This window comes from Nilaparvata lugens, chromosome 7 (assembly GCF_014356525.2).
Source record: "Nilaparvata lugens isolate BPH chromosome 7, ASM1435652v1, whole genome shotgun sequence".
Classification (NCBI taxonomy): domain Eukaryota; kingdom Metazoa; phylum Arthropoda; class Insecta; order Hemiptera; family Delphacidae; genus Nilaparvata; species Nilaparvata lugens.
Window position 1 is genome coordinate 56476872 of NC_052510.1, and position 114874 is coordinate 56591745.

Genomic DNA, 114874 nt, shown 5'->3' on the forward strand with positions numbered 1-114874 from the left:
ATAAACGAAAATAAGTTTTTCTTGCTGAATTTTTCTTCTCATGAGATCAGCTGAATGAACCCACACATGCACTTGTTTATTTACATGAATAGAAAAAATTACAACAACATATAGAGGCTTACAGCTTTATGCCAAAACAAGCCTCATTGAAAATCAATTGTTTACACAAACTGAAACTAAATTAGTAAGAAAGAAAAAAAAACTAAAAATAGCAATAAAAATAGTTTGGAAGAAAGATTATAAATAGGAAATAACACAAGACACAATAGAAAATAGAAAAAAGACTAAAGAAAAAAAAGGCAATTGAAAAAGAGAATAGGTAGCAAGCCTATTATAGAAGAAGAATTTGAATTTTAAATTTTTATGGTCTGAAAATTGATTAAACATTTATAATTTAAGAGCTTGATAACATTGTTCACTAAAATTGCGCAAATTATCAGCGAAAATATCTAGAATCGTATTCAAAGAATTGTACAATCTAACAGTTTTTTGTAAGAAGCAATTTGCATGATGTACAGTGTATATTCTATCCAAAGCAAAAAACATATTTAATCTAGGTCTATTTAACGGAACAAAGATACTAAAGAGTTCGATAATATTCGGAATGTCTAAATGATTATTCAATATTTTAAATAAAACAATTAATGATACGAAATCCCGCCTGTTCTTCAACGACATAATTTGAAAACTGACTCTCAGACACCTCATAGAAAAGTCATACGGGCATGAATGTCCATACTTCTTGTAATACATGAATCTGAGGAATTTATTTTGTATGCGTTCGATACTACTAATATATATCTCTTGATAAGGACTCCAAACAACTGCACAATACTCAAGTCTACTTCTCACCAGGGCCAGATACAGCATCTTGATTAAATCAATGTCTGTGAAGTGTCTGACATTTCTTATGATAAATCCTAGCATCTTATTTGAAATATTAAGGATGTAATTAATGTGATCTCTGAAGGTGAGAGTGGAGTCTATGTAGACACCCAAATCCTTAATCACATAACTTGTTCACTTGTTCACTCAATTCTATTAGGCCTACGGTATTGACAGACGACAAAATTTCCAGCTATTTTTCCAAAAACGTATTTATTCTTTTATTGTCCTTCAGCTAGTTATCCCAGGGTTGAGACCTAGTGCAATCGAATTTTCATATCATGAACCTGCTTTGTTCTAAATTTCTTGAGAATCGTTAGAGCCGTTTTCGAGATCCGGTCACATACAGATATATAAACATATAAACATAAATTGCTCGTTTGATAGTATAGGATAACTCACACGTTGATCAAAACTCTAATCAGTGAGCTTATTCTTCTCCAAATAATATTATAATAATTTGAAAATCATCAAACAAAGAATTCAGCTGATTAGTAATTGTTCATCAATGAGATGTTGAGAAAATGTAAATCTCCAAACCCACTTCCCAATTGTTTTGTGAGAATAGATACAAACTAAATCTCACATACACAATTCATTAGCTGCCTACCCCTCATGTTTATTCAGAAACATTCGTTGAAAGTTCCACCGGCACAGGAAGTAGAGCATGAGAATAGGAAACTGATGAAGGGTGGAGACAGTAAACGAGGCTTATCGGATTTCGTTGCATCGAGTCCAAACTACAGCTTACTGCACTCGGTCACAATGATCCAGTGAAATTCACTTTCAACAGTCAGCTCTCCTTATTCAATCACATTAACGTTTCCCATATAAATAATGCTGACAGTTTTAAATGGCTGTCCTGGAGTGAAACTCATCTTCATTCTGTCAGTGTTCCTTATTTAATTACATCAATGTTCCCCATTTGAACAATGCTGACAGTTTGAAATGGCAGTCCTAGAGTGAGACTCATCTTTGAACTGACAGTATTCCCTATTTAATCACATCAATGTTTCCCATTTAATTAATGCTGCCAGTTTGAACAGTCAATCCTGTAATGAGACTCATCTTTGAACTGACAGTATTCCCCATTAAATCACATCAAGTTTTCCCATTTAAATAATGCTGCCAGTTTGAACAGTCAATCCTGTAGTGAGACTCATCTTTGAACTGACAGTATTCCCCATTAAATCACATCAAGACTTCCCTTTAAAACAATACTGACAGTTTGAAGTGAATCTCACTGTTCCTCTTACTACATTGGACCCTGGGTCAATAGAATCGAAGAAGTTGTTATCACTGCTTATTGCGTTCAGCGTCTGTAGCTGTTTCAGCGTCGTCGTATAATTTTCACATCTTCTCGAATCGGAACGACGGTCAGTTCTGGAGATGATACTACAGGGGGGGTGACAGGGGGCACCTTTCTTGATGCAAACATACGATCACCTTTATCCCTTCTTCCTCCCTCCGCAACCCTGTTGCTTAATAATCTATACACGCTGTGAATTCATGAATAGCAGAAAGGATTCTGTGCTCTTCGTATTACATTTCCATTTCAATAAGCCACGCTTGGAAACAAGATATCGGTAACTTTGACTTGCAGAGCGAATGTCTTCATTTAGTGAGCTGACTAAATTATTCTAGCAAAAACTACTTACTTATAGGAAGCTAGTGAAGCTCATTCAGTAGTCAAGCTCGAAAGATAATTCTACTCTATATTATAAAATCGACATTGTTTGTTTCGAAAAATGGTCTCCAAGTAATAGACCAAAAGTCCAGACTTAGAAGTTTTTTCCATAATATGGAATCCATATAATTCCATAATATGGAATCCATATAATTCCATAATATGGAATCCATATAATTCCATAATATGGATTATGAATCATCATAATCTTTACTTCAGGGATTAGGTTAATTAATTAACCCGTTCCGATACCCATATCTTTCTTGGCCTCCCTACATCTCTTTTTCCAGTAGGCCTATAGTTTTGGACTACAACGGGCATTCTTCTTCCAGGTGGCATTCTATCCAAATGACTGCACCAGTTGCGTCTATTTTGAATAACTCTTTCATGTAGAAGAGCAACCAATAAAACCTGTCTTATATCAGTATCTCTGATTCTATCAACTCTAGTGCAGCCAAATACACTCCTTTGAAACCTCATTTCTGCAGCTTGAATTCGACTGTCCATTCTACGTGTGTGAATCCAATTCTCACTTCCATATAGGAGAGTCGGAACTGCAATGATGTTATAGAACTTTATTCTGGTTTCTTGTCTTGTTTTATTTTTGAGGTTTCTATGTATAGTGCCACATATTTTCTGAAACTTTGGAATTCTATTGTAAACATCAATATCTGTATCATATTACATCATTAATGAGTATATTAATGATATCAATCATATTATGATAATTGGAAATCATAAAATCATATAATTTTAAATCATATTGATCATATTATGTTATTAATCATATTACATCATTGATAAGTTACATCATTACCAAGATAGTTGAAATTTTTCACTTGTTCTATTAATTTTCCGTTCAATTCTATTTTGGTTCTGATTGGATATTTTCCTTTGAATGCCATTGATTTGGTTTTTATAACTGATATTCTCAAATTGTAATTTTCAGCAACTCTGTCCAACATGAAAACTGATTTTTGTAAGGAATCTTCATTTCTCTGAATTATCACCAAGTCATCCGCATACATAATTGAATTCACAAAACTATGGGTTGAGAGCTGTATAACAGAATCCACCAAAGTTTTCCATGTGCATAGGCTAATATGTCGTCAACATAAATGTTAAATAAAGTCGACGATATACAAGTATATAGTTAGATATATAGTTATATATACTTATACGGCGATATATAGTTCTTCCTGAAATCAGAATTAGTCTGAAAATTTTGAAGTGAAGAACTACAAGACTTAACCTTTTTCGGACTATGTGTAACCTCATCTAAATTTGGGAGAGGAATAGCACAAGTTTACATTATTCTCCCTCTCCCTATCATTTAGATGATGTACTTATTGTATGAATGAATGGATGAATAGAGTTGGTATTGATTGAAAAAATGTGCTTTGATATTGAATGGACATCCTTTCAAAACCAATATCTAGAATTGAAACATTTTGCCCTTCTAAGCACTTCTTAATTGGACTGAACTAATTCGGCTAGTGAGCAGTGAGGTTTCCCCAAGATCAATATCAATATCCAGGATAATATTAGAATTCCATAAGGTGATTGTATTCCAATTAATTTGAAGATATCCTAAATCCTATGAGCTACTGGATTCAACAACACTAGTGTTGTGAGAAATCAGTTACAACTCGATTATTGATGAAGCATACTCTCATGATATTTCTCTATTCTCATGATATTTTCACCTTGAATCTTGAGATTTCTTCGAGAATAGAGAGAAGCCCAGTAATATTTTTTCAACTGTCATAAACTAGAAATATATTGTATCCTTATCTGCATTCTTATCATACAAAACACGAATGTAGTTATCAAATTCTCAAGAAAATAGAAATTATGAATGTATTCACACTATTCATATTTTTCACATTTGAAAACTCTAATAACATAGTTCATGAGTCACTCCTCACACGTCAAAATATTGCAAAATTTTCCTAAATAAGAAAAATGTCTCATTTCTGAAAAATGTTTATATTTCGGGAATGCTCTCACGCATTATGAACATATTATCAACACAGAAACAATGACTCTATTGACTCAACGGCTATGACTCAAATTTACATATTCAGAACATCATGCAAGGGTATGTAAGCCGGGTATAGACGACACACACATCATATATGAGATGTAAACAGGAAATTCTTGTCGTTATTTATTATTATCTGACGGAATTACAAACAGCACTACAAAACGCCGCATAAGTGAGCTGGGGAGTAGAGTAGGCCATTGTGAAACTGAGCATTCACAAGGGAAGACAAATTGTTTTTCACGGGTGAGAGTCGGAAAGCTTATAAAGCCTTGATGAAAACCTGCGCTTTTCATTTGGGAAATTTGTTGGAAAACGCCTCCTGTTTTTCACTCTAGTATAGAGAAATTGAGGTTGGCATAAAGTTTAATTAAGATAAAAACTAAAATTCCATGATAATAAAGAATTCTCAAGTTTTCATTTGAAGTTTTCTGTATTTGTATTGTATATGTTCAATGTTTGAGGGGAACAGCTTCACGTTAGGATTGATATCGTATAAAATATTGGTATCAATAGAATCTGAATATTTCTGAATGCATATTAATTTATCAAAAATTTCATTTGAGGCTAATATAAATTAGATAGTAGAAACTTTCCGTTTCCTCAGAAGCTCTACTTATATAATTATGATATACACCCAAGTCCATTTAACTTCGATGTTTTCATGAAATGATCTTGAATCAATTTATCTTTTAATTTGCCATCGAAATCGATTTTTCAATCAATTAATTCTTCAATGTTTTTACATATGTAATGCATAAGATGCGTGAGATCCTCGGATTCACAATCCTTTGTCAATCAGTACATGAAATGAAAATATTATGAAAAAACATCAGTATGAATGAAAATAGTAAACCAACTGGAATGACGGCCTGTGGACGGTGAATGATATAATGGGCGATGTGGAGAGAATGCATTGGAATGAAGCAAGTAAACACAAGACTTCCGTACTTATTGTCTGTGCAATTCGAATTGCAATTCAATTTAAGGAGATAGGCGTCAATAAATTATTTATTCAATGTAAGGAATCAACATTCATGAATCTTATTTCATGCATATTATATTTGCATCTCACTGTCTCTGTAGAAATACAGATATAAAAATCTGGCGTGGCGCACTCACACAACTTTCCTTGCCGTTATGAAAATTGATCACCTGACGCTAGTGTTCACACGCATCTCAAGTCTACTTATAGACAAAGATCTGAGCCAGCTGGTGACAGGACAATAACGCTGGAGACATACGAGGTCTGCTATCTCTTCATAGTGAATCATTTAATAGAATCAACAGTTTGCAATTGGATAATCACATTTTCTCGAATTTCGAGCTTATTTTCAATTTTAGGTGGAGATGTTACTGAAAATTAATTGTAGAGATTCTCATGCTCAATCTATTCCACTCAAATTTTTTTGTTTAAATTGTATCTGAAGCCTGATAATTGAGAATCTAAAATCAAACTTTGCATAGATGGGGCGGAGCTCCTGAAATTTTTAAAGATATGGGACTTGTGGCAGTTGATAGAGCTTATCGATGACTATTTCAGGTATAACTTTAATCAAAATCGTTGGAGCCGTTTTTGAGAAAATAGTGAAAACCCTGTTTTTGACAACATTTTCTCCATTTTAGCCGCATCATGAATCGCATTTGATCGAAATTGTTCGTGTCGGATCCTTATATTTATTGTAAGGACCTTACGTTCCAAATTTCAAGTCATTCAGTGACTTGATACACTCAGTGATATCGTGTACATAGACGCACATACACTCATACACACACACACACACACACACACCACACACACACACACACACACACACACACACACACACACACACACACACACACTTTTTTGGACTCAGGGGACCTTGAAATTAGGGTACCTTAATTTTTTGGAAAGCAATACTTTTCTTGGCAAGGAAAGTAAAAAGGTGAGAATAAGATCATAAAAAGTGAAATGCCCGTGCTTACGTCTGTAGGCACCTTTACATTTTGAAAAGTCTAGTAACAAATTAGAGATCCCACAAACTATATCGAGAGGCAATGTAAGAAATCAACATTTATGGATCCCACATCTGGATTGTCCATTACAACAGATCCTGTGAACTATATCACAATTCCCTCATCACAAGAACACAGTGGAACTGCCGAAAATCCATAATTCAACCATGAACGCATATTATGCCGAAGTGAGCGCCAATTTCACCAGTGATAAAATGTTATAACCCGAAATATATAGGCCGAACAGTAGCTTCTAAGAAAATAATAATTAGAAGGCCGTAAGACTGAAGACGTGGGTAGAAGACAGAGTTTGACGAGAAAGAAATAAAGAAGATAGAACTCTCCAGAGTGAATACGACACTACTGGAACTTCACAAGTAGAATATACTACTCTTGTCGTTTCTTCCCTTATATTATGAGTGTTTTCGCTCAATGCACTCAATGCTCGTTGGATAGAGGTCACAATGATGAGAGAGAGAATGATAGTCTGTTCTTTGTTTGAAAGAAAACTCATATTATTATCAATTGATAACTTTGTAGGCCTATACAATTTGTTGTTAGACAATATTTATTTATTTCATATTACAAAACAAATACATTTCGAATATGAATAATGTACATTTTTCTCCAAGAATGGGCAAAATGCCTGTGTGATGGAGAGAGTAGCAATCTGAATAGTTCATAAGTTTACATCGTGACAAACATGACAATATTTCTGGAAGCAAAAATTGAATTATGAAAAATATTGAACGTAAGTCAATAATTGATTGAATACATCAAACATAACGGAATAGCACCTCAAATATTCAAAATGGGAAATGAATTTCTCTACCTGCCTATTACATAGGGATAGTAAAGTTGGCTAGGTATTTTTCCTCCTTTTTTACTTTCCTTGCCCTACTACCATAGATAAGGAAAGTATTGCTTTCCAAAAAAATTAAGGTACCCCAATTTCAAGTTTTCTATACGTTTCAAGGTCCCCTGAGTCCAAAAACATGATTTTTGGGTGTTGGTCTGTGTGTGTGTGTGTATGTCTGTGAACACGATAACTCCATTTCTAATTAACCGATCGACTTGAAATTTTAAACTTAAAAGGTCCTTATACCATGAGGACACGACAATAAGAAATTCAATAAAATTCAATTCAAGATGGCGGAAAAAATGGCGGATAATTACTAAAAAACCATGTTTTTCACGATTTTTCCAAAAACGGCTCTAACGATTTTCTTCAAATTCATACCATGGATAGCTATTTATAAGCACTATGAACTGACATGAGTCTCATTTCTGGGAAAATTGCAGGAGCTCCATAATATTCATGAGAAAAATGGCGGATAATTACTAAAAAATCATGTTTTTCACGGTTTTCTCGAAAACGGCATTAACTATTTTCTTCAAATTTATACCATAGATAGCTATTTAAAAGCCCTATCAACTGACATGAGTCTTATTTCTGGGAAAATTGCAGGAGCTCCGTAATATTCTTGAGAAAAATGGCGGATAATTACTAAAAAATCATGTTTTTCACGGTTTTCTCGAAAACGGCATTAACTATTTTCTTCAAATTTATACCATAGATAGCTATTTAAAAGCCCTATCAACTGACATAAGTCTCATTTCTGGGAAAATTGCAGGAGCTCCGTAATATTCTTGAGAAAAATGGCGGATAATTACTAAAAAACCATGTTTTTCACGGTTTTCTCGAAAACGGCTCTAACGATTTTCTTCAAATTTATACCATAGATAGCTATTTATAAGCCCTATCAACTGGAATGAGTCTCCTTCCTGAGAAACTAACAGGGGGTCCACCCCATCCCTGAGAAATTTACTTTGTAACCTCTTTCTCGTGCGTGAGGTAGGTAGCAGTTTATTCAAAAGAACACATGGCGATATTTTATTTGTCGAACAGCTGTCTTTTTTGACAACTTTCAAACAATCCTGAAATTTCATAATTCAAACAAAGGAAAATGTACTCTGAACACAATAACAATAGTATAATCGTAGTTATTTTGCCGCCAATCGGCATAATGTTATCCCCCTAAATGATCCTCGTTTAAGAATGAGGCTTATAGATCAATGAGCAAGGAAAGTTGTGTGAGTGTACCACAGCAGATTTTTCTTTCAGCACACCCCACCATGAAACCTGTTTTTGTATTTTATTAGAAATTTTGTATTCTTATTGTGATTTTTTGTTTTTTATGTATTTTGTGTTGAATTAAATAAAATTATTGAATTGAGATGGCAATAATATTGATTGAATTGTGATGGCAGCATTATTTTGGAAATTATTGATTTGGTTTACAAATCACTAATCGATTTCGAAGATCTTCACTACAACGCAGCGAGTTTAACTACAATACAATAGAGTCAGCATTCCAGCATAAATATATTGTCATCCTCATAAATGAAAAAATCCAATCTATTGAAAATAAATAAATCCAGTCAAATCTGATAATCTGTAATCTACATGACATGATTCTTGGATATCGAAAATGTGATTGTGAATATTAAGTTGAAACAGTACACTCTCTCCTGTGTCGTCCCAATTATGTTGAATCAGTTGTTAACTGGCTGATCAATTCTATTTTTCAACAACAGAACTACAGTAAACTAATTGAATAACAAGTTGTTTGGAGTTTGAAGTTATCACAATCACAAGTTTATATAGCATCAGTTCATATAACAAATACAGGTTTCGGTTGTCTAACCATTGTCATTCACTGGTAAACTAGAAGCAAAGTAGGAGCAGCTGGATAGAAATGAACAAGCGCTATGATTGGTAGATGAACAGCGCTTCAAGGTTAACGACTGCCATCGGCCCAGACAAGTCACTCCCCCAATTAGCAGTTCTTTATAACTTCACAGCAATAGCGGTTCATACCACTGATATGGTGGGTCTGATGAAACAGCAGAAGACTAAGTAGTCTTTTTGTGTAGTTGAGAAGTTGATATTGTGGTAATTATTCATATTAAGAAAGAAGACTAAGAAATTGACAAAAACCACAGATTTATTGAAAGTTGGAAGGACCGGTTTCGGTTGTTACACCGTTGTCAATCTCTGATAAACTCTGGAAAACTATCAATAAATCTGTGGTTTTTGACAATTTCTTTGTATTCTTATTTGATACTAAGGAGTCTAGTTGAAGGATAGTGTATAAATATTCAATCAATATTCGGAATCAAATCAACACATCGGAATGGATTATGCTTTGTAATATCATGCTTGTTTAATATTGAATTTGAAAGTCCTCAATTACATGAATTTTATTGGAAAAGAAATAAAACTAGGAATATTGGATACTCAATGAACAAATTATTGAATTCTTCTTTCACTAAGTATAGGCTTTTGAGCGTTGGTAATGCCATGAATGATGATAATTATAATGAGAGATGAGTTGACCAACAGCTTTATTTTTTATTTTTTGAATTAATTTATTTTTATTTGCCAAAAACAAAATACAAAAAAGCTTTACAAAAAATAAATATGAGTATATGCTACTGCACTTAAACTAAGATACATACATAAAAATTAAGGAAATGTTAATTTATTCAATTAGATATAATAACGAAATGATATCCTTATGCATGATATTATAATGATCGTTAAAGTGACATAACCAACATTTTGATTTGGACAGTATAGTATAAATTGGAAATGGGACAGTTTTGGGCATGAGCCTCATGTTAAGTATTTGTACACAATGTGATAGATAAATAAATAATAGTTATCAAATGAAGATTTAGTTAATGCTCACATGCATAAGTACAGTAGGTGAGGCAAAAACTCCGGCTTTAATAGATAAGATGTGATGATGCGTCAAGTGTGAATTTCCTATCCCCTACGTGTATAAGCCAATTATTGTTTCGTGTATTATATAATCATTATATATACTAGCAGGTAACCAGTATATTGTGTTCCAAACCACTGAGAAAGAAGAAACTCATAAATCGTGGTCAAGTTGAATATCATGAGAATATTTACATTATCTATGAAAAATTTGACAGTAATTCAAATGCACTGGGAAACAAATTAAATGGGGAAACATAGGAAAACAAATTACAATAAAACAATTACGTTCATCCTTCAAGATATTGGAAACAGAAATTCCACATTCATAAGTTGATACAAAATAATGATCAGAATGAAAAGGGATACTTGATTTTTACTTTCCTTGCCCTATTACCATAGGTAAGGAAAGTATTGCTTTCCCAAAAAAAATTTAGGTACCCCAATTTCCAAATTTCTATACGTTTCAAGGTCCCTTTAGTCCAAAAAAGTGTTTTTTTTTTGGGAATTTGTTTGTATGTGTGTCTGTGTACGCGATATCTCATCTCCCAATTAACGGAATGACTTGAAATTTGGAACGTAAGGTCCTTACAATATAAGGATCCGACACGAACAATTTCGATTAAATGCAATGCGGCTAAAATGGCAAAAATGTTGTCAAAAAAAGGGTTTTTCGCGATTTTCTCGAAAACGGCTCAAACGATTTTGATTAAATTCATACCTGAAATAGTGATTGATAAGCTCCATCAACTGTCATGAGTCCCATATCTGTAAAACTTTCAGGAGCTTCACCTCATCTATGCAAAGTTTGATTTAAATTCCCCATTATCAGGCTTCAGATACAATTTAAACAAAAAATTCAAGTGGAAAAGATTGAGCATGAAAATCTCTAAAATTAATGTTCAGTAACATTTTCACCTAAAATTGAAAATAAGCTCGAAATTCGAGAAATTGTAATTATTCAATTGCAAACTGTTGATTCTACTAAATCATTCACTATGAATAGATAGCAGACCTCGTGTGTCTATAGCGTTATTGTCCTGTCACCAGCTGGCTCAGATCTTTGAATAGTGGACTTGAGATGCGCGTGAACAGTAGCGTCAGGTGATCAATTTTCATGACGGCAAGGAAAGTTGTGTGAGTGCGCCACACCATATTTTCGATAATAATTGATACTTGATAATTGCTAACTATTCTCCATCTCTACTCGCTCAAGTAGATCCAATTAGATCTCAATAAGATCTCTCGAAATCCATTCGTCGTCTTTATCCATCATTTTCACCACGCTTAACCTCAAGTACAACATATTCCCTCATTCCGTGATTTCACTAATCAACCCGAATTTGCATTCAGCATAAGTTATACAGACCAGACGAAATGAAGATGAGATGATTAAAGAATCTCCAAGGAGCAGCTGACAACTGAGAACAGACAAGTTGATAGACGAAAAGTTGGCTAGCAAAGCCCTTGAGTGGCTGCTAAGCCAATAAATTCCACTCTCTTTGTGTCAACATTCTTGAAATCTTCCCTTTTCATCTGCTTTGCAGGGAAAGCTTCATTGTGGTTGAATGGACTTTTTAATTTCACTCTGCACTTTCCACTTCAGATCTAATCTTGAATAATACAGAGATAAAGAGAAAATTCATTTGAAATAATCACCTATTCCTATTGTAAACTGGGCCTAAAATGACCTTGGGTTAATCAACTCTTCAAATACGGTAATGACAAGAAGTATTGGCTTCGATTAAAATTGTTGATGCAAGATTTCTCAATCTTCAATGTGAATTATGAAGCAATGTGATCGAAAAAAGCTTTCCTCCGGGGAACTTGCATGTGGCTTAGTTTTCTGTGAACTGGTTCTCCAGTAAATGTTTTTTAATAATGAACTGGTATTGTAGTTGAATGAGCGAAGCGAATTCTATGTTTCAAGTCAATCGGCGTTTGTCTGTTTGTTTGTTTGTACCGCAGTTACAGTCGCATTTATGGTCCGATTTGAATAAAATTTGGTATACAAGTACTTTGAAACAAGGCGCAGAAACGTATGTATTCAAATTTTTTTAATTCATCCTCGTTTCAAGATAGTGGCACTTTATTCGGAAATTTTACCCTAAAAACTTTTAAATACTTTATCAGATCAGGTTCAAATTGGGCTCATTTTTCTCAGCTCTTCAAAGCGGTATTATTTCATGTATCAAATGTTGAAAATTTTCTAATTTTTGGGATTCGATTTTTTTTACAAGTCCCAATCCAAGTTTCAGATTTTTTATCTTTTCAACCGTGCTTCCGAGCTCAAAATTGTAGGGGACCTTTATTCTTCAGCGCTCCAAGGTGGTCTTCTTTCATATAGCACATGTACAAAATTTCAAAAAATTATAATTCGATAATTACCCCCTCATCCAAAAGTCCCAAATTTCAAGTTTCAGATTTCTTATCTCGTTAGCCATGCATCCTAGCTCAAAAGTGTAAGAAACTTTTATTTTCCAGCGCTCCAAGGCGGTCTTATTTCATACATTACAACATGTTGAAAATTTTGATTTTTTTTAATTCAATAATCCCCCCTAAGATCCACATTTCAAGTTTCAGATTTTTTATCTCTTCAACCGTGCATCCTAGCTCAAAAGTGTAAAGAACTTCTATTTCTCAGCGTCCTCCACCGATCGATCCTATTGCATTTATATCATCATACTCTGAATCCAATTTGTATGTGTGTTTGTGTGTGAATAGGCGGGCGTGTGTCAATAGTGATTTTAGTGAGTGTAGCGAATTCTACTGTTCTCTGAACTACTAGTACTATAATAGTGAACTTATACATTACTCGAAGTAGCTATACACTGCAAGCTTTTTGTGTGATATCTTTTCAGCTTGTAACTTGCTTTTAAAGCACAAGACTGGAGCGGAGCTTTTCTCAAGCAGACATCCTTCCAACGGGTTAACCGAGAAATCCGATTGCTTATCTGATCTTTTTGATTAGAAGGTTCAGCCTCCGAGGACTATTCACATGATGTTTAATATAATCACGAAAACTATATAATTTGTTGATTTTTTTATTTTTTGCAGTAGCATTCATGTAATTGAGGACACCCAAATCCAATATTATACAAGCATAATCAATCCCGATCTTTAGATTTCATTCCAGATATTGATAACCTTCTAGTCGTGACCCTGGGTCCCAGGGACCCCGGCAATTTTTGTTTTAGTTATAATTTTGCTTCCGTTTGCTTTACTGTCTATTGTGACCCATGTAAATTCATGTCAGTAGACACTCAAACTTGATGTAGAGTGTTAGTGCTCTGTGACTTGTTGTTTTCGTAAAATGACGTTTCTGGGTCCCAGGGACCCAAGGGTCACGACTAACGTAATTTTTTTCAATTTTTTCAAATGCACATTTTTATGAAGTGAGTCATGTGATTGGATTCAAGCAGGCAATATGTTTATTTTGAACAGAGACTTTGAAGAATGTACAAATTTACTTTTAGATATCTATTTCAATGACATTAGTGATGCTAAAAGTAAATTCATAGTTCAAGATGAGAATACTGACCCTGAGTGGGATGATAGTGAAACCAATGAACTTCAGGTGATCCCAGGAATACTAAACCTCCCCTAAAAGTGTACATTATGAGACCTTATATATTTTTAATGTTTCTAGTAGTGGTTCATGTAAGTTTTAGGATTTATAACAGTATTCATCACTATAATTTCATAAGTCTTGCAAAGATTGTGCAACATGAAATTGAGGGTAGGGTAAAAACTACCCTAAGAGTGAAATATGACTTTCCAATTTTTTTACTATCTTTCTAGTAGTGTTGCATGTAAGATCCATCATAGTATTCATCACTATAATTTCTGTTCACTTTATATAAAATAATAACCAAACGGTACTTTTCATCTTGCGTTAAAGCATACTCAATGTTACATTTTAACAGGCCTTCTTATTGAATTCAGATTTATTCATCGTCTTCTCCTTATAACGTTCTAACGATTGATTTAGAAAATCAGACCTGATTATGAACTAATAGAGTATTGAATTATCTTGCGTTAAAGCATGCTCAATGTTACATTTTAACGCGCCTTCTTATTGAATTCATTGGCTATGTGTTATCTTATGAATATACATAGAAAATCGCGTTCAAAAATCTATAGAAAATAGTCCAAATATATATATCTTGGATCAACTTTCTCCACATATATCTCGATTACTCTCACAGCAGCTCAAAAAATTTTTCACGAACGTTAATATGGAAGGGAAAAATCCCTCTCAGTTTTCGTCACCTTCTTTTATCTCAGTGAGTCTCCTAAGCTACAACCATGGCCGCGCTGTGTGCTACGAATACATATCAGTCTCTGAAAGAACATTTTGTTCTGTTCTTATTCAGGTCGAGTGTGATCCTCGTTAATTCGATCCCGAATGTTCCTAGACCTATATTTTCTTCACTCAAAGACCTCCTCTTTGTTTTCATTCCCCAATACATTTTTCCTCCTTTCTTCAATCCTCAGTCATTCATGTTTCCTAATGAATCTCTAATAGAAATTTTCATTATCCATAGAAATAACGATCATGGGAATCAATATAATTGTCTTTCTTCTCAATCTACTACAAAGCTGAATCCTACATACTATTTCATGGTGAATCCCACATACTATGATAAGGTTAATAAAAAACAATATGGAAACTTGTAGTACCCTTCATTATTTGAAATATGGTTATAATAATTTCAAATAATAAAGGGTACTACGAGTTTCCATATTGTTTTTTATTAATTTGTAAAAAAGTAGCCCATTCAAGTGGAGTGTTTTCTTTTTATGGTTTTACAATAAATTCTGAAGTGCTCACATAATTATTACTCAAGTTAGACAGAAGTTAATCATTTCGTATTACGTTGTCAATAATTCCATTCATTTATTTCCATCCTGATGAGATTTGGTATAGCATTATTTCATCTTTATGTCATAGCATAGGAGAAAAAATACATGGATGGAAATAATATCTCATCTCTGGTCATAGTATTCAAATTCAAATTTATTACCCAAATATACATCGAAAATGTATCCACAGAGATATTGACACAGCAACTGTATGTGGTTTCATCTATTTTTATCAACAATTCCATTCAATTTAGTGGATTTTGAACTCTCAATTTGAAGCTCAGTTTTTGCAGGCAGGTCACAGCAATGTCTCCCGGCTACAGTAGCCTCAAATAACATAAAAGTTATTGACTCCTTGAATGCTTCTAATTTTTTTGTTGGTCTATGAGTGCATATTATATAACAATTCAATCAAATACTCATCACATCATAATATTAGGTGATTTACCTATCCTTAAGTGATATATCTTGGGTGATTGTAAACCTATTTTCCCAAAAATATAGCCTATTCATAATAGAACGAATAGAATATCTCATCTCTAGTCATAGTATTCGAATTCAAATTTATTACCCAAATATACATCGAAAATGTATCCACAGAGATATTGTCTCTATTTTCCATAGAGATAACGATTACGGGAATCATGTTAGAATATTACATTTTAATTCCCACCTACGTAGAGGAAAAGATTCCGAAGGAAAATTAGCGTGGGCTCCCACTAATTAATTACTACAATGGTTGTGCTTGAACGATAATTACTGCAGGGTTTTCTAGTTAAGTTATTACATTTTGAACGTAATGCTAGGAAAATATGTACAAGTTCGCTAATTATGTTCATTTTCGCTGAGAAAGAAAACACATTTTGTGAGTCAATTTACAACAGTAGTTTTTTCACATTTCGAGTGAAACCGTTTGTTTTTTCACCCGGCTCCTCATTTACATTTTGGACTATATACTGTAAAATTGCACGGTGCTATATAGTGGGACTACTGACATCATTTCTTATGAATAATCCCATGTTTCCCATTCAATTAAATCTGACAGTTTAAATTGAATCTCACTATAGAAAACCAGTAAGTGATGGTTCCCCACTGCAGTACAGATAATATTCTAACACAAAAATGCAACGTTGTTTTCGGACAACAATCATAAAATGACGGTGATTCAAATTCAGGTCAACATCATAGAGCATACTGTACTGCGAATCGAACGTCGATTTCCAATTCACCCGCGCATCTTTATTAACGTGAACACCCGATACTTTGCTACCGAATCTGTGATTTCTGCAAACGAATACTGTGGAACTCTGCCCGCATGAATTCTGACAATGAATTCAACCTGTACCTGGCGCGTAAACCGTTTGTCCAGTGGGTTTTGTCAGGACCTCCTATATAGGTAGGAAGTCCTGGTTTTGTCAATCAACGGCTTATTGCAATATTCAGTGTACGATTTGCATCCGGCAGTGATAAACCGGTCAGGGGCTCCATATCTCGGTGATACTCGTGACACTTATATACTTGAAATTAGATTTTCAGCCAGGCCATGTTTTTGTATTTAAGTGCTTGGATTTAAGCATGTGAATAAATGGAAGTGTTTGTGATAAAATTCGAGAATGTGAATATTGATACATATTCTCATTTCACTTCAAAATTGTTGGATCATTGTAAGAAAAATGTAAGGATCATTGCTTCTAAAAAACTATTCTTTCTTATCTTATCTTCATGATACTATCTTATTTTTATTATCTTTATTTCCGCCGCTTTATTCATACCGGTTTCGGTTGTTACACCATTATCAATCTCTGGAAAACTCCAGCACTGATCAACTCGTGAATTGAGAGAAATTCAAATCTATGGTTCTATTAAGAAATGGTGGCTCAAAACGAATAACTGGGTTTTCGTCGTCTTCTTACAGGGATATAGTGTGGTTCACGTTATAATAGCAGTGGATAAACATAGAAGAACAGCGTTGCCTTGCCTCTGCATGAATTAATTATATTTCTACATTGCCAAAAACAGATTTGGCATCGTTGCAGAGCTTTAAAAGGATAATAATTCCTTCTTTGTCGAATGATAGACAAGGATAGCAACATCAAAGTTTATCAATTACTGTCATTATAACGTGGACCTCACTATAGGCATTAATACCTTTTCCGCCTTCAAACATTCTCTCACCTTTTTCTTGGTATGCCAATATTTCTCCTCCCTTCTGGCTTGTAAGCAATGACAGCTTTGGGGATTCTCTCGATTCCCATTCTCTCAACATGTTCTCTCCACTGTTGTCGATTCTCGTCCACTCGTTCAGGTATACGAGAATCGACAACAGTGGAGAGAACATGTTGAGAGAATGGAAATCGAAAGAATCCCCAAAGCTGTAATTGCTTACAAGCTAGAAGGGAGGAGAAGTATTGGCAGACCAAGAAAAAGGTGGGAGAATGTTTGAAGGCTAGGTTTTGAATGACTAAGTGCCGGTTTCACAGACAACGGTTAAATTTTAATCGTAATTAATTTCACGTAAACCAATCAGAGAAGCCTTCTTTCTGAAAAATCTTTCTCGGCTAGTTCCCTTAAAATTAATCACAAATTATTTTCATTTTGTCGGTACAAAAATTTCAAATTAATATTTATTTTACAGTTTTGAGTTCCAAGTAGAAGGAATTTTGTTATCAATACGGATTTCAATCTTTCTAAATTCAAAATTAATTGTTTCAAGTGTTTGTGTTTTGTTTCAATGTGGAAGTTAGTGAAGAATTGAAAAGTTGCACTTAACCTTTATTTGGACAATTTATTTTATAAAATTGGAATGAAAAGAAGTTTTGGACTGTAGTCGGTTTCTTTGTCCTTAAGTTGATTGTAAATGATAATAAATAAATAAATCACGATTGAAATTCAACCGGCTTTTGTGCGACCGGCACAAAACTTGAATAATTTGAACATAAACCTTAATTTTCCACATTTTTGAATTTGTTTAATCGTCCGATTTCAGAAAACGTTATAACATCAACAGAAGTGATACTGTAAGTGGAGTTTCACACCAAAGCTGGGCCGGGCCAAGCCGAGCAGAGCGGAATCCGCGTGCGCGCTAACTATGGGAGATTAAAGAGTTGAGAACAATGTATTGTGAAAGAGAACAATATAATTATTATGCTTTCAATTGGAGTTAAAAATCGTTCGATGTTGGGAGATATGAGTAGAAAATATTAATTACAATCAAATGAATGAAGGTTATCAATATTAAATAACTATGGGAATAGTGCATAAGTGTAATCGATTATTCTCATTCCACTTCGAGTATTCCAGTAGAAACAATTATGTGACTTAAAAACTATTCGGTTACAATCAGATGAATAAAGGGTATCAATATTAAATAATAATGGAAATATTGAATGAAAAAACTAAGAAATTGTCAGAAACCACAGATTTATTGATTCTTAGAAAGACCGGTTTCAGTTATTACACCATTGTCAATCTCTGATGAACTATAAACTGTTTATATTTTATCAGAGATTGACAATGGTGTAATAACCGAAACCGGTGTTTCTAAGTATCAATAAATCTGTGGTTTTTCACAATTTCTTAGTCTTTTTCATTCAATATGAATAATTACCAAAATATCAACTTCTCAACTACACAAAAAGTAAAAAAAAAGAAAAATTATGGAAATGGTGCATAATAGCACTTGATTATTATCATTTCACTCCGAGTTTTCTAGCAGAAACAATTATGTGACATAAAAACTATTCAGCAGAGAAAATGGCCAAGTCCGTACCGCCAAAGTGAGTGGCAAATAAACAGTAGGCCGCTACATAAACTGTTGCTATTCGGAGGTTGAGAAGTCGCCATTATTTGTGTGTTGATTTAGAGCTTAGCGACAATTTATGCTCGGTCGTTATTGTCATACACACTGAACTCCATCCAACCGAGCTCCATAATCAACTCTGCTCCAAGTACCGACACAGTAATCATTTTCTACTTAGACACAGTTTGCAATAACAACTTGGCCGAGAATAAAAGGAGAACTATTGTGCTGAAATTTCACAGGAACTAATATTTCCCCGCCTAAAAAAACGTTAATAAACTGGATTTATTTGATAAAACCTGTAAGTTGACAGCATTTATTCCATTATTTGCTTCCTTGAAAGTGAAGGACATATTAGGTACATTATCAAATCAAGCTATTCTCTATTACAGATTACGTCGAAAAGAAATCAAACAAACTTATTGCGTGAATTTTCTATAATTTAAACCTTGTTGAATGAAACTTGTGAGTTTTGAATAATAGGAACCATTGTGGAATGGGCTATCATTTTAAAATTATTTACTTCAAGTATAAGTATTATTTAGTTTAATACTGTGTACTATTATTCTAATGTGATTCTAATTTCTAAATTTTTATCTTTTTCTATTATTATAATTAAGGATAAATGAACGAGTTTGATTTGATTTGAGAATCAGGGCCGCATCAGAGATTACAGGATAATACAGAGAAATTTTAATTATATGAACAAAAATAACCAATAACAAGAGGAGAAGATTGGAGAAATTTTTGTTGTAGGGACAGGTAACTAAAACAAACAAGTTTAAAACTATAAATCCCTTTTGTGACATCCCAGACTTCGCCTATTCCCTCCGAATTGACATAATATTCCAATTCTTTCTATTTCAGAATCCTGCTCGGAGACTGCAGCACTTGTTGGAACAAACTCTCAACTCCGCCCTACTCTCTTCTGATTGGTCGAAAGTACAAAATGTGTAAAATTCTAAATTCCGTCAATAGGTGGCAGCACTTGCTGGATGACAAATTTAAAAGGATTCTTGACTTGTCAACCACTGACTGTTTTTAAACGCAATGTAAATATTATAAAGCCCAAGACATTTGTAAACAAACTTCGAAATTATTGAAATTTCACCTACAATTGCAATATGAATTTGTAAACTTGCAGTGCAGAGAAACAAAAAGTTTTCAAAGTGATCTACGATCCATTTTAAACATATAATTGATTGAATGATTGTATAATTCTAAATGATTATTCTGTTATAGTTTAATTGCAATTGAACTTCCATCGTAGAAATTACACGTTCGTTCCCTCCCCCAAACAATATTTTTGAGAAGGCGGTTTGGTCACCTCCAATATTTTGGTTTATCATTTTTTGAAAATGGAATTTGACAAAGTCTATATGTATTTTTATGATGATTCAATGACTAACATTGAAAACTATTATTCAACAAGATGACACATGAAAACTTTGAATTAATCTATTAGTGTCTTTGTGTCCGAGGGTTCACAACTTTGTATTTTCATCATCGGACAACAACCCTCCAGCTCATTTGTCTCTGGCGTCTAGTGCCAAAGTCATTACAGAGGCAGTACGCAATTAGTCCGACTGTTTATTCAGAAGCTAGACTAGACGATGGCTCGCCCTTATTGCATATAGAACAATGGTCGCGCGATTTCTTCAATTTAATGGCGATTATGGTGAATAAACCTCTCAGCTGGAACTCAACAACGGTCTAGAATCTCGTTAAATTTCAACAGTACATGATGGGATGGATCTGTCTCATTCATTGAGGCATTGTTAGTCGAAGAAAATAAGATGAATTAAATAATTGATTTGAATGAGCAACAGAGACAAAAAATCTGGTGTGGCGCACTCACACAACTTTCCTTGCCGTTATCTCAAGTCTACTATTCAAAGATCTGAGCCAGCTGGTGACAGGACAATAACGCTGGAGACACACGAGGTCTGCTATCTCTTCATAGTGAATGATTTAATAGAATCAACAGTTACCAACAGTTTGAAATTGAATAATCACATTTTCTCGAATTCCGAGCTTATTTTTAATTTTAGGTGAAAATGTTACTGAACATTAATTGTATAGTTCTTCATGCTCAATCTTTTCCGCTTGAATTTTTTGTTTGAATTGTAGCCTGATAATCGGGAATATAAAATCGATCTTTGCATAGATGGGGCGGAGCTCCTGGAATTTTTACAGATATAAGACTTGTGGCAGTTGATAGAGCTTATCAATGACTATTTTAGGTATAAATTTGATCAAAATCGTTGGAGCCGTTTTTGAGAAAATCACGAAAAACCCTGTTTTTGACAACATTTTCGCCATTTTAGCCGCCATCTTGTATTGCCTTTGATCGAAATTGTTCGTGTCGGATCCTTATAGTGTAAGGACCTTAAGTTCCAAATTCCAAGTTATTCCGTTAATGGGAGATGAGATATCGTGTACACAGACGCACATACACACACACACACACACACACACACACACACACACACACACACACACACACACACACACTCACACACATACAGACCAATAACCAAAAACCACTTTTATTACCTATGGTAATAGGGCAAGGAAAGTACAAATATATGTCTATATTTCGAAATTCGAATTCAGAATCTGTCGACAGAGAGTTATATCAAGATGTTCTCTGTGATACGTTGATCGTACATAGCTTACAAAGGATCGCGTTCCAGGCAGAATATATATTTGGCCTTCACGCTTTCAACAGCACTATTCTTTCCTCATTTGTCGCCTAGTTGTAGAGTATAAAAATGAAGAATGATCTATCTATCCGTTGAAAAAACATATTCATTCTGATCGATGAAGAACTAACTTTTTTCAAATGATACGATGAAAAGTTAAATTTTAGAGAGATGTGACTGAATTTCTAAGGAAAAGATTAGAGCAGAAGTCACTTACATCATTCAAACCTTGAATTGCTGAATCATTGTATCACTTCATTTCAATGACTGACAAAGAAAGAAAGAATAAACAGCTGCCACCAGAGAGTATTGCATCTCCATGCATTCTACACTCTTTGGCTGCCACTTTATATGCATCATAGTAATAATTATTCATTCATCTCGAAGCCAGATTTGAGAAGGTAGCTAATTTGACCTTATGTAATAATTTTCTCATGGATTGGTCTTGTTGTTAAGAGGATTCCGCAATACATAACCATTGTAACTCAACTGAATGAATCCCAGTTCTCAAGAGAAAAACACTCAGATACATGAGTGTATTGGATAAGATTGTTTAAAATTAAGAATGAGTACTTGAGTAGGCAATAAACTGCTAGACTGTGATAGGAGAAAATTAATAAAAATATAAATCTGAGTACCCTTTTTAAAATGATTTAGTCACGACATGCTTCGGCTTGATAATGCTATTATACAGTATAGCATTATATACTCAGATGTATTTGCAAAAGTAGCCCTAAAGAGAAAAAAAGACTGTAGTAGATAATCTATCCTGCTATAGGATAGATTATCCTATAGATAATCCTATCCTGCTCTAAGAGCTTCTTGCACAACAGTTCAAATCACTGAGTCAATCGAACAGACTGGTTGATTGGTAAAGATGAAAACTGACCAATTAAAAATTCGAAGCTAAAGCTTGAATCAAAATCAGATCACGATAAAGTATTTACATGTTTCCTGCTTTTCAGAGCACCACATTTTTGAAAAATGACCGTCGCGTGGTCCACGGGTTACCATTGATCTTAGTGATCATTTCCGGTAACGCTAGTTCGCCACCATGGTGCACATTGGGTAACGCTAAATGGACTAGAAAATAATGGCGGTCGGACAAACTTATGTTCTCCTGACCAAAAACTACACAACATCTTGAAGAAATTGAAAAAATATAGTGTATATGTAGACATTTGAGACTCATGCGCTTTATATGTGTTGTGTATCTGCCATACGCTAAATAAATAAATCCGGTAACTTCTTAGTTTTTTTCTCTCAATTAATTTTCAAACATAATAATCTATTAACAAATCTATGAGAATTTCCAAATGAAGGAGTATTATTAATATACGTGTCCAATAATTTCAAGAGTTTCTCCAATTACAAAATAATGAATAGATTTAAATTATAACTACTTATTAAAGTTATTGCAATTATCCAAATACTAATGAATTAATCATTTACAGCATTTAATTTGGATTTAATTATAATTATGTTATGACAAGTAGTATCCATTTTTCAGATAGTTTTCATTCACGTTTCCAGTTCAACTATCAACTCCACTGAGTGGAGTGATTTATTGACTGTCATAAATCTCTATATATTTCAAGTAATCTACTTATCTCAAGTAATATACTTCAAGTAAGCACACTAGAAAGAATTCCCATAACTTGAATAAAAGATCCAATATTCATGCTTATGACACCAGGAAAAAAGACCACATTGATATTCCATATCAAAGTCTTGTCATAAGCATGAAACACTATGACAGCATAGGCTTGAGAGTGTACAATAAGTTGCCATTGAATATCAAAAATGTTGTGAAAATATTGCTATTTTTAAAAAATACTATTTGAGTGGCTGGTTTTAAGACAATAAGTTGCCATTGAATATCAAAAATGTTGTGAAAATATTGCTATTTTTAAAAAATACTATTTGAGTGGCTGATTTTGAGACCTTTCTATTGTTTGACAGAGTTTTTCGATTCTACTTGATGTAATTCTACTTTGTGACTTTGAACTATTGCTTTGACTTTATTATTTTGTAATTGTATTACCATGACTTTGTCAATTACCTTTATTGGTCTACGACAATAAAATCTATTTATTTATTTATTATCCAATGTATTCAATTAAAGCATTCTACCATATTCCATCGTTTAATAATAATTATTAAATAATGAATACTCGCAGATCACTTCCAAAACAGTGACAACCTAATTATAATTTAGGCCCATTACTGGACTTCACGTACATTTTCTAAATTCTTATCAAATCACCCTCCAGTGATAGACTATACCGCTTCTGCAATTCATTCCCACTCGAATTGAGATGAGAGGATGGAAAGAAGAGATTTTTGCAAGATGATTTTAAGAATGAGAGCAGCTTTCTGCCTAAATGATGATTTTATCTTAATGGACAAGTTGAAAAACTTGATTAAAAGAAACAAAACAAACAACTGTAGGAAAACTTTCAAGCATTGTCAGCGCGATTTCTGGATGCTATCCAATTTTCCATCACTGGTTTCAACATTTTTTCCTAATTGAATTAGAAAAACTATACATTTTTACAACTGTATGCCAGCTTCTAAATAGATTGACACAAATTCGCCCAAGCTACTTAAAGCCATTCATATTTAAGGCGAAAGTTTAGCATAAATCCAACCTTGGATTTTCAATCCAAGAATGAAAATATTTAAACTATATTTTAAATTATTTAGAATGATTCAAGTTCACGCAGGAAACGTTATGAGTCATGATGTGTGTGAATGATGTAGGAAAATTGAAACATGTCAGTTGAAATAACTTCCGTAATCGATGTGATCCTTGAAAACTCGGCCTCAGAGTGCTGGTGCAACCAAACAGCTTCTCCAGTAAATCAAGTGAGAAAGTTTCAATCACCCACCATACAAACCTGACTTGACCATTGGTAACTTATACCTTTCCCCAAACTCAAGGAATGACTTTCAGGGTGCAGCTTCCAAACTAACAAGGAGCTCTAAAACAACGTCATAGCCCACTTAAAACTCATTAGGCAGCAGCATAATTATGTTCAATTGACTTTTGTCCATGCAATCAATGTTTGTTCATGACAATAATAGAGATTTGGACAGATGGAAATAAATTGGATGTTGCATTTGTTCAAATGCTAATTAATTAATAATTATTATTAAACGAAATCCCAATTAAATGCTGTAAATAGCCCAAAAGACTTCTGCTACTGCAAATATTGACAACAGAGCGAACAGCTATATGGAAATTCGATGAGCGTTAATATACAATAATTATTTTGTATTATATTTTTTAATAATTCCCGGGCTGACAAATAATTTTTGTATAGTAGCGCTCATCGAATTTCCATATAGCTGTTTGCCCTGTAGTCAATATTTGCAGTAGCAGAAGTCTTCGGGGCTATTTACAGCATTTAATTGGGATTTCGTCTAATAATAATTAATGAAGATTTGATTTGCATTATATGAAGAGGGGTTTGGTAGGCTTGTCCACTAGTATGACTGTGCCAAAAGTTTATAATATTCTAAATTCAATTTGTTTGATAATGACTTTAGTGGAGTTTATTAATTAGCATCGTACTTTCTATTCTCACATCATTTTTATGTCTAATCTGACATTTTGTATGGTGGGAAAGGAGAACGCCATATGAAAAATGCTTCAGCCTTCAAGACTACAATTATGTTGATGAATAATAATTATAAGTGTAAGTAACTCCTAGTGGGAAAATTATTCTGTTATATAGATTCGTCTTTTATTCATGGCCAATCAGAGGTTGAAAAAATTACCCTCGTACAAAAATCTGGAATAAAGCTGGAAACATGATTATAAGAATTGAAATTTCGAAATTGATAACTCCAATAGAATTACTATAATAATTGATTTTTGTGATCCAACTCACCTGCATCAGATATCCTGGCATCGAACTTTGTAGCGGCCGGCTGGAGGATGACAGCTGACGACATCTGCAGACCATGACAGAGAATATGCACCAAACAGCTGACTGTGACAACCACCCATCCCCAACCACCCTCCAGGTAGTAATGCCTGTTCAGGGTGGCCGTCTTCTTGGGGTCCAGGGTGCCCAGCTTGGGCGTAGTCTCCGGAAGTCCAAGGTCAAACTTCTTGTCAGCCGGTGAGGAAATCTTATCGGCGCCGATTTCTTGCAGATATAAGACTTGTGGCAGTTGATAGAGCTTATCAATGACTATTTTAGGTATAAATTTGATCAAAATCGTTGGAGCCGTTTTTGAGAAAATCACGAAAAACCCTGTTTTTGACAACATTTTCGCCATTTTAGCCGCCATCTTGTATTGCCTTTGATCGAAATTGTTCGTGTCGGATCCTTATAGTGTAAGGACCTTAAGTTCCAAATTCCAAGTTATTCCGTTAATGGGAGATGAGATATCGTGTACACAGACGCACATACACACACACACACACACACACACCACACACACACACACACACCACACACACACACACTCACACACATACAGACCAATAACCAAAAACCACTTTTATTACCTATGGTAATAGGGCAAGGAAAGTACAAATATATGTCTATATTTCGAAATTCGAATTCAGAATCTGTCGACAGAGAGTTATATCAAGATGTTCTCTGTGATACGTTGATCGTACATAGCTTACAAAGGATCGCGTTCCAGGCAGAATATATATTTGGCCTTCACGCTTTCAACAGCACTATTCTTTCCTCATTTGTCGCCTAGTTGTAGAGTATAAAAATGAAGAATGATCTATCTATCCGTTGAAAAAACATATTCATTCTGATCGATGAAGAACTAACTTTTTTCAAATGATACGATGAAAAGTTAAATTTTAGAGAGATGTGACTGAATTTCTAAGGAAAAGATTAGAGCAGAAGTCACTTACATCATTCAAACCTTGAATTGCTGAATCATTGTATCACTTCATTTCAATGACTGACAAAGAAAGAAAGAATAAACAGCTGCCACCAGAGAGTATTGCATCTCCATGCATTCTACACTCTTTGGCTGCCACTTTATATGCATCATAGTAATAATTATTCATTCATCTCGAAGCCAGATTTGAGAAGGTAGCTAATTTGACCTTATGTAATAATTTTCTCATGTATTGGTCTTGTTGCCAAGAGGATTTCTCAATGGATAACCATTGTAACTCAACTGAATGAATCCCAGTTCTCAAGAGAAAAACACTCAGATACATGAGTGTATTGGATAAGATTGTTTAGAATTGAGAATGAGTACTTGAGTAGGCAATAGACTGCTAGACTGTGATAGGAGAAAATGAATAAAAATATAAATCTGAGAACCCTTTTTAAAATTATTTAGTCACGACAAGTTTCGGCTTGATAATGCTATTATACAGTAAAGCATTATATACTCAGATGTATTTGCAAAAGTAGCCCTAAAGAGAAAAAAGACTGTAGTAGATAATCTATCCTGCTATAGGATAGCTTATCCTATAGACAATCCTATCCTGCTCTAAGAGCTTCTTGCACAACAGTTCAAATCACTGAGTCAATCGAACAGACTGGTTGATTGGTAAAGATGAAAACTGACCAATTAAAAATTCGAAGCTAAAGCTTGAATCAAAATCAGATCACGATAAAGTATTTACATGTTTCCTGCTTTTCAGAGCACCACATTTTTGAAAAATGACCGTCGCGTGGTCCACGGGTTACCATTGATCTTAGTGATCATTTCCGGTAACGCTAGTTCGCCACCATGGTGCACATTGGGTAACGCTAAATGGACTAGAAAATAATGGCGGTCGGACAAACTTATGTTCTCCTGACCAAAACCTACACAACATCTTGAAGAAATTGAAAAATATAGTGTATATGTAGAAATTTGAGACTCATGAGCTTTATATGTGTTGTGTATCTGCCATACGCTAAATAAATAAATCCGGTAACTTCTTAGTTTTTTTCTCTCAATTAATTTTCAAACATAATAATCTATTAACAAATCTATGAGAATTTCCAAATGAAGGAGTATTATTAATATACGTGTCCAATAATTTCAAGAGTTTCTCCAATTACAAAATAATGAATAGATTTAAATTATAACTACTTATTAAAGTTATTGCAATTATCCAAATACTAATGAATTAATCATTTACAGCATTTAATTTGGATTTAATTATATATTTTATGACAAGTATCCATTTTTCAGTTAGTTTTCATTCACGTTTCTAGTTCAACTTCCAACTCCACTGAGTGGAGTGATTTATTGACTGTCATAAATCTCTATATATTTCAAGTAATCTACTTATCTCAAGTAATATACTTCAAGTAAGCACACTAGAAAGAATTCCCATAACTTGAATAAAAGATCCAATATTCATGCTTATGACACCAGGAAAAAAGACCACATTGATATTCCATATCAAAGTCTTGTCATAAGCATGAAACACTATGACAGCATAGGCTTGAGAGTGTACAATAAGTTGCCATTGAATATCAAAAATGTTGTGAAAATATTGCTATTTTTAAAAAAATACTATTTGAGTGGCTGGTTTTAAGACAATAAGTTGCCATTGAATATCAAAAATGTTGTGAAAATATTGCTATTTTTAAAAAAATACTATTTGAGTGGCTGATTTTGAGACCTTTCTATTGTTTGACAGAGTTTTTCGATTCTACTTGATGTAATTCTACTTTGTGACTTTGAACTATTGCTTTGACTTTATTATTTTGTAATTGTATTACCATGACTTTGTCAATTACCTTTATTGGTCTACGACAATAAAATCTATTTATTTATTTATCATCCAATGTATTCAATTAAAGCATTCTACCATATTCCATCGTTTAATAATAATTATTAAATAATGAATACTCGCAGATCACTTCCAAAACAGTGACAACCTAATTATAATAAATTTAGGCCCATTACTGGACTTCACGTACATTTTCTAAATTCTTATCAAATCACCCTCCAGTGATAGACTATACCGCTTCTGCAATTCATTCCCACTCGAATTGAGATGAGAGGATGGAAAGAAGAGATTTTTGCAAGATGATTTTAAGAATGAGAGCAGCTTTCTGCCTAAATGATGATTTTATCTTAATGGACAAGTTGAAAAACTTGATTAAAAGAAACAAAACAAACAACTGTAGGAAAACTTTCAAGCATTGTCAGCGCGATTTCTGGATGCTATCCAATTTTCCATCACTGGTTTCAACATTTTTTCCTAATTGAATTAGAAAAACTATACATTTTTACAACTGTATGCCAGCTTCTAAATAGATTGACACAAATTCGCCCAAGCTACTTAAAGCCATTCATATTTAAGGCGAAAGTTTAGCATAAATCCAACCTTGGATTTTCAATCCAAGAATGAAAATATTTAAACTATATTTTAAATTATTTAGAATGATTCAAGTTCACGCAGGAAACGTTATGAGTCATGATGTGTGTGAATGATGTAGGAAAATTGAAACATGTCAGTTGAAATAACTTCCGTAATCGATGTGATCCTTGAAAACTCGGCCTCAGAGTGCTGGTGCAACCAAACAGCTTCTCCAGTAAATCAAGTGAGAAAGTTTCAATCACCCACCATACAAACCTGACTTGACCATTGGTAACTTATACCTTTCCCCAAACTCAAGGAATGACTTTCAGGGTGCAGCTTCCAAACTAACAAGGAGCTCTAAAACAACGTCATAGCCCACTTAAAACTCATTAGGCAGCAGCATAATTATGTTCAATTGACTTTTGTCCATGCAATCAATGTTTGTTCATGACAATAATAGAGATTTGGACAGATGGAAATAAATTGGATGTTGCATTTGTTCAAATGCTAATTAATTAATAATTATTATTAAACGAAATCCCAATTAAATGCTGTAAATAGCCCAAAAGACTTCTGCTACTGCAAATATTGACAACAGAGCGAACAGCTATATGGAAATTCGATGAGCGTTAATATACAATAATTATTTTGTATTATATTTTTTAATAATTCCCGGGCTGACAAATAATTTTTGTATAGTAGCGCTCATCGAATTTCCATATAGCTGTTTGCCCTGTAGTCAATATTTGCAGTAGCAGAAGTCTTCGGGGCTATTTACAGCATTTAATTGGGATTTCGTCTAATAATAATTAATGAAGATTTGATTTGCATTATATGAAGAGGGGTTTGGTAGGCTTGTCCACTAGTATGACTGTGCCAAAAGTTTATAATATTCTAAATTCAATTTGTTTGATAATGACTTTAGTGGAGTTTATTAATTAGCATCGTACTTTCTATTCTCACATCATTTTTATGTCTAATCTGACATTTTGTATGGTGGGAAAGGAGAACGCCATATGAAAAATGCTTCAGCCTTCAAGACTACAATTATGTTGATGAATAATAATTATAAGTGTAAGTAACTCCTAGTGGGAAAATTATTCTGTTATATAGATTCGTCTTTTATTCATGGCCAATCAGAGGTTGAAAAAATTACCCTCGTACAAAAAATCTGGAATAAAGCTGGAAACATGATTATAAGAATTGAAATTTCGAAATTGATAACTCCAATAGAATTACTATAATAATTGATTTTTGTGATCCAACTCACCTGCATCAGATATCCTGGCATCGAACTTTGTAGCGGCCGGCTGGAGGATGACAGCTGACGACATCTGCAGACCATGACAGAGAATATGCACCAAACAGCTGACTGTGACTACCACCCATCCCCAACCACCCTCCAGGTAGTAATGCCTGTTCAGGGTGGCCGTCTTCTTGGGGTCCAGGGTGCCCAGCTTGGGCGTAGTCTCCGGAAGTCCAAGGTCAAACTTCTTGTCAGCCGGTGAGGAAATCTTATCGGCGCCGATTTCTTGCAGATCAGGCTCGCCACCTCTCTCATTGCAGTTGGCGTCCAACTTTGTCGCCGCTTTTCCGTCCTCCAGTCGTACCACCACAACGGGCCAAGTGTTGCTGCGGTTCAACATCTCACCCCCAACGCCCCCTCCTTTCTTACCCCTACTTTTGTTCGATTTCTTCTTGTTCACCACCATAACACTTAGAAACTGAACTGGATTTGAAATCGTGAATGCCTTAATTCAATTGTAATTGATTCAAATTCAACTGTATCGATTTGAATGGGAAATTGAACTGGGTTTGAAATCGCGAATGACTAGATTCAAATGTAATTTATTTGAATTTAACAGTCTCGAATGGAAATTTAAATCGAAAATGATTCAACTCAGATGTAGTTGTTTCAAATTCTTTGTATAGATTCTAATAGGATTGAAATTGAAATTACTTGATTTAAATTCCATTTAATTGAATTCTTCTATATCGATTTGAATGGGATCAAAGATGATTTGATTTAAATATTATTTATTCGAATTTAACTGTATCAAATGGGGTTAAAATCGAAAATGATTTGATGAAAAAGTAATTGATTTAAATTCAATTTGAAATTCAAATAATAGAATTAAATTGATTGAAACTGAACTGAACTGAGATTGAATTCAATGGCGAAATGGTTACCGGTTTGTCACTAATTTTCAAACATGCTGGTTACATTCAGTCTGCTCTTATTCACATCCATGTAAACTCTGAATTAAGTTGATTGAAACTGAACTGCACTAAACGGTGAAATAATTCATTCGTTGAAATAAATCAATTCATAAATAGTTGATTCGTTAAAAGTGTCCATTTGATCTCAACATATTTTTCATCCATAACATCTTCTTATCTATTTCTAAACCTACTGATGGACGGAAAAGAGTTGACGATTCCGAATAGCACAGAATAACTCTACATGTTTCAAGTTATTGTTCACTCTCACTATTTAAAACTGTGATTTATGTAGATTTCAAGTATGATTTCCGTGATCATTGTATCTTTCGAAAGCGTTGACGGTCTGAGAGAGATGGTAGTTTGCCTGGGGAAAAATAATAGGTGGTTTTATTTTCTGTGTTGTGGTGAAAGTGATATTGTATTCAATCTATTTTAATTCCTGTGCAGTTGTAATGGTGATATTGTATTTAATGTTTTCCTACTCTTTTTCGTACTATAGTGAGGTCCACGTTATAATGGCAGTGGAGAAAGATAGGAGATCAACGTTGCCGATCCTCTGTCCTGTCAATGCCTCCTATGTACGGTAGCTGATACAGGTTTATTGATGTAATATTAGCTACTAGTCCAGTCAAATGGTCGTTTTCCAGGAAACAGCCCCGAAAGAATTTTTCTCGACGGTTCTATATGTATTTTGGGGCGCTGAATTCGAATCCGAAATTTGCTGACACGCCAGAGGGCGGCTTCACCCCCAAAACCCCCCAAAATTTCGGACTTTTTTCGAATTTCTAATTCAATCTCGAAAACCTTGAGTTTCTCAAGAAAAATTATTCTCGACAAAATTGAATAAAATAGAATTTCCAATAAATTGAGTGGTCGTGCAGGACTCTACCGTTTTCGGTTCCGGAGCTACGAATTTTCAAAAAGTGGTATTTTTTGTGGGTTTTTCAAAATTATACAAACTCATCACTTTCACCCTGTACAACTTGGATATTTCACTAGTAATGATGAAAAACCACACACCACGCGAAAGATCAATTAATAACCATAAGGATACCTCAAGGATCAAAACTTTAAACACTTATAACTTTTATACTCTCCATTCTCACTTGAATTTATTAATCAATTTTATTGAGCGAGAAAGTATATTTTTCTTTAATTTAATGGTGAATTTTCATAATTAAGATGAAATATGTTGCTAATTAATTATTAATTCTACATTGTTGAATGACGATCTGGCAACAGAGCAAAGCGAGAAAGAGATAGCGCTATCCGCTTCGTTGAATGATAGACAAGTATAGCAATACCATTGCTAATCAAACACTGCCATTATAGCGTGGATCTCACTATACAATGAGGGTGAGATTCGAAATCGAAAGCAGGTTGATAATTTAGTATAAGGCTGTATCTCTTGAGGGCATTAGAGGCATCAAGAATAGTATGGTTTCATTTATTCACTGGAGTGTGAGAAGAGTATAATATTATATTCAGAAAGGATAAATAAGTATAAGATAATATAATAGTATATTCAGATTAAAAGTGAATTTGTGAGTTAGGATCAAACATCAAGTATCTTCATCTACTGTTATTGGTTCCCAACCAATCAACTATTAAGAGTAAATGTATCAAATGAATAGAATATAAACTGCACGAGAATGGGTATAGAAAAGAATGACTGTGTTGTTTGATGACGTGGCGCTGAAGTTTGGACAGTAATGTCCACTCTACCAAATAACCACGTGTATTAAGGTGCTTACAGATATACGCGCCGCGAACATGAGCAATTCACTTTTAATCAGCTGACTATATCTGTATTTTTACAGAAACGGTAAGATACAGATATAAAAAGCTTGGCATCAGCTGATTAAAAGTGAATTGCTCATGTTCGCGGCGCGTAAATCTGTACGCACCTTTAGAGTTAAGAGATGTGTAACTTCAACTGAGTTGTGGTCGATGTTGTAGAAACGTTCCATGATGAAATAAAAACACATAGATGTTGTCAGTTTTCTACACTTTAATTTGGTACACGACCATGGTTTCGTGTGTTTCATGGTCACGAAACCATGGTCGTGTACCAAATTAAAGTGTAGAAAACTGACAACATCTATGTGTTTTTATTTCAAGATGTGTAACTATTGTATATGTTTGTGGATAGGGCAGTGTATTTGGACTGACCTCGACTGATAACGTAGGGTCACTATTCAGAACGTTTTCATACATTTGAGGAGTCGGCTTTCTTCGAAGTCAACCATCAATATCTAGGAGAGTACACCTGTAAAAGATAAAACACAGGAAATAACATTAATTTCCTCAAAAAATCTTTCCTATTTAAAACAAATCTATCAAATCTATATAAAAAATACTCCATTGAGAATAAGTAGAACTACAAGACTTGACCTATTTTGTACTATGTGTAACCTTATCCAAATTTGGGAGAGGAATAGCACAAAGATACCTTTTTACTTTCCTTGCCCTATTACCATAGGTAAGGAAAGTATTGCTTTCCGAAAAAAATTAAGGTACCCCAATTTCTAAATTTCTATACGTTTCAAGGTCCCCTGAGTCCAAAAAACTGGTTTTTGGGTATTGGTCTGTATGTGTGTGTGTGTGTGTATGTGTGTGTGTGTGTATGAGTGTATGTGCGTCTGTGTACACGATATATCATCTCTCAATTAACGGAATGACTTGAAATTTGTGAACTCAAGGTCCTTTCACTATAAGGATCCGACACGAACAATTTCGATCAAATGCAATTCAAGATGGCGGCTAGAATGGCGAAAATGTTGTCAAAAACAGGGTTTTTCGCGATTTTCTCGAAAACGGCTCCAACGATTTTGATCAAATTAATATCTAAAAAAGTCATTGATAAGCTCTATCAACTGCCACAAGTCCCATATCTGTAAAAATTTCAGGAGCTCCGCCCATCAATGCAGATAGATTCCCAATTATCAGGCTTCAGATACAATTGAAACAAAAAAATCAAGTGGAGTAGATGGAATTAAAGATGGAATTAAATAGAGAATGCATTTATTCAAATGCTAATTAATATATAATTATTATTTAATTCAAGTGGAGTAGATTGAGCATAAAAATCTCTACAATTAATGTTCAGTAACATGTTTACCTAAATTTGAAAATAAGCTTTAAATTCGAGAAAATGTGATTATTCAATTGCAAATTATTGTTGATTCTATTAAATCATTCACTATGAAGAGATAGCAGACCTTATGTGTGTCTCCAGCGTTATTACCCTGTCACCAGCTGGCTCAAATCTTTGAATAGTAGACTTGAGATGCGCGGGAACACTAGCGTCAGGTGATAAATTTTCATAACGGCAAGGAAAGTTGTGTGAGTGCGCCACACCGGTTTTTTCTTTCCCTATCATTTTGATGATGTGTACTTATTGTATGAAAAAACACTTCATTCACATGGGCTACTTTTTAAATTAATAAAACAATATAAAAACTTATAGCACCCTTTATTTAAAAAAAAAAACTTTAAAATAGTGTAACAACTAGTAACGGTGATATTAAACCATCCTCAGGTTATAAACGATTCATAACCTATATTTTTTATAAACGATTTAGTTGTTGAACTATTTTAAAGTTTTTTTTTTTAAATGAAGGGTGCTATAGATTTTATATTGTTTTATCAATCTATTGTAAGACTTAATAAAGAATGAAAAACAAGAAGTAGTCTATGCTAGCTAGATGAGAGCATTGTTTTGATGATAATTTGATATTCTGCACTAGACTATTCACAATATCCTCCACAATAACATGACACGAAAATATTTCTATGCGCTCAGCTGTGGAAGTATTTACGACAGATTTGATAGTTGATGGGCGTCACGAAAATAGATACTTTATTTACCAAACTTGGAAATCGAACCTAGAATCTTTTCATTGCCAGTTTTCACTGTCATTTAAGACAGAAATTTCTCTGCATCCTCAAATATCCTTACATCATAAAACTGATTGATTGCTTTCGAAAAAGTTATTCCAGTAAGTGGCCAACTTGATCCAATAAAATCCTAGTTTTAGCATTCAGACAAAGCGACTTCGAATGAGAATCGTCCACCCATACAATTTCAATAATTGGATTTGACCATCCAGACATTACGCGCTGATTCATATCTTTCACATTGCAAATCGCTGTCTCTTTCCAATCACTAACAGATCCACACCAACTCAGAAACAAATTCTCTTTCTCTCTCACTGTTCAAGTACTGCCTTCTAGTATTCATTTAATAATGCAGACTTGAAGAGCAAAATCGTTTCCCATCGTTTATCACATCTCAAAACTGAATACATAATATTATTGCTTTGTCGGTCTTTGAATGCATGGAGACTCTGTCGATGAAATGTGATGCACAATACACGGAAAATCACGAAATCCTGAAATTCCAAACGCATCATGTGAGAGGAGAATCTTTGCGATTCTTCTCTCTGGAAAACTGTCTCTGGAGACGTGTAGGCTATGGGATTCAGGAATCAATCATACATATTTTGAAACATAATATCCAGAAGGAATAGCGTGTTACATCATGATAATTTAATTTCTCCGTGTCAATCCTTGAGTAATAATTGTTTCAAAGCTCCTAATGGGGGGAAAATGATAGAATCAAAACCAAACTTATTATTCAATGTATCTCGTGGAAGCGAGAAGAGCGAAAGGTTGATATCAACTCTCCAAAAGACTTGAAATATATTACAAATATAACTTTCCTAAACAGATAATGGAAGTATAAATGATGGGATCATTATGAATATGATGGGAGTTTATTAATGGGATTATGAATTATAATAATCCTATTATATTAAGCGAGCAATTTCTGTATATCTGTTTATTAGTGAGTGAGCGAGTAGGCAACTATTAATCATTGAGTTTATCCGCCAGAGAACAGTCACTTATATCACTCACTTATATCACTCACTTATATTTTTATACCTGGTTATTTTTATATCTGATTATTAATGTTCAACGGATCTCCAAAACGGCTCTAACGATTTTCACGAAATTTGGAACATAGTAGGTTTATGATATAAAGATTCGATTGCACTAGGTCTCATTCTTGAGAAAAGTCTCTGAACGACATTAAAAGGATTATTCATCCTTGGCTGAAACAGCTGTGGATAGTAAAAAAGTGAGTGAGCGAGTAGGAAACTAGTGAAACTCGCTGAAGGACATGAAAAGGATAACAATTATTCAACGTTGGGAAAACAGATGATAATCTCGTCGTTTGTCGAAACAGAAGATGCGTGTGGGTGTGAGAGAGACAGAATTATTTCCAGCTGTGTAATCAATCAGCGAGAAATTTTAATCGACTTTATCAAAATAATCTAATTTGTTGACTAATGACATGATAATCATGACATTAGTGAGTGTTATTTTGTAATTCAAGTGTTTGGAACATAACCTACTTTCTGGACTATTTATAGTGTATAAATCAAAATTCGGGGAAGAAACAGTTCTGGGCTGTGCCTGTTAGTCCTTCCCCAATCATTTTAAAGAATTGTGTTCTGTTTATTAATAGTTTATAAATAAATAACGAGCGAAGATCGGTGTCCCGATATTCAGTCATTACACAGAGACTAATTAATTAAGGCATGAAATAATACCAGCCATTCAAATGAACATATTATTCAACTCTTGGCTACTATTAATCATTGAGATGATCCGTCAGAGATCACTTCAAATTCTAGGTGATTCATTGACTCAGTTTCATGTTCTGAAATAGTATCTCTAATCAGCATAGATTGATCATGATGCGATTATTATTAGCAATTTTGTATGTATAATATAACACCTATGTATATGTTTTGTCAATAAACTCCTCTGGTTGCTATTCATTGGCAATCAGAGAAATTATTATTGTTATTATTATTATTATTATTATTATTATTATTATTATTATTATTATTATTATTATCTTTTTTTTATATATTTTTTTCTTGTGTATGTTTTTTTTGTGATAAGCAACAACTGAAATCCCATTGTTTTATTATTTTATTGCTACATATTGCTACACTATACAATTAAATGAATTATTATCAATTAATTTTTTTTTCTACTCAAGATTGACAACTATTTTTCTTTTGATATGATTTGAATTGAAAATTATTTATTTTGGGATCACTGATTGATTATATCAATGTACTATTTCTATGTTTTTTTTTAATATAATGTAAAACTTGACTCCTCCAGTCAAACCTTCTTTAGAAGGTTTTGGAGAATTTATATTTCGTCTGGTTTATAATATTTGAAATTTTCCACTGAAAGGGAATCTTCTTATCTTTTGTCATTCTTGCTTTTTTATTATTCTTCATTTGTTTTTTTTTTTGTAAGATTTCTTTTTATAAGTGTATTTTCCATTTTTGTTTGTTATATTTTCTATAATAAACTCCCTTCTTCTGGGGGTACCAGGACGAAGGAAAAAGGAAAAAAATATTATTATTAATAAACTTCCGTAAATACATATGATGAAAAACACCAATTTGAAAGTTATATTGAGACTTTCCATGACCTACAGCATTGAATTATTATAGTAGATGGGACTTCCATGGCAGAAGCTTTATTTTTCATTCTTGCTCGAGTCTAATTTCCTGTTAATGAAGAGACGCTTTTGTCTCCATAGACGTGGAAAGTTAGTTTTTTATGAATACATTAGTCCTGTGTTGAAAATTGTACTAAAAGTTCAGGGAAAGTTTACTCATGAAACGTGACTTGAGTTTCTTGTACCTTGAAGTCTTTTCATTATGAAAAGTAAGAGTTTCTTCCCTAAAAGTCCAAGGTCCATCGAGTTTCGCCCTTTTCGTAATGATGTTGTCCTACCCAAGAAAATATTTCTTGTTCAGACAAATTGTGATAATAATTATAAACTATAAAACATTTTTTATCGAGTGTATTGACAACTTGTAAGTGATGTCATGAAATGGTTTGTAATTCATCATCTGCCCCAACAAATAAATATTATTACAAAATTTCTTGAATTCAATTTGAATTGAATACTTCAACTTCTTGACTTGGTCTTAGCCTCTAATAGTTCATGGGTATTCTACTCAAATCTCCAAAAAATAGAGCCTCACTTAATTAATAAAGAGACTAGATATTGCCCAACCACAGATTTATTAAAAATCAAATTACCGTTAACCGGTAAAAAAAATTTTAAAACTAAAACTTGAAGAAAAGAGCAGCAGTATTTATACTTTCGACCGAGCACTGTGATTGGTGGAAGCCGTGACCTATTAAAGTGAACGTCTGCCATTTGCCTAGACAAGCCCCTCCCCAATCAGCGGTTCAGAAAAAACAAAATAGCGATTCAAACAGCACAACAATGGAGTATTAACAAATCGTTACAGATCCTAGAGGTCCATATGGGCGATCAATTCACTTGCTCGAATACTGAATGCTTGTTTTATTGTATAAAGAATTTGAATTTGACAAACTGTTATATGTTACACATTTGCTGTTTGAATCGCCATTTTGTTTTTTATGAAACACTAATTGGGGAGGGTGTTACATGTTACACATTTCCTGTATTTACTGTTTGAATCGCCATTTTGTTTTGTCTCAACCGCTAATTGGGGAGGGGCTTGTCTAGGCTATTAGCAGACGTTCACCTTGATAGGTCACAGCTAAAAACCAAACTCCTTCATGAAAGTTTAAGCGGAGATTTTCACAAAGAAAAGAAGTTAGATAGGAGCCGTTTTCATTTATTTATTTATTCATTTACACATTAATAGATACAATCATTCTCAACCATGAATGATAGGGAAAGGAACAACAGGCTTAGAGCCCAAAACTATTCCTTTCCCAAATTTAGATAGAAATTGTCCAAAAATAGGTTATGTTTACACTACACGTTTTTTGTCCAATTTTGAGTCCAAAATATTTATAAACTAGAAATTTAGAATTTAGGAAAGTTGAAAACCAAATTAAATAATAATACTTCACTAAATCATCACTAATAACTGAAAATACTGTATTAATAATTCAAAATTTTAAAACGCGAAAAGAAACTCAAACGTACTCCTATAACAACAGCTGATCCATAAAAAGCAAGGATAAGGGGACAAAAACAAGAGAGAAATATGAGGAGATAAAGAGATTTGTCAATATAACGAATTATAAAAGCAAACAATATGATGAGGAGTGAATAATTCGAAATCCGAAAAACTATTGTTCAAAAATTGTAGTTTTTCTTCGAGAATCTTTTTTCTTCGAAATCGAAAGAGTCATTGTTTATTCATGTGGAACGAATTATAAAGGCAAACAATATGATGAGTGAAAAATTCGAAATACGAAGAATCATTGTACAAGATTTCTACTTTTTCCTCCACCTACTATCAAAAGTCTCATTTTACACCCTGGAATCGAATACTAAAGTACTACTTTTCCTCCCATGGGACTAAAAATAATTCCCAGCGGGAAAAGTGATCACTTTTACTCCCAAGGGAGTAAAAATAAACCCATAAGATTAACATGGGAAGAAGTCCGACAACGCCGCGATTGAAGAATGAGGAATGTGGCAACACTGTCGTGGTCGGTAGAGGAAAAGTAAAAGAGCTCTATTTCGATCTTTGGAATATTTTAGCTCTAGGAAATAAGTAGCTCTATTTCGATTGTTAGGTTATGTTCAACCGTTGGTGGATATGAAAAAGTACACACCTCTAACGTCATCGGCATCTCTACGAGAGCGTTCATCTAAAGGTACGTTTTCGTTTATGCGAACTTTTCCGCAGTCGACGACGGCAAGCATTGTTGACATTCATATTGTCCAAATTTCAAGTGTGCTAAAACAGCTGATTAAATAACTTTTTCATTATTTGTCTTTATTAATAAAGAAATAAACATTTTCAATAATATCAAAATATTGCCATTTAAAAGTATAAGCTCAACCTGCTCCATTAAAACATAATTTAACATAATCTTTTAAGTTATGTAGACAGATTGAAATCTACCCAATCTGAGATTCTCTCCCTGTCATGGTCGACGACGGCATTTACGCATAAACGAAAACCCACTTTAACAGAGACGACTGAGCGTGTCTGCACAGAAAACAAGATTGCAGGTTATGTTTTTTCTTGGTTACCTACTAAGATCTTCGAAATCTGCTACCGGTATTGTAGAAGTTATTTTCGTTTTTATAAAATGGAAAGTGAGAGTGATGAGGAGTTTGTTCTAACTCCGCCGAACATTCGACACGAAGCTGAAAATGTAACTGAAAATTTGCTTCCGGAAAAATCAAAGGAACTATACATCAAGCGATATGATTTATTCGTTGAATGGTGCAAGAAGAATTGTGGTGGAACAGTAAGAATTTCAGAAAACGTAATCCTTGTTTACCTCTCACAACAAGCACAGGTATGTAGCCCAAGTTATTTATGGACCATTTATTCAATGTTGAAAGCAACAATTATTGTGAAACACAACATAGACATCAGTAATTTTACGAAAGTGGGTGCTTTTCTGAAAAAGAAAAATGTAGGCTATCAACCTAAGAAGTCTAAAACATTCACCAAAGAGGAGGTAAATAAATTCCTGTTAAATGCTCCAGATGAACAATACTTATTGAAAAAAGTAGCCTTGATTTTTGGTATTTGTGGAGCTTGCCGAATGGGTGAATTGTGCAATATGACTGTTAGTGACATTGAGGACAAAGATTCAATTCTCATAGTTAATGTACCTGATTCTAAAACCAACAAGGGACGTGTTTTCACTGTGATCAATGGCACACAACGAGACATAGACTACTTATATTATTTCAGAAAGTATTTAAATTTAAGACCAAAGACAACAAAATCACCCCGGCTATTTTTAAGTTTTAAAAATGGGAGATGCTACAATCAAGCCATGGGGAAAATTCCCTGGGAAAAATACCCATGAGTATTGCACAATACTTACAACTTCCCAATCCTAACTTGTATACTGGACACGCTCTAAGGCGGACTTCAGCTACTTTGCTGGTTAATGCTGGAGGAACAATGACCCAGCTTAAAAGACATGGCGGATGGAAGAGTACTACTGTCGCCGAAGGCTATATTGAAGAATCAATTGGAAATAAAATACAAACAGCAAACAGGATTTTGAACCAAACAACAAGCAACATTGATTTAAATCACACTTCATCTGGGCCTATGCCAGTGGCCACAACACACCAGCTTCAATCCAGTTCCAGCGATGTTGATGAAACTTCAACTAGGCCTATGCCAGTGGCTGCTACGCACCAGTTTCAATCCAGTTCCAGCGATGTTGATGAAACTTCAACTAGGCCTATGCCAGTGGCCACAACACACCAGTTTCAATCCAGTTCCAGCGATGTTGATGAAACTTCAACTAGGCCTATGCCAGTGGCCACAACACACCAGCTTCAATCCAGTTCCAGCGATGTTGATCACACTTCAACTAGGCCTATGCCAGTGGCTGCAACGCACCAGTTTCAATCCAGTTCTGTTCTATCAACCCCGAACACGGTCTTTCAAAATTGTGATGGGTGCACAATAACAATAAACAATTACTATCAGAAGTAGGCTTTTACACTATCAACAATCATCTCTATCAACAATCATCATCTATACTATAAACTATAAACTATCTATATATAATAGTTAATACGCGACATGGAATTTTGTGACTCATAAGGAAACTACAAACTATCAACTATCAACTATCAACTAGCAACTATCAACAAATTATTATCAGAGGTGAGCTAAATTTTGTTTTTAAAAAAATAGTGTGAAAGCGTGGAGATGTAGTAAAATTATTCATTGTTATAGGTATTGGTGTATGTGGAGGAAAAATGTTGTGTGCATCACGGGACTAAAGTACTTATTCTCCCTCAGGGAAATTGTCGCCCTCGGCTACGCCATCGGGCGACAACAGTTTCCCTCAGGGAGAAAAAGTTGCACTTTAGTCCCTAGATGCACAAATAACTATTTCTTCGTGAATCATTTTTCTTCGAAATCCGAAGAATTATTGTTTATTGACCATAGAGCTCGAACATGATGGATCAGCAAGCAGATAAAATCTGACCTGTCAGTGCTGCCTTCATGGAAAATTCATAAAATACACCACAATGGAAAAACACCTTGACTCAGCGATTTGAAATATTTTTATGACAGCCCATAAATTCGTGCCTAGGTAGCAGCGCAGCGTAGCAGGTGAAAACTCCATATAGCGAACCGTTAGCTTTAGAAGATGTTTGCCGTAGGTTGTAAATCTGTGAATTGTTCTGCCGCCTTACTCAAACAAGACCGAAACTGTTTCTGGGTCACTAGACCCAGCTCCTTTATTTTCATCCTTCAAAAGGTTTCCTTGGAATAGAACTGAATGGGATTCGACGTAGACTACTAACTGGTGAATGAATAACTCTTGTTTTATAGCATGAGAGTTTTGTAGGATAGTTGATTTGAATCATGAATAAGTGCATGATTACGTAAATACGTATTAGTAAGTACAAGACGTATTCATGTATGTTTTGAAAATAGTGGAAATAGTGGAAATTTATTCAATTCACAGTACACAACATACATTTACATAGACAACATATCTAAAAACAAATTTGTGAATATTTTCCCCACATAGACGGATCTGTGTAATCAAATAAATGATTGATTACATTAACGATTCAACTTGTCGCAACTATTGAAATTTTGTTTTACAGAATTGATATTCATTTTCATGAAATTATTACTGCAAACTCCCCAGTAGGTGACTGTGGGGCGATGGAGCAGACAGTTCACCACATTATATTTGAGTGTGAGAGACGTGCCGACCTGGGCGAGGCTAACGACTTCACTGTAGCCAGTCCCCAGGCAATACAGTGCATTTCATCCCTCGACGTGCACTGATAAAAGTGTGAAATATTAAAAATTTGACGAAAAATGCCCTACGCTAAATAAATATATGGAATTATTGATATTCATTTTGTATTCTATGGAGAATACAATTAACGAATTGAAGAGAAACGAGGATAAAGTTCTATAATACTATTGCTGTTCCGACTCTCCTATATGGAAGTGAAAATTCTATTTCAAGCTGCAGAAATGAGGTTTCTAAGGAGTGTATTTGGCTGCACTAGAATTAATAGTCAGAGATACTGATATGAGACAGGTTTTATCGGTTGCTCCTCTGTATGGAAGAATTAAAATAAAGAAAATATTATTTATAAAATATCTTGTTACGTAGCCTTATGTACTACTGTATCGCCAGGCTAAATAAATTGATTGATTGATTGAATTATACAAAATAGACTGAACTGGTGCAGTCATTCGAATTGAATGCCACCTGGAAGAATGCCTGAGTCCAAAACGATAGACCTACTGGAAAAAGAGATGTAGGGAGGCCAAGAAAGAGATGGGTACCGGAACAGGTTAATTAATGAACCTAATCACTGAAGTGAAGATGTTGTTGTTGATGATGATGATAATGGTGATGAAAATTAATAGAATGTGAATGATTAGTGCTTGAGAATGCACTGGTTACACTGTTTTTGAGCAACCATCATAAAGTTGATTTGTAGCTGAGTTTAGCCTTAGAGTACAAGCAGGCCCACTGACAGCTTTTAGAGTGAAATTCGAAGTTAGCCTGTATCAAATTTATATTAGTTATTAGTTTATTATATTACATTTGTGAAGCACTAGTTGAAAAATGTCGAGCACTTTTAGAGTAAGCCTCTATATTATATGTGAGCCTCTATTAGATTAAGATTTATATTAGATTCGTGAAACACCACTTGAGAAATGTCGAACTTCAGTTGGAGATATTGTATAAAGTATAAGTTTAAACAATCACAAATACTCGTGCTTGCATTTAAACGATTAACCAGCTCACTATTCTGCTGTGAGCCCTTTTCCGCTACGGAGAAATATGCTTTTCAGGATCTAATGAATTTTCCTTTGAGTGCGCTCCAGGCCTAATAAAGCTGGTAGGCTAAAAGCATAGGCAGGTAGGAAGGTGGTACTTCTATAGAAGTAGCAGGTTGGCTCTATGCCAGCGCTTACTGCAATGGAAAACTCTGGTGTCAGCGACTGTGAGACTTTAATGTCCCATTAAATCCGAAGAATCAACCTATTAGTGAAATAAAGCCTCTAATTAAATCTCCCTTTGCGATAATTGCAGTCTGAGGCCTATAAAGGATGATTTAGGAGGTCTTCTTCAGTGAGAATCATTCATGAAATCTCTACATCTGTTGGTTTCCTGACTCACCAAAAGTTGAATTAATATTTGAACATTGAACATTTTCTACCTACCATTTTATCTACCTACTTTGACACTCTTTGGCCCGGTTGCACAAAAGCCAGTTAAATTTTAACTTTACGAGAACCAATCAAAGAAGGCTTTTTTGATAAGACGGCTTCTCTGATTTGTTCTCGTGGAATTAATCACGGTTAAAATTTAACAAGCTTTTGTGCAACCGGCACTTTTTATTTATTAGTAGCCGTTAGATAATTAGAATATCCCTATGTATTGTTATAATACTGTAGATTTCTGTAGATAGATTTCTGATGGCTGCAGGTAATTTATTAAAATAACGTATTCCAGAGTAGAATGGAGTTTTTTCTAGAGCTGTGTGCCTATGTACTGGAAAAGCAATGAGACTACTATTACGTGTATTATACCCGTGATTATCTGTGCAGAATTGAAATTTATCTAAATTCTGTTTAACAAAAACTAACAATTGATAGATAAAAATAGATGGTAGCGTTAGAATGTTTGGGTTTTTGAAGAATGCTTTGCAAGAATCTCTTGATCTCAATCCACAAATGACTCTTATTATTTTTTTCTGGATTATAAAAATTTTACCGCTATCAACAGAATTTCCCCAGAAAATAAATAAATAAAATGGTTCCATAGCTTAGATATGAGTAGACATATGCCTACTTTCCTTTCAATTGTATTCTGTATATATTTTTATGCAATAAACGATTTGATTTGATTTGATGCGTAGTAGACGGCCAATAGGGTGCTTTTGTCTAGTGAGTGAGAGAGGGTGAGAATCAAAAAATAAGCTTGATTTAGTTTTTTTTTGCAAGGACCTGAATATGCTCCTTCCAAGTAAAACTCTGATCTATTATAAGTCCCAGGAATTTTGTTGAAGAGGACACTTTAACACTGTCTTCAATTATTGGAAGATGTACTCTCTTCACTGCTGTTTGATTACGAGCAGAGCTAAATTGAATGCTTTTATTATAGTTTAACGATAGACCGTTTGCTTCAAACCACTTTGACATTGCTGACAGTTTTGTCACATAATTAATTAATGCAGAGAATTGGCATCGCTATTCTTCTATCTTTATCCACTGCCATTATAACGTGGACCTCACTATAGTCGTTCTTTTTAATAGCAAAAAGTGACATTACATAATTCGGACTTTGTGTAATCTTATATCTAAACTCGGGAGAGCATTTGCACAAGAATCGTCATTTTCCTCTGCCGATCATCATTTCAATTATGCACTTATTGTAAGAATAAAGAATAAAAGTTATGGAAAACATGTTTTCAAAGTATAACTAGTAGAATATAACTTATGTTTTAAAAAATATATATTATATAGGTGACAAGTATGACAAACTCACACTATTCAAGTAAACATTAGTCCTAAGAAAGTTTATTTCGGAAAAATAGTTATGGTTGTATAGGAATTGATAGGAACAGTGACGCGCGCGTATTTATGGTGGGTGAAATTTCAACAATGGCGCACAATCTTATTGTTTAGGGATGCTTACGGCACGGAAAGCCGGCAACTACTGAAGCCGGGTTGCGCTGTTCAACTCTCAATGAAGGCTCCTACCTCAACAAGATGCGCGCGCCTATCATGGAGAGGGTGAGAGAGTGTGAGAGATTGAGTGAGCGAGAGCGTGTGTGTGAGATAGAGTGAATAGAGTGTGAGAAAGAAAGATAGAATGATAGAGAGACAAAGTAAAGTGAAGAGAGGGATGAAAATTTGAAAGATTTGTGATTCGTATGACAAATTATTAATAAGAATGATGATTGAATGCAATTTTAATAAAAATAGTATAATATTGTGATGTAACTACGTTAGATCGGCGGTGTTTCAACGAACAATTGACGACTTTCTGAAAAGGATGAATAATATACCCTAAAATAAAAGAATAAAACCATTCCCACCAACACCATTTCTACCGGAGAAATAGAGCCAGAGAGGAAGAGATTGATTGACTGGTTGATTATACGCCTTTATTGGGGCGGAGTTAGGACTCCAGGTCCTCTCTGTCAAGAGAGCAAGAGACTCTGAATTTGTCTATGAGAGAGAGTGATAAAATGAGAGAAACAGAAAGACAGAGAGAGAGAGAGAGAGTGAAGTGAGAGATGATAATTCGAGATTGCGAGAGTGAAGAGTGAAATGAAAATTCGAGAGAGAGTGAAGAGAAAGATGAAAATTTGAGAGAGAGAGAGAGTAAAGTTAGAGAAAAAAATTCGATAGAGAGAGAGTGAAGAGTGAAATGAAAATTCGAAAGAGAGAGTAAAGAGTGAAATGAAAATTCGAGAGAGAGAGTGAAGAAAAAGATGAAAATTCGAGTGAGAGAGCGTGAGAGATGAAAATTCGAGTGAGAGAGACCGTAAATCCAAGAGAGTAGTAAGTGTGGGCGATAGTGAACTGTTGATAAGAATGCTGCGGGGAGTATTTTCCAAGATAACACATCATAGTGACTAGCAACCCTTACCGCCCTTATTACACACTGCTACCAACTTTATCCACCTGGGTGAGAATAACTAGCCACCCTTATTCGCCGACCTCCTCTTCTCACCCAACGGAAATCCATGACCCTTCACACCAAATTATCACCCTACGCGACCCTTCGCTGTCTCTCAGATATCATAATCAACAAATCATCATCATCATCATGATCATCAGCGTTATCTTCAACATCAACATCATCATCATCAGCAGCAGCAGCATCATCGTCATCATCATCATCATCATCATCATCATCATCATCATCATCATCATAAACAACATCATCATCATCATAATCAACAACAACATCATCAGCGTTATCAACATCATCATATGTTCACTTAAACAGTAGAGCAGCGATTCGCGGAAAGGTTCACAACAGATGACATAAATCAGTTATAATATTTAATAGTTTGTTGATTGGAATTCACTCGATCCTACATGTTTTAATAGAGATTACACACGTTGAGTATTAATCTTTGAGACTTATTTATTTCTAATATTCTACAAGTATCGTCCAAATGAACATCAATGTTCATAATATGAACATATTTATTATATCATATATCCTTCCATTCCATACTGTCAGCATTTATAGTGAGGTCCATGTTATATTGGCAGTGTAGGAAGATGGGAGAAAAGGGATGCCAGATCTCAGCCATGCCACCCAAACAGCTGATACTGGTATATCTCATTAATTTAACTGTTCATTATTGTTGAAAATAGTTAATCATTTCTTATTTGTCAAGAGAATATATCTCTCTGGTCGGCAGTACAAAGGTGTTAAGTCAATTTTTGGTCAAAATGAGTTATGTCAATAGGAAAATGTAGAAAAAAATTTGCTTTCAGATGGTACAAACGGCATAAGTCTACTATGAATATTACCTGAGTTATTAATGATGGTATTTTAGTCACATCTCACATCATGATATAAAGGAATTTCACAGGATGGTACAAATGTCTTAAGTTGACTTATAACATTGGTATCATCTGTGATGAATTTCCCATTGTGGTACAAAAGTCTCAAGTCAACATATGGCATTCATATCGCACCACTCGCGTTCCACCTTTTGGTACTTAAATCTTACTTGTGACTTACACTGACACGTTTTTAAAATTATCATACTGGCAATGGCATAACACAGATTGAGCATTGAACATTGGACACTTGGAAAACATGACTGTGTGGAATTGATTTGTTTTTGATTAATTATTTCTATATAATAAGAGTGACTAGGGTTCATTAGTTCGCATCAAAACATGTCAACTTGTGGATTGCATACCGGAAAAACGGGAATGATTTAGATCTCCAAATTTTGCACATAGATTCTAAAAATATTAATCTCGTGCACCTAGAAGCCCAAATTTTAATTTTCCTTCTAGAATTTTCAAAATTAATGTTTAAATTTCATTAATGGTGCATTCAATTTCATTAAAAAATCACCAAATCGTATGGTCGAAATTAAAAAAGGAACATCTGTTTCTATATTGCTTTCTACCTGAAAAACATACAGTTTTGAAACTTCGTTTTCCTGATGCACTGTTTAGTCCTACACGTGGCATGGATTATTAATTTTTCAGCTAGAAATTTTTGAGACAAAGTGCTAAATAAACGTTTACAGTTTCATCAATGCTGTATCGGCAATATGAAAACGCATGCAGTTAATATGTCTTTGAATGAAGGTGTTGTTATTAACATAAAGAAATTATATTCTTCCATTTTTATATAATTAAAATTTCAAAATTATTCGTGCCCCTGATAGAATGACTGACTCACTGTACAGTCAGTCGAAAATTTTAATATTGGAATGAGGGGTATTTTGGCAAGCTGAGCAAAAAAATAAGGTCATATGCACCTTTTCGTTATATCTTCAAATGAAAAATGAGTTTTGTGGGTTGTCAAAACTCCCTCTGAAAGGGAAACTATTCAACTTATTCTATCTTTTAGTAAAATAACAATGATCATCCATCCATGTATCATCTTCTATACTATAATAAAGGAAAGAACTGGATTATAAATGTAGCCTATACATGTGTAAAGTATAGGGAAATTATGTTTGACGCATTATCACGTCAGAACTACTAGAATGATTAACTTGAAAATTTTGCATATAGATTCTTGCTTAACCGAGGGTGGTTATAGATCAATTTTAAATTCTTCAAGATTTGATTACATCAAGTTTTCAATTATTTGTCATGCTTCCAGTTTGTATGGAAGCAGCAGAAGATTCTCTTAAGAGGTTAGACTGATTTATCGAAAATTTGAGTTTGACTCAATTTTTTATTAACATGCGTGAGGAGTTGCATTCTGGCTAAGTATTCATAGAATGGAATAAAATGACAATTTGATAGTCATCAGCAAACCCTAATGTATTCAGCAAATAAAAACTCACACGTATCTGTCATGTTTATGAAGGCTGTATCTGATTTCCCACACATCCATACAATCAACCATAAATTTCTAGTTCCATGGAATGTGATGTTGATCTTTCAATCATTGAAAAACGAAAGAAGAAGACCCAGGTACCAATTTACCACCCACATGACTGTTACCAGTTGGTACGGTCATGTGGAAAGAAGAATCCATTTGTGGTACACGAAATGAAGCAGGATCATTTTTTCAGCTTTTCCCAGTTGTTGAAAGAGGGTTTAGTTCTCAAGAAAAGAAACGATGAGAATGAACAATTTCTCTGGCGCAACATACTATGGTTCCAGTATGTGAAGTCTGAAGTGGGTATTGTGCGTTACAAAGAGAGTTTAGGGGAAAATGTACCATTCAAAAGAATAAATTTCAAGAGAAGGGGGAAAAACATTATGTCATTTACATGTAAAAATCCTACAACGGGATTTTACCAATTAGTTTGGAGAAGAAAAACGATCTTTTGCCTCTGATTCCACCTCTATTCCACGAATTTTACAGGAGTCTGACAACCCATGCTTCACTGGCTTGTGATATAGATCCAGACCTGCGAGATGTAAATATTGATGAAGAGAATAATAATTGATTTATTTTTTTATTAAACTAAGTAATATTTCAAATCAAATAAATATATTTTTCATCTGAAAGAGTATTTTGATCAATTTACCTGATCTAATCTATATGCAAGGAATCTGGTATTTTAGACATAGGTCAACAATCATTCATCAAATAAGGATGCTCTCAACAGCTTAAGTCATAAAATTTGAATAAATATCAAATTCTATCTGATATTGATTAAATGTATCAGTACCATTCAGAACTGTGGATAAAAACGAATATAATGTGTTAACTTTGAAATTTAATGTGTTTCAAGTCTTGTGTTAGAATTTTTTGATATCTTCTTTCCTCTCTACTGGAAAATCAGATTTTTTGACTTAACACCTTTGTACTGCTGACCAGAGATATATTTTTTAGAGATTTCATAATAAATTTTTATGATTGAGATTAAACATCTTGTCAATTAGTTGAATTTCTAAACTGTTGATAAACGATGTGGCAACATCGCAATGCGTGAAAGAGATAGCGCTATCTGCTTTGTTGAATGATAAACAAGGATAGCAACACCATTGCAAATCACACACTGCCATTATAACGTGGACCTCACTATAGAGTGCTTGATAGCATCCAAATCTAAGTATACTTTGAAAAATGTCACCAGTAAAAAGGTCCCCAAAACGTGGCGCAAAACGTCTTCAGTTATGCTGGTGTACAAACAACTGCCACAAATTCCTAATTCTGTTATAAGATAGCTTTTCACTGTAAATACAAAAGTAAAAAACTTTATTGCATTTTAATTACAGAAACTGTAGAAACTGAATTATTTAAATGTGATTTACCATATTGGAGAATCAGGTAGGCTATGAGCTTCATTGCAACTTACTGAGTAGTTGTAAAGATTATGATATTGTGGTAGTTCCATACCGAATAAAAATACTATATTACTGTCATCATGAAAATCTGTGGTTGGACAATATTTAGTCTTTTTATCCATTACCTATTGCAACTAATTATTATCAAATATGAGAGGAAATCACTTTATTATGACTAACATAATCCATTTGCGGTTTAGCTCATGGTTTCTTTATGACCTATAGTTTGGAAAGTGCCTGATTTAAAGTTACTAGTAGTTCTGTGAACAGTAGACCTCACGCAGTATTCTCATCCACAAGTACCTGATTGGAACTATAGACCTTATGGAAATACAGCAATAGACTGGCTTCTCCACACATCTGTGTAATCACTTGTCAGCTGATTTATGATGAATAATTCTATAGTCTGATTTTTACTCTAATATTGGCGTATGAAGGAGGCTCCTTTTTCCTTTTATATTATCCTTGAAATGCAAAATTTCCAAAAACCTTGTATATACGTCGACGCGCAATTAAAAAAGGAACATACCTGTCAAATTTCATGAAAATCTATTACCGCGTTTCGCCTTAAATGCGCAACATATAAACATTCAAACATTAAGAGAAATGTCAAACCGTCGACTTGAATCTTAGACTTCACTTCGCTCGGTCAATAAAACTAATTTCCCATGGTTTTCGAAACCAGTGAATAGGTTGATTGCCGTTAGAAGGACTACTCTTCTACTGTTGAGTTCGTTTTTCTCTCTCCTCTTACCTCTTACTCACTCCAATCTTTCATCTTTAAATGCTGTCAACTGTCATTCACAACCTGTCTAAGCTTTGTCCTCATGCTAATAAGATGTCTTCATTAGAGCTCTACTGTCTCAAGTAGACAGACATTGTGTGGATTGCAACTGACTTCTGAAACCCAATTAGTTGTCATCATTCACTTATTCTTTTAGTTCCATGCTCATTAAATCATTCCTCTTCTCTCAAGTATGAGTTCAACGTTGAAGACTTGCTCAAAATTGAGTTACTCACAGACTTGTCTGTAACTCTCAAATTGAAAACTCAGATATTCTTTTATGAGTGTTGACCTCTTGTGACCCCTTAATACACAATCGGATTTTTATTAATAACTAACTGTTAATACACAAATTCTAGTGCCAAATTGAGTATTGGCCAAATAGTAAGCTGGTCAACAGTGGCTCAACTGTCGGATAGAATAATTAATTCGTCTAATCGTTTTGTCAATATTGATGTGGATATAGATTACGACTGTAACCCAACTTGACATTATCATGCAATAAATTACGGTGGCAATGATTCACCAGGCGGTAATCAAGAGTAGTTGAGATTACAGAAGAATCTTGCAAATATTTCATGAACATTAGCATTGCTAGTGTTTATCAATAACTTCAAATTATAACACGATTTCTGTGATAAATCAATATTTCCTTATTTGGACATATATTACTATGTTTTTCTTATAATGTATAATATTAGGGCTACTTATTTTCATTTATAAAATAAAATTATAGTACTGTCCCCTTTTTTTGAAAATAATAAAATACCTGATTCTCCAATATTAAAGCAGTTTTGGGCGAATGCCTGTTGTTTTTACCTGCATTGTATCTATTGTCTATGAATAAATGAAATGAAATGAAATATGGTATTCACATTTAAATCATTCAGTTTCTAAAGTTAAAATGCAATTAAGTACACAAATTAAGGGATTTTCAATTCAATTTTAGATTTCAAGGCTTTTCTGTAGTCCACTGAAGAACTAGCCTTAAGGTTTGAAATGTTGGTTTAAAAAAACAGCAGCATTGGAAATCCTTCTAGATTTGCTTACATTAGTCTGTAACAAACATGTAATCAATTCGAATGAAAATGCTCGATTCTGATGTAGAACATTTCAATACACTCAATGATATCCTAAGGCTCCTATTCATCAGAACTATAATAAAATCAACCCTTCTTTAATCAAGCCCAAAATGATCATGAATCGCTATTCTAAAAATGTGCCTTTTAAGGCAAAGGCGCACAGCAACATACAGACGTTTGTAGACAGAAGGAGAGAGATAATCGAATCTCTGCATGCAGATGTGATCAGACATTTGCAGACAAACGGGCGTATGTGTTGGATTGCAACATTCGAAAACCTGGGGAGGGTTTTTTCCTGATTTCCTCAGTCTGTCTGCATAGATTCGTCTGTTGCTATATGCGTTTGCCTTAAGCATAGAGCAAAAATAGCATGAGAAGATACCCCATGGTAACTACCCTAGGGTTAGCTCGATGTATGTTTTGGATTATTCGATATATTCTTTTTTAGATTCTGCTACACTACTTGAGCTGTTTATCATTCATCAAAAGCCTGATAAATATACCTTTTTCTACAACTGCGCGTAAAGAAAGATTTTACATACTCAATTCTCCTCGTAAAACAGCTTATTTCTGAGGAGAATCTACTTTTTCGTTCGCTAACCATCCGCGCATGCGCAGTAGATTTTCTTTACGCTCGCTGATTCATTTGCGCATGCGCAGAAGAGTTTTTTTACGCTCGGTAATCAGCTGATGGTAAGCAGCTCGCCAAAAAGTCAGATCTTAACCTAAAAAGTCGGTAATTGTAACTCCGCCGATATAAGTAATTTAACAGGTTTGGGCGGTTGTAGAAAAAATTTTGTATGTAATTCGCGCGTAATGCTTCTTTATCGCTCTTGCAAAATTATCACGCTCCGCTTCGCGACGCGTGATAACTGTTTTGCGCGAGCGATAGAGTCGCGCATTACGCTCTTAATACATATTTCCTTTAAATACGTTCGATAAAGTTGATAATCTACATTCATTTCTTTCACAAGCAGCTCCAGTTATCGATATCCCATAGTATACGATGGAATATTATATTCTCATGATATATCGTCGAAATGCGTTTATATTCTAAATTTCACTGTTAACTGAAGCTTATAGTCCTAGTGGCACTTTAATGTGAAGGTAGTATCTCATACTGTGCCATTCTTACACTCCCAACCGGCCAAAACAGTTATAAAAGACAGTAGTTGATAGCAATCGGCTTTACTTTTAAAGAAAATCAGATTGACATTTAAAACATTAACTACCTATACCATGTATTTATGTATTTATACCATGTATTATTCATATGTTTTTTTTTCAGAAGATAGCATCTTCTTATGCTATCAATTCTCTATGCCTCAAGTCTCTGTAGAGTATGTACACCAGCTTGTATGAATGATAAAGAAATCAAGTCGAAATAACTGTTTCTGTTTATTCAAACAACTGAATAAATAATACTTATATCAAATTCCTATTATATACAAGACATTTGTACTGTACATTTCACACTGACTAACAATATTATAACTATTGAGTCCATAAGTTTTGATAATTTTCCACCATTTTCGTAGGATTATCTTTGTAAAGCATGAAAAACCCTTGCAGTAGAGCAGGTGAAACTGGTTTTTTATGTTGGCTGACTTTTTCCGAAAATTCCTTCGCTAGATGAGAGTTTTCGGGAAGATAGAATTTTACGAACATCCTTTCGATTTGCTCAGTGGTACAATGGCCTATGAACTCTTTTACATCCACCCTTCCTGGTCTAACAAGAGCGGGGTCCAATCTAAAAAACAGAAATTTTATGAGAAAAACTCATTTTTATGCGAAATTATAAGTCATTGGCCAATCAAATTCATGCATTTAAGTGAGACGTGCATGACTGCAGAAATAGGTAATGCATTTAATTACCTACAGGCCTGAATGTAGGCCTGAACATTACTTTTGAGAGAAATTACGGAAAAAATTCAGAAGCATGCAATCTTGAAGATTGTCTTATTTCCTTAGGGCTAGTTTTGAATATAAATAAAAGTAGAAATCTGAATACCCTTTTTTAAAATTTTGCAGTCACGACATGCTTCGGCTACATAATGCCATTATCAAGTCAAATCATTATCATAATATTGAAGATTTTTAGAGATAGACAAACAACCAAGATAAACTGAAATTAGAAGAGCCAAGAAAGAAAAATTGAATAGATCGTGCAGACTAGAAATAAGCAAGATTTTACTGGTAAATTCAACAATTTGAGATTATAATTTCATGCAGCTGTGTAGATAAAAGCATGCAGAAAATCATTGGATGGCTTCAAGCAGAGAAACAAGTGTGCACGAGAAAAATAAGACAAGTGAACATACAAAAAAAGGCTGGTTGATGATAAAAATTCGACCGTATTCTTACGAAAAGAAAGGAGTCGAGAAAACGGGAGAACATGAGACTTGAATAAATTTAATGAGACTTATACAATATTATACACTTTCATAAGATAGGACATCAGGATATCGAAACAACTATTACAAATGCGAGATAGAGAGAGAAAACTAGCATCCAGAGAAAGATGAAGAGCTAGCTAAATGTAACTTCATGCAAAAACTGGATCAAACCAAGAGAATGGTTTGATATCAATTGGTATGATATCAATTGATATGGAATATCAATTGAAATTCCACTATTACTTTATGTATAAAATATTATCATATCCATATTCAGTGATACAATATACAGAAACTTATTACCACGATCTAGAAATATACTTTTTATAATAGCTGAACTAAATTTATGAAACATTGAGAATGTCATGGCTGAGATCTTTTTTGAGCCTCTTTGTAATGTGTAAATCCTCCCAATCAATATCATGCATTAGCATTAATAAACCCTTCAAATTTGATAATTTCGTGAGATTGTCGATAGTATGTTAGGTTTTTAATAGACCCCACAAAATTATATTCAATAGCAATAGAGTATTCGTTATTGTATAAATTTTCAGGTGTCGCAGCACAATGATTTGCATTGAAATAATAGGTCTATTTATACTACAGTAACAAATGTGGCAAAAAGCAGACTTGTGTGCGATTCCATTTTGGATAATAAATTAATCATCATAATTAATTAGAAATTTTCGTTTATGCAATTCAATCGCTTTATGGATTTGTCACATCGTTTCTAATGACTGTACAATTTAATAGGAATGATCCCGAAAATACGTTGTCAGTGTACTTATACCAGAGCTTCAATTTTGGAATAAAATTTAGATGAATCTAGATTCTGATCATGAAATCGATCTTTTGACTTCAATTAACTTTCACAGTGAAAGATGATACTCGATCTGATGAATAAAATATTTTTTCTTCTAAAAGCTGATCACAGATTTCTTTGTTTCCTTACACATTTCATTTTGAAAACTTCTCAATAACAAAATAATTCTCTGAATTTCTCAGCGGATTACTTACAGTCATTGAATGAGACCATAGAATGGTTACCAAGTTAAAAGTAAGTGATAATATTGTTATTGAGAATGTGGAAGAAAGAATTGAAAGGTGACAAATTATTCATTTAGAATAAAGGGATGTAGTACATTTATATCTATAGAAGAAGAAGTATGATATCAAGAAGTAGATAAATGAAAAAAGAAATTCTCATTAGAAAATTGAAATGTTATTTTGTTTATACGACTGTCAGTTTTAAAAATAAATTTCAATTTCAAAAAGCATTGATTAAGACTTGAATATTATTACCATTGAATAATTTGGAAGTCATATAAATATTTTTTGAAATTGGAATAAACATAATGCCTCAGTTGCACAAAAACCTGTTAAATTTTAATCCTGATTAAATGCCATAAGAACCAATCGGAGAAGACTTATTTTAATAAAAAAGTATTATCTGATTGATTCTTGTGGCATTTAATTATTATTAAAATTTAACAGGCTTTTGCACATCCGAGCCAAAATATTATTTATGTTTCACTCTCTGAAACTCACCAACAGAAAAGTACAAACTAACTTTCAATGTGAAGTAAGTAAATTTGCCTATCAATTAGCTGTCATGGATTTAAGTTAACATAAAAAATACATTATAACCTACCGTTCAATGTAGTTAGTAGTCATGAAAAGTATACGAGCTTCTGCCGATGCAACGCCGTCCAAACAATTAAGAAGACCACTAAAAGTAACTCTGTTTAACCCCTCGTAGGCACTCGCAACTGAAACAATCAAAACGAATATCAGCAAACTTATCAAAGTAACAACATCTATTGGTTTTCTACATGGTGAAGAACAATTCTGTTCTAGTCTTTTATTTATTTATTCATTAACAACTCTGCAATGCCTATCATTAGTGTTAAAACTTGATGGATTCTATTCTATTCGAGTGTCCCACAGCTTCAATGCTTATTCCAGATTTCACAAACCATCAAAAACAAAAATGTGAATTTTTAATCAATCTTCACAACAGTTTGAATGTATGTATCCCTGCGCACAGCAATTTCACTACGTGTATTATGTTCGTTTCAATAGCAAGTTGCACAGCAGACGAAAAAAGGTAGGCCAAGAAACAGGTGGGTGGACCAAGTGATGAGAAAGATGAGGGTGAGAGGATGGAAAGAAAGAGCCATGAACAGAGAAGAATGGAGGCGTGTTGTGAAGGAGGCCAGAGCTCACCTAGGGCTGTAGCGCCGGATAAAGAAAGAAGAAAGAAAGTATTATGTTTGTTTGTTCAATACTGTAATGCTTGATAATATTCTGTATCTGATTTTCCTTTGTATTGATGGAGGGATTGGAGCACAACAAAAATTGACAAGTTCCTTTTCATTTTATCACAACACAACTTATAAATAAACGAATAAAAGGGGAAAAAGGGTAAAGGGTGAGGTTAAATAAAGGGTATTTTTTTTTGTAATAACAAATCATTTTTAAAAACTTGAAAATGGAGTAAGCTCCTGAAACTGGTTGCTTCTTAATTTTTTTTTTTTTTTTTTAAATTTGTTATTCTATATTAAACGTTTTACTACAAACTAGGTCAGAGCCGCAAAGTTTCAGCAAAAACAGAAAAATTATCACTGTTTTACTATAAATTGAACTTATAGACAAGCCTTCTATAGACGATAGCTGATACATGTACCTGATATCGAATGTAATATTAACTGTTCATTCTTTTATATAATAATCAATTATATTTTATTCTCAGTGATTAAATAATAGATTATCATGAATGAGATCAACTATTTTTGCCAATTAATTTTATCTTTACATTGTTGTGTGGAGTTCTGCAACTTTGCAGAGTTAGAGAAGGAGAGCGCTATCTGATTTGTTGAATGAGATACAAGGATAGCAACACCAGCATTAAATTAATCAAATACTACCATTATAACGTGAACCTCACTATAGTAAACATCTCCCTACCTTTCTTCGTATCTTCCCTGCTAACAAATGCGGAATCAATGTCTTCTAGTAGGATGATAGTGTTATGCGGCGCTATGCTAAGCAAGTGATTGAGTCTGTCGTCCGATAAGCTTCGATCGCTCAGATTCATCACACAAATGCCATACTCCAGTTCACCTGCTAGGGCTGTGATGAAGGACGATTTGCCGCAACCTGGAGGTCCGTGAAGGAGGTAGCCCCTGCGGTAAGGAACTCCTGAGAAAATTTATCAACAAATTTAAGTTTGATTTTTTTGGGCTTTCAGAATTATTTCTTTAATATTTTAAATATTTTCTTTTTTAGTGATAATAATGTGAAATATATTTTTCCTCCACCTACTGTCTAAAGTACTTACTTTACTCCCTGAAACCTAATACTAAAGTGTCACTTTTTCGCTCTCGATAGTAAAAAACAGAAAAACTCCCTAGGGAGTAAAAGTGACTCCATTTAAATAACATGGGGAGCATCTCTATTTTGAAACTTATATTGTAATAGGTTAGAAGGTCAGAAGCTCAGATGAGAAAGCATAATAGAGGCACATAGAGGTGTCTGTCATTGAGTCAACTGAATTCAATACCACAACCAGAAATTTGATTAACTCATGAAATATATGTTTGTATGATAATTATTATAATCTTAATATTAGTAGACGATGAAAATTTACACAATTTTTAAAATATTTTATTCTATTCAAAATACCAGCCAACAAATATTTTTGATCTGCAATTCAAATCTGAACCGCGTGATCTGGAGTCAGCCATTTTTGGTAGCAGCTCAGCTGATATAATTGTTACAACTTCTGCCGATAGATAGCGCAATCGGCAGTGCCAATCAGACGACCGGTTTTTAGGTTTTAGATTTAGGTTATGTTGTTAGGAATCATTGTCACCAATACGTAAGTTATTAGAATGATTTTATTTGCAGTTTCTATAAAAAAATGTAGATGGAGGAAAAATGTTGTGTACATCACGAGCGAAAAATACTTTTTCTCCCTAAGGAAAATTGCTGCCCTCGGCTTTGCCTCGGGCTTCAAACTTTTTCCCACAGGGAAAAAAAGTCATACTTTTCACTCTAGATATACAAATAACTATTTATGTTTGGTTTTGAAACTTCTAAATTTGAAAATCTACATCGTGAAAATAATTAAGGACTGAAAACAGCAACTACAAGAGAACCTATATCAGACTATGTGCAACCTTATCTAAATTTGGGAGAGGAATAGCACAAGGTTACCTTATTTTTCTCTCGCTATCATTCTTATGATGTACTTATTGTATGAATCAATAAAAATGATATAATCTCATGAAAGGATCAGATGATAGAATTGAAACATAGAAAATTATTGATTTTACTCATAGAGAAAAGAATCAAACCATTGCATAACAAGAGCTCATTGAGTATGATTTAAATCTTTTACATATATTTCACAAAAGAGGGTCATTTTTCAAGCTCTGATTGGTCATAAATAGAAGATGAATAAAAAATAAAAGAGATAGTAGCATGATTCAATTCAAGGTAAAAGAGATAGTAGCATGATTCAATTCAAGGTAAAAGAGATAGTAGCATGATTCAATTCAAGGTAAAAGAGATAGTAGCATGATTCAATTCAAGGTAAAAGAGATAGTAGCATGATTCAATTCAAGGTAAAAGAGATAGTAGCATGATTCAATTCAAGGTAAAAGAGATAGTAGCATGATTCAATTCAAGGTAAAAGAGATAGTAGCATGATTCAATTCAAGGTAAAAGAGATAGTAGCATGATTCAATTCAAGGTAAAAGAGATAGTAGCATGATTCAATTCAAGGTAAAAGAGATAGTAGCATGATTCAATTCAAGGTAAAAGAGATAGTAGCATGATTCAATTCAAGGTAAAAGAGATAGTAGCATGATTCAATTCAAGGTAAAAGAGATAGTAGCATGATTCAATTCAAGGTAAAAGAGATAGTAGCATGATTCAATTCAAGGTAAAAGAGATAGTAGCATGATTCAATTCAAGGTAAAAGAGATAGTAGCATGATTCAATTCAAGGTAAAAGAGATAGTAGCATGATTCAATTCAAGGTAAAAGAGATAGTAGCATGATTCAATTCAAGGTAAAAGAGATAGTAGCATGATTCAATTCAAGGTAAAAGAGATAGTAGCATGATTCAATTCAAGGTAAAAGAGATAGTAGCATGATTCAATTCAAGGTAAAAGAGATAGTAGCATGATTCAATTCAAGGTAAAAGAGATAGTAGCATGATTCAATTCAAGGTAAAAGAGATAGTAGCATGATTCAATTCAAGGTAAAAGAGATAGTAGCATGATTCAATTCAAGGTAAAAGAGATAGTAGCATGATTCAATTCAAGGTAAAAGAGATAGTAGCATGATTCAATTCAAGGTAAAAGAGATAGTAGCATGATTCAATTCAAGGTAAAAGAGATAGTAGCATGATTCAATTCAAGGTAAAAGAGATAGTAGCATGATTCAATTCAAGGTAAAAGAGATAGTAGCATGATTCAATTCAAGGTAAAAGAGATAGTAGCATGATTCAATTCAAGGTAAAAGAGATAGTAGCATGATTCAATTCAAGGTAAAAGAGATAGTAGCATGATTCAATTCAAGGTAAAAGAGATAGTAGCATGATTCAATTCAAGGTAAAAGAGATAGTAGCATGATTCAATTCAAGGTAAAAGAGATAGTAGCATGATTCAATTCAAGGTAAAAGAGATAGTAGCATGATTCAATTCAAGGTAAAAGAGATAGTAGCATGATTCAATTCAAGGTAAAAGAGATAGTAGCATGATTCAATTCAAGGTAAAAGAGATAGTAGCATGATTCAATTCAAGGTAAAAGAGATAGTAGCATGATTCAATTCAAGGTAAAAGAGATAGTAGCATGATTCAATTCAAGGTAAAAGAGATAGTAGCATGATTCAATTCAAGGTAAAAGAGATAGTAGCATGATTCAATTCAAGGTAAAAGAGATAGTAGCATGATTCAATTCAAGGTAAAAGAGATAGTAGCATGATTCAATTCAAGGTAAAAGAGATAGTAGCATGATTCAATTCAAGGTAAAAGAGATAGTAGCATGATTCAATTCAAGGTAAAAGAGATAGTAGCATGATTCAATTCAAGGTAAAAGAGATAGTAGCATGATTCAATTCAAGGTAAAAGAGATAGTAGCATGATTCAATTCAAGGTAAAAGAGATAGTAGCATGATTCAATTCAAGGTAAAAGAGATAGTGCATTAATAATGGAGAATTACTTGTAGTTGTTCTAGGGCTGAACTGTTTCCAAACAAGACTGTATATATTTTTTATGAACAGGTAATTGATCTCAACTCTCATGCACACTGTACAATACAGATTGTTTGAAAAAGAACTCCCTAGTTTTGATGTATCATAGAATCTGTAAAAAGTGATATACACTATTCTAGTTTGTAGTGTTTGATTCAGCAACTGTCCAAGTTTTGCCCCCCTGCAGTTGGCAGACCTGCTTGACCTTAAGACGGCGCCAGGGAACAGTTCCTTCAGTTGACACTCGCTTTCCGGGAAGGTGGATAGGGAGAGCTCGCCCAATTGCTTGGCCACTACGAAGCCCGGACTAACCCCCTCTGGACTTTCTCTTTTGGGGACACATAAAAAATGTTGTGTACAGTGAAAAAATCCGTGACATAAACCATTTACGGGAAAGAATCGCGACGGCGGTTGGGACAGTTACACCTGATATGTTGGTGAATACATGGCGAGAGCTTGAATATCGTCTCGACGTGTGCAGGGCAACAAATGGATCCCATGTTGAAGTGACTGTGTACTGATGTTGAACAAAACTTGAAGATTCTCTCTTTCATTTTATGTACTTGTTGATGAAGTTTTCCATTGATTTACACATTAAATTTATACCTAAAACTAGGGAGTTCTTTTTTAAACATCCTGTACATAATGTATAAAAACAGAAATACATCAGTTACTCTCAATTCTCGAATAATCACTTACAAAGTAAAACCATAGAGTAGAGATATTAAAATGTTATCATTAGTCTCTGGTATCATAAAACCATAGAGTAGAGGTATTTAATGGTATCATTAGTCCCTGGTATAGTATCATTTGTCTCAGGCAAAACTGAATTAAAATGATCCACTCAATGAGGTATTGTTGCTTGAATGTATGGGTGAAGCACTCTCGGCTCTCAATGGATTTGATAGTATTGGAAATTGGATTCATATGCTGCTCAATATGCTCAAACTAAGAAACCTTTACTATACTAATATTTGGGGGTTCAGTGTACAGTAACTATATTACCCATTCTTAATATAGTTACTGTAGTTCAGTATCCTAAAAAACTGAATGAGAGAAGCCTTTACAGTAGAGTAGGCTTACAATAGCAATCGATCTAGATTGATAAATCAACGATTTTATTTGGATTTTTAAAAACTATATGAGGGAAGCCTTACAGTAGAGTAAACTTGAAATAGCAATCACTCTAAATTGATAAATCAATGATTTGATTTGGAGTTTCCAAAAAGCGAATAAGGGAAGCCTTACAGTAGAGTAAACTTGAAATAGCAATCACTCTAAATTGATAAATCAATGATTTGATTTGGAGTTTCCAAAAAACTGAATGAGGGAAGTCTTAGTAACCAGTAGAGTAAGCTTACGATAGCAATCAATCTAAATTGATAAATCAATAATTTGATTTGGAATTTTCAGTTCCAAGAGGAATTAAGTGAGTTAAAGTAGTCTCAATGAATCACCTTCTTCTAAGATGTTGAAGAAAACACTCTTGTTTCTTCCAAATGAAGTCATTGTAACCGTTTCAAAAGGGATGCCCATATGTAGATCTATAGTCTGTTGCTCTCTAACCCTGTCAATTTTGATCCAATGTCCTCCGTAGCTGAAACAAGCAAAATTATCAGATTATACGAAGGAGATTGAGGAAAATTACAAATTTTAGTCATATTTGGCATAAAAAATGCAAATTTACACCAATTTTGCACACGATTTTTTTGTTTTTACCAGCAATAATAGGTACTAAAAACGCAGCTACGGTCACACGAACTGGAAGAGATAATAGAATGAATGAGATCATTTCCAATGAATAAATTTAAATATGAATTTATGATATTTATATATATTTTTGGGGAGCGGTTTAACTCAATGGTCACATTTATGAGCTGATCGCTTTGATAAAAGAATCAATCATGCGCCTACTACTCCCGTTGGGAGAGTGACCTCTTGAGCCAACTCTTCTGAATATGATTCATAAGTTGTAAAATCGCTTCCCAGTGGTTCGGAGCCCACCTAAAACAGTAGCAACTCATCTCTAATTATTATCATTCACCTTATTAGCCACGCACAACCCTTGAGCTCATGTGGACATCACCCTTTGAAAAAATAAAATAAAATAAAAAATGAGTTTAGAGTTACCATCTGCAAGAAGATATACAAATAAGGATGAGGTAACTACAATACACCTTTTGATTCAAAAAGAATACCACAACTTTGAAAATTGATAACTCTGCAAAGAATAAACGGAAAGTGGAGCACTATCTGTCATCGATTCGAGAAAGTTCTGAAGTTTTTTTCAGTTTCATATTCCAGCAGGATGGAACACCACCCCATTGGCACTCACCTGTCCGTGCCTATTTGAATGAAAACTATCCGAGGCAATGGATCGGCCGCCAAGCAGCTCGAGACAGAGCACTTCATCACTGGCCTCCAAGAAGCCCTGACCTCACCCCCTGCGATTTTTTTCTATGGGGGTAAGTTAAAGATAAGGTGTATCGACCGCCTCTACCAGCTAACATTGAGGAGCTCGAACAAGAAATAACAGCAGCTATACAAACTGTTACGCCCGATATGCTACTGAGGGTGTGCAACGAGTTCGCGTATCGTATTGATATCACTCGAGTGTCTGGAGGGGGTCACATTGAACATTTGTGATCTTGTTTTCTAGTGGGGAAAACTTATTTTAATACTCTTCATTTTGATTATAATCCAAGTTTCTATTATGTTTCCTTGATTAAATACAGATTTTCAAAGTTGTGGTATTCTTTTTGAATCACGGTGTATAAAGCAATATCTTCAGTCAAAGCATTTATTTCATTTAAAAAGAATTGAGATAGATATTTGAAATTCACTGATACAGTCGAATGAGAATTGGAAGACTATACTTGAAATTATAATGACTAAGGGAAGAACATTTCAAGTACGGTAGTAATAAACTCAAGGGGTTGAGTGGCCCTTTCTGAAACATAGTAATGCCGCATCCATATGCTGGCCCAATGCGTACAAATGACGACCAGTGCCAGAGTGTGGATGAGTGGTCTACCATCCACATCACTGTCTTGCTTCTCTTGGCTGACGTTGTTTTGACAAAAATTGGAGCGATGGCTAACGAAGGCCTATGAAGGCCAGCGGGAACGCGCCAACCAAGCACCCCGTCAGCCGAGCTCCTTCTAAAACCACTTTCGAGGGGATTGGTTAACGGCGTCAACCGAGCTCCTGAAAGAGGAGCTTGGTTGTCGTGAACTTGCGAGGAGCGATGCATTCACTTGACGGATTTTGAAATAGTCCTCAAATCACGCCTGGTTTTACCAGTCATTCATCACATTTTTCAAGAACCAATAGTTCAAACTTCAATTCAATTCAATTCAGTTTATTTCCAGAAAAACATAATACACGTATAAGAAATACAATATACAACATATTTTGGAATCCCCCTACTAGACTATCCATCTGTGTGTAGGGGGGGGGAGTTCCACTTTATACATAATAATCTTAATCTGCTCATAGAAGTAAATAATAGAGAATACACTTATATTATGGATGTATTATTAATATTCTGATTATAAAATAGATAATATATTGTGCTGATGTATATTTAAGAATGAGTATGTAGGAATAAGTATACTCAATACATTGATTGATTAAAAGAATAAATAAAGAAGAAAAAACAATATTTTATTGAAGACCGCAGTGGCAGGGATTCCTAAAATTCTCAGTAGAAAGAATGAAAAAAAGCATAAACCAGAAAGGCAAAACAGTCAAATCGGTTATATCAATGATAAAATAAATACCAATCAATTGTCTGGAAACCTTGAAGTCGTGTTGGTCACCAAGCATAACGAGATTGGAGTAGTTCTTCTGAAGCTTCCCAACCAATCTGGTACAGCCACCTGTCCACCCTCTTCCTAAACACTACCAAACTAAATGCCTCTGCTTCCCTAATCACCCCTGGCACATTTCTGTACAAGATATGGGCCAGGTATGAAGGATTTGTCAATTCAGAGCCGTGAGTCAGCTGAGGTATCTCAAAGCTGTAATTGGATCTGTGGCGAGTTGAGTAGCTATGGTTAACTGTTTCTCCCAGGAGTTCAGTTTTGTATTTTTTGATGTGGATCAACAAAGATTTAATAAAAAGTTGTCTAACATTCAGTACGGAAAAATTTGATAAACAATTGTATTGTTGGGTATCTAAAGTCTCTCTTTAAAATTGTTTTCGCCACACTGCACAGAAAGCAGCTGTTTTCCAGTCCCTACGTAGATCTGAAAGACCTTGTTTGCAGACGACGTCAGAAAAGGGTTTCTTTTCCGGTCTAGGCCAGAAAGTTGTCTCTTTTCCAGCCGCTTATGGCTGGAAACAACGCGCTAATTATTATTAATAAGTCATCCGCTAGATCGGGCGAGTGTCCACTTTCATAATAAGCTGAAGTCGCCATGATTTTAGTTCCAGTTTCGAATCAAACTAATTCGCTTCGCAACCAGTTTTATTCAATTATTTATTGTTGATTAGTGCATTCCGAATTTTCAAAAATGCTTGAAGATGACTGTGGTATTCCAAGTGAAATTTTAAAAGAATCTGAAATCCTGACTGCAAATCTTCTACCACTAAAATCAAGAGATAGGTACGATAGCTTAACGAGTATTCTTTATTTTGTATTCTTTATTTATTTTGTCAGCAATACCTGTAGTGTGGCGAAAAATATCGTTCGCACCACGGGCAAAAATGTTTTTCCAGCTCTCAATCTTTTCTAGTCCTCGGCCTACGGCCTCGGACTTGAAAACCGATTTCGAGCTGGAAAAATCTCATTTTCTGCTCTAGGTGCGAAATATACTATTTTATAATTGATCTTTGGGTGACTGCAAGAGGCTCAATGACTGAGGAGGAAGCCCCTCCCCAAGCTAGAATTCCATATAGTATTAGAGATTGGACATAGGCAAAGTGAACTACTTTGCACTGATCCACACTCACAACATTACTAAACTCTAAAGCAGCTTTCTGAGCCTATTCTTAGCACACTGGACATGTTGTACCCAACTCATCTTGGAATCCAAGACAACGCCCAGGTATTTGTAATGATCAACGCGCTCAATCATACTACAATTACATCCAGCAGACCTGGGATTATTACAAGAATGCATCGTTAGTATTAGTGAGCCTGGATCAGCTTGATTTCTTGTAACTATTGGCATAAACTTTGTTTTTTCCACATTTACTGTAAGGCTATTGTGATCAAACCAGTTCTTTATTTTTGACAAATCAATTGAAGCACTCATTTAGGCCTCCTCCCAAGTGTTCCCAGTAGACACTAGTGCTGTGTCATCAGCAAACAGATACAACTCACTTTCAACTGCTAATTTTGACAGATTGTTGATATGGATTAGGAATAGCCTAATGGCCCAAGGGTGCTTCCCTGGACTACCCCATAATCAACATTCTCTTTATCACTATTTTCACCATTTATGCATACTGATTGCTGTCGATTGTGAAAGTAACTCTTAAACCATCGGAGAGAGATATTTTTTATCCACAATGATTCAAGTTTTTTATTAGAATTCTCCTGTCAAAATTACTACTTACTTAATTACCTACTTCATTAAGAGGTTCAGCTTACGTAACTAATTGGTTCATATTTTTAAGCTCTTATCCAAGAGCTATATTTCAAAATAATAAGCGAGTGAAGCGAAGTGAAGTTTATTGAATTCTGTTCAGCTTTCAACTTATTTAGTGGCATGACTATAAATACTGGTAGGCTAACATATATTGTTACAATTCGTCCATAGCACCCTTGGCCCTTGAGATGCTCCTGTACGTACTTACATATATATTAGCTATTTACATACATACAGGAATCATTTGTGAGACGTACACTCATTCTGAAAATCCTTCCCAATTCAATAAGATTAACATGTCATAAGTAGATTGTAGGCTACTACTTCCCCGCCCGCTTCAAGCTGGTTTCAATGCCCAATAGGGGATCGAGGAGCTTGGTTGTCGGGTACGATCACGACAACCAGACCCCTCATATCCAGCAGGGGATCGGCTGGCGGAGAGCTTATTTGTCGTCAGCGTGTGTGGAGCTTGGTTGTCGGCGACAACCAAGCTCCTTTGTTCCAGTAGGGGATCAGCTGTCGGGGAGACCAGTTCACGGCAATGGTATTCATGCCAGGGGATCGGCTGACGCCTGTGGTCAAAATTGCAAGCTTAGTTGTCGGGGAGACAGGTTGACGGCGACCCAGGCCAGCACTAGCAAACCATCCATCCACACTATGTCAACTAATGCGTGCTGTTCTCTTTTTTGTTGTCTGCTCTGTTGTTTTTCTGTGAGTTTCTATATGTCTAATTATAAATAATAAAAATTATTGCGTTACTTTTTTATGGTGTTCAGTTTAGTTAGTTTTATCTCTATCTAGGATATGTTGCTGGCCTTGATGGGGCACTGGTCACATTGCAATGTGGATAGCAAGACCATCGCGGCCAAGCTTAGGCCTACATACTAGGCTGGGCCAGCGTGTAGACTAGACATAAGTTATGAATACTAAAGGAAAATCATCCAGTGGAATAAAAATTATAAAGACAAAAAAATGAATATAATAACTTACTTGAAGTAATGTGTTCCCACGCTTGGTATAAAGTCATATTTTGTTTTTATATGTCCAGAGTCGTGTTGTTCAAAACTTGTTTCTACACTTAAATGTTGAGTCTTTCTAGCACCTTTCTCAGTGATCCACTGCAAGAGCCATTGATAACTTTTATCACGACATGGAACTTCCAATGTGATCATGTAACTTCGTCTAAAAAGAACTATTCCTTGTTGATAACTTTTTCTCAGAATAGCAGCCCCGGCTCCAACACCAAAGAGACCAAATCCAGCTCCAAAATATGGATTCTGTGACAGCGCCGATATATACTCTGCGATAGTCATTGCAGTGGATCAGTTCAAACAATTAAAATAATCGAATAGACACCATTGACAGAAAAACAATATAAACTTAGTGACTATTATTAAAAAGAAGTAACCTATTAAAAAACATTATTCCTCAGACTCAGACAACACAGACATTAAGACATAACCTCAAAAGACAACTTGCCGAACATCGAGCGTCGATCTCGAGATGTCGACTTGACTACATTGATATATTAATCTATCGATAGCAATTCAATTGAGTTTTTTTCTTGAGATAATATCCTATTTTTATATAAATATATCTCACATATGAAAATATTGTACAAAAATCAATGCAATTTTGATATGATTTTCTTCAAGGTTTTTTAAATACAAATTATATTATTGTCTGTGTACCTTAATATACAAGGCCGTGATATTCTCTCACAGAAGACAGATCACAGAACAGCTGTCTTACTACATTGTTTTTGTATAGGTTATGTTCATGTAATAAAAGTAAGATAATGTTTTAGTGTTAGTTTTTTGTTTTGGTATTTATTCAACAATGCTTCTTTTCAAGTTTTTAATTATAATAATTAGCTTTAATTGCTATAATGCTGATTTCTTATCTAATATGTTTTCAAAAGTAGCTGATGTAGTATACTACCAATGTGAAATAGACAAAAATCATGACATGATAGGTGAGGGTGTCAAGTTATTTTAAGTGTATAGTACTTTTGCAATTTCTACATTGAAACAATAATAATTATATTCATATTGGAGAATCTTTTCTTGATATCTTTTAAGATATAAATCATTAAAGAATAGGAAAATCATAGTTGCCTTAGAATTTATATCGGTCTTTCATAATGAATGCCGGTAATTTGTGATTTGACAGGTATTGCATCCGGCCAACAGTGGCTCGTCAAGCGAATCGTGGAGTATCAGTTCTCATTGCGCTCATTACACTCTTCATATATACTAAGAAAACGGTAAAGAATAAATTAAAGTCGTCAGCCGAAAACTAGATTCTAGTGTCTCACTCGGGTTGCCAGCTCGGCCGTTAATCTTGGTGTTTGTCTCAGCTTGTTTTGACCCTACACACGACAATCACTATCTCTGTTCTACCCGTCTCATTCTCTGAGGGTCCCTGAGAGATCAGGCTGGTGCTTGAGCTCCTAGGTGGCTTCTTCCAGAGCTACTCTGGAATTCGTTACTCGCCCGATATTAGGAAAAACTGATCTGCCGCGGGTGCTGGTTCTCGTGGTAAAGGGATAAACGCCAACCAGGGGGAACTATAATAGTGTTATTAACCTGAAAATGTTGGTTAATCAATTCAATAGAATTTATTATCATCTTTTCCATCACCCATTCACAAGTTTATAATAACTGATTTGGGCAGCATAAATTCCAACAAACTTTGGAATGGAATACCAACTAAAGACCTTAAAGACATAAGGTCTCTAATACCAACTTTAGGTCTTTAAGGTCTTTGTTTCCAACTATCTCATGACAATGCTCATAATTATTTAATTAATACTTTCTAAACACATGATTTTGAATTATTACTTATACTTTTTCAACATTATTTAAACCCCCTTCTAAACTCAGTCGTTTGTGATTTATGATATCACCATATTATATTACTGATTTTGATATTAAATTACATTCTGTGATTACTGATATTATTAATATTATATTTCAGTTATAACTTATAGGCTTGTAACTTATTTTACTAGGTTATCTCATTTTCACTATTGATTCTGTCTCATGTATTGTCTGGAATTGATTCAAATGTAATTATAAATTTGGGAGAAGACAGTTTTGGGCTATGCCTGTTGTCTTCTCCCAATCATATTATATTATTTATTATAATTATGAGTTGTAATAATTGTCAATGAAATAAATAAATAAATAAACTACAGCACAAGTTATGACTGTGTGACTCCGTCCCTGGAAGTAGCCTGAATAATGGGTGTACAGCTGGGTAAAGGTCTCAGAATAGGTATGGAAGGTTCATGGTTCGACCGAGCCACCTGGACTCTCCGTCTCTTGGAGTAGCTGGACACAGTGAAGGCTGTCTGATGGAGTTTCGGGGTAAGCCAGTGAGAGACCAGACTATGGGGGTTGAGGGTACCCCCGTATCTGGAAGTAGCAGGCATGTGAAATTACCTCGTGGTTCAACCCATACTGTGGGTAACGCCTTCGTCTCTGGAATTTGCATCAAATAATTTTGAAACCCCTCTCTCACTGGTTCTTATTTCCGAAACGTTCGTGTCCCCTTTTGGGCGCTTGGGTGGTAGACATGCAATCGCCCACCTTGGAGACGAATACAATTTAAAACTACGAGTATTTTTCCTGTCCTGTCCTGACAAGTTAGAGTCATCTTGGAGGATACATCCGGGCTCAAGTACCGCCGGGATTTTGCAGTGCCCGACAGCAGTGCAGTGGATGGTAGATTGGGGTTGTTCCACTGCAATGCAGGCTAAATTCCTCTGTGATACTTGCCTACCGACTAGGCAGTGCCGTTGGGTTTTAGCTCGCATGTCACACCTCACGGGTTATGCATAGAGCAAGAGCTAATTTGGAGGTGTGGCGTCGCGGCCGAAATCCTGTCTCCCTCTAGCAACCAGCCTGGTAGTGTAATGTAATACATGGCTAATGATTCTATTTGCTTAGACTAACTCATTTTCAATATCGTATTTATATTGAGAGAGTTTTGTGCTGATAAATGATCATTTTTGGTGTGTTATTGAATTGAAATATTTGGATCACTATGCTCGTAAAATATGAAAATAAACATGTTGATTATTTTTCTTGTATTTACTGAAATATAAATTGAATTACTGAAAATAAACTGAATTATTTGTTAAACTCATTTGTTTTCATAGGCTCTTGTTTTCAGATCTACATTACAAGCTTAAGAAAAATTTATTCGGGCAGCCGTTGGTTGAAGACGTAGTTATAAATGCAGTTTCAGCCCATATAAAGGGAAATTCACAGAAGCCTCTTACAATTAGTTTCCACGGCTGGCCTGGTTGCGGGAAGAATTTCGTAGCTGACTACATAGTGGAAAGCCTGTTCCACAAAAAGGAGAAAAGCATCAATTATTTTCTCTTTACCAGAGCAACGTTTCTCCATCTTGAACATGACATTTACGAATATCGAGTGAGTACTAAATGAGCATTTTCATGTTTTCTAATTTGTATTACTGGTGTAAACTCAATCTTATTTGGTTTTTGAATTGCGTTCATTGAATTAAAAACAAAAAGATAGTTGAATTGGATGGTGTTTTTCCAAAAAAAACTCGACTCAAGGGCATTCTCCACTATAGTTTGGGACTATTAATAATAAAGATTATCAGTTACAGTTCTTATATACAATTTTATATCGTATTCACTAATTCATTAATTCAACTTCATAGTGCCGGTTAAATTTTAATCGTAATTAATTTCACGAGAACCAATCAGAGGAACCCTCTTTACGCAAAAGCCTTCCCTGATTAGTTCTCGTGACATTAAAATTTAACTGCCATTTAAGCGACCGGGCCTAAATGCTTAATCGGAAATATGTTCAAATTTAAATAATTTTAATATCTGTTTCAAACTATCTTTATTTATTTATTTATTTGGTTAGCAAAAACAATACAATAATCGAGAAAAAAACAGGCTATTGCCTAAAACTTTTCCAATTTCCTAATTTATTTTCAAATTGAAAATTTAAATTTGATGATCTGTTAATCCAAGACTATAATATCATAGCCACCTCTAATACAAGGCCCTGGCCTATTGCAACTTCGCAGTGTAGGCCTAGAATCTATAACATGATTGGTGAAAAAGATTTTTAAAAAATACCAGTTTATCTTTTTCACCAATCATGTATTAGATTCTAGGCCTACACTGCGACGTTGCAATATCGTAGGCCGCGGCCTTGTATCTGGAATTTGCATCAAATAATTTTGAAACCCCTCTCTCACTGGTTTTTATTTCCGAAACGTTCGTGTCCCCTTTTGGGCGCTTGGGTGGTAGACATGCAAGCGCCCACCTTGGAGACGAATACAATTGGAAACTACGAGTATTTTTCCTGTCCTGTCCTGACAAGTTAGAGTCTAACTGTTAGAGGATACATCCGGGCTCAAGTACCGCCGGGATTTTGCAGTGCCCCGACAGAAGTTCAGTGGATGGTCGATTGGGGTTGTTCCACTGCAATGCAGGCTAAATTCCTCTGTAATACTCGCCAACCGACTAGGCAGTGCCGTTGGGTTTTAGCTCGCATGTCACACCTCACGGGCTATGCATAGAGCAAGAGCTAATTTGGAGGTGTGGCGTCGCGGCCGAAATCCTGTCTCCCTCTAGCAACCAGCCTGGTAGTGTAATGTAATACATAGCTAATGATTCCATTTGCTTAGACTAACTCATTTTCAATATCGTATTTATATTGAGAGAGTTTTGTGCTGATAAATGATCATTTTTGGTGTGTTATTGAATTGAAATATTTGGATCACTATGCTCGTAAAATATGAAAAAAGACATGTTGATTATTTTTCTTGTATTTACTGAAATATAAATTGAATTACTGAAAATAAACTGAATTATTTGTTATACTCATTTGTTTTCATAGGCTCTTGTTTTCAGATCTACATTACAAGCTTAAGAAAAATTTATTCGGGCAGCCGTTGGTTGAAGACGTAGTTATAAATGCAGTTTCAGCCCATATAAAGGGAAATTCTCAGAAGCCTCTCACAATTAGTTTTCACGGCTGGCCTGGTTGCGGGAAGAATTTCGTAGCTGACTACATAGTGGAAAGCCTGTTCCACAAAAAGGAGAAAAGCATCAATTATTTTCTCTTTACCAGAGCAACGTTTCTCCATCTTGAACATGACATTTACGAATATCGAGTGAGTACTAAAAGAGCATTTTCATGTTTTCTAATTTGTATTACTGGTGTAAACTCAATCTTATTTGGTTTTTGAATTGCGTTCATTGAATTAAAAACAGAAAGAAAGTTAAATTAGATGGTGTCTTCCCAAAAACACTGGCCTCAAGTGCAGTTTCCACTGTATGGTATGGGACTAGTAATAATAAAGATTGTTATAACTTAGTTTATAAAGATTGTAATAATACCGTTGTTATATATGATTTTCTCTCGAATTCACTAATACAGTAATTCAACTTTATAGTGCCGGTTGCACAAAAACCGGTTAGTTTTAATCGTAATTAATTTCCCGAGAAGCAATCAGAGAAACCCTCTTTACGCAATAGCCTTCTCTGATTAGTTCTCGTGACATTGAAATTTAACCGGCATTTGAGCAACCGGGCCTTAATGTTCAATCGGAAATATGTGTTCTTATTTTAATGTACGTTTCAAACTATTTTTAAATTTGATGATCTGTTAGTCCAAGTCTATAATATACGATACAATAGCATGAATAATCAATAATAATAATATTGTATATTGATAAAATACTATGAATCACAGAATTAAATACCCGTATACAATTATTACGTTGGATGAGGGTGTAAATACATAGTGGAGCAGCGATCGTTGAGGGTATCAGAGAAGGTAGCTAAGGGCCGGTTTCCGAGCTCGGGATTTAGCTAAGTCCTAGACTTTAAACAGCCGGAGTCAGAAAATTGGCTTTCCAAAACGGGGCGTAGTCACAGCTTTTATAACAGTAGTCGCAGTTTTTATTTTCTCATTACTATAATTGGAAACGTTTTTCCTTGACGAAATTAAACATTCCTAAATAATTCAAAATAGTTGAAACTTTACACTATTTTCTCTTTATTTTATTTTGTGTTCAATTTTCTAGTTTTTCAAAATTTAATTCAAGCGTGGCTATGACAATGACTAGGACTACGCCCCGTTTCGGCAAGCCAATTTTCTGACTCCAGCTGTTTAGAGTCTAGAACTTGGACAAATCCCGAGCTCGGAAACCGGCCCTGAAAGTTCTGAAAATGATGCATCCATGTGAATGGTTCCTTTCACCCTACAAACTGGTTTTGGCTTCAAACGATCACCATTTCTACTCTGCAAACAGAGCCTACCTTCGCCGCTTCACTATGTTCTGATACATTTGAACACTTGCATTACTTTCTAACTCTCTCAGTTACCTTCTCTGCTACCCTCTACCTTCACTGTTTCACTTTGTTTTGAGCCTAATCAGTTCTTCACTTCGTTTCAGACGCAACTCAAGAAGAAGCTGATTGACAGTGCATGGCGATGCCCTCACTTCCTCTTCATATTCGACGAAGTCGATAAAATGCCAAAAGGTGCTCTGGATGTTGTCAAAAGTTTTATCGATTATCGAACACAAATAGATAATGTCGATTTCAGGTGAGGCAATACTCTTGATGTCTCTTACTCCTTGGCGTTACAGCTCATTCAGAGCCTTGACCTCCTTCAAAAAACCTCTCCATTCGTCTCCATCGGCAGCCTTACGTCTCCATCCCCTGACACCCAGCTTCCTAATGTCGTCCTCCACATCCTCCAGCCAACGTCTCTCGGACGTCCTCTCAGCCTTCTCCCTCCTGGGTTGTTCCTTAAGACCTTTTTTACAACTCTTGAGGCACTCATCCTCTCAACGTGTCACTCTTGATGTCTACTTGGAATTATATCTTGCTCATTTGAAGATGATGGGTGGTAATATTCATTTCATATACATCTCAGTTTATCTATCAAATCAGCTGTTCAATCAACGTTTTCCTTATTTTGATAATTACTAGTAGTTCTGTGAACAGTAGACCTCACGCAGTATTCTCATCCACAAGTACCTGATTGAAACTATAGACCTCATGGAAATACAGCAATAGACTGGCTTCTCCTCACATCATCTGTGTAATCACTTGTCAGCTGATTTATGATGAATAATTCTATAGTCTGATTTTCACTCTAATATTGGCGTATGAAGGAGGCTCCTTTTTCCTTTTATATTATCCTTGAAATGCAAAATTTCCAAAAATCTTGCATATACGTCGACGCGCAATGAAAAAAGGAACATACCTGTCAAATTTCATGAAAATCTATTACCGCGTTTCGCCGTAAATGCGCAACATATAAACATTCAAACATTTAAACATTAAGAGAAATGCCAAACCGTCGACTTGAATCTTAGACCTCACTTCGCTCGGTCAATTATTATCTATAGCCCAAAATTATTATCAAAACATTTTGAATAATACCAAAGTGTTTCCATTAAAAAGCTAAATCCTTACCCCTATCCTACCCTTCTACATTTGAAACTTGATTAAACAGAACAGAACCTTTTAGGATATGTCGATATCCTAACCTTTTATGAATTTTTGATGAACGTTTTATGATGATGATGGTGATGATCCAGTATGGAAGTTCAATTTATTGTTGAATGGAATTTTTGCTGCAGGAAATAATCTATGTATAACTCACTTAATTTGATTTTAATATCTTGATTGTTTCAAGTTTTCAATAGCTCATACACTGGTACGTTTGACTAGTATAAACTTAAAGAGAAATAACATTAGTGTTTCCCGTAACATAACATTTATTTGACTGTATTTTCGTCATCTTCTCTTTAAAAAGTTTGATTTTTAATTCTATATATTGTAAAAAAATACACTATTGAAGACATTTTCTAAACGGAGACTTTCGAAAGTAAACAACATTCAGAATATAATTTTTTCTCTATTCTCTTCTACAATTCTCATTTGGTGCCATCTTATTGTTTATACGGTGTTTGATTACTATCTCATGTAGAAGAAAATGTCCTTTGCTTCAAGGTTTTCAAATCCACTAAAATTGTATGCCTGTGAAACCTAGCAAGTTTACAGTTTGAATTTATTTTTCTTCTTATATAAATTAGCCAAAAAAATTACTCAGGTTTTTTCTCTCGTTTTATTTTTTATCTATGTTACAGAAAAATAAGTTATTTCTTATTATAAAGTCCTAAAGTAGCCTAAAAAATTACTCAAATTTGTCTCTCACATTTTATTTTTTGTCTATGTTACAGAAAAACAATTTTCATCTTCTTGTCCAATGTTGGAAGCAACAAAATTGTACAAAAAACCATAGAACTTTGGGAGAAAGGTGTGGTGAGGGAAGATTTCAAAATGGAGGATTTCGAGAGTTTCTTAGCGATAGAAGCTTTCAACGATGACAGTAAGACATATTCTAATTTATTAATTCATTCATTTATTGCATCAATATTTTGGAAGCAACAGATGAATTTGCACACGATTCTCCATTTCTCCTATCCCCTCTTTCCTGTCCTTGTCACCGATCACTCTGTCCCTATTTCCTTTCTCCCTGCTACTTGTACATATTCATCAGAGCATCTCAAACATTCAATACTTTTTTCTTTTATTGTAATAGTATCTTGAGTCACAAGGACGGGAAGGGGCCTTTTGCAGGCGAGAATGAAGTCTCTAGAATTTCATTCGAGCACTGCAAAAGACATTATCGTCCATGTAACGTACACTATTTTTGTCATAATAATCTAGAAAAATATATTTTTGTCATAGTCATTCAATTTCAGCTGTTTTACATCCATGAAATCAAGCCGGTAAACAGCTGATTGTAGAACAAATAAACATATGATTCTCATTACAGCATACTATACTGTAATAAAATCATAAGTTTTCTTTACAGTCGAGTATGTTTCCTATAGTGCGGTCCACGTTATAATGACGGTATTTGATCAACTTCGGTTTTGCTATCCTTGTCTATCATTCGACAAAGCCGGTGGTACTATCCTTTTCTAGGTCCACAAGGATGACAATTATGTTTTTGACGGTGTAGAAATATAATTAATTAATGCAGAGAATTAGCATCGCTATTCTTCTATCTTCATCCACTGCCATTATAAGGTGGACCACACTATAGTAACATTACAGTTTTCAAAACATATTCACAAATCATGTCTACCTTACATAGAATTTATTTCATTAAAATTTACCATAATATGATAATTTTTTGATCTCAATTACAGCCAGCGGTTTTTACATGAGTGACATAATTGAGAGTCATCTCATCGATCACTATGTGCCTTTCCTACCTCTTGAAGAGGAGCATGTGAGAAAATGCATCAAGGCTGAAATAACAAAGCAAAGCGCTCACTTATTAAACGTCGACGAAGTATTGGAGTGAGTATATAATTATCCTTAGTAAAAATTAAGTATAGATTAATTATACGAGTATAAAGGAAATTCACAAACAATCAACATTAAACATGTTAAGTAAATTAGATAAGAAGGTTTTAAAACCGGATTGATGTTCACACTACAATTCTACTTTTAATTGGTTTCATTCAAAATACATAGCTGATAGCTAGAGGGATTTCAAAATATATGTATATGTTGTGGGTTAAGTGGAAGAGGGGGATTTTATTGCCTCAACTTCGCCCACATCACTTGTAATATTATAAATTGTAAATAAAATACATCTATCCATCTATACTACTTTTATTCAAATTATTTCAATACAATTAGTATACATATATTTTGAAATCCCTCTAGCTATTAGCTATTTGAGGTACCGTATATTAAAAAGTAATACATTCTAATCTACTATGCTGTAATATATTACTAACAAAGTGAAGTAAAAAATTCATAAACTCTAAATATACTTATTCCATAATTATTCTGATTAGAATCTAATGATGATTGCCTGTCTGACTAATCATTATGAGCCTGCTCATTTACTCTGAAATTGAACTGTACGTTGAACGTCTCAATCATTAATATTCATAAAGAATAATTTCAATTTTTTTTTAATTTTACTTCTTTGAAAGTGTACTTATTGTATGAATCAATAAAGAATAAAAATTTACCCGCAGTTGATTCATCAAAACGAGCTTCAAGCTTCTGAGTTCCTATCTGTTTCATAGTATGAAGTACGATTAAATATTTCGCTCATAGTAGGAGCATAGAGGAAATATAAGTTTTGCTTATTTGTTTAACACTTTGTAACTTAATATATTGTAATATTGTAATTTTGTTTTGGCAATAAATTTCAATTTCAAATTTTTTGATTAAGATAAGCCATAACTTATGCTATATTCTCTCTATGACATGAGGTACCCAGTATCCAATAGAGTTATCTTAGAGATGATATTGATGTCATGAATAATTAATATGCTTAGTAGCATTACAGTTTTCAAAACATATTCACAAATCATGTTTACCTTAAGCTGCGTACACATATACGTGCCTCCAACCCGCACCGAGCACGCTCCGCCCTCGTTCCTCCATCGCGCCGCAGTCGCTCCGCCCTCGCTCTGCAGTCGCACCGATCATGAACGTTACGGAAGATGTTAGCTCTTCTCGCGTTCCCCGGTCGATCCATTCTTGCTCCCCGGTTGATCATCAATCGATCTGCTCGAGTGACGTTCGGTTGCGGAGCAGAGCAAAGTCTGTACGCACCTTTACATAGAATTTATTTCATCAAAATTTACCATAATTTGATAATTTTTTTATCTCAATTACAGCCAGCGGTTTTTACATGAGCGACATAATTGAGAGTCATCTCATTGATCACTATGTGCCTTTCCTCCCTCTTGAAGAGGAGCATGTGAGAAAATGCATCAAGGCTGAAATAACAAAGCAAAGCGCTCACTTATTAAACGTCGACGAAGTATTGGAGTGAGTATATAATCATCCTTAGTAAAAATTACCAAATATAGATTAATTATACGAGTATAACGTAAATTCACAAACAATCAACATTAAACATGTTAAGTAAATTAGATAAGAAGGTTTTAAAACCTGACTGATTGATCTTGCAACGAAGCGACTGGCAGAGAGTAGAAGAGAGTGGAGGGCTGCTGCCATATAGAAGGACCTGCTTACGAGCAGAAAACTACAGACAGACAGATTGATCTTCACACTACAATAAAGCATTTCAAGTTAGTTGAAAAAGGAGGAGGTTTTAAAACCTGACTGATATTCACACTACAGTTTTAATTTCATTCATAATACAATTTCAATAAAAATAGTATACATATATTATTCTAAAATCCCTCCAACTATTAGCTATTTGAGGGGTATTTAATAAAATAATAGCCTACATTCAAATTTACTGTGCTGTAATATATTACTTACAAAGTAAAGTACAAAATTCATAAATAATAATAGCTTATACCATAATATAAATCCATATCCCTTATTCATAAATTCTGTGTTTGACAGTGCTGCCGAATCATAACTCCTTTTGGACTAATTAGTCCAGTCACTATATACATTGGTGCATGCAATTTATATTGTAGTTCTGATTTTTTAATATATCATTTGGGTACATAAGAGAAGTCCAGAACCAATTTGTTCATGCAAAATTTCCTGGTGCTAGATACAGAGTGGCCCAAAAACCTCGTATTTTCGGCTCATTTTCCAGTTTTCAGCTATTTTTTGGCCACTCTGTATCTAGCACAAGGAAATTTTGCATGAAGAAATTGGTTCTGGACTTCTCTTATGTACCCAAATAATATATTAAAAAATCAGAACTACAATATAAATTGCAAGCACACCCCCTTTTTTATATCTATATTGGCTGGACTAAATTTTTAAAAAAATTTCGGAATGTGATAGTAATGACTATAAGCCAGTTTCTCCATTTTCAATCAGTTAATGATTATGTGTTTTGTCTTTGTTTTTTTTTCTAATAAATATTTACGTAATTTCGTTATTTAATATAGTTAGAAGCAATCTGAATCCAAAATTTCTTGTTGTTAAGTGTTTGAACTGAAAATTGAACTCAAATTCAAAAGTGAATGAAGCATAACCTTTTTTGGACTTGCAGTATGAATCAGAATTCGGGAAGGAACAATTTGGGCTGTGCATGTTGGTCCTTCCCCAATAAATTTTATGAATTGTGTTTTGTGTATCATTGGATAAATAGATAAAATAAATTAATAAATTTTTATTAGAATCTAATGATGATTGCCTGACTGACTGAATTATTGTGAGCTTGCTCATGTACTTTGAAATCAAACTCTACGTTTGGCTTCTCAATCATTAATTGAAGAATAATTTTAATTTTGTTTAAATTTCACTTCTTCTTTGAAAGTTACGCAATTCAAGGGGCAATAAGTTGAAAATAATTATTTTAATTTTGTTTAAATTTCACTTTTTCTCTGCAAGTTACCATAGAGAAACAATAGCGTAAGTAGATATCCCATGGTATAGGGAAGTTATGTCGCAACCTTTACTGTTATCTCAAGCCGATTACTGTCGATTATTGTCAATTTTTACTGTTTTGTTGGGGTGATAGTGTATGAACGGCACAATTTGAGTGACTACCAGCGTCACACAGCTGCATAGGAAAGAACTACGTGAACTATCGGCTTGGGATAACAGTAAAAGATGCGACATAAACGCCCTATACCATGGGATATCTACTTGTGCTATTGTTTCTATATGAAGTTACGCAATTCAAGAGGAAATGAGATCAAAAGATATGGGATTCTGCATTCTGGAGCTCTTTTGCCATAGTTATTGTTAAATCTTTGAGGTCAATGAATTCAAAAAAACTATTAAACCAATCACTTCGGTGTTATCTAATGTGAATACATTTTTTATTGACCCTGTATTGTAGGCCTACTGAGGAAGGTTATATCGTTGATTTGAACTACATTTTAGATTCAGATTTTTCTGTCAAATTCTTAGATCTGTTCTGTTAAGCACACACACATCGATTTTTGTTCGTACGATATTTTGCCGTCCTTATGAATTTTATCAGATTAAACAGAACTTGACAAACATCATCTGTTTGATATCATCTGTTTAATCAAACAAAATTTATAAGGATGGCAAGATACCGTACGAACAAAAATCGATGTTTGTGTGTTGGGCTTTATTCCACTGTGTGATACAATATTATATACATGTAATTCTTAGACCTTTTATGTTTTTCCACCATCAGAATTAGCTAAATATTCTGTGCGATATAATTATCTAAATCTACGGTATCTACTACTCAATATTTTTGAATAAATCAACTTTTTCACTCTTATTATCACTTTATTACTTGACAATTACCTTTGAATCGAAACATGCCGTTCTCTTAAAATAAAAATCTGGTGTGGCGCACTCACACAACTTTCCTTGCCGTTACGAAAATTTATCACCTGACGCTAGTGTTCCCGCGCATCTCAAATCTACTATTCAAAGATATGAGGCAGCTGGTGATAGGACAGTAACGCTAGAGACACACGAGGTCTGCTATCTCTTCATAGTGAATGATTTAATAGAACCAACAGTTGCAAACAGTTTGCAATTTAATAATCACATTTTCTCGAATTTCAAGCTTATTTTCAATTTTAGGTGAAAATGTTACTTGTCATCAATTGCAGAGATTTTCATGCTCAATCTTCTCCACTTGAAATTTGTTGTTTAAATTATATATGAAGGCGGCTTGAGAATCTAAAATGAAACTTTGCATGGATGGGGCGGAGCTCCTGGAACTTTTACAGATGTGGGACTTGTTGCAGTTGATTGAGCTTATCAATGACTTTTTCAGGTATGAATTTGATCAAAATCGTTGGAGCCGTTTTTGAGAAAATCGCGAAAAACCCTGTTTTTGACAACATTTTTGCCGCCATCTTGAATTGCATTTGATTGAAATTGTTCGTATCGGATACTTATAGTGTAAGGACCTTAAGTTCCAAATTTCAAGTCATTCCGTTAACTGGGCGATGAGATATCGTTTACACAGACGCACATACACTCTCACACACACACACACCCACACACACACACACACACACACACACCCACACCCACATATATATATATATATATATATATATATATATATATATATATAATATATATATATATATATATATACATACATACATACATACATACATACAGACCAATACCCAAAAACCACTTTTTCGTAATCAGGGGACCTTGAAACGTATAGAAATTTAGAAATTGGGGTACCTTAATTTTTTTCGGAAAGCAATACTTTCCTTACCTATGGTAATAGGGCAAGGAAAGTAAAAACAAAGGACAAGAACTAGACACAATAGAACAATTCTAAATATACTCCCAATTTAAAAGCGACAATTTATATTAAACGAACAAACTAACTTCAAATCCCACATCCACTTTTATTACCTTCTCAGCCATAACAAACCCAATAGACACCAATAGCACACTAAACATTGCAATCCTATCCTTCTACTTGTCTGTGAGTACAACCAGGAAGATGACGGACCTGCCGAAAGATCTCGTTGTCACAGTGAATGATTCATTCATTTATTGTCAAAAATTCTGACTGCTAGTCGTTCTTTTTAATAGCAAAAAGTGATTTAATAATAAGCAGTTCGTGAAGAAAAACAACATTGAAGAAGATAAGATTCTATCAAGTTACAGTTTAGCGTTTGTATTTTTATTAAATAAAATCAAAATAATTATAATTCAGTGATTGTCTTTCTTTTTCACAGTAAAATCAAGAGAACACAGCCTTTCGGACCAAAGCCCTACAACTTGTACGCCAGCTCCGGTTGCAAGCAAATCAAGGAAACGGTCAGCTTCCTACAGATGAAAAAATCGCGAAGAAAAGACGAGTTCTAGTCAATTCACACTTGGAAACATCACCATGCTATTGTTTGCTGCCTCCTTGTATGTTTTAATCCTTTTTTATCCATCTATATAGCATGCATAAGCATGATTCTTAGCTGTCACTGTGTTTTAAATTACAAACTTGTGTTGAACAAAACATTTTTCATTCCATCAGAGCATTTTGATCTCGAATCGTGTATATTCTGTAGGTATGATTTCTCGGCATTGTTGACTGATTCTTTTTAGTGTTTAGCGGTAGCTGTTGTAAGATTATTGTGATGGGTATCGTTGAGAACGTTGTGTTTGGAATGCAATATATGAAAACACCAGTCAATTTGTATCACTGTGATGATTTGTTGGAAATATTGTTTGAATAAAGTATTTTTATCTTCTAATTGTTTCTTACTTATCACTTATTTCAATAAAGACCAGGGGCTTTCCCATCTGTATTTTGAATTATCATCTGTTGTGATAAATTATGTGATGAATTATATGTTGTAATCTGCAACATATTTGAAATCAATAAAAAATAACACTTATTACTGATTAAATACTTGCAATGCACCTAGAATTTTAGGTACTTGAATACGTGGTTTATCATGCAATTCAATTGAAAATGTATCAAGTCTCTTAAGCTGCGTCTACAGCGGAGTTAATAACACAAGTTTTTAACATTTTTGTTATTAACTGATGTTAATTACAAAAGTCATTAACATCATGTTGAGCTGCGTTTACACCGGAGTTGATAACACGATTCATTAACAAAATTTATTAACTTGACTGAATCGACAAAAATTTCTCTTAACAAAGTTAATAACTCGTGTTTCTAACAGAAAATTCCTTGCTATTAACAAGATTCATGTTATCCATCGAGAGTCAGTAAAGATCAAATGAAATGTGTTATGTTAATAACAAAAGCCTCTTTTATCGCATTAACTTTTGTTAATAACATGTTTCTATCTTCCCCGCAACCCCCTCGCCCAGCATCAGCTGTTCCCCCTACATCTACAGCTGTTCCCTAATAACTGCAGCTGCAGACGAAACAGTGACAAAATTATTAACTTTTGTTGATAACAAAACTAGCAGCCAAAAGAAAATGTTATTAACCTATGTTAAGAACTTTTGTTATCAACTCTGGCATAGCTTACTCTATCTATAGTAGGCTGTGACTCTGGTTTAAACGCACTATAATTTGTTTACATTAAATCAGATGAAGATCATTATGTTAATGATCACACCTGTCTCAATTTAAAGTATTTTGAAGACAATTTTTTGCTTTTTATTCCGGCTGTTATATCATATAGAATAGTCTCGTTAAATGAAATCATATGGAAGTCAATTATATTGGTAACAAGATCTTGTTAACTAATAACAAGGAATTTTCTGTTGAAAACACAAGTTATTAACTTTTGTTGAGAGAAATTTTTGACGATTCAGTCAAGTTAGTAAATTTTTGTTAATAACTCGTGTTATAAACTCCGGTGTAAACGCAGCTTTACACTGCGTTTAAACCAAAGTTATTAACAAAATGTTAATAGCTTAATCCATAAAGATTCTATTAGATTGAACATAACTTATCAAACACATGATGAACATATGTGTTTGTCAAGTTCCGTTCAATCTAATAGAATCTATAAGGATTTAGTTATTAACATTTTGTTAATAACTTTGGTGTAAACGCAGCTTTACACTCGCAAACTATATTTTGAGTGGTAAATATGTAATATTACTCAGTGACTGGAATATTTTGTCTAAAGCATGCTTTCTGAACGTTTCTAAAGCATGCTTGAGTCATTCATTAAATTTATATCACGAGTAAAGTACATTAATATATATAGTGAAATGTAATTTTTAGTAGCCTACCCTTTCTCTATTTTTACTTTTCTTGCCCTATTACCATAGGTAAGGAAAGTATTGTCTTCCAAAAAAATCACCCTAATTTCAAGTTTTCTATACGTTTCTAGGTCTCCTGAGTCCAAAAACATGATTTTTTTATTATTTTCACGCCATATTCATCCTCAAGTAACCTAAATACGCATTGAGCAATATTATACTTGGATGAATTCATGCTACTGTACTACGTTTTTATTCATCAATATCACCTGATGAGAAATACATAGCTGTTGTAAAACATCAATACCTCACAAACATGTAAGCATTTTATATAGTGATATTAAATTATATGTTTTTGTACGGTAACAGAAGCAGAATTGAAACTATCTACATTCCAGCTGAATGAAGCTTAATAACTTTTCATCTTAATAATATGCATTACATAAATACTAATACAAGTGCTTAAGAAATTCACTCTAAAAAAAGGAAAAGAAACGCATTCTCATGCTAAAGCATAGACTAGATGAACAGGCTTAAATCTGTGGCTAGAGTAGAAATAAATTTATCCTAAAAAAGTAATTTTCTTCTTTGTTATTCAGTGAATTTTGAATACCGTATTTTCAAATATTGAGTACCCTAAGCTGTATTTTCAGCCGAAATCGTTATTCAAATTCTCTTCAACAATGAAGTTGACTCTTAAATCTTGAAACAGGATTAAATCGGAGGTTAAAGTACAAATAAATTCATCCTGGGAAACCCATTTTTTTCTCTGCTATTCAGTGTATATTAAGTAAATTTTGACTGCTGTATTTTCAAATATTGAGTACAGTAAGCTGTATTTTCAGCCAAAATCGTTATTCAAATCCTCTTCAACAAAGAAGTTGACTCTTAAATCTTGAAACAGGCTTAAATCTGCATGAGGCTAAAGTAGAAATAATTTTTCCTAAGAAAGTCATTTTCTTTTCTGTTATTCAGTGTATATTGAGTGTTATAACAGTTTGACAAAAGCTGTATTTTCGGCCAAAATCGTTCTTCAAAATTCTCTCCAACAAAGAAGTTGACCTTTCTTATCAAAACTCAATAAAGTACATTTTTTACACGTTTTTTTATGAGCTGATTCTCATTTCTATTATTTTTGGAACGAATATTGGAATTGAAAACGACTATCATTTTTCAGCCTCTTTAATTTAATTTTATTGTTGAGAAGAGAAAATCGAGGAAATTATAAGATTCTTCCATTAATATGGTATATTGTGAATGGGTCATGAACTGTAAGGCTGAAAACCGGCTAATACCAGTTATTCAGTGGAGACCAAAGTCAAAGATTAATTATTATCTATTAAACAGTAATAATTAATTAGAACAATACTATTGATTAGCACACGAGGATTGCGAGTGCATTCTCAATACTAAAATGACCATTGTTAATTTATCACTCAATAAACTAATTATTTTTTATCTCAACAATATTGCCAACACTTTGTTCTAGAATCATATATATGAAATGTAGCTGTTATGAATTACTTCAGAAAGTACGGTATTGGAATTTATTCAGCCTATTCATATTCCCTTTCAAGTTTCAAAAGTCAATAATTTTACAATCACTCAATAATAATTCAACACAATGTTGGAAAATATACCTTGAATGTTTTATATAACACATTAGTTGATGGAATTAAATCTACATGATGAAGCTATAGTAAGGTCCACGTTATAATGTCAGTGGGGAAATATAGCAGAACAACGTTGCCGATCCTCTGTCTTGTCAATGCCTTCTATAGACCGTAGCTGATACAGGTTTATTGATGTAATATTAACTGTTCATTCTTGTTCAAAATGATCAATTAGTATATTTTATCAAGCAAGAGATCATATTATTATTTATTTTTTAATTGAATATTGAATTGAATAATTTTATTTGCCAAAATACAAAAACACTACAAAAAATTAAAAAAATAATTATATGCTACTGCACTTGACTAAAATACATGCATGAAAAATTTGAGGGAATGTTAATTTATTTAATTTTCAATTATATATATTTTTAATGACATTGCTAGCATAGACAATTAGTCTGTTCGCTAGCAAGGAGTTGAGATTTAAAAGAAATAATACAGTAATACATTCAGAAAAATAAAATATAATTATGTTCAACATTTAATATGGAGCTTTCATCTTTATTTTCAAAAACCCTAGACCACAGATGAGAAAGTAAAAAATTTACAGATTTCATCTTTATTATATTAGTTTTCTATAAACAATTTCATTTAAATTGCTAAACATTTTTGTGTACATTACTTAATCGCGAAATTAAAACGATATTTTGAAAAAGATGTTAGATTTAACCCAGTCATCGATTAAAGTAATAAAGTTTTTATTTATTTTATGTGTCAACAAATTTATAGGAATTTTATTTATGAGAATATTGCAGCTGTGATCAAATTGCCTTCTGCTTACTGTGAGTCTGGAAAATCGTATTATAAATTGAGTTGTAATTAGTGGTCGAGTATTGTAGCTGAGTTCAATAATGAATTTTCATAGCTAAGATGAAATATTTTGTTAATTAATAGTTAATTCTACATCGTTGAAAGACGATCTGGCAACAGAGCAAAGCAAGAAAGAGAAAGCGCTAACCGCTTTGTTGAATGATAGACAAGTATAGCAAAACTATTGCTAATTAAACGTGAACCTGACTATAGTAGGTTTTGTCTCTTAGCAAAACAGCAGGGAAAAAACATTGAGAACATTAGATTTGTACATTTTGTTAATTAATAGTTAATACTACATCGTTGAAAGACGATCTGGCAACAGAGCAAAGCGAGAAAGAGATAGCGCTATTCGCTTTGTTGAATGTTAGACAAGGATAGCAAAACACTGCCATTATAACGTGGACCTGACTATAGTAGATTTTGTCTCTTGACAAAACAGCAGGGAAAAAACATTGAGAACATTAGATTGATTTGAACATTGAGAACAGGGAAAGACATTGAGAACAAATAGATTTGCCTACACTACACTATAAGTTGACCTAATTTCATATTTTATTACAATTGTATGCATTTTTTTCGAGTAGCTCGTTTGATAGAGCACGTCTAATCAATATTAATTTTAGGTTACTACTATGTTATGTTATGTTCTGCTGCTCAATTCGCCTGTGTGCCCACATAATTTTTATTTTTTATTTTATTCATTCATACAATAACGTCATCAAAATGATAGGGAGAGAAAAAATAAGGTAACCTTGTGCTATTCCTCTGCACAATTTAGATAAGGAATTTACTTTTCACATAGTTTATTAATTTCATTCTTTCTGATCTCTCGATCCTTTCTCAGCTGTTCGAAGTTTTGGGGTTCACGTCTCCTTCTTTCCTCTTCCTCCTCCCCGAAGATCACACTCTGCACTTTTTACTTTCCTTGCCCTATTACCATAGGTAAGGAAAGTATTGCTTTCCGAAAAAAATTAAGGTACCCCAATTTCTAAATTTCTATACGTTTCAAGGTCCCCTTGAAACAGGGGTTTTCTCGATTTTCTCGAAAATGGCTCCAACGATTTTGATCAAATTCATACCTCAAGTCATTGATAAGCTCTATCAACTGCCACAAGACCCATATCTGTAAAAATTTCAGGAGCTCCGCTCCATCTATGCAAAGTTAGATTCTAGATTTCCAATTATCAGTTCTCAGATATAATTTAAACGAAAAATTTCGAGTGGAAAAGATTGAGCATGAAAATCTCTGCAATTAATGTCCAGTAACATTTTCACCAAAAGTTGAAAATAAGCTTGAAATTTGAGAAAATGTGATTATTCAATTGCAAACTGTTGGCAACTGTTGATTCTATTAAATCATTCACTATGAAGAGATAGCAGATCTCGTGTGTATCCAGCGTTATTGACCTGTCACCAGGTGGCTCAGATCTTTGAATAGTAGACTTGAGATGCGCGGGAACACTAGCGTCAGGTGATCAATTTTCATAACGGCAAGGAAAGTTGTGTGAGTGACCACACCAGATTTTTTCTGAAGCTTTGTCTATTTTGAATGTTCTCTGCAGTGATTCCAGCCTTCTCACAATCCTTCAGAGTCTGCACAAATCTGTATCCATTTTATTTGAAAGAAAATTTTGGATTGGTTGGGTTTTCACGAGAAGTAAAATGTTACAGGTGTGTTGTATGTGATGTTGTGGTACTTTTCCATAATGAAAACACAAATAAAAGTGGTTGACAATTTCAATTTGTGTTTTCAAGAAGAAAAATCGCTTTGTCAGACGAACTATACGAGTTAAAGAGAAAATATTTGTAATATATCAAAATGAGGTGAAATAAATTGCAATTGAACGTATTGGAAACAATAGAAAATTATCTAATTCCAGAGTTTAGAGATCGAACTTAACATGCCAGCTATCAGAAACTAAGAGCAGCATGAACAAAAAGCATTCGAATATAAAGGGTTTTATTTGATTTCATTTGAGTAAATTGGAAGATTATTTAAAACAGTATTAACACAAGGGTTGAAAAAATTTAATAATATTGTCATACATGACATCAAAACTAAAACGATATTATTTAACAGTTGTATAATTTACAACATTATTAGAAACAGATTTAACGCAAGGGTTGAATAAATTTGAAAATATTCTCATACATGACATCAAAATAAAAATCATAATTGTTCAACTTAACGATATAGTTCTCAATAAATTGTTTAGTAATAATGTTCATTTTGATTAGCAATCACACCCACCAAAACTATTAGCTTCTATCTCTATTAATTTCTGACCATTACCTATTTATTATCATATTTACATTTATTTCATCGCTTCGTCCATTACAATATTGAAGTATTAACGCAAAGGGTCTAGTGTAACAATAGAGTTAAGTGAGTTTGCACACAAGTGATTGAAACAATGTTTGAGAGACGGTAAATTTGAGTAAATTTCGGCAACATTTGAAACAGAACCAACACAATTAGGTGACTTCAGCTTTAGAAAAAAGAGAAGAAATTACTTTTAGGGGGAGAGGGTGCGGAGAAGTGCCGTCTGTCGGTCTTACCGTCGCCGACAGGAAGAGAGTGCTGAAGAAAAGGGAGAAGACGAAGAAGAAGAAGAAGAAGTAATGAAGAAGAAGGGGAAGAAGAAGTAGAAGAAGAGAAGAAGATAGCACCAGCAGAAGCCACCTGCAGCTGTGTTTGAGTGCGGCAGCCACCTGTTGTCAAAAGAGGGGCTCTTTCAGACCGCCCCCCTGCCCCTCAACCATGACCTCACCACCCCCACCCCTATCGCTCTCGCCCCCAGCAGTGCCGCGCCTACAACATATCAAAAATGGTACCGGTTTTGTGTCCCACCAAATAGAAAAAAACGACACCAACTGAACCACCACCGATGTGAAAGAGATGGAGAAGAAGAGTAAAAAACGAAGCGGCAATAAATTGATGCCGGCAGACTTCACCACGAAGAGTGAGAGAGAGAGAGAGTGAGAGAAAGAGAAAGAGAGTAAAGTCATCGTGAACCGGCTGGCAGTCGGCACGGCAGTGATCGAGGTAGCAAGTGTTCACTAGACTCTGTTAAGTTCTAACTCCTCGTTTTTGACTCTTCAATTTGATAATGAGTAAGTACTATCTAAAAATTTTATTGTTCCATGATCTTAGTTGATTTGATAAGGAAGTGTTTCATTTTGGATGCATTACCTGCATGGAAATTTTCTAGATACCCAACTTATTAAGATAAAGTTGTTTATATGATTTACTATTGGCCTACTGTTATTTGATTATTAGCTAATCTGATAGAAAATGTTACATATCAGATGCATTATCTTCATGTGCATTTTATCGGTATGCTATTTATTAACTTTGTGTTCACTAGACTATGTTCTTTTCTAAGCTAACTCCTCGTTTTTGACTCTTTAATTTGATAATGAGTAAGTACTGTCTACAAATTTTTATTGTTCCATGATACTTAGTTAAATTTAAAAGGAAGAGATACATTGCCTTCATGGAAATTTTCTAGGTACCTATGCAACTTATAAAGTCAGAGTTGTTTATAATATTTACTGTTGGCCTACTGTTATTTGATTCTTAACTAATCTGAATAAAAATGTTACATATCAGATGCATTTTATCTTCATGTGCATTTTATAGGTATGCTATTGATTCTAATAAGTTAAATTTATAAGGAAGAGATACATTGTCTTCATGGAAATTTTCTGGGAATGCAACTTATTAAGTTAGTGTTATTTATATTATTTACTATTAGTCAATAGTAGAGTCAAACGAAGAGTTTTAAAGAGTTAGTAAAGTACATACTCTGTACATAAGTAACAGTCGGTCTAACTATTAGTTAGAAGTTCAAATTAGAAGTTATATTAGCTATTAGTTCAAATTGATAATGAGTAAGTACTGTCTAAAAATGTATATTGTTCCATTATTCTTAGTTGATTTGATAAGGGAGGGATACATTTGGATGCATTACCTGCATGGAAATTTTCTAGGTATGCAACTTATTAAGTTAGTGTTATTTATATTATTTTTTATTGACCTACTGTTATTTTTGATTCTTAGCTTTGCTGTTGATGATTCTAAGCTAATCTGATAAAAAATATTACATATCAGAACAAGGAAAATGCACCAAGTCCAATTTTTCCAGACTTTGATTTTCTATTAGTTTTCAACTAATTCTATAAACTATCAATATTAAATAGTTAATTACTATAAGAACGAATATAGAGAAATGAACGAAATAGAATACACATTAAGACATAGAAATTATAGAACCGAGATATAACAATGCCTATGGTAAAAGAGCTCCAGAATTCAGAATCCCATTTCTGTTAAATTCATTGCCATCAGAGTTGACAATGTTACAGAGTAAAAATGAGATTCAAACAAAACTTAAAGTGCACTTCATAAGAATAAATCATTTTGATTAGTTTCAGGAAGGAATATTATTTATTGTTGAGTTTAAAATTATTTTAAATTTACAATGAAGCTGTATTATGATTTAATAAATATTTGTGTCAGAGTGAATAACATTAGGTAATATCCCAAAGTGATATCTTGTTAATTGTCGCTTACCGAGCAAAGTCTTTTTCTATTTTATTTTCAAGTCAAGTTATGGTGTAATGGACAAAAATGAACAATCAGTTACAAAAAAAGAAAAAATATAATCAGGTCGATTAAGAAAACAGAACTATTGTTATTGATTGTTTTATTGTATGTAATGGACTATTTTTATAGCCTATATCCCTCAAATAGCTTTACAGCTAGAGAGATACTACGCACTGTTGTAATATTCGAATAAGTAAATCAAACAAATGAAGAATATTTAATTTCTTTCAGTATGAAATTATTTTGTGAAAAATCTCTATAAGGGAATTATGATTGATGTTAGAAATTAGAAATTGATTTACTTTTATGGACTTGGTGGATTTTCCTTGTATGCCCACGAGATGCATTATATGCATGTGCTTTTTCTAGGTATGCAACTTCTCAAGTAGCCTAAGTGTCATTATTTACTATCAGTTACCACTGCTATTATGTATAGAGTCTGTTATTCACCAACTCTTTGTTTGGATCTTTTAAATGTGATAATGAGTAAGTAGTACTGTTTACAAATTAATATGACATTCTTTATTATTCTTTGCTAATCTGATAAAAAATGTTACATTTTAGATGTACAGATGGAAATAAATTGGAAGTTGCATTTGTTCAAATGCTAATAAAATTAATGGATGATTATTATTAAACGAAAATCCCAATTAAATACTCATCTATTTCACTATCCATGACAAACTGCAAGTAATAATCTTTTTGTGAACTAGTTTTCAACAACACTACAGTCTAATTTCTTTGAATATAAGTTATTGAAACTAGTACCTACTCACTGTGGATACAGTGAGTATATTAATACACATTGAGTACTAGTTTTAATAACTATTATTCAAAGAAATTAGACTGTAGTGTCGTTGAAAATAGTTCACAAACCCAATTAAATGCTGTAAACCACCCCGAAAACTTCTGCAAATATTGACAACAGCATTTAATTGGGATTTTCGTTTAATAATAATACATATTCTAGATGCATTACCTGCATGTGCGTTTTCTAGGTATAAGACTCATCAAGATAGTGTTATTTATATTAATTACTAATAATTGGACTGTTATTTAAGAATGGAGTCTGCTATTTTTATAGTCTGTTCATTACTAACTATTCGTTTGACTCTTCAATTTGATATGTGTCAGTAGGCTGCCATGTAGAAATATACAGAGTGAGTAATATTTATGAGAACCCTTTAATAAGTTGGAGACTGTTGTCGCTATATGACTGTAACTTTCAGGATAAGTTATTAATCAAATTCTCTACCTTTTGACGTACAACTGAATTTCAACCCCTCATAGGGGGTGACTTAGGGGTTGTAAATCGAATATTTCAAATGTAAATACCCATTGTGTGGTACCGTACATCATTTGAAAGGCTTTTTTGGAACAAGAAAGATGGCATCAATAAAAATGTTCCATGATACTTGTATCCAAAATGGCGGCTGATTAAAGTTTTAGTTTTTAAAGAAATTAGGGGTTGTAACTCAAATATTTTGAATGTGAACACCCATTGTGTGGTACATCATTTTAAAGGCTTTTTTGAAACAAGAAAGATGGCATCGATAAAAATGTTCAATGATACTTTTATCCAAGATGGCGGCTGATTAAAGTTTTAGTTTTTAAAGAAATGAGGGGTTGTAGCTCAAATATTTTGAATGTGAACACCTATTGTGTGATACATCATTTTGAAGGCCTTTCCAAAATGAGGAAGATGACATCAATAAAAATGTTCTATGATACTTGTATCCAAAATGGCGGCTGATTAAAGTTTTAGTTTTTAAAGAAATTAGGGGTTGTAACTGAAATATTTTGAATGTGAACACCTATTGTGTGTTACATCATTTTGAAGGCCTTTCCAAAATGAGGAAGATGACATCAATAAAAATGTTCTATGATACTTGTATCCAAAATGGCGGCTGATTAAAGTTTTAGTTTTTAAAGAAATTAGGGGTTGTAACTGAAATATTTTGAATGTGAACACCTATTGTGTGATACATCATTTTGAAGGCCTTTCCAAAATGAGGAAGATGACATCAATAAAAATGTTCTATGATACTTGTATCCAAAATGGCGGCTGATTGAAGTTTAATTTTTTAAAGAGATAATTGATAAAGTTCAATTATTGCATTATTAATAGTTTACAGTATACTATTAACTATCATAATAGTATTCATACATATTGTAACGTTCAATAATTCAATCACCAGAATAAACGAGATTAAAGTTTCAAATGCTATAAATAAGTGAACATTCACAAACATGCAAAGGCACAACTCCCTTGAATTTATGAATACCCTCAAATTCCAGGAACATTTCAGACGTGTATTACAAATTGCTTTAAATAATCAGTTCCAATTAACGAGCAATCTATGTATCTCTACAGAAACTGATAAATTTGTAGTAGCAAGAAATGTTATCATAGTGGAGCACCTTTTTAATTCCTGAGGAAATTTCTCATTGAACTACTATATCATTCATGTTACTATCTTTCTAAGATGTGTTATTTTATTATGTCTCTGGGTTTTTGAGTATGGTTGGTCTGTATATCAGATGTTGCAATATAGCTTCAATATTTTTCAAAGAGTTAGAAAAATCCTTAACAAGAACTTATTGTACTTTATTGATTGATTCATACATTAAGTTCATCATCAAAATGATAGAGAGAGAGAGAAAGTAAGGTAACCTTGTCTTGTAGTTGTTCACTTCACAAGATTTTCAGTTCTTAATATTATTTTCACAAAGTAGATTTTTAAATTTAGATGCTTCAAAACCAAACATAGAAGAAATATTTCACATTATTATCACTAAAATAGGAAATATTCACATATTTAAGAAGTAATTTCTTTCAATTATAACTTATTAAGATGTTATTTTCTGACGAATCTATAAGGATTAATTTATTTTGTTAATAACTTTGGTGTAAACGCAGCTTTACAACCTTCTTAAGAACATCAATATTCAGGAAATTCCGTGATTTGGAGTGATATATTTCAAGTAGCCTAGTGTATCAGGAAATTCTGGAAGATCAGTGGCAATATCTGCTCTATAATAAATTCCATGAATTCATGAAAATCCTCAAATACAAGAAAAACTTCTTAAAAATCGCAATAATCAGCTTTAATTAAATTGAAAACGAGCAATCTATGCATCTATCCATAAACTGATATATTTATAGCATGACATTTTCTTGTTTCGTAGTAAAGCACTTTTTAGTTCCTGAGGAAAATTTATTTGGTCATGATATTGGAGAGATGTTTTATGAATTCATTCGTCGTATTTCATTAGTTATACACTACTACCAGACATCTCAAAATCTCGTCATATTTTTGCGGAAACATTGATTGTTTTAGGCTACTTTTGTTGAATGCACTTGCAAATGAAAATGAGAACCTCCTAGCATTTGGGACGAGATAATAATAACATCGAGTGACCTGGCTGGCACAGGTCTGTTGTCAGAGTTTTCAGGTCACTACTGATCAATTTCAGGGCCTCTGACATGACCTAACGACTGCTTTTTAGGCAGCCGGGACCGACGGCTTAACGATTTAGGAAGAAAAATCTATGAATGCCTCGAAAAAGTATAAAGTGAATGGATAGAAAACCTTCTCCAGAATACCTGGCCTATAACTTTTAATCCTAAATATAATTAATTATTATTAAACGAAAAACCTAATTGGATGCTGTAAATCACTCCGAAGACTTCTGCTACTGCAAATATTGACAACAGGGTATACAGCTATATGGAAATTCGATGAGCGCTACTAATAAAAAATTATTTGTCAGCCCGAGAATGACAAATAATTTTTGTATAGTAGCGCTCATCGAATTTCCATCTAGCTGTTTACCCTGTTGTCAATATTAGCAGTAGCAGAAGTCTTCGGGGTAATTTACAGCATTCAATTGGGTTTTTCTTTTAATAATAATTATTTATCAATTAGCATTTGAAAAAATCCAACTTCCTATTTATTTCCATCTGTAGGCTAAATTTTAATGCCTACAAATTTTCTAATGCCTACAACTTTTCTTGGTAGGAAATCCTTACTATGGTAAGATGGAATGTGCTGAAACACAACTTCTATACTTGTGACTACGAATTCTCGTGCAATACTATTTTGATGTAGAATCTCTATTCTCCTATAAAACCCCCCAGCTTCTTCACCAATTTTAACCTTACAAATTTCAACAATTTTAGAATTTAATAATGCTCTACACATTTGGGGAGTCCGGTCTCACAAGGTGTCAAACTATCTACATCAAAAAGTGGCTGAAATTCTGATTTAGAATTTCTATTCTCCTATCAAAACCCCCAGCCTCTCATCACCAATTTTAGCCTCCTAATTTCCTAAAATTTTAGACTGCTTCGATCATCATCTACTACACAGGAAGTGTCTAAAAACGGGACCAGGCGAGATGTCCCAACTAGGTGTGTGTCTACACTCTACAGTATGACCCAGTGTGTTTAATCTATTTTTAATGGATTTGCAGCGAAAAAACTGTAAGGTGGGGTGGTTGATTCTTTTTTCGACAGTGATTCAGTGACTCAAAGAATCACGTGATTCTTTCTGTGCGGAGAGGGCTGCGATGTGTATTAAAAGGAATTGGAACAGTGTCACTCGGCTGGGGGTAGGCTATATACTTTCAGCTTCTGGCCTCAGTTCCTATATATACTATATATACTATATACTATATAATATGCTGTAGTATTTTTAAGGCTATGTGTGAGGTGGAGGTGATGCTCTCAAGTCAAGTGCACCGCGGGAGATCAAAAACTTCTTCCTTATTTTCTTCTTCTTCTATTCCTCCTCCTCTTTCTTATACTCCTCCTCCTCATCCACATCCTTCTCTTCCTTCTTCCTCCTCATCCTTTTTCTCCTACTCCTCCTCCAACTTCTTATTTTTCATCTTCTACTTTTTTTCCTCTTTTCATCCTTCTTCATCATAATCATCATCTTCTTCTTATTTTCCTCAAACTCTTCCTCCATCTTTTTCTTCGACTTCTTCATCTTCTTTTTCTTCTCCTCATCCTTTTCCTACTCCTCCTTCAACTTCTTCTTTTTCTTCTTTCACTTTTTATTTTTCTCCTTCTTCATCATAATCATCATCATCATCTTCTTCTTCGACTTCTCCATCTTCTTTTTCTTCTCCTCATCCTCTTCCTACTCCTCCTTCAACTTCTTCTTCTTCTTTCACTTTTTCTTTATCCTGTTTTTTTCTTCTTCATTATAATCATCACCTTCTTCTCCTTTTCCTACAACTCCTCATCCATCTTCTTCTTCGTCTTCTTCATCTTCTTTTTCTTCTCCTAATCCTCCTCCTACTCCTCCTCCAACATCTTCTCTTTCTTCTTTCACTTTTTCTTTTTCTCCTTCTTCATCATAATCATCATCATCATCATCATCTTCTTCTTCTCCTTCTCCAACTCCTCCTCCATCTTCTTCTTCGTCCTCATCATCTTCTTTATCTTCTCCTCATCCTCCTCCTACTCCTCCTCCTTCTTCTCCTCCTACTCCACCTCCAACTTCCTCTCTTTCTTCTTCCACTTTTTTCTTTTTCCTCTTTTTCTCCTTCTCCATCATAATCATCATCTTCTCGTTCTCCTCCAACTCCTCCTTCGTCTTTTTCTTCTTATTTTTCTTCTTCTCCTTCTCCTCCTCCTCCTCTTACTCCTCTTCCTCATCATTCTCCTCCTCCTTATTCTTCTTCTCCATCATCTTTTTCTTCTTCTTCTCGATCATCATCATCTCCTTCTTCTTCTTTTACTTATCCTGTCCTCCTCTTCTCCTGCATCTTCTTCTTCTCCTTCTCATTCTTCTTTTTCTCCTCCTACATGTTTTTCTTCCTCTTCTTCTTCTTCTCCTCCCCCCACATCTTCTTCTTTTTCTTTATCATCATCATCAACACCATCATCATCATCATCAACATCATCATCTTCTTCTTCATCTTCTTCTCCTCCTCCTCCTCCTCCTCCTCCTCCTTTTTCTTCTTCTTCTTCTTCTTCTACTTCTCCTCCTCCTTCTTCTTCTCCTCCTACATGTTTTTCTTCCTCTTCTTCTCCTCCCCATACATCTTCTTCTTTTTCTTTATCATCATCATCATCATCAACATCATCATCATCATCTTCTTCTCCTTGTTCTTCCTCCTATTCTCTCCTAGCAGTGTTGGAGATAAGTGACTAGACGTCACCACATTGGCGTATGATCACTTCGTTTCTCTGGTGTGGCCTGGTGGTGGCATTATTATAGCAGTAGGCCAGTCCTGCCATATCCTAAGTTGGCTCACGGTTGGTCTCCCATCGCTTAACCGGTACACGCGGAAGTTAGTGTCGTCTGCTACTTCAACCCTTACCTTGTTTCGGATAGATTGTTTCCCGATTAATCAATAATCAATCAATTGTCAGACAACCAATCAATAATCAATCAATTGTCGGATAATCTATCGTCGTTCATCAGTCGTCGCACAATCACCGTTTTCACATGTGAGTATTAATTTTCGATTCGAGGTTGGTTCTCCGTGACAATCAGCCGTATTGGCTGTGAAGTTTTTGTCTATGTGGCTTTAATATAATAAAGATTCTCAGGATTATATTGTGCCTCGAATAATTTGTATTTCGAAACAATTTGTTTATCAGTCGTTGCCGGTCTTATGTGAGCATCAATTTCCAGGATTATTTTGTTCCTTGAATGAATTACCAAATCAATAATTTGTTTATCAGTTGTCGGCTGTCTTATATGTGAGTATTAGTTTCCGATAAATCCAGGATTGTTTTGTGTCTTGAATAAATATTGTTTACTGAATCAATTTGTTTATCAGACGTCGCACTATCAACGAGTTTATGTCAGCCTTAATTTTCGAAAACTCCAAGATTATTTTGTGCCTCGAATAATTAGTTTTCCAAATCAATTTCTTTATCAGTCGTCGCACTATCACCGGTCTTATATTATGTTAGTATTAATTTTCGATTTCTCCAGGATTATTTTGTTCCTTGAATGAATTACCAAATCAAAAATTTGTTTATCAGTTGTCGGCTGTCTTATATGTGAGTATTAATTTCCGATTACTCCAGGATTGTTTTGTGTCTTGAATAAATATTGTTTACTGAATCAATTTGTTTATCAGACGTCGCACTATCAACGAGTTTATATGTGAGTATTAGTTTTTGATTTCTTCAGGATTATTTTGTGTCTTGAATAAATATTGTTTACTGAATAAATTTGTTTTTGTGCCTCGAATAATTAGTTTTTCAAATCAATTTCTTTATCAGTCGTCGCACTTTCACCGGTCTTATATTATGTTAGTATTAATTTTCGATTTCTCCAGGATTGTTTAGTGCCTCGAATAAATTTTTCTCCTAATCAATTTGTTTATCAGTCGTCGCCGGTCTTATGTGAGTATTAATTTCCGATTACTCCAGGACTGTTTTGTGCATTGAATAAATATTGTTTACGGAATAAATTTGTTTATCAGACGTCGCACTATCAACGAGTTTATGTCAGCCTTAATTTTCGAATTCTCCAGGATTATTTTGTGCCTCGAATAATTAGTTTTCCAAATCAATTTCTTTATCAGTCGTCGCACTATCACCGGTCTTATATTATGTTAGTATTAATTTTCGATTTCTTCAGGATTATTTTGTGTCTCGAATAATTAGTTTTCCGAATCAATTTGTTTATCAGTCATCGCCGGTCTTATGTGAGTATTAATTTCCGATTACTCCAGGACTGTTTTGCTGTGGCTTGAATAAATATTGTTTACGGAATAAATTTGTTTATCAGACGTCGCACTATTTACGGGGTTTTATGTCAGTATTAATTTTCGATTTCTCCAGGCTTGTTTTGTGCCTCGAATAAATTGTTTCCAAAATCATTTTTTTTATCAGCCTTCGCACCATCATCGGTATTAAAAATGTGAGTATTGTTTTTCGATTTCTCCAGGATTATTTTGTGGCTCAAAATATTTTGTTTTCCGAATCAATTTGTTTATCAGACGTCGCACTATCAACCAGTTTATGTCAGCAATTATTTTCGATTTCTTCAGGATAATTTTGTCCCTCGAAAAATTAGTTTCCCAAATCAATTTGTTTATCAGACGTCACACTATCAACAAATTTATATGTCAGCATTAATTTTCGAATTCTTCAGGATTGTTTTGTGCCTCGAATAAATTGTTTTCCGAATCAATTTGTGAGTAATAGTTTTTGATTTCTTCAGGATTGGTCTGTGCTGTTAAGGTTTTTGATTTGTGTTATTGGAGTCAACTCTTCTATTGCAGAAACCATTTCATCTTGATCTCATCTCATACATCTGAATACCATAACATCTCTTCCCATGAAATCGAATTCTTTTTATTTCACTTAATAAATTATATTTCCATAATTTTTTTTCAATCGATGTTATCGGAATCAACACTTACTCCCTTACTTTCTAGCTTATAATGATATTGTTTCTTCTTGATTGTTACATCCTTCTCTGACATATTATCCTTCTCAGAGTGAGAAGGATATATTTCATCAAAATCGATACCATACCTGATAAATTGAATGAAAAAGACTAAGAAATTGTCAAAAAACCACTGATTTATTGATAATTAGAAAGACCGGTTTCGGTTATTACACCATTGTCAATCTCTGATAAACAATGTTTATCAGTTTATCAGAGATTGACAATGGTGTAATAACCGAAACCGGTCTTTCTAATTATCAATAAATCAGTGGTTTTTTGACAATTTCTTAGTCTTTTTCATTCAATATGAATAATTACCACTATATCAACTTCTCAACTATACAAAAAGCCTGATAAATTTATGAGATTTTGAGTTTTCCATCATTCAGAAATCTATTGTAAGAAATCTAGATTCTTGTAAAATCTATTACAAGAGTCAATATCATACTGAACCTGAAATTTGACGAGATTTGAATTTCCCATCATTCTTATTGAATGTGGACTCAATAGTGTATTTCATTTCAATTCATGATCATTTCACTCCATTTCGTGATCGAGGCAATCAATCCATCAATATTTCATTCATTTTTCCAAAACGAGCCTAAATTTTCGGCACCTACGTTCCATTTTTTCATAATTTGTCATCTTTATCTCATCAAAATCGATACCATACCTGATAAATTTATGAGATTTTGAGTTTTCCATCATTCTTATTGATTGTGGACTAAATAGTGTATTTCAATCGATTTAAATAAGTCTCACAATCTTCACTTGAACGTTGATAAATACAAGGGAAATTGTATTCTTAAAGAAATTATTAAAACAATTTGCGAAATAATTATGAACTTTAATATTAGAAAATAAAATGGACTCTCCAAGATATTTCTTGATTTGTTTCATAGTTTTTGTTGTTTGCATTATTGTTATATTTGTTTGCAATATAGCCTACGTTATCGATAAAAAGTCTGACAAAACATGAAATAATATGGGTATTGAACTTTGACGGAAGAAGACTTAGAGGTTCCCTCAATTAAACTAAAGATAATGAAGCAGAAATCGTTTTTTAGTTATCATGAATTGATATATTCATGTTGGCAACGATAAGGTTGAAGTGATTTTGATCGAAATATTCAGTAGAGATTGAGATTGAATAATGATATTGGATTTAAAAAAAAAATGCATCCAAAAATAGCCTCATTTTTATTATTTTACTTCAAATCAAGTAGTGAGATAAATTTTTTCATCCTATTGTATTTTGAGAAGATCGTACTTTTTTAAAATATCAAATCCATCAAACTGATTTCTTTTAAATTTTATCCTCCAAAAAGGATTTATTATACATTGAAACAATTTCTTTATAAATATAACTCATCTACTGTTTACTAAAAATCTGTTCATTAAATGTTTTCAATAATCACTTGTCAAGAAGCAAAAATAATATTCATAAATTTGAAATATCAATAAGCTTTATTTTCTACAATTTAAACTTTTCTGCATATTACCATAGAGAAACAATAGCTCACGCTATTGTTTCTCTATGATCATGTTACAATGTATTCAATCAGTTACAAAAATGAAGAAATATAATCAGGTTAATTAAGAAATATAATTATTGTTATTGATTGTTTTTATTGTATGTGAAGGATTATTTTCATATATCCCTCAAATAGCTTACAGCTAGAGGGATACTATCGCACTATTGTAATACTCAAATAAATAAATAAATAAATAAATAATAAATGAATATTACTCTGAACCATAATTGATCATTAATTATTTAAAATTTATTTTCTGTTATAATATAAGTTGATCATTATTTTGAGTTCTTTTAATCATTTCTATCGAAATAGTAACAAACTATTTATCTTGTCTTCGTTAGAATTTTAGCTGAAGTTTCAATGTCATCTATTATTTGAAAGAAAAAATGTATATTTTTAACTCAGATTTCAAGGATGCTACAAAAGTTTCCAACTTTCATCGCTAGATCATTAAATATGCGACAAAAACTAGATAACTTTTCTTGAGCATTTCACAAAAAATTTCAAGGATTGAAAATATTTCCAATCAATCAACTTTGAACCGTTGATTAGCACTATCTCTCTCCGGATCTCTCACTGCTTGCTCAAATTAATGTAGAGCCAGTTAGGTTGATAAATTTAATACTGAATATTGAAAAATTAACATCTCTCTGCTATTTAATAGTAGAGATTTAACATTGTAAACCAAGCTTATTTCTTCAAAGCTGACGACTGATACTAAACTCTCGATTCTGCCACGATATTGAATCTCTGTTCTCTCTCTCTCTCTCTCTCTTTCTCTCTCTCTCTTTCTTTTTTCAGTCTGTATAGGATTCATCATGTTATTTTACTCTTACTGGTAATGATTTATAACACTAGAACGTAAGTTGAATTTTGTTTTGTTAAACACATGAATAAAGGAATCTGAATCACTCTCTCTCTCTAGCATTACCCTCATTCAATGTAAATTGTGTATAAGCCAGTAAATATATATACATAAATAAAGAAATATAATATATTCAAGTAGATATTCCATTCATAACAAGATTTTCTAATTGTATGAAATACCATTCTAATGAGAAAAATGGATTCTATTCATAAAATTGAAATGTTGTCTACTATTCTTATGAAATACGTTAATGGTCTCCTTTTATCAATCGAGTATTCATTACCTCTTATTTACTTTTTAAATTATTACCAAATGTAACGTATTTATTTCTTCTATATAATATAATACGTGTGGAATATAGTACAATAAAATGGAATCAAATCTAATGTTATTCACAAATAAAAGAAATACATTGCCAAGCAAAACACACACACACACACACACACACACACACACACACACACACACACACACACACACACACACACACACACACACACACACACACACACACACAAACAAACAAAATGATAAACAATATATTTTGTATACCTCTCTTTCAATGTTCAACTTCAAAATCTGAATAAATAAATATATAAAGTAAGTTGAATAAATATTAATAATATAGGTGATAAGGCCTGCAACTGACTTGCTAATTCTATGTGTTGACGCTTTTCTGTTGAAGAACAATGTCCAACCACCTGTTGGAAACATCTGATTCTACCTCCGAAAATCCATCCTCTCTTATGTCGGAACCATTCAGTCCCAAAAGGTGCTGGTCCCAATAAGTGTTGGCCCCAGAGATCCTAGCACCTATACTCTGTACAAATTAACTTTATACTTGGGAGGGACATGCGCAGCATACAGAGGTAGGGATACAACGGCTGCGAAGTTGCCGTTCTAACCGGCCATCATTCCTCTAATTTCTCGTAAGTATTCAAGCGCTCATGTTAAACTATGTCGGGAATCCTTCAGTCGACTGACTCTGATCAACCAATTGGCAACTGCGCTTCTACCTATCACTGTATTCATCACTGTAATTGGCTGATCTCCCTCCATTTCTCTGCACCGCATATTCCTACAAGTCTGAAGTTAATTTGTACAGAGTATAACTCTACGTGTGTGTGTGTGTGTGTGTGTGTGTGTGGTGTGTGTGTGTGTGTGTGTGTGTGTGTGTGTGTTTTGCTTGGCAATGTATTTCTTTTATTTGTGAATAACATTAGTTTGATTTGATTCCATTTTATTGTACTATATTCCACACGTATTATATTATATAGAAGAAATAAATACGTTACATTTGGTAATAATTTAAAAAGTAAATGAGAGGTAATGAATACTCGATTGATAAACGGAGACCATTTACGTATTTCATAAGAATAGTAGACAACATTTCAATTTTATGAATAAAATCTATTTTTCTCATGAGAATGGTATTTCATACAATTTGAAAATCTTGTTATGAATGAAATATCTACTTGAATATATTAGATTTCTTTATTTATGTATGTTACAATATTTACTGGCTTATAATTTACATTAAATGACGGTAATGCTAATTATTCAACGAATTTTACAAAGTATAGAAACTTAATCAATGAGAATGAAGATCAAATGCAATTAGAATAACGATAATATAAAATTGTGATGTAACTTCATAAATCCCTGGGAAACCACATGCCTAATCATGCGGGGCTTCTTCTTCATCAGGGTCTCTTCTCTCTTCACATGATGTAGAGTTAGGTGCTAGGAATTTTGGGACCAACACTTATTGGGACCAGCACTATATCAGGACCATAAATGGCTTCTTCTTCTTTGTCAGGGTCTCTCTTTGATGTAAAGACCAACACTTATTGGGACCAGCACTATATCAGGACCATAAAGGGCTTCTTCTTCTTTGTCAGGGTCTCTCTTTGATGTAAAGACCAACACTTATTGGGACCAGCACTATATCAGGACCATAAAGGGCTTCTTCTTCTTTGTCAGGGTCTCTCTTTGATGTAAAGACCAACACTTATTGGGACCAGCACTATATCAGGACCATAAAGGGCTTCTTCTTCTTTGTCAGGGTCTCTCTTTGATGTAAAGACCAACACTTATTGGGACCAGCACTATATCAGGACCATAAAGGGCTTCTTCTTCTTTGTCAGGGTCTCTCTTTACATCAAAGCCCTTTATGGTCCTGATATAGTGCTGGTCCCAATAAGTGTTGGTCCCAAAATTCCTAGCACCTAACTCTACATCATGTAAAGAGAGACCCTGACAAAGAAGAAGAAGCCCCGCATGATTAGGCATGTGGTTTCCCAGGGACCGCATCGACAGACAAAAAGATTGAGCACCCACCACAGAACACATCAGGTGACAAAAAACAATCGACACAGGAATGAATTAAGGTGGCGAGGTGCGAGTGAGAGAGCGAGATTTCGAGAATTTTTCTCAGCACAAAGAGAACCGATTGATAGATGAGAGAAAGATCTGCCGAACGCGGTCTGCGGTCTAAGTGAGAGAGAGAGGGTCAGCATGAATGGGCAAAGAAAGAAAAGGATGAGAGAAAAAAGGAGAAAGGGGAGGCGAATAATGAGACCATATTTCAGAGGCAGCGCATGACTGATGGTGTCCATCAAATATGCCTGGGCCCTCAACCACAATACGAATAATAAAAGGCAGAAGCCTCGTCTCGAGTTTTTTTCATGTATTTGTGAGTGTATATATGAACATATAGGTATATAATATGTGTATGTGTGTGACAGCACCACTGCTTCCCCCCCCCTCCCTGCACCTGAAAGACGTGATTCCATCCAGCACCTTTTCAATATGTAACATCTTTCACTGTTTCTTCTAAGCTCTTTGATTGATCTTGTCTGAAATATCACCACTACCTCCGACGTGTCCAGCTTTTTTCCTCATTCTTCTTCTTCTTCTTCTTCTTCTTCTTCTTCTTCTTCTTCTTCTTCTTCTTCTTCTTCTCCTCTTCCTTCTACTAAAGCTTATTTTTCTTCTTCTTTCTCATTTACTTTTCTTGTTGTCTCCTTCTCCTGTCTTCTCCTTCTCCTGTCTTCTCTTTCACCTGTCTTCTTCTTCTCCTCCTACATGTTCTTCTTCCTCTTCTTCTTCTTCTCCTCGTCCTACTACATCTTCTTATTCTTCTTTCTCCTTTTCTTTTCCTGCTCTCTCCTTCTCCTGTCTTATCCATCACCTGTCTTCTTCATCACCTCCTTCTCCTTCTCCTGTTTTCTTCACATCCTACATGTTCTTCTTCCTCTTCTTCTTCTCCTCCTTCTTCTTCTCCTTCTTCTTCTTCTTTTTATTCTTCTTCTTCTTCTTCCACTGTCTTCTTCTCCTCCTACATGTTCTTCTCCTTCTTCTTCTTCTCCTACTCCTACTATATGTTCCCCTTCTTCTTTATATCTTCATCAACATCATCATCATCATCATCATCTTCTTCTTCTTCTTCTTCCTCTTCTTCTTCTCCTCCTCCTACATGTTCTCCTTCTTCTTTTTCTTTATATCTTCATCAACATCATCATCATCTTCTTCTTCTTCTTCTATTCTTCCTTTTCTTCTCCTGGCTTCTTCACCTCCTACATGTTCTCCTTCTTCTTCTTTTTCCCCTACTCCTCCAACATGTTCTCCTTCTTCTTCTTTATATCTCCATCAACATCATCATCATCATCATCATCATCATCATCTTCTTCTTCTTCTTCCTCTTCTTCTTCTCCTCCTCCTACATGTTCTCCTTCTTCTTTTTCTTTATATCTTCATCAACATTATCATCATCTTCTTCTTCTTCTTCTTCTATTCTTCCTTTTCTTCTCCTGGCTTCTTCACCTCCTACATGTTCTCCTTCTTCTTCTTTATATCTTCATCAACATCATCATCTCTTCTTCTTCTTCTTCTTCTTCTTCTTCTCTTCTTTCTTTTCTTCTTCTTCTTCTTCTCCTCCTACATGTTCTTCTTCCTCTTCTTTTTCCCCTACTCCTCCAACATGTTCTCCTTCTTCTTCTTTATATCTTCATCAACATCATCATCATCATCTTCTTCTTCCTCTTTTTCTTTCAAACCCTTCCACCCCTTTCCCTACATCCTCCTCCTTCTCACCATTCACCAGGCCACCAAGCAAGTGAACGAGTGAGCGAGCGAGCGAAGCGTCCTCTTTTATCGTGAACTCGCCGTCCGTCGCTTGTCTATTGTGGCACCTGTATCATCTGTCTCGTCTGTTTCGTCATTATTACTTTCATTTCACCTGCCCTATGAATAGGCTATCTAATAGCGCTTCCAGATTGGCTGGCATGTGATGTATTGTAGCATAGAGTCTAGGAATTGCAGAAATAACGCTCTCTTAAGCTAGCTCCGCACTGCAGGCTGGATGCTTGTCTGAATCGGACTAGGCGCTCAGACAGCAAATAATAGCAGCGTTGGAGGGAATGAGAACGAATCTGCTATCAGAATTTCTCTATCACGAAAAATAACGAAAAAACCCAGCTGTTGATCTTCCGGCAACCGTTAACAGTCATCCTGCAATGCGACCGAAACATTTCCAAGCCAGACACCCATCTTAAATGACAACAACGCCAAGCTGTGAGAAACCATCCTGCACTGCGGCGCTAGGTTTATATCGCTTTGAGGTTGGCTCAGATGTGTTTTGTTGTATCATCGAGAGTTGCAGGAATATTATGTAGGAATAGTATGAGGAAGTTATATGAATTTACCGGCTGGGATGTGTTGTACAATGAGAGTTGCAAAAATATGGGATTACGTACCTCATTATTATTACTTTTCTTGCCCTATTACCATAGGTAAGGAAAGTATTGCTTTCCGAAAAAAATTAAGGTACCCCAATTTCCAAATTTCTATACGTTTTTCAAGGTCCTCTGAGTTCAAAAAAGTGGTTTTTGGGTATTGGTCTGTGTATGTGTGTGTGTGTGTGTGTGTGTGTGTGTGTGTGTGTGTGTGTGTGTGTGTGTATGTGTGTGCGTGTGTGTGTGTGTATGAGTGTATGTGCGTCTGTGTACACGATATCTCATATCCCAATTAACGGAATGACTTGAAATTTGGAACTTAAGGTCCTTACAATATAAGGATCCGACACGAACAATTTCGATCTGATGCAATTCAAGATGGCGGATAAAATGGTGAAAATGTTGTCGAAAACTGGGTTTTTCGCGATTTTCTCGAAAACAACCCCAACGATTTTGATCAAATTTATACCTAAAATAGTCATTGATAAGCTCTATCAATTATCAGGCTTTAGATACAATTTAAACAAAAAATTCAAAGTGGAAAAGATTGAGCATGAAAATCTCTTCAATTGATGTTCAGTAACATTTTCACCTAAAATTGAAAATAAGCTCGAAATTCGAGAAAATGTTATTAATTCGTTTACAAATTGTTGGCAACTGTTGATTCTATTAAATCATTCACTATGAAGAGATAGCAAACTTCGTGTGTCTCCAGCCTTATTGTACTGTCACCAGCTGTCTTGGATCTTTAAGTAGTAGACTTGAGATGCGCGGAAACACTAGTGTCAGGTGATAAATTTTCATAACGGCAAGGAAAGTTGTGTGAGTGCGCCACACCAGATTTTTTATTATTTATTTAGCGTATGGCAGATACACAACAAATATATAGCTCATGAGTCTCAAATGCCTAGATATACACTTTATATTTCCAAATTCTTTGAGATGTTGTGTAGTTTTCGGTCAGGAGAACATAAGTTTGTCTGACCGCCATCATTTGCTAGTCCATTTAGCGTTACCCAATGTGCACCATGGAGGCGAACTAGCGTTACACATATTTAAGTTAAAAATCTGACTGCTGGAACAATTTTTAGGTTAAAGAAGGTTGAAATTATCATTAAAACCCCATTATTATAGATACCCCATATTAATACCCTCCGAACAGGTCGGACTCCGGACGCCGAAGAGAAACTAGTAGTGTAACCACCACGGAAGGCTCACGTGAATTCCTCTTTCGAGTCTCTACTGTTACTGAAAGAATAACTATTCAAATAATTCAATGAAATCATGTTAATTTACAAAAAAATAATTCTTCTCAATCCACTAATTGTTGAAAATATATTTGGAACTACTTGTAGTTTGAAACTAGAATCTGCTGATTCTTTAGTCCAATGATCAAACTCTTATTCGAGAATCAATAGCTTGAGTATAATGAAATACAACTTATTTATGTTGAACAGATCACGGCCGTAGCCTTTAACCCCAAAGGTTCCAAGATAGCTACAAAATCCAGTTATAACCAGTTCCCAGTTAATGGGAGGTCCAGATAAGAGAACAATCGTTAGTTTTTCTGCTAATCAGTGACTAGAACAATTGAATAAACAAGAATTTAATGAGGCAAATATTGAACTTTCTCTCCGATCACAGCATCTGAATTGGATTATTTGAGTTATTATTAGAAGCAATCCTTATCTCCTACTGATGTCACACAAATCAAAGATGAGGGAAAGCATCTTGCAATGATGTTACACAGTCTGCAGCGAATCTTATGCAATTCGGCCCCTTTTTTATATAATTACGTCAAATGTTTTGGAATTAAATTTGTATTTTTGATCATTATTTTTGATCGTATTTTTGATTGTTTTCTGAGTTGCATATAAACAAGAATTAGCCAGCTAAATCAGCCAATCAGAAGAAGGAAAAATACAACATAGAGTTTGAGCTGTTGAATACCGCCATGCTATAAATGTAATAGAATAGTTACTCTATAAACTATGATTATTGAAAAGTAATCGTCATAGTACGGTTTATAGAAGATCTTCTTCTTATTTTCTACGCAAGCCTTCTGAGTCTCAATTGCTCAAGGCTAGTATTTAATTTTAATTATCAAATATCATCAAAATTTTTCAACCCAAAATCTGGACTTTTTGAAATCAAATATCTAGCTAAATACTTTAAAATAAATTCTATACCGTGATTTATAGAACTATATCAGATTAGGCGTGCATAAATTTACTATCCCTTGGAGAAATAATCACGGTGCAGTAGTCTATATTTACTCAAAACATAAATTGTATTTGTAATAACAATGGAAATGTGAAAACGCGGGTCAAAACCCTCAAAATAGAATTGAATAGCCATGCCATGAGAAGAAAACTGTTTGAAAAATAGGAGATGAGAGATGAGAGATCGATCTCTCATTGGATATTCGAATTAACTATTATTATTATTATTATTGGAAAATAAAAGACATGTAGAGTGTAGAACAGCTTTTTCAAGTGTTATGAGGGTTGTCAAGAGGAAATGAGAAAATGACAGACACACTCTGAAAATTCGGTTGAAAATATAGGAAAAATGAAAGACTAAATCTACTGTATGAAGAGTTTATTATTCCAATATATCTTGCATAAATTCATACATTTTCTATTCATAGAAAAAGCTATTATACTTAATATAAGACTAGAAAACTGTTTGTCAAAAAGGATAATAGGAGATGAGAGATCGATCTTTCATTGAATATTCGAATTAATTATTATAATTATTGGAAAATAGAAGACCTGTAGAGTGTAGAACAGCTTTTTCAAGGGCTATGAGGATTGTCAAAAGGAAATGAAAAAATGACTGAAAATTCGGTTGAAAATATAGTAAAACCCAAAGACGAAAAGTAATGTATGAAAAGTTTCTATTCTATTCTATTCATAGAAAATTTCTATTCTCAATTGGTTGCAAAATATAGGAAAATTCGATTACTAAAACAGCTGGAACCTCAGCTTTGTATCCAATACTTCAAAAATATTCAACTATGAACTTCAAAACTTTAAACTTCAAGTGTTCCTGCTTTATTTCAATGTGGAAATTAGTGAAGAATTGGAAAGTCGCACATAACCTTTTATTTGGACAATTTATTTTATGAAATTGGGATGAAAAGAAGTTTTGGACTGTAGTATGTTTCTTTGTCCTTAAGTTTATTGTAAATGATAAATAAATAAAACGGTTTACATTATCTCGTTATTCATGACGATTCTCAATAATTGCACTTTCTCCCTTGCTTTATCACATGTAGGAAAATCAATTACTGCTAAAACTGACACTGAATTTCAAGCAATTATTAATAATTATGAAAATTATTTTTAAATGTCACTATTCCAACCTCATCACTTTATTATTACTATATTTAACCGTTGATATAGTACAGAAGGCTCGGTGACATAGGTATAATTGAAACTTCATTCATTTGAACAAGAATGAATTTTCAGTGGAACTATTCCAATCTCACTGTATGACTATATCTCAACGTTGATATAGTACGGAAGATACGGGGGAACATCATCGAACTTCATTGAATTGAACAAGAATGAAATCGATAAAAAATCAGCCGGATTCCTCTCCTCATTAAAGCGATTAAACAGGCAGCGAAATTGCCCTAATCCAGACTAAATCTGGTGTGTGGTGTAATAAAAAGCTTTTAAGCTAGACTGTGGTTGTTTACTTGGTTGACACGAAGTACTGGGTGTGTTTTGGACCAACAACAGTAAACAAAACACAGGGAGAGATAAAGAGGTACCGTTGAGTCTCCAGACGATTCTTCAGTCGAGTCAACGATTTCCATGGATTTGATTGGTGATCCTTTGGACTGGAGTCATGACTCGATCCAATGATTCCCTGTTTTTAACACGGTGGGAGTCCGTGATTGAGGCGTGACTCCAACGTGAAATAGGTTGACACGACCACACCGAATGGGCGTTGGCTGATTCACCTGTGAACTGTGTCATGATGCTCAATATCAACAAACACTGATAAAAATAGAACCTGCATTGCATCAGGCCATGACACAAACTTAAATCATTCATAAAGTCCATCGTTGTACAAAATTTGAATGTTATAATATTGGTTTAATGCTGTAATAATGTTACTCCCTTGTCAATATCATCAGAAACTGATAGATATAAAACCTTCTTTGCATCAGGCATACAGACAATGTCACAAATTCATATCATTCATGAAGTCTGTCGTTGAAAATGTAATGTTATACAAAAGTTGTAATAATTTCACAGGTTATAAAGATGCTCTCTTGTCAGTAGGCCTATCATGAAACACTGAACAATTCTACATTGTATCAAGCAATGTCACAAACACTAACTTATACGATAGATTTGAGCTAGAGTTATGCCAGAGATTTCGTTTATTTAGTCTACATGCTTATAGATGTTATATAGACTGAATGTTTATTTAGTCTATCCTTATAAATGTTATATAAACTAAATACTTATTTAGTTTATCCTTATAGATGTTATATAAACTGAATGTTTATTTAGTATATCCTTGTAGATGTTATATAAACTAAATGTTTATTTAGTCGTCTATGCTTACCCTTTACCATAGCCACCTCTAATACAGAGGTGTATTAGAGGTGGCTATGCCTATACTTAATCAGTCGGTGAAGAATATACGTCACAGTAAACAATGAAATGACTTATTGATTCGATTTTCCTCGGAACTGGAAATTTTCACTTTCATCTTAATCTTGTGCATTGCGCATGGTGATGAGAAGGATGATTATGATGATGATTACAATGATGATGAGAGATGAGTGGACCTACAGCTTTAGGTGGGCTCCAAACAAAGAACAGAGAGGTGGAATAATGATTATAATGATTTTGAATCATTTCAAGCATTGTGCGGTATAGTGGAGTAGGTCAATTTCCATACAGAAAAACTAAACAAGTAGAGAACACATTATAGGAATCTTTTGTAACTAACTATTGTATGTAATATTGTTATTTATCTAATATTTTTGTAATTGATGTTGTAGTTTTAGTTTTTTGGGAAATAAACATTTTTATTATTATTATTATTATTATTATTATTATTATTATATTATTATTATTATAGGCTACAGGGTAACATCCTGAAATTCTCCAGCACTGAAAACGTAACATATCAGAGAGAAACAATTAAATTCATAGCGTATTCCGTTTTTATCAATCAATTTCAACACAACATGTTTCAAACTCTTTAGAATCATTTTCAACTGTGAGATAGTTTAAGTATGAATTTAAGTACCGTACTAAAATTATGATTTATAGAAATACTAGTAGTTCTGTGAACAGTAGACATCACGCAGTATTATCATCCACAAGTACCTGATTGAGACTATAGACCTTATGGAAATACAGCAATAGACTGGCTTCTCCACACATCTGTGTAATCACTTGTCAGCTGATTTATGATGAATAATTCTATAGTCTGATTTTCACTCTAATATTGGCATATGAAGGAGGCTCCTTTTCCTTTTATATTATCCTTGAAATGCAAAATTTCCAAAAACGTTGTATATACGTCGACGCGCAATTAAAAAAGGAACATACCTGTCAAATTTCATGAAAATCTATTACGGCGTTTCGCCGTAAATGCGCAACATATAAACATTTAAACATTAAGAGAAATGCCAAACCGTCGACTTGAATCTTAGACCTCACTTCGCTCGGTCAACTATATCAATAGGTAATTGGTTATAATAACCTAATAGATCAACATATTATGAGGCTTTTATCAATAATTGAAGATACTGTACATCAGTTTATTTGGATCGTTGATTTTGAAGATGAGAAATCCGTCTGAAAACCATCCAAAAAAGTAAAGTTGATTATCAATTTGATAATTTCTATAAATCAGAATGTCAAATTAATTTCCTAGTATTGAAATATATACTGTTGGATTGCTAAAAAGATAAGGCTTTACAGTTCAATCTGAAAGTTTTGACATATGGAAAATTATTTTCTGCTTAGATATATGTCATCCTTTTCATAAGAGACGACACTTTAGCGGCTTATTTTAATAACAGATGTCAATAGTTGTCACATAGTGTCCTGCGCAACAACCTTGACATTTTGTAGGTCATTTTTTTATTTTAGAGTTTCTATCAATTACTAAGTCAACAGTTGTTAAAGTAATTTGCATCAAAATACCCCTCGCTGAGTGTTAAGGTGCGTACAGATATACGCGCCGCGAACATGAGCAATTCACTTTCAATCAGCTGACTATATCTGTATTTTTACAGAAACGGTAAGATACAGATATAAAAAGCTTGGCATCAGCTGATTGAAAGTGAATTGCTCATGTTCGCGGCGCGTAAATCTGTACGCACTTTTACAGTTACAATAGTAACTACATCATTGAAATCAAAAAATAAATTAATAAGGAGAACTACTAAAAGAACATGTATACTAAGGAAATTGAGCTTATCAACAACATTATGTTGGCTAATCCAAATATTGTATTCATTGATTCATACATTCTTAGATTATGCATTGTATATTCTCACAAAGGACATTATAATACAGGATCGGTACTTATAAGACAAGAAATATCAGATCTATGATAATTATTACAATATTCTTATATCTCAAACTAAAGTATTGCCTATTCTCTTTCGATCCTAAAACTATTTACGACCAGAATCATATCTGAATAACAAGATTGAAATAGCCCATATAAACAGACATAAGTAGGCTAAACATATCAGGCTTTCCAGCTGGCTTGTTTAGGTTTGAAGCGGTGGCATGTAGGAGAAAGAAAGAGAGAAATTAATAGAAAAAGATAGAGTGAGAGAGAGTGAGGGATAGAGAGAGAGAGAGTGAGAGGCATGTAAATCGTGTCCAGTTGGTTTCGGTGCGGTCCCTAGGGAAGGAAATTAATAACAGGGAAACTATACACTGTCAGACCTTCGTCTCCCTGAAGTTTCAAGTTTAAAGTCACGCCTCCAACTTCTCCAGACTTCCCTCCTTCTCTCTCCTTGCCAACAAAGAACCACTACTCTTAATTTGAAGCTGATGGATGTTCTGTCTCGCTTTTTCCCCATTTCGTTCCGTCTCTTGTGAGTCGGAAACACCTTGCAGGGGATCCAATAATTGGTTCCCTTTGGTTTCATCGCATCACACATCTTTCCCCAATTCTTCACGCAATGGCATGGGTACCAACAAAATCCAACTACGAAGAATGGAACACATTGTATAGGGTTTCCTAGTTTTTTGTATGTGGAGCCTCCAGCAGTGACTGTTCAAATATTTTCCACAAAACTTGAGTTTGATAGGCCTCAATTTATTTGGGTTATTCTCTGGAATCCATTGAAATATTTCTCCTAAATGTCATTCAATTGAGTATTTTTATTTACTATAAAATTATAAAAATTCAATAGGTTATTGAATAAATCAAGCAGTAACTTTCTTCGATGATTCAAATTGAAATTTATGATAAATCAAAAACTATTCATAGAATTATTGATAATAATTATTATTGTCGATTGCAGGTAAAATTTATATTTTTGATGTTTGCTTATGTCTTTAACCTGCATCCAACGAAATTGAAAACTATAATAATTT

The 114874-nt window shown here is 34.0% G+C and overlaps 2 protein-coding genes and 1 long non-coding RNA gene across 4 annotated transcripts; 1 reads left to right on the forward strand and 2 right to left on the reverse strand.

Moving 5' to 3' along the window:
- Positions 1 to 31145: 31145 nt before the first annotated feature.
- LOC120352480 lies at positions 31146 to 46026 on the reverse strand. The gene is made up of 3 exons (XR_005571865.1): positions 45869 to 46026; positions 33464 to 33560; positions 31146 to 31655 (listed from the first exon to the last, which is right to left on the reverse strand). It is a non-coding gene; the product is annotated as an uncharacterized LOC120352480 (long non-coding RNA).
- Positions 46027 to 54081: 8055 nt separating this feature from the next.
- Positions 54082 to 68442, reverse strand: LOC111054792 (mitochondrial chaperone BCS1). The gene is given in 5 exon segments (XM_039433225.1): positions 54082 to 54457; positions 56755 to 56872; positions 58071 to 58508; positions 62823 to 62962; positions 67954 to 68442. Coding segments are annotated over 5 exon segments (1275 nt in total). The 5' UTR covers positions 68277 to 68442; the 3' UTR covers positions 54082 to 54201.
- A 255-nt stretch (positions 68443 to 68697) lies between these two features.
- LOC111054793 (torsin-1A) lies at positions 68698 to 83169 on the forward strand. Of its 2 annotated transcripts, none has more exons than XM_039433226.1 (6): positions 68698 to 68938; positions 71143 to 71405; positions 74422 to 74573; positions 76222 to 76370; positions 77200 to 77353; positions 82657 to 83169. In XM_039433226.1, the coding sequence occupies exons 1-6, from the start codon at positions 68803 to 68805 to the stop codon at positions 82784 to 82786; spliced, it is 984 nt and encodes a 327-aa protein (XP_039289160.1). In that variant the 5' UTR covers positions 68698 to 68802; the 3' UTR covers positions 82787 to 83169. The 2 variants fall into 2 exon arrangements, with proteins under 2 accessions (XP_039289160.1, XP_022197586.2); XM_022341894.2 differs by lacking the exon at positions 77200 to 77353 and adding an exon at positions 78697 to 78850.
- The last annotated feature ends 31705 nt before the right edge of the window (positions 83170 to 114874 follow it).

Bases quoted from the DNA above. Each gene is read 5' to 3' on its own strand.
- LOC111054793 (XM_039433226.1), top strand. From the start codon at position 68,803: ATGCTTCTTTTCAAGTTTTTAATTATAATAATTAGCTTTAATTGCTAT. The intron at 68,939-71,142 runs GTGAGGGTGTCA...TCTTGTTTTCAG, and splicing joins CAAAAATCATGACATGATAG to ATCTACATTACAAGCTTAAG. The intron at 76,371-77,199 runs GTAAGACATATT...TCTCAATTACAG, and splicing joins AGAAGCTTTCAACGATGACA to CCAGCGGTTTTTACATGAGT.